The sequence below is a fragment of the Paramormyrops kingsleyae genome, chromosome 18, assembly GCF_048594095.1.
Source record: "Paramormyrops kingsleyae isolate MSU_618 chromosome 18, PKINGS_0.4, whole genome shotgun sequence".
NCBI lineage: Eukaryota > Metazoa > Chordata > Actinopteri > Osteoglossiformes > Mormyridae > Paramormyrops > Paramormyrops kingsleyae.
This window is the reverse complement of record NC_132814.1, coordinates 26,903,678-27,047,856: the sequence shown is the minus strand read 5'-3', so window position 1 is coordinate 27,047,856 and position 144,179 is coordinate 26,903,678. Positions and strand designations below refer to the sequence as shown.

General features: G+C 40.0%; 2 protein-coding genes and 3 long non-coding RNA genes across 6 annotated transcripts in view; 1 reads left to right on the top strand and 4 right to left on the bottom strand.

Annotated features, from left to right (window-relative positions):
* nalf2 (NALCN channel auxiliary factor 2) overlaps positions 1-21,686 on the bottom strand; it is a 28,701-nt gene extending 7,015 nt beyond the window's left edge. The window contains exons 1-2 of one of the 2 annotated variants that reach the window (XM_023795825.2): positions 21,477-21,680; positions 20,475-20,704 (exon numbers count right to left, since the gene is read on the bottom strand). In XM_023795825.2, coding sequence (XP_023651593.1) covers positions 20,475-20,690 — 216 coding nt within the window. In that variant the 5' untranslated portion in view covers positions 20,691-20,704; positions 21,477-21,680. Of the gene's footprint in view, positions 1-20,474 lie in introns of both variants that reach the window. The other variant, XM_023795824.1, reaches the window with a different exon arrangement.
* A 14,021-nt stretch (positions 21,687-35,707) lies between these two features.
* Positions 35,708-55,145, bottom strand: LOC140579619 (uncharacterized). Its single transcript, XR_011983558.1, has 3 exons — positions 55,061-55,145; positions 36,386-36,445; positions 35,708-35,784 (listed from the first exon to the last, which is right to left on the bottom strand). It is a non-coding gene; the product is annotated as an uncharacterized lncRNA (long non-coding RNA).
* Positions 55,146-76,176: 21,031 nt separating this feature from the next.
* LOC111835478 (uncharacterized) lies at positions 76,177-79,622 on the bottom strand. The gene is made up of 2 exons (XR_002836233.2): positions 79,519-79,622; positions 76,177-78,151 (listed from the first exon to the last, which is right to left on the bottom strand). It is a non-coding gene; the product is annotated as an uncharacterized lncRNA (long non-coding RNA).
* Positions 79,623-79,741: 119 nt separating this feature from the next.
* Positions 79,742-138,847, top strand: LOC111835533 (ephrin-B1-like). The gene is made up of 5 exons (XM_023795969.2): positions 79,742-80,850; positions 111,115-111,392; positions 132,882-132,974; positions 135,123-135,257; positions 137,692-138,847. Exons 1-5 carry the CDS (start codon positions 80,732-80,734, stop codon positions 138,072-138,074), a joined length of 1,008 nt encoding a protein of 335 aa, XP_023651737.1. The 5' UTR covers positions 79,742-80,731; the 3' UTR covers positions 138,075-138,847.
* On the bottom strand, positions 130,898-133,896 carry LOC111835534 (uncharacterized). The gene is made up of 4 exons (XR_002836248.2): positions 133,762-133,896; positions 133,328-133,455; positions 132,286-132,391; positions 130,898-131,925 (listed from the first exon to the last, which is right to left on the bottom strand). It is a non-coding gene; the product is annotated as an uncharacterized lncRNA (long non-coding RNA).
* Positions 138,848-144,179: the final 5,332 nt, after the last annotated feature.

The window sequence follows — 144,179 nt, the reverse complement described above, 5'->3', positions numbered from 1 at the left end:
AACATTTAAACGCATTGAGCTGGTCGTCTTATCCTGAGTGACATGTGTATTTGGATAAGAAAAAGCAGAAAAACACTAAAACTGATGCCACTTCACTGTTTTCAGTACCCATGGTCTCAGCAGTAAAACTCAGGAAGGAACCCACTGTGGAGAAGGAACCGACATATCTGATTACGTCCAATCTGTGCAAGCTTTGTGGTGTGACCTAAGGGTGACCTAACCTGTCCAACACGTCCTACACAAACACCAGATAAAAGTTAGCTGCTGTCAAACAATCCTTGCACTTCATACTCAGAGTCCACTTGGAAGTGAAGGAAGACAAAAAGTTACTAGAGTAGAGATAGTTTTTTTAAAGTTACTAGAGTAGAGATAGTTTTCATATTCCCCAGGGGGCAATATTAATAATAATATAATATAATATAATATAAAATAATATAATATAATATAATATAATATAATATAAACTCAGTTTTATCACATGAAGAAATGAAATCACATTTTTCCTTTCAAAACAATTGACAATATGTATATGTGCATATAAAGAGAATTGTACCTTATAGCTTATTCAGTAGTTTGAGTATCTCTATGGTATTATTCACAAAAGGTACAGTAGTTACAGCTATCAGAATAAAGGAAGGGAAGCAACAGAGTAATATAAAAGTATCTGCTCACCCTATTGTGCTTCAGACAACTGGTACCATGGCAACAGTATTCTCCTAATACCTTTCTTAGCTTAGCTGCACTTCATTGCAAAGGGTTCCTCTGCTCATCCAAACCGTGGTTGAATTTCTCCACTATGATGCAACTAAATACTTAGATAACCATTTCTCTTACTCCTGTGGCATTATCATTTTAATTAAGCTATTTGTGATTATATGTGATTTCTTTCTTCAATCGTATAGCAAAATTGGATCAAATGAACAAACCCTGATTCATTGCAAGTTTCCATATATTTTGCAAGCAATAAAAATGTGGATGTGGCCTTAATCTGCTCATTATGACCGTCCAACTTTGTGCTGTTCTTTCCACAGTCAGAACGCAGAAAGGTAACTGTACCTAAAGTGAATGTTCACCTGTTATGAAATTAAAATATCCTGTATACAACTATGAAAGGAGCTGTTCAACTCCACTTCTTTATACATTTTGAACATAACTGGCATCTGTCATGGTGGAATCAAATAATTGTACATTATTTTTCATTGATGGCTATACTCTAAAAAAAGACTGAATGAAGAGATTTTTCATAATAAAATGGCGAAATGAATGCACTTCATTAATAATTAAAAATCAAGGTGCAAAATAAGTCTTACTCATAGTTTTAAACATGTAATGTCTAACCTATTTTTTTTAGTTTTTCTTTTTCATTAATTTGATTTATTAGTGTAGTGTTGTGTTGTGTGGTGTAGTGTAGTGTTGTGTTGTGTGGTGTAGTGTAGTGTTGTGTTGTGTGGTGTAGTGTAGTGTAGTGTTGTGTGATGTAGTGTAGTGTAGTGTTGTGTAATGTAGTGTATTGTTGTGTAATGTAGTGGAGTGTTGTGTGGTGTAGTGTAGTGTTGTGTGATGTAGTGTAGTGTTGTGTTGTGTAGCACTCTAGGAGTGCAAAATAAATAGCTGACCCTGCGCTCTGACCCCAAGCCTCACTCTCATTGTATACACTGTGTTATTAGGCAAGTGTGTATTTGACTTGTATCTTCTCTTCTGACCAATATTTTAGTCCACATGAATCTCTAATTAAGAATGAACTGTTTACAACCAGAGCATGTGCCATTTTTGGTCTGAGTACTGTCTGGAGTAAAAAAGGAAAACACAGATACTTTTTTGTGCTGAATCATTAAGCAAATTATTATTAATATTAAAATAGGCCAAAAAAGGACCTTACAGAGAAAATAAGAAAAAAACAAAACTTTAAAGTGCTAGAGAGAGAGACGCAAAACAATCGAAATCTCCAGGCTTTTGAAACGTGATCACTGCAGTCAAGTGTTTTGTGATCAACAGCCAAGAAGAAGACACAAATTAACTGCCAAAAATCTGTGTCCAATTAAAGGGGAGACTTCCAGAAACTCTTCAGCATCAAATGGCACCATTGGCAAAGCTGCAATCTGAACGGAATCTCCGGTAGTACTAGGTGCAGTGTGCTGCTTGGCCAAAACATGACCTCAACTCAATAAGGCATGCAAGGTAAAATATTGAGAATGAGCGTGGACACGTCTCAATACTGATGTTACAAAGGTTTTGTGAACAGAGGAGATGACAGTGAATCTTCATGGAGCAGATGGATGGGCCAGTAGAAGGACACCATCTTCAAGCACCAACAAGGTGGTGCAGGAGAGATGATGTGGGCTACAATGTCAGACCTTTCTGACTTGCAGATGGTATAAACATTTGCCACAAGATCTACTGCCCATTTCTAGAAGATGCCTTCTTCAAACACTGACACATGAAGAAGTCAGTAGCTTTCTAAAAGTTGATATTCATGAAGAACAATGGCCCTTACAATGATTATATTTATGTGGGACAAATACTCTTACAATGATTATATTTATGTGGGACAAATACTCTTACAATGATTATATTTATGTGGGACAAATACTCTTACAATGATTATATTTATGTGGGACAGATACCCTTCCCATGCATCAAAGTGTCCCTGAGTGTCTAGAAAGGCACCTATAAATAAAACGAATTATTAAATTATTAAATTATTATTGTATTTTGTTTTCCCAACGTGCTATATACATGCATATGCTACAGTCCATGGATTAAAACATAATCAAAGTACTGGACCTCCTCTCAAACACTCCAGTGACGTTTGTTACGGCAGACAGAGCAATTTAAATGTTATGACAACCCATTTTTAGATTACTCATACAGAAGAAATAAGCAATCTAGTTCCCTTAAAGAAGCATTACAGCATTTTAGAAAGAGCAATAATCCAGGACAAGAAAGTGAACATTTTAAAAGGCATCAACCTATGCAGCTATTATCAGAGAACATTGAGTCTCAGGCTTTTCTGCACTGCTGTGTGTGGGGGTGTTTTGGAACTGCAGGGTGTTAAACCATTTTATGAACGGGGCCATCTTTCAATGAGCCAGCAAGTAAAAGAAGGAGACTCTACTTGGGCATCATTAGTCTTTATCGTACAGCAGTCATTTACCCAAATCACAATACAAACCTTCCTACTGAACTCAGTCATACAGGGAAATGTTTACCTGAAATATTGTGTCGTGAGAGGTGCAATTTCCTGATTATTTTTCCCCACACATTCCAGATGTTTTAGACCAGGGGTAGCCAATCTTATCCGCAAAGGGCCGGTGTGTATGCGGGTTTTCGCTGCAACTCCCTAATTAGATTACTAATCAGAGGACTGATTGGCTGAAGAGTCCTCACACCTGGGTTTGAACAGCTGACCTACAGGTTATCCCAAAAACCTGCATACACACCGGCCCTTTGCGGATAAGATTGGCCACCCCTGTTTTAGACCAACAAGTGTCCAAACTTTTATGATGGGTTGACTTTGCTTGCCAGATGTGTTGATGAACTATGCATAATATAAACCTTTAGTGCATTTTGCTATTACATTCCTCTGTGGTTTATCCCCCGGGGGCTTAACGATCAACAACAAACTTAAAGAACTAGCAGCTTCATTTATTATTTATAAAGGAGGCCTTTCGTCCTGGAACACTATGGTGAGAGCAGGTAAAATGCTGGCTGGGTAGGTAAGCCGTAAGGTTTCTCTGAGAAACAGCCAGAAAAAAAGCCTTTATCAAGGAATAGAAAGGGTCCATAGTGGACAACATTGCTTTTTACACAAAAATTCATATTTTGCCTTTGAGTCTACAATAATGCCGGAATCTGCATTATATGATTAATGTAATAAACCACATCAAAGGATACAGAAGGTCAGGCTAAGTGGAATCAGCCTGGGTTTACAGTGGTTTGTCCAGTTTCCACTCAAAACAGAAATATGTGTAAGCCTACATGTACTGAAAATAAATGAATGAATTTTATGTAATATTCAAAGCTACATTTCCAGAAGACTAAGGATTTCTACAACAGAAAAAGATCTATTGCACTTTTGAGGACTGTCAACAAAATATCCAAAATGGAAAGGAAACTAGTTTGTATTAAAGCAGCTGCCAAGCCACTAGGTAATAACAATTCCTTAATAAGAATTACAATAACATTAAAACATTAATAAATAAAAGGCATGTAATGTATAACAATTAATGCTGTCAGAGTATTTTGCCCAGAATTCCTATTACCTGTAACACAATGCATTGAAAATCACAAAATCGCTTAAAACTCACTTTGCTGCTTTGTTACCGACTGCTGTGAATGTATCAGTTCTGTGACAAAACTGGCTGCACAGTTCCACCTGAAAAAGCAGACGTCATTATTATTATTCATGCTTTCCCAGACAGGTATTCCAGTACTTGGTGATATGGCAACAAGGTGCAGATCTAAGGCAAGTACGTACATATCAGCAATGTAGGTCAATAAATCAGTAGATGGATAGTTCAGATGTTTCAGGCAATTGTAACTGTTTTCTCGTTTTTAGTTTTTACTTCTGGTTTTTGGAAGTGTTTATTTCAAATATACAGATAATTTCAGAGACTTTGCAGCCAGTAAGGTGATAACACAGTGCTAAGGATAGTAACTACATGATACAAATCAGTCTAGGAAAATGATCTTTTGATTATTATGCTTTACTGCAGTTAGTAAATCACCCTGGGGAACTTGAGACATAAAATATTCTAATAAAATTTTAAATCACCACCAAACATTAGGCTGACTTATTTTACCACTAATACATTCTTATACATTTATCACTACTACACTAATTAATCACTGATACATTCTAACACACTGCAGATACCTTGTAATTACACCTTGTTCAAAGATTAAGTCAGGATTTTCTACGGTGGACTTAATATTCCATTCAACCGTAAATATTCATGAATTTTAACATTCAAGAAACAAACATACAAGCAAAACACATAAATTTAATTCACTAGGCAACTGAATCACATGCATCCCAAGAGATATGAGTGTTTGCATGTACAGCTTAAATGATTTAATATCCTTTACCCAATTACGACCCGACATTAGGCTGATTTTTTCTGCTTACGAGTAACAAGTGCTGAGTGTGGCAGAAAATTCACTAGTTTCACCAAAACTTGTCTCATTTGTGGTTCTGCTACCAAGCAGGCAAACAAACAAACAGACAAACAAATAAATAAATAACAAATTGTGAGGGAGCATCAGTTAATGAGGCACATTACCTGCATTGTGAGTCACAATGCAGGTAATGTGCCTCATTCAGGACTCTCTGAGCAATGGCTCATTTGACACAAAGTCTAACCAGCAGTAGCCTACCCATGGATTCTCCAAAAATGACACAGTACCAAAGGAGTCCAGGCTTCGTTTGAGGTCACTGGATAGCATCCAAGTCTCATAACCATACAGCAAGAGCCACGTGATGCAGGTTGATTGGCTGCTGAGTTTAGTGTAAAAAGCGTAAGGACACATAAGACAGCAGAAGCCTTGAATCTAGGAGCGTCACAGTCTTGTCCGTCATGTCACGTCGTGTAATGCATATTCGTAGCAATTAGAAATTTATCTTTTGTTTTGTACAGTTTTAAGTTTATAGTAAAAAGTAAAGATACAAACATCATGAAAAAATCGGATTCAAGACCTTTTATATTTTTTGAGATGTGTCGAGTGTAAAAGAACTGCACTCACAACTATGGATTGGTAAAATATTTTGTGAAAAGATTTTGCTAGTAGGGCTGGCCACTATAAATGATATATCGACTTATTGTTATATAAAATTTAAATTACAAGGAAATGAGAAATTTTAATACACTGTCCATGAGGAACATTGCTTGATGGCACACGTCAACCTGTCACATCACAGAAATGAATACAGTTCTAAACAATCATACAGCAGTCTTTTAAAAATGGACAACGTATGCCCAACAAACACAGCAAATTTGATTCAGTTAGCAGAACTCGCTACATGTAGCCGTGTTGGCACTATCATGAAAAAGGTATGCACTCCTTCAGAGGAAGCTTCAAGCGTTGCTGAAGAAAGTGACAGTTCATCAGCCACAACCTCTTTTAAATTAGTAGATAAAACAAAGGCAAAATTATGTCGGTGGTGTTTTTGCAATTAAAAGTCCGATGCAACAGACTGGGGCTGTGCACTGTAAACTAGAGACCTGCGCGGGACGGATTTTTCAGTCCCGCTCCTGCCCGCTCCCGCAAGATTCTGTCCCGCTCCCGCAAAAAATATATATTTTCTCCCGCTCCTGCTCCCGCACGCAGTATTCAAGTTTTGTCCCGCTCCCGCCCGCAAAATCCCGCAGGTAAACATACAAGTAGTTTTATTTTTACCGCTTCTTCCCGCTACTCTGTTATTTGTTTCACTTGCTTCCCTTTTGAGTAGGCTACCTATTTTTATTTTTTCTGTTAAATGAAGCTTCCTTACAATCTCTTTCCCTAATGCTATGTCCCAAGAGAAGCTGGAGGCCATAACACAGAGTTCATTGTACACAAGCAGACAAACACCTAAATGATAAGCCACTAGTTTAATTGCACGACTAATGATTATTGTTCTCAATAACTTAAATGTATACTGTAGGCTTATGAAGCTGAATTTGCATGTAAATTTACATATTTAGCAGATGCTCTTGTCCAAAGCAACACACAAACAAGGCAAATAGCACTTTGCAAACTGTAGAGAGGAACATAACTGCTGGCATCGTTTGACAACGTCCCCAACAAAGTCTCTGTGTCTGCTCATACATATTGGGGTACCTTGAGAGTCAGGTTACTGTAGTGAAAAAAATACAATGTTCTCTAAAAGTATTTTGAAAGTATTGGTGATGCTTTCTAAGACTACCAGGGCAAATGGAACCTTAAAGTACAAAGTTATTTGGGTCTTTTTTTCAATAAATTCAGATACATTGTTACCAATAGTTAGAATAATAAAGTAATTAAAGGGTTATTCTAATTAAAATTAAATCAAGGATATAGAAACTAGTCAATGTAACAACATCTGAATGACAAGCTTTCAAAGTCAATATTTCTTTCTCAATTAAATGTGCTGTTTTTCAATTCCTAATGTGTACCCTTTAGGCCCGCTACAATAACGAATCACTAATTGTATTCAAATACAATAACTAAGCTCTTTTGTATGTCTAATTGCACAGCTAATTGCTTGATGTTCTAATAAGCACACAACACAAAAAAAACATGAAATCGCAATTAGGAATGACTGGGTATATAAATATTTGTTCCCCCCCGTTGTAACCTTAATGGTGCATTGGCTCTGGTTAAAGATAAAATGAACCAACAATAGTAAAAGCAAATACAAAACGTAAAATATCCCTAAAAACAAAGGCTGACACCCAAGACAATGCACCAAACTCCGCATCATTTGTGTCCGCCATGCGTAACTGTGATGCCGTCGCTCTCTCATTTATCTGCTCCGTCAACTATGCTTCCTGTCAGTTGTTCTGGTGAACCACTCACCACTAACCATGGTGCCTGGTAACTTAAATACCCCAAACAACACTTAGCTGTTTGTCAATGTGCCTGATCTTAAATAGTTCGGGGTTAGGCCAAATTACAATAGGTACAGCTGTGTGATCTACTCACCAGTCCTCTGGCTACAGTATGGTGTGTGGAGGAGTGAGAGAGGCTTGTGGGAGTTCGCAGTTGGAGTGAGAGCAATCTGGGTAAGGTGTAGTGTTACTTAATATTTGTTTTTTAATAAATTGTGTATGGCGTGGCTGTGACGAACAGCAGCCAAACAAATAGCAAATCTTCAGCCACTTACCTCTTCATTTTTATAACTAAAAGCTTTGAAATATAAATAAAAGGCTCAGTCATCGGGATCGATCCCCCCAATAACTAACAAATAACTAACAAAATGACTTACTTATTCACCATTGTTTTGGCACGGTGGTGTAGTTTCATATGCAAAAGTGAAGTTTAAAATTTTGTGAAGTTTAAGCTACAAACTTTCGGTGTCTCCCATGCTTATTTAGCATAAATGTCCCAGCTCCTGTTTTGCGTGGCCAGGAGCTACAAAGGTTCCAGGTCAAGACTGTCCAGGGATTTGTAAACCGGGACCAGGATCCGGAACTTCAATGTCAAAGCGCCAAGTATGAGAGATATTCACTAGTCACAAAATTTTCACAAAATCAACACAGATGATTTTATTCTTTTTACAGTATTTGGATCTTTCTTACCTTTTCAGCAAAAGTGAAGGAATAATAACCTTGAGTCTGAATGCAGAAAATAGAAGAATAGTCTAGACATCAAAGCTTTAGCCATATTTGTTACCACAGTAGTATCTTTCTCCTTTGACACAATCTTTAATAGAACATCAAAATAGCGGTCTGCCTGTCCTTCTCCTCATTGTATTTGTGAACATTTGGCAGCAATCAAACGCATGCTACAGTTTCCAAGGAAACCAACGGGAAGTGAAGCCCTTTAATTAGAAAAAGATGAGCTGCAAAACTGACATCTCAAAAGGTGGAATATAACTGGAATATAATTGTAAATTATCTTTTCCCATATGTATAAAAATGTAGGTTCTTCTGAAACATTTGTAAGTATTATAAATACAACTTTGGTAACACTTTACTTGGTGGGGCACAAATATTTAGTAGTAACTCAGTTACTACTGAAGTACAAATCATAAACAAATATAGTTTCTACTTGAGAAAAAGAAGCATCACAATTCATTAATGATGAACAAACATGAGATCAGTAATTCACTTATGCTATTCATGACTTGTTCCTTCAGTTGTTCTTCAGTAGATAAAGTCACAAATACAGTAACTGCTTCAGATAAAACATGCATCAAGATTCATTAATGGTGAATTAACATGAGATCAGTATGTAACAGTTTTTGGTTAATACATAAGTATTAGTATAATACTACATTTTTCTGTGCACCGTTCAGTAAAGTTTTACCACAGCTTTAAATATATTAGCAGAGTGGCTCTCTAAATCTCTGCTGTTGCAGATGACCCCTAAAGTAAAAGTGAATGGTGATAGCAGACAATAAAAAAATTTAAATTAGTGTAGAGGCACTTCTATTTCCCAAAAATCCCAGTTTGTATTTTACAATTGAGTGTAGATGGCTGGCTATTCCCTAGAAAGAGCGATGTTATATTCTCAGTTTATGATGAATATGTGCCTATTCATGTCACACCTACCCACATAAGTTGGGGACATGTTATGCATTTCCATGGACATAGTGGACTGCTCCTCACAAACACACACGCGTGTGAATCAGCGGCGTGCACAGACCAGGTGCTGGAACAGGAGGGCACGGCCGGCTGTATTTTCACGGCTGGCAGTGGACTGTTGATTGTTGGTGATCAAAAAAGGGCACGTGGGGAACACTTTCATTCATTTAGGTGATAGGGGCAGGTGCGTAGGTATAAAATATGTCGCTGGTATATATTATGGCAGTGCAGAGTGCTATGGCAGTGCAGAGTGCTATGGCAGTGCAGAGTGCTATGGCAGTGCAGAGTGTTATGGCAGTGCAGAGTGCTATGGCAGTGCAGAGTGTTATGGCAGTGCAGAGTGCTATGGCAGTGCAGAGTGCTATGGCAGTGCAGAGTGTTATGGCAGTGCAGAGTGCTATGGCAGTGCAGAGTGTTATGGCAGTGCAGAGTGCTATGGCAGTGCAGAGTGCTATGGCAGTGCAGAGTGTTAGGGCAGTGCACAGTGCTATGGCAGTGCAGAGTGTTATGGCAGTGCAGAGTGCTATGGCAGTGCAGAGTGCTATGGCAGTGCAAAGTGCTATGGCAGTGCACAGTGCTATGGCAGTGCAGAGTGCTATGGCAGTGCAGAGTGCTATGGCAGTGCACAGTGCTATGGCAGTGCACAGTGCTATGGCAGTGGGCCATCATGCCCTGTGCCTCATGTCCATGTGAAAATGCTCCCATTGTGAGCAAGACTGGCTGTGTGCTGGGAGGTGTGACAGCCTCAGTCTGTCACCAGATTAGTGTTAAAAACAGTGCAGTGTAACATCCATGGGGCTTTTAAAGACAATCAAATGAACATTATCTTCATTTCACGTTTTTTTCTATGAATTTCGCCACCTGCCACTCCTGCCTTCTTGCATTAAGTTAATTTCTTGAAATCACAGGTAAACCCTGTCTGCTTAGAACATAAGAACATAAGAAATTTACAAACGAGAGGAGGCCATTCGGCCCATCAAGCTCGTTTGGGGAGAACTTAGCTAATAGCTCAGAGTTGTTAAAATCTTATCTAGCTCTGATTTAAAGGAACCCATAGTTTTAGCTTCCACTACAATAGCAGGAAGACTATTCCATACTCTGACTACACGCTGTGTAAAGAAGTGCTTCCTCAAATTTGTTTTAAAATGTTCTCCCGCTAATTTCCACTTATGGCCACGAGTTCTAGTATTTAGACTAATATTGAAATAGTCATTTGGCTGAACGGCATCCAGACCCGTTAGAATCTTATAGACCTGAATCATATCCCCCCTTAGTCTCCTTTGCTCAAGGCTGAACAGATTCAGTTCCGCTAACCTCTCCTCGTAAGACATTCCTCTAAGACCAGGAATCATTCTCGTAGCTCTTCGTTGCACCTTTTCTAAGGCAGCAATGTCCTTCTTGAGGTATGGTGACCAAACCTGCACACAGTATTCTAGGTGGGGTCTTACCAAGGAATTATATAAGTGTAACATCACCTCCCTTGACTTAAACTCCACACATCTAGAGATATAACCCAACATTCTGTTCGCCTTTTTTATTGCTTCCCCACATTGGCGAGAGTGGGACATGGAAGCATCAACATACATACCGAGATCTTTCTCGTAATCAGCTACCTTTATTTCAGTGGAACCCATAAAATATCTGTACTGTATATTTCTGCTCCCTGCATGGATTACCTTACATTTATCTGTGTTAAATTTCATCTGCCAAGTATCAGCCCATTCGCTAATTAAATCCAGATCCCGTTGGAGCCTCTCTGCTGCTAGATTAGTATCTGCTACCCCGCCCACCTTAGTGTCGTCTGCAAATTTAACCAGTTTACTGTATGTATTCGTGTCAATATCATTAATGTAAATTAGGAACAATAGTGGTCCTAAAATTGAACCCTGCGGTACCCCACTATAAACGGAGGCCCACTGTGACATAGTGCCTCTAATAACTACTCGCTGCTTCCTATCAGTTAGCCAGTTTTTGATCCAAGCTGCCACAGTTCCTAAAATTCCTGTCACTTATAATAATAATAACGTCTAAGTACAGTACATCCTTGAGATTCCTCACATATCAAAAAACACGAATGTTGCTTCACTGCGATTGTTCAACCTAGAGTCAACTGCTAAGCCACGCCTATAAACCACTGAAGTTTATTTTATCGTCTTAAATATGAACGGCAGCAGGCAATCGTTTGCGCCAGCTGACACTGTTCTCTCAGTATCTAAAATCCTTTTAAAACTTCCTCAGTAATGCCAGGGTGTTAAACCAAACATTGCACCAAATGTTGCCTGTGTGTATTTCTGCTCGCACCACAGCACGGTACTCAAATATAATTACTCATTCTTACAATACTGCTTACATTCATACAATACTGTACTTGGGCATTCATTAGAAGCTCAGCCTTGGTGTATTTATGTCCAGGTGACAACGTGGCAACGCGTATAACCATTTGCTCTTTGCCTCACTTGTACGTCACTTTACATAAAAGTGTAATATGTAAATATAAATTTCATCCTTTGATTTTCCACACCTGTAATCCAGTGCATGGCACAAAGAAGGGGACACCCTAGTCAATCACAGGGAACACAGTCCTTATTGTCCTATGAATTGATGGCAGTATATGCTATATTGCGTAAGCATTCAACAGTCTACCAGGCATTAATCCTCCAGGAAAGACTTCATATGGCAAACAACAGCATGATAGACTATTAACAAGCTATAATTAGACATATCATGTCCTCTGTTTAATTTCCCTTGGATAAAATGTTACACAGTACATTTTGTTTTTCTTTTAATTAAAATGTCACTTTTTGATTAATGTAAAGTACCTAACCCCCCTCCCCCCAAAAAATTCTGGTATTTATTCTCTACTACTTTCAAGTTATTATACTGGAAAACTCTTATCACTCCATGCTGCAGTATGAGTCCATCTGGCTGCAGTGCTTACTAAATGAACTACAGTACTCTGTTTACCTTGTTCTTTTACAGAATCACTGAATACTCTGCCATAGCCTGCGGCACAGTCGGATACCCCCCCCCCCCATTCTGCCATGCTTCCTCCATCAGGTGACATGTTAATACTCGGATACAAGCACTCAGCAAGAGTAAGAGAACAGAATCCATAACTGTAATATTCATACTACATACATTAATCCCAGATTCATCCTGTGATTAGAAGTACATCTGTACTACAGCCCTGGATCCTCACATGAATGCAACTACATTACAAAACATATTTAACAGATGCTTTTGTCTAAAGTGACATATGAGCAAAGGCAAATAGCACATTACAAACATAAAACTGTCAAGGAGCCAGCCAGCCATAGGTGCTGCTAAGCTGAGGCTGCCGTGAGTGGCCAAGTACAAATGTAAACAGCAATTATAGACTCACAGAAGATTAATGTCTGCTTTTGGACGGCATTACTCAGTAATGACCCCTCGTCCACAAAGAGCTCTTCAGCAGGTAAGTACTGTTTAAAAGCTGATCTTCTGATCAGCTGTGATCCATCTCCGCTACAGAACAGTCTAAACCATTCCTTCCAGGCAATAAAAAACAATATGTTCTCTAACACAGAGTTTAAATTCTAACTGTTTGTTAAAAACCCAACTGTTGTGTCTCTTTAAAAATCACCCAAATACCCCACTTTGTCTTGGGAGACCCTAGCAGGGACAGCTGCCCCAGTAACATAGCTTGTAGGATCACACAGATCCCTCCACCCTGAAAAAGTGCCGATTCATCGAGGGGCACTTTGAAAATATAAATTACTGCATCAGCGTCTTGAATTCATATTTTGATTAAAAAACATATAATTTAAATTAAAAATAAAAAAGAATATTACCATACAAACATATAACACAATGTTTATGAAGTTTGCTGAGCAAAATATACTTTTAGTCAAAGCAACTTGTTAACTTCAGTTGTTAGGTATTAGAGATGTCTGGTAATCATAGTCGTTGCCGTTCTCTTGGATAATATTTTACACAGTACATATTGTTTTTTCTCCCATCTGATCCCATTTGATACTTGGGTTTTCTTCCCGTACTGTGTAATCCAAAGACTGAATAAAATGTCGCACAATTGGGACATCTTTGGAGCCTCCAGCCACTCAGCCATTGGTAACAGTAAGTAACCAGTAACCAGTCACATTCAGAAGCAAAGGTTAGTAACATATATACCTGCCACCAATGGCACTGATTCTAATATATCCAAAAGAAAAATCGGCTACATTATTCCTGTAGGATTTCCCTGAAACTGATGTGCTTAAAATTATTTAAGGGGTGAAGATGTTCTGTGAATGCTCTTAATGTAGTATGTTGTGTACTCTGCTAACTCAATCAACCATGCAATTTGTTGGGCATGAGTCATCCATTCTTAAAAGACACATATGATTGGTTGGAATTGCATTCATTTCTGGATGTTGTGTGCTATCAAGCATTGTTCCTTATCAACAGTTTAACAATGTTTCTCATTTTCTTATCGTTTAAAATTAATCGTCCGCTCCTCCCGTGTGCCACGCCCCCTCGTTAACCCCGTGTGGAATCCCCGTGTGATCAGCTGTTTCTGGTTGTTGTCATTAGCCCTCTGTATTTTGTCCGCGTTTCAGTTTGTTTCCCCAGTCCGGTCATTGTATTGTCCGTCTGTGTTTTGCCTGCCTTACCTGTAATTAAACCCCGTATTCCCCAATACTCTGACATCTGCGTCTTTGTCTCCGTTCCGTCCCACTCAGCACGACAATATTATTATAATTAAATGTATTAATGGTTTATTATTAATATTAAAATTATTAATAAGAAATATTTATTTTTAAATGTATTTTATTATATAATAATAATTACTGTTACTGTCTATCATTGTCTAAATGTATTTTTACTGTCTAAATATATGTATTCAGTTAGTGTAAACATGCACGAGGCTGAGACTGAAGCATTACCCTTTGTTTCCGGGACCATGCCTGACCCCTCACCACATAACTGTACACCTCTGTAGGTCATTCATGCAAACCCTAAGGGGACATGGCAAAATAAATTACGGTAATAAAGTATGGAAATGGCTTCTTTTTCTCAGAGTTTGTCAGTGATTTTTAAAAAGAAAAACTTTTTTGCCAGCTAATTACCAAAACTGGAACATGGTAAGAGCTACTGAAAATAAATCTGGTTGTCATAATTATTCAGGCTTGTCTTTAATACAGCAGAGTACTACAAATAACAAAATATTCTTAGCATTTCATTTAATTGAAATATTAGCATTTCAGGTGAATATATTTAAATGCATTTATTTTGATTGTACCTCTAACAACTCAGCTCTCAGGTACACAACAGCATACTAAAAATGACAGAAAACAATCCAAAGGCAGCAGCTGTGTATTCATACACAGAGGTATACAGAAGCCAATCTTAGCTTACCTCAAATTAAAATGGCTAAAATTACATCCGAACAGATATGAGCTTGGGATATGTGAATCCAATGTTTCAGATGCCAATGTTAAACTGAATTAATAAAACTGCCTTTGTTGTGGACTCTTTGTTGCAGTGTGTTTATTGCACGGACAGTGCTTTCCTGATAGTGCCGCTTTTGTCTGTAAATTGTGCATTTATTAAACAGATGTCTGGAAGAACATTCAGCACATTATGCAGTCGATAAGGCCTTTTTACCACAGCGTTAAGCAGACCATGTGCTTTCAACACAAAACCACAATCACTCATCAGTGATGACACAAAACCACCAACTCATAAATGACAAATACATACAGCACTGTGCAAAAGTCTCATCCAGTCAAAGTAAATAATGTTTGATCTTCGTGCTGGTGTAAAACGTATTTTATCTGTCATCTTCGTCATTTCAAAACCTGTCCTATGTCATAAACGGGTGAAATGAAGGACATGGGAGCAAGCATTCGTTTCCAAACAAAAAGTGGGTTTTATTAAACAGCTAGAAATAATCAAGATCGCAGGGGGAATGGAGGGAGGAAGGCACCAGGCAACAGAAGGCTACGACAGATCTGGGGAACACGGGCCTGAAACGCTAACGAGGGTGCAGACAAGAGGCAGTTGGGAGTGGTTCACACGAGGGCAGGAATGAGAGGTGAGACAAATGAGCACCAGGCGCGGCAGGTTAGAGCCACACGAGGGAGGAGGCAGGAGGAGCAGGCGGACATGGTGGATGAGGGAGGAGGCAGGAGGGGCAGGCGGACATGGTGGACGAGGGAGGAGGCAGGAGGGGCAGGCGGACATGGTGGGCGAGGGAGGAGGCAGGAGGGGCAGGCTGACATGGTGGGCGAGGGAGGAGGCAGGAGGAGCAGGCGGACATGGTGGACGAGGGAGGAGGCAGGAGGGGCAGGCGGACATGGTGGACGAGGGAGGAGGCAGGAGGGGCAGGCGGACATGGTGGGCGAGGGAGGAGGCAGGAGGAGCAGGCGGACATGGTGGACGAGGGAGGAGCAGGCGGACATGGTGGACGAGGGAGGAGGCAGGAGGGGCAGGCTGACATGGTGGGCGAGGGAGGAGGCAGGCGGACATGGTGGACGAGGGAGGAGGCAGGAGGAGCAGGCGGACATGGTGGACGAGGGAGGAGGCAGGAGGGGCAGGCGGACATGGTGGGCGAGGGAGGAGGCAGGAGGGGCAGGCGGACATGGTGGGCGAAGGAGGAGGCAGGAGGAGCAGGCGGACATGGTGGACGAGGGAGGAGGCAGGAGGAGCAGGCGGACATGGTGGACGAGGGAGGAGGCAGGAGGGGCAGGCGGACATGGTGGACGAGGGAGGAGGCAGGAGGGGCAGGCGGACATGGTGGGCGAGGGAGGAGGCAGGAGGGGCAGGCGGACATGGTGGACGAGGGAGGAGGCAGGAGGGGCAGGCGGACATGGTGGGCGAGGGAGGAGGCAGGAGGGGCAGGCGGACATGGTGGACGAGGGAGGAGGCAGGAGGGGCAGGCGGACATGGTGGGCGAGGGAGGAGGCAGGAGGAGCAGGCGGACATGGTGGGCAGGACGTGACATCTTAAAGTCAGCCCTAGCATACCATGCCTCACTAATTACTACGTACTCATTTTATTCACTAATTAAGCTAATTTATTAATTGAGCTAGTGATAAAATTTTAGGAACGCATGGAATGGCTGGGTTGCCCGTGAGGAAAGGTTTGGGAAGTGAAATGGACTTTTGCATAGTTCTGTACATTAGGTCTGTCACTATCGATTATATCAATAATCAAGTAATCTACCGATTAATCTGATAATTCATTGAGTAATCATTCATTTATAATATAATATAATATAATATAATATACCATACCATTCCGTGTGGAGTGTGCCTGTTCTCCACAGTGTCATTGTGGGATTTCCACCGGGCGCTCCGATTTCCCCCCACAGTCCAAAAACATGCTGAGGTTAACTGGAGTTTCATTACTGCCCATAGGTGTGCCTCTGTGAGTGAATGGTGTGTGAGTGTGTTCTGCAATGGGTTGGCACCCCATCCTGGGTTGTTCCCTGCCTTGCGCCTGGAGAGGTGGTTACAGGAAATGAATGGACGGATAATATAATATAATATAATATAATATAAACATTGCAATTGGCATAAGGCAGAAACCAGCCAGCTACTGCAAGGCACACATTCAGTCACGCATGTGGTCATATGCACTACATTTATGTAATTTAAGTTGCACATTTTTGGACAGTGGATCGAAACTGGAGGATCTGCTGAAAAGCCACGCACACACACACACACACACACACACACACACAGGCTGAAGATACAAACTGCACAGACACAAAGTGCCACCAAAAAGCCACACATACACACACACACACACACGCAAACACAGGCTGAACATACAAACTCCACACATGGACATTATGTCCCCATAAGGATAGGTAAACCCGCTCGCACACACAGGCTGAACATACAATCTCCACACATGGACATTATGTCCCCATAAGGATAGGTAAACCTGCTCGCACACACAGGCTGAACATACAAACTCCACACACACAAAGCGCCACCAAAAAGCCACACACACACACACACACAAGCACACACAGACTGAACATGCAAATTCCACACACACAAAGCGCTGTCTTTCATTTTTCTGAGTAATCAAGAAGGACAATTTTAATCAATGCTTTTAAATAGTTGAGTAATCGAGTTTAATCAAGTCATCGTGACAGCTCTACAGACAAATAGGACTGACCTATTTCATTCTCACTGAATGTGACAGCAGTATCGTCAAAACCATGTGACTCTGTCTAAACAGCTGGATGTGTTTGCATTACTATCTGTTGCAATTACATTCTGCATTTTCTCCTATGTGTATCTAAATGTCTACGCGTCCAGAGCCTATGGTTGCAAGGCAGGGAACAACCCAGGATGGGGCACCAACCCATTGCAGGACACACTCATACACAATTCACTCACAGAGGCACACCTACAGACAATCAAGTAAGTCCAATTAACCTCAGCATGTTTGGGGACTGTTGGGAAAACCTGGAGTACCCAGAGGAAACCCCATGACGATACGGTGAGGGGAAAACATGCAAACTCTGCAAACATGGAGCCATGGCAGAGACTTGGACCTTGGTCCCAGAGGTGTGAGGCAACAGTGTTAACCACTGGGGAGGGGGGGTAACTGAATGTGTTTTTGTGAATGCACATGCAATATAGCTGGTAGTTTAAATGTTTGTGTTATTATATTAAGCAGGACATGAAATACCACCATGCAAGACTGCCCATACTCTGGGAGAAAGGGGATCACTTTCAGGAACCACAACACTGGTGACGAAGTCAGCACCCCCTCACCCGTCAGCAAACTTCATCCTCCACACCCCCCTCACCCGTCAGCAAACTTCATCCTCCGCACCCCCCTCACCCGTCAGCAAACTTCATCCTCCACACCCCCCTCACCCGTCAGCAAACTTCATCCTCCGCACCCCCCTCACCCGTCAGCAAACTTCATCCTCCACACCCCCCTCACCCGTCGGCAAACTTCATCCTCCACACCCCCCTCACCCGTCAGCAAACTTCATCCTCCGCACCCCCCTCACCCGTCGGCAAACTTCATCCTCTGCACCCCATCACCCGTCAGCAAACTTCATCCTCTGCACCCCCTCACCCGTCAGCAAACTTCATCCTCAGCACCCCCCTCACCCGTCAGCAAACTTCATCCTCCACACCCCCCTCACCCGTCAGCAAACTTCATCCTCCGCACCCCCCTCACCCGTCAGCAAACTTCATCCTCCGCACCCCCCTCACCCGTCAGCAAACTTCATCCTCCGCACCCCCCTCACCCGTCGGCAAACTTCATCCTCTGCACCCCATCACCCGTCAGCAAACTTCATCCTCTGCACCCCCTCACCCGTCAGCAAACTTCATCCTCAGCACCCCCCTCACCCGTCAGCAAACTTCATCCTCCACACCCCCCTCACCCGTCAGCAAACTTCATCCTCCACACCCCCCTCACCCGTCGGCAAACTTCATCCTCCACACCCCCCTCACCCGTCAGCAAACTTCATCCTCCGCACCCCCCTCACCCGTCAGCAAACTTCATCCTCCGCACCCCCCTCACCCGTCGGCAAACTTCATCCTCCACACCCCCCTGACCCGTCGGCAAACTTCATCCTCCGCACCCCCTCACCCGTCGGCAAACTTCATCCTCAGCACCCCCTCACCCGTCGGCAAACTTCATCCTCCGCACCCCCCTCACCCGTCGGCAAACTTCATCCTCAGCACCCCCTCACCCGTCGGCAAACTTCATCCTCAGCACCCCTCAACCCCTTCTTTTACCGTCTGGGGTTGGGCTGGCACTGAATCTGTATCAGCGATATCAACCGCAATACTGGATCAGAAAAGAAATGAAAGGACATTTGTGGTACCATCCATAGTTTTAAATCTGGCTGGGTCATCCTACTTCACTTTCTCTTTGTGTGCTTAACATCCAGGGACTAGCTGAAGATAGGCACCTGGGATGCTTATTAAGGGCCAAGCAAGCCATATGATCTTTTACAAATTCTCCTTGACAAGAATGGATCAGTCCATAACTACAGAGAATCAATAATCAAAAATCTAAAGATTACCCATCAGGGTCATAGCTAGGGCCACTGGCCTGTGCTGTAATAAGCCTTTGCAGCAGCACATTTCTGATACTGAAGTAAACTTTTTTGTTTGGTTTAAGCGCATCCCAATCAACAAGATTTACAGTAATCCATAAGATTTACAGTAATCCATAAGATTTACAGTAATCCATAAGATTTAAAGCAACAAAGACAAAATACTGTCTCATGTGAAACAACACCTATGAAAACACATGCATTCATATATAGTAATAATAATAGATATTTTATTGATTGTGTTTACGTCTCCCTCAACATGCTCTTTGTAGAGCAAGCTGTCCACGAAGGGCAGCCACCTGTTGTGGTGCCCAGAGAGCTGGGGGTTAAGGGCCTTGCTGAAGGACCTGCAGATGTGCTGAGGCTGGGTTTGAACTGGGTTAGCCCACTGGGCCACATATATATATTACACACACACACACACACACACACACACACACACGCACATGTAGGGTAAACATATCCTTATGGGGACCGCTCATTAATTTCAATGGGAAAAATGCTAACGCTAACTATGACAACCTTAACCCCTACCCTGCCCTAACCATAACCATAAGTAACCTAACAAAATACAAGAGTTTTTGCATTTTTAGTTTTTTCATAGCAGTCACCGATTTTTATAAAATAGAGTTTTCCCTTATGGGGACTAGGAAACCGGTCCCCATAAGGGAAAAAAAAACGGATGTTTATCACATTATGGGGACATTATGTCCCCATAAGGATAGGTAAACCCGCTCGCGCACACACACACACACACACACACACATGTACACACACAGAATTAACCCCGAAACACAGATAAAGATGTAATCTTTTCTTAAAAATTTTCTTAAAATAATTGAGTGGGACCAGTTAAATATTTTGTTTCCACAGAAACATGGACAGTTAAAAATACTACCCAACAGGACGTTAATCCGACACCTGATATTTACTTTGTTTACACCTATATGCATACTGCTTAAATACAGTACTCACATAAATCACAACAACAGTAATAATGAGGGGAAAAGGCTGCTCGTTTAAATAATTACATTTTCTTTTGTGTCAATGCTTGAACACACTAAAGAAATTAGTGTTCTTCATTATAATAGCCCAGCAGATTCAGCGATAAGCAGCGTAATCCTTACCTTACAGTCCTCTGTACGTGATCTGACTGAATAATCCTCTGATAAATATTTGAGGAAGAGGAAATCAAACTCCTCATATTTTTCCTGAGCGTGTTGGTCCAGCCTCATGTATGCCTGGATGCAGCTGTTGCAGGAGCCTTCCTCATCCACACCTCCACTGACCAAATCCCAGATCAAGTTCTGAAGACTGCAATTCAAACCGTCTGGACTTGCCATCCCCACCAGCAGGTCTGAAATTGTATATGAACCACAAAAAGAAAGACTAAAATTCCTAAAATAAGTCAATAGTAACTGGGGTGACAATGACGATCTGTTGTGAGTTGTAAGTGATGATCCAGCGCCTCTTTTTTTCCAGTGCAGTGTGGTGCAGGATGACTCCAGATTTTGGTGGTTTCGCGCTTCAGTGCAATGTGGACTTGGAGCAGCGGATTTGGTCAAACTGCTTAGGGGCAAACCACAGTTTCCCTCATTCTGCACTGCATGGTCCCCATCAGTCGCGTTGTTCCAGTATTTGCGGCTGTTCTTATCCTTGGACCTAAGCTTAACTCCAGCACACAGCCATAGGTGATCGGAGAGAAGGACGGTAAAAACTAATAAGGATGCTAAAGACATTCGCCATTTCTGTGCCCTCTCGGAATCGGCGCACGGTTTGTCGTTTTGTTTGGGGGTACAACAGATTTTTAACACGGCATCATCTTCCCTTCGATACATCCAAGCACCCCTGATCATATTTCAGGGGTACACAAAGATGTTTTCCAGTTGTTTTTCCTCCTCTCCAATTTTTCATCCAAACAATGTCACCTACCTTATGTGCATCATTATGTTAAGTTACATTTTTTCTCTTTTGAATCGAGAAGTCAAACTTCAAGAAGAGCGTCTAATGATCAGCAAAAGATCCATCGCAATGGAAAGAACAACGTAATCGTACCTCTACACCCGTCATTTTAGCGAAATTCATACCTAGCAGCAGAATAGAAACGCATAACAAAATCGCGATTTTACCTAAATGCCGTCACGCCTGACTAACATTTTCCTCGTTTTTTCTTCCTTCTCTTGTGGGAAAAGCGGCATTTGCTTCTCGTTCAGTTTTCCCTTTACCCCATCCCCTCTCAGTCTGTCGCCATCTTCGACACCTTGAGTTTTTTTAATTGAGTGGGGTGGGGGCGCGTGCGCGCTCGCACCGTTACCCCCTGCTCGATGTCGCCTGTCACTTCCCCGTTTACAACCTCTTCATTCATTCCCCAACGTCCATTCGTTTTTTTTCTAGTCACACCTGTTAGAGGGAGGTTTAAAAATCACATTTAAAAAGTACATGGTTATCTTTTAGTTTGACAGTTATCATCGATATTGTTGGGGACTCGGGTGACACGGGCTGACAGGACGGGGCACACGTGGGTGAATCAAAGGAGGGAAAGAAAAGGAGACTGGGGCTGCATGGCTGACGGAGGGCTGAATGTTATTCCCGTGTCGCCTAAATACAGTGCCTTCTAGTTTAGCAAACGATTGGGAGCCGACAGCCCACCTTTTTCACTTCATAATTGTAATTTTCCTAAATATCGACCATGACCATGTTATTGTTTCAACGTCGAATGTATAGTTAAATGCGCTTATGGTCAGTGTTAAATTATCAGCGTTGAAATTGAATTGATTTTTTGGTCAGATTTTCAATATTTATTCAATGTTGATATAAAGTGAAACTTTAAAGATCAACGTTGTTTCAAAGTCTTTGTCTGATATAGAATCAATGTCATTTCAACATATGTGTGCTAGCCTATCTGGGGTAGCTAGAGGCTAAATAACTAAAAAAAAAAAAACGCGGACAGACAAAATACATTATAAAAGCGCCAAAACCACAGAAAGAAAACAATTTTGGATTAAAAAAAAAACATTTGACTTACAGCTATGTTTAGGTATATCTAATATATTATAAATTGTCAGGTGGGTTAAGTGAACAAAGGTATCAGGCATCACGGAAGCGGACAAAGACATGCAGACTTGCTTGCAGGTGTTATAACACGTTAATCTTTATTAGTACTTAAAAGGAGTACAACAGGGACCCAACGAACACCGAACCCAAACATGGATGGAAAACACTTAAGGTTGTCAGACGCCGAACTGCAACATGCAGACACGGCGGGAGATTCACACACGCTAAATACACGCGAGGATCGGACCGGGTACACACAAGACACGGACAAACACACGCGCGACAATAGGGAAACGCAACCATTGATATTAATATTAACAACAACACAACAAGGGCCATTTACAATTGCATGCTGGGACACGCGCCCCGCCAGTGCTACAATATATTCGGGTTTTAAAAGAAGTAAGGTCCACTGTGCAACTGAATGTCCTTTGCATTAGAACAGATTAGAGCACTGTACCTGAACTAAGTAGTGATTACTAAACAAATATTGGTCTTTGTGCTCAAGGGTTAGCAGCCTGTAAAACAGTAATGTAATGCATACCATCTTTCACTTCATTCATTATCAGTGACTGCTCCATAAACATAAGGAACAGGCTATCATTTGGGCCAGAATATTATTTTTGCTTCATCTGTGCTAAAGAGCTGATTAACCATCTGGTCACTGAGGACACCGTCTTTCTGCTTGTCATTTGCTTGGTTTCCTCATTGTGTTTCTGGTCGCTCTACTTAAACCCTATGTTAAGATTAGCCTGTACTCCTTCATGGCCACATCTCCCCAGACTCAATGCCTCCAGAGGAGCCCACATCTCCCCAGACTCAATGCCTCCAGAGGAGCCCACATCTCCCCAGACCCCATGTCTCCGGAGGAGCCCACATCTCCCCAGACTCAATGCCTCCAGAGGAGCCCGCGTCTCCCCAGACTCAATGCCTCCAGAGGAGCCCACATCTCCCCAGACCCCATGTCTCCGGAGGAGCCCACATCTCCCCAGACTCAATGCCTCCAGAGGAGCCCACATCTCCCCAGACCCCATGTCTCCGGAGGAGCCCACATCTCCCGAGGCTCAATGCCGCTAGAGGAGCCCGCGTCTGCCCAGACCCCGTGTTTCCGGAGGAGCCCACATCTCCCCAGACTCAATGCCTCCAGAGGAGCCTGCATCTCCCCAGACCCCGAGTCTCTGGAGGAGCCCACATCTTTAGAACCTGTTTCTCCTACAGCCTTGTCATTGCACGACTCCCCAGTTGACCCTTTGCTAGCCATGTCTCATACATTTTTAAATGCACGGCTGCTGAGGTAAAGATATGTAAATCATATATATTCAACCATTGTTTTACTAATTTAGGTTTATGTAGCTCCACCTCCTGGTATTCAGCAATATTATAGGTACAGCCCAATTAACTCTTCCGACAGTTGAAAGCAGACTTATATAACCTCTCTTATTTAGGCAGGTTCAACAGGACTGTAAAGTATAAGCGGACTACAATTGCTTTACATCAGTAATTTAATTATTGAGCACAGGTACTAGCCCACAACCTGAAGCATTGTCTAACTGATGTGTTAGGATGCTGTCACTGGAAGGTCATTGGGTCAACTCCCATGGTTGGCAGAGTGCTGTTACCATTGGGCTCCTGAGCAGGGCCCTGAACCATCAACTGCCCCGCAGATGGTCTGACCTAGATTTCTCTCAAAGATACACTTTGCTTTGGGTAAAAGCATCTGCTAAATCAAGATGAGATAAAAGGTAACTAATAGAATAGAAATACTGTTATGCAGTGTGACTCTTTATAGAAGCAGCAGAGCTTATTAACTGGTAGCGCCTTCTAGGTTAGTTTGAAGATTGTAGAAGGCATCCATTATAACACTAGCTCCCCCTGCAGGAACTGAGAAATAAACAAATAGCAGAAGGAATTATTAAGTAAGCATCATTATTGATATACTGAGGGAGAACATGCAAACTCCCCACTACAAGGGAAGAACATGCAAACTCCACACTACACGGAGAGAACATACAGACTCCCCACTGCATGGGGAGAACATGCAAACTCCACACTACACGGAGAGAACATACAGACTCTCTACTACATGGGGAGAACATGCAGACTCCCCACTGCATGGGGAGAACATGCAAACTCCACACTACACGGAGAGAACATACAGACTCCCCACTACATGGGGAGAACATGCAGACTCCCCACTACATGGGGAGAACATGCAAACTCCACACTACACGGAGAGAACATGCAGACTCCCCACTGCATGGGGAGAACATGCAAACTCCACACTACATGGGGAGAACATACAGACTGCCCACTACATGGGGAGAACATGCAGACTGCCCACTACATGGGGAGAACATACAGACTGCCCACTACAAGGGGAGAACATGCAGACTGCCCACTACATGGGGAGAACATACAGACTGCCCACTACAAGGGGAGAACATACAGACTCCCCACTACAAGGGGAGAACATACAGACTCCCCACTACATGGGGAGAACATACAGACTCCCCACTACACGGGGAGACCATGCAAACTCCACACAACAGAGGTGAACAGAGGCCTTGTCGTCCTGTCCATGGTGTACTCCGGCCTGTAACTTTTAAATGTTCTCTTATCATGCCCACTGAACATTCGTCAAATTTTGCATTATTGATACACAAACTGAATAATGGCTTGTGCTCTACTTCAGTGTAAAGGTCAGTGGCATCAAAAATATGTTCTTATACATTTATATGATACATACGTGACCTAAATTGCCCTCTTGTGTTTTTAACGCCCCATGTGCCATTCACCTGCGCTGCAGTACTTCAGATAGCACTCTTGCGAGAAACCCCAGCCTGTTTTTTTTACTTTCTTTTTTTAATCCTGGACATTAAATTGTTCTAATGACAAAATTCTTACCCAGGAAACATAAGACACGAGGCTGTTTACTTTATATTGAGCTAAAAAAATATCATGGGTAATGTTAACACATCCACCTTCATGAGCTACTTACCCAGTTAGGACTGTGGTGAACTAAGGCAGAAGTATTATACTCATAGGCTCAATAGATTCCAGTGCAGAACCCTCAGATATTAAGAGTGATTAAACATCAGTTTTTGGAAGTAATTGGAAGGAGGACAGGAAAGTCTTGCATAGACATATCTGATAGAAATCAAAACAACAGTCATTGAGTTGTGAGATGACAAGGCTACTCGCAGAAAAATGTCTTTTATTAGAAATGGCCACTAGATGGTGGTATGGGTAAGAGTTTTAGAAGGCATTTCAGAAAAAGCTGTGGATAATTTATTGGTTTAATGTGTATGAAATTCAAATCAATAAATAAAATAAATTGCCTGCATAATGTACTGAGGTAGTTACTGTGCAGTAATTTGTTATAAATAAGTTAATATGTATTCTCATCTATTTAATTATTCAGTATGACAGTTTTTCCCCAAGCATTCATTGCTTCTGAATTTCATATGTGGAACATACACTAAGGGAGCACTTTGCAAGAAACACTGTACTAATACTGGGTACGGCCTCCCTTTGCTCTCAAAACAGCCTCAGTTCCTCATGGCATGGATTTCACAAGATGTTGGAGACATTCTGGCCCATGCGGACATGACTGCATCACTCAATTTCTGCAGAATTTCACTGGGTATCTATGCTGTGCGCCAATTTTACCCAAAGATGTTGTACTGGATTCAGAACAGGTGACTTTGAAGGCCACTGAAGAACTGTGAACTCACTGTCACGCTGATGAAACCAGTTTGAGGTGACTTATGCTTTGTGACATGGTGCATTTTCATGCTGGAAGTAGGTACATTGTGGCCATGAAGGGATGCATATGGTCAGCCACAATACTCAAATAGGCTGTGACATTCAAGCAATGATCGATTGGTATTATTGGGCCCAAAGTGTGTCAGGAAGACATCCCCCACACCATCACACCACCGACACCAGCCTGAACTTTTGACATAAGGTAGGTTTGGTCCATGGTTTCATGCCAATGATGCCAAATTCTGACCATACCATTGGTGGTGCCTCAGCAGAAATCGAGATCCATCAGACCAGGTCATGTTTTTCTGTTCTCCAACTGTCTGGTGAGACTGTGCCCACTGCAGCTGCAGCTTTCTGCTTTTGGCTAATATGAGTGGAACCTGACATGGTCTTCTGCTGTTGAAGCCCATTTGCCTTAAGGTTCGACATGCTGTGCATTCTGAGATGTTTTCTGCTCACCATAGCTGTACAGAGCGGTTATCTGAGTTACCGTAGCCTGTGTGTCAGCTCAAACCAATCTGGCCATTCCCCTCAGACCTTTCTCATCGACAAGATGTCCACAGAACTGGATAGTTTTTTGCACCATTCTGTTGGCCATGAAAATCCCAGAAAAGTTACAGCAGTTACAGAAATAATCAAAACAGTGCGTCAAAAACTTTAGCGAAATTTCTTCTGATCATTGCTTTTCCATAAAACTGATTTTTTTTATCGCTAAAACTGTACAAGGGGCATGTACTGTATAATAACATAATATCCGGGAAAAATCTGTGTTGCATTTCAGGTGCGTTTCTTTCAGGTTATTTCGATGTCCACATAACAAGAGTGTCAGGACAATATGGAAAAGATATACAAGCAGTCCCTGGGTTAAGAACGTCCGACTTATGGATAAAAATTCTGGTTAAATACAATGGTTCGCAATAATGAATGCACGCCCTTTGTGACGCTCGTGAAAATATTGCACAGCTTCAGCAATTCGTGGGCTCCAGGTACAGTACAGCACCGTAAGTAGTTATTATTAGACTATTACTGTACTTACCGTACTGTAATTATTTTCATACACTGTATTATTATTTCTCTGAAATATATGTCAAAAGCATGAATTATTAATTCGAGTGCACAATTACTACGACATAATAATTTTCTCTACCATGACACCTAAGGGGCTCCGTACTAACTCGAGCGCACAAATTACTAACTCGAGAGCAAAAATTATTAATTGGAGAGCATGAATTACAAATTCAAACGCACGAATTACTAACTTGAAAGCACGAATTATTAATTGGAGAGCACGAATTACTAACTCAAACCATGAATTAGCCTACTAACTCGAGCGCATGTATTACTAACTGGAGAGCATGAATTACTAACTGGGGAGCACGAATTATTAATTGGAGAGCCTGCATTACTAACTCGAGAGCACGAATTATTAATTTTAGAGCATGAATTACTAACTCGAGAACAGGGATAATTCATGGGTGAGCACGAATTACTAACTCGAGCGCATGAGTTACTAACTTGAAAGCATGCATTACTATCTCGAGAGCACGAATTATTAATTGGAGAGCATGGATTACTAACTCGAGCGCATAAATTTACTAACTCGAAAGGTTACAGCACTGTGAGATTACAGTGCTACCCACTGAAAGCTATCCCTGAAAAAAATGTAGATGCAATTGTTTAATCTACCAGTACGGTTTTAAAGGTGGGGTTTATAGGGTTGCTATAGCATGGAAACATCAACACTTTCATGCCTCCCAGCAGCGCTTAGCAAGCACAGAAAACTTCATTACAAATTCAACACAAGTCAATGTGTCACTTCCCTGTGCTTTGATGTACAGGGTGGGGTTGCAGTAACACTAGAGTTTTGAGAGAGAAAAGTCTGGGAGACTAGAAGGATGGACTGTTGTTAATATCCCAGAGCATGATCACTGAAGGGAATCTATTGTTCACACGAACCTAGTGCCTGCGCAGTCATTAGGGAGGTCTCCTCCCAACAGCTTTGGCACTGAGGCTGAAAGACTGGGGTCAAGGGTCAGCCGTCACTGCGGGGCGTAATGCTAATCCCGCAGCTTCTGCTTCAACAGTAATGATTGTCTAAGCTGGTAGACAGCACCTCGAGAGTTCCCAGGACTTTGTCAGTGTTATGCGGAGATGCTGCCTGAGGGAGAGTGTCAAAGCAGGGTACACAAGCAGGAGGGAGCAGACATTTTCTGGACAGACATGATATGATCAGATTCATCCAGAATGGCAGGATCTGAAGTGATGATCTATAAGATACTGCTGCCAACTCAGCAGGCAGACTCTGCTCGCACGGAGCACGACAACGCAAAGCCACCCTCACTGCCCTCCTTTTTGCTGTATTAAGCATGAGGCCAAGACATGAATACATTTTTTTGCAAAGGGGTGCCCTGGAGGTACACTGGGTAAGTCAGTTGCCTGACAGCTCTGGGGTGGGGACTCCTGTTCTGTTGTGTGTGTGTGTGTGTGTGTGTGTGTGTGGGGGGGGTCTTCTGTACTTTGAATTCCTCTGTGATGACTTGGTGTCTCTGAACTGCATTTGATTGCCTTATTATTTCATCTGCAATGCGTTCTAAACTTTCAATCTATGCTACCTTTCTATTGGTTTGACATATTTGCTTCTTTACAGAATTGTTCTGAACAAACAGGGAAAAAGCCCAAGTAGGATATGAATCTGTTCTACACACAATATGGGCCATTCTCACAAACTCATTACCATAACATATCAATTTTATCTAATTTTTAAAATCAGTTTGATGACAGACATACATTATTCTATTATCCAAAATGTCAATTTTGCCTCTGCTGTAATTAATCAGCTGCAGAGTACAACAATTCGCAATACAAAACAATTGAAGAAATGAATGTACACCTTCTTATACTAATTGATTATAGATCACTTGCAATAAAGCTGAAAGACTTAAGAACATTTTATCTAGTTTTGTGTTATTTCATTTGAAAAAAACTGCAATGGCAGTGACTATTTGAGGAAAATATTTGACGGATCATTAAACCAGACGTATAAATGCCATTTTAATATATATAATAAGTTATGGTAATGTTCATAAAAATGACCAAATATAAGCGTAGCAGGGTACAGCCATGTCTTCATTTTCACAATAAAAGGGTTTCTGTGGATTTCTGTGATAATTGAGGCCGTAGCCCCCGTTTCTTGTTTGATTAATTAAATATCCTTCTTCCCCAGCCTTTTTCGGGTTAAGAAAGGTGGGTGTGACCAAGCTGATGTCAGGGGAAAATGCTTATACAGCGCGTACCTGTTTAAGTACTTTTTTGATTGTAGATACTTGATTGGAGAATAGACCCTATATAATACTGTACTAACTACATGTACTCTTGCGTCGAGTGTACTGAAAGTGTAAGCATAATACCCTTTTTAATAACATTTAATCAATTTATAAAGTCAGTTTGACCCTGACTGACAGAACATCTCCTGAAAAATGCTTATTGTTCTGTTATTTATATATAGGGCAGTGTGTGGCCAGCCTGTAGGCTGGGACTGTGTCTGTGATCAGAAGGTCGCCTGGTCAAATCCTCCGGTCTGCAGAGTCTGTGATCAGAAGGTCGCCTGGTCAAATCCTCCGGTCAGTAGAGTCATTTCACATCTGGGCACTTGAGCCAGGTCCTTGACCCCAATTGCTGCAGACTGGCTGGTCCTGCTTTTGCATTGGTACATAACTTTGAAGTAAGTAAATGTAATATATTCCCCTCAACATCTCCCAAGGGTGTGGCAGCAGGGGAAGGTAGCTACCTGACCCAATTCAGGGAAGTATCCAGAGTCATGCCTCTGATCTGTCTTTCCTCTGATGCTGGTCCTGGCCTCAGAGGGGCCCAGGGTCTGTTCCAGGAAGCAAAGGTCACAGGCTGGGGTACCCTAGGCAGGATGCTAGTCCATTCCAGGACGCAAAGACATGCTATGAGCAGTCCGAGATTGCGATTAGCCTAAATGCAGGCCTTTGGACGTGGGAGAAGGCAAGAGTTCCTAGAGGAAACCTGCCCATCAAACAGCCTGGAAACAGGATCACAGCCCAGCCCTGGAGGTCTGCTTCAATGGAAGGATATTCGAGTCACCGTGCCACCTTCCCAATAAAGCAGAAAAGCAATATTAAGTAAACACTTTCAAAAATCTTCAGAGGGCGTGAACTAGAACATATCACTTTCATAACCTCAAGCCCATTGTTTTACGTTTCTGCTTTTTTGACTTACAGTATTTCATCAATTGTACTGACTTTTACAAAGATAAAGAAGAATAGATGGAAATGTCTGTGCTTCACACTAGATATTCCTGGACATTTAATCTTTGTTCTATTCATTATCTTGGGAAACGCAGATACGTTTCACATAGATTTATTCTTGCATATATACTAATATGGATGACATTTATGTGAATTTCCCAAATAGCCCCCCATCTATCAGTTTATCCTTGTTAGGGTCACTGAGGGACACACACACCGTCATATGCTAGAGGTAACTTAAAAACACCAATTAACCAAACTCTGTGTAGGAGAGGAAACTGGAGAACTTGTGGGAAACTCGCATGACCCAAGAAAAACATACTCTAAGCTTGAAACTAAAACCTTAGTAAAGTAATTTTAAGTTACAAACAATTAAAGTATTCATATCATAAAGTGCATCTTTTAGTTGCTAGTATCAGTTTAACAGCAGAGTCTCCAATAAGATTCTTCTTAACTGAAAATATTCAAGAGATGTGTGGTTATGTGTGTGTGGATTAGATTTATATTACATTATTGGGTCCAAATGTCCCCCACAATGTAATAAAAACCTTTTATCGTTATGGGGACCAGTTTTCAGGTCCATACAAAGATCTGTGAATGCAATCAAAAAAGTAAAAATGCCAAAAGTCTCATGTTTTGTTTAGTTACTTATGGTTAAGGTTAGGGCTGGGTAGGGGTTAAGGTCATCATGCTGTGATTAGAATTTTCCTCATAGAAATGAATGGAGAGTCCCCACAAAGATATAATTACAAGCTGGTGTGTGTGTGTGTGTGTGTGTGAACAGGTTTACCTACCCTTATGGGGACATAATGTCCCCATAACGTGATAAATATCCGTTTTTTTTCCCCTTATGGGGACCGGTTTCCGGGTTCCCATAAGGGAAAACTCTATTTTATAAAAATCGGTGACTGCTATGAAAAAACTAAAAATGCAAAAACTCTTGTATTTTGTTAGGTTACTTATGGTTATGGTTAGGGTATGGTAGGGGTTAAGGTTGTCATAGTTAGCGTTAGCATTTTTCCCATTGAAATGAATGAGCGGTCCCCATAAGGATATGTTTACCCTACATGTGCGTGTGTGTGTGTGTGTGTGTTTTTCTGAGGGGGGCAGAGTAGTTAAAGTATATCGTACAAAATGAAACTGCTGAATGCAAAAGGATCGAAAACAGTTTTTCAAATATGCATTTATGAGTTAACAATTAATTTCATGAGCTGACAGTACATGCTATAAATCTCCTGGGCATTACATAATCTCAGCACAGGATTCGCTCTTCTTATGACCCTTCAGACCCCCAGCAATTGTTCAAATCACTTTTAAATTTGTTCTAATTTCAAAGACAACAATGCTTCAATGGATTTTGAATCTTAAATTGCACACATAGTGGCAATGCTTTTGTTCAGGTTGCATAATGCACATGCATATTCCTTCTGGACCCCAAGGCACTCCATGTTTTTGGGGAGCTGGGAGGGAGCAAAATATGAGCCATATTTTGTCACCCATGCCAACAGCCATTGTGCAGTCACGCCTGTTAGTCTTCGTTAATTAATAACAGCTTTCGTTAGACTCCTGTTGTCAGCTGATACTAAGCCGTTACCGTAAGAACAATGTAATAAAAATGGCATGCACTCTTCAGCGGACATAGACGCCACCCTGCTAGCCTAATTGTTTACCAGGTGTAGATCATCAAGCAAGGATGCAGAAAGGCAGCTCTTTGTAATTTTAGTTTCCTTAGTGTATTATTTATATTAATGCCTGGTACATTCATTAAGCGCGGTACATTCACCACGATAAAAAAGAACTTACAATAATATCTCACAAGTGTGAGAAGATGTAACACTGTCTTTAGAAAACGTTGACCTTTGCACCATTGTGTACATGAATGACCACATGTCCCCTGTTCTCATAGACAAACTTTCTGCAGCGCTCCTAAGCCTCCAGAATGCAGCAGATGCACGTCAGGCTTTGATTCATTCGCTCAGGTTTGGTAGCTATCAGTAGTATGTGTTCTGCTGTTTTTGTTTAACCTCAGTGTTACTCTCCCGCACATGTGAAGGCTGAGATCGATGTTTGTTAAGCACACAGACACATAAACACATTGTAATACAATCTGGCCTGGACTCTGGTTTTTATTCCATCCTCTTTCATTTAAGCCCGCAATGTGTGGTTCCAGGATAAGGGTGTTACAGGGTCAAGCTGTTCTTGATGAGTGATGCCTGTCAGATTAGCCGAGTTTGACTCTGATAAGAAGATTGACAGAGACACCGCTGGGCTCACACTCATCCCAGCATTAACACCTTAACCTGTGCACACAATGATAAACTTCAGTCAATGAATAACCTCCTACAGGCTATGGTCATTACTGTCTGTCACACTGAGGAGCAACAATAAAAATGGGAAAATCAGGCTATTATATCAGGACTGGCTCTGAAACGCTTTCTGCAAACCTGGATATACTCTTTTATATAATATTCAACTGAATTTCGTAAGTATATTGCATTTTAAGGGAATTATGAAAAACTGAGTTTTGCAGGATTTTGCCATTCAGACCACAGCCAGTTACACAAGGGTAATGAAATCCATTCATACAGCTGATAGGAAACATGAAGGGCATAGAAAAGTAAATATAAACATATAAACAATTAAATATTAAAGTATACATAAAAAATGCATCAGTGTGATGTCCAGGGGCACATTAATGCTGGACATGCCCAGCCTGTTAAAAAGGGGGCTTCGAAAAGCCGTCCCCACCACCGCTCTGCCCCCCCACCCCTGTGGCTGTCCGGCCGTAAGGGGGTCTCTGGCACCTGAAATAAGCCTGAAGCCGCTGCCCCTATTAATCTGCACAGGGATGATGCCCGTAACTTTAACAATGACAACAACATTAACACTACATAGGTGATACACTGCTTTTTCTGTAAGTTGTTTTGCCAGGGTGAATTGAGGGTGTCACATTTCTGCCACTCTAGCAAAGAACATTGCTATGAATAATAAGAGAGTAAGTTCATAAAATGTTTTATCAGTAGATGGCAGCAAACACTTGTTTCATTAAAGGGCTGATTCTCAAATGCACTCGTCAAAAAAGCGAATAGCTGCTCACACATCATATCACACATCTTCCCCATGAAGCGTGGGATTGTTACCATTTAGACAAGGGTCCTGGTCAGGTAGTTCCATTGGGGACCCTTCACTTAATATACGTAGCGTATATGTCAAGTGAATGTATGTGTATGAAAATACGGGACGACTTCATTCAAAACAGAGCCTTTCGTGATCCATCTGTAAACATGCAATCCATTCAAGGTCGGTCAGTTAAAGACAAGGGCGTCTCTGTCTGTCTCACTCTCGCAGGAGCACAAGTACAGTACTTGCACTGCAGCTTAGGATTGTAAGGATGCACTACTTCCTTTGCACATATTTTTTACTCGTTAGGCTTACTTTTTAATTGACCAGTTATTAAGCCTGATTGATTGGCCTTCTAGACGTTTTGACAAGGCAGATGTCACTTGAATTTAGCCATATAGTAATAATATATAGTATATTTGTATAAACTAATACATTTATATATACTATTGTATTATATAATTCTTAAATAATTATAGAAATTATTCACATCCATTTTGGATTGTAAGATTTTCTTCCAAATGTATATAAAATGCAAACATTTTAGTTTTGTTCTGCTTTCTGAACACTGCAATATTGCATTTGGCCATGTAGAGGTTTATGACTTAACAGAACCCTCCAGAACGCTTAGTGATGTGCAATTAAAGGCACTTTACTCAGTGCCAGAATGTGCTTAAGGGTCATTTATATGTGACACGGCCATATTTTGATGTTTCTCCGCCTAAAGTGCATAAATCACCTAAGTGTGCTTGAACTGATAGGAGAAAAACACGCACACACACAGATACGCACACACACACGCACACACCTGCTCTCTTTACATACGCACATATGAGAATTGACCCCAATGTGTACAGTGGCAATTTGTCCAATTTATTTCCTAATTTAATTCCAGGCATTGATGTTTTGCATGAACACCTGACTCAACATAATGAGGTACTAATTGGCAGATTAACTGAACCAAATCTCACCAAACACGGACAGATTTAGGAACCATGCAATTTTATTAGGACAAACTGTATGTCATAAAACATTCCTAATAATCCTTTTAAATGACTTTAATCAATAATCATTATGCTACAACCACTGACCATGCCAATGAGGAACACTTCTGAGGAAGGAGAATGAATGCTGCTGTCCTGCTTCTACTGGCTTCAGAGTTCCTGCACGGCAGTACACATGAAGCAGGAGACACTGGGAGCAGCCAAAAACCAGTCAAGCTGTGTGTGGATGTCATTTTTCAATGTCAGAGATGACCGGCATCTGATTCAATAGTCCCTCATGAATCAAAGGATAAACATCAAGTGACCTTCAAAAAGAATGGGAAGCTTTAAGTGGTGTGAAGAACAGGACTGAAGTCCCACAAAGCAGAGATGGTCCAGGCTGGAGTTCACAAAAGACCATCTTCTACGATGAGTCCAGTCTTCAGCTCTGCCTAACACCTGCCCATTTGATGGTTAGATCCCACTGTCAAAAACAGAACTGGGCTTATTGTACCAGATATTGTTGATTGTTAAGCCCTTCCTAAGTAAAAACATTCTTGTTGTATTATTTCATACTTGTCACACCCTGCATTCCTGCCCCCTCATTTTCTCCCTAATGTGGCTGTAATGAGTCAGACCTGTTGATCATTTGTCTTTCCTCTCGTTTCAGCCCTCGAATGGATCACTCCAGCTGCCCCTCATTTACTCTTTCATTAGTCCAGTTACTCCAGTATAAGAGTGCCTCCCCAGTCTGGTCATTGACGTCACTCCCGGCTGTGCCTTCGCCCAAAGTTTTCCCCAGTGTTGGTTTTGATCCCCCATGATCCTTTTGTATTCCTGCCCTGTTTTGTTGGTTTAATAAAGCCCCTTCAACTGCACTTACTTCTGTTCCTGCATCTCCCGTCCTAATAATGGCTATAAACTTTGCATTATTGAATGTATAGCAACATTGTATTTTTTGGAATTTTGAGCAGTTGTCATTTTCTGCAAATAAAGGACAATATTTTGGGGGGAATTTGGAATCAAATATCGTCAATAGTTTATAAAAGAATACCAAAACATATTATACAGACTGCGGGTTCCCTCCATAGTCCAAAAGCATGCTGCGGTTAATTGAAGTTACCAAACTGGCCGTAGATATGTGCAGTTGATGCGATTATGCCGTGCGAGTTGGTGCCCCTTCCTGGGTTGTTCCTTGCCTTGTATCCATAGGCTCCAGAATAGGCTCTGGACCCCCCGCAAGCCTGAACAGGACAAGTGGTTACAGAAAATGGATGGATGGATGTAGGGATGGATATATGGTTCAGATACATACCCATAAACTGGAAAACCAGTGACACTCAAAATTTGGATATAATCTCATTTTTTTCAGGGCTCCATATAACCAGCAGAGGCAATACACACTGATAGGGCGATCTCTAGAACAATGTTCAGTGCACAGATTTATACAGCCTAGATGGAATTCACTCATTTGATTCCAAAGCCAAATATGAAACTGCCACAGATGTTACCTGTACGGCAAAGAGGAAGAAAATGAAAATTGGCAGCCAAAGATTACTGCTGAGGATTCTTTCGAGAAACATTTTCTAATAGTATTAGATGCCCCTTGGCTTATTCCCTTTGAAGTTCTGAGCTGCACTTATAAACACAGAAGCTAACATCACCGCAATCTGAAAATGACCTATAGGGCAAGAAGGAGACAGACCTTGTCTGGCTTAATGTACTCCATATGCTTATGGCTATCAGATGTTTTGGTCCAGAACTGGCAGTTAATATGAAGCTTTATGGTAGATACATCTAGGAATGGTAGACAAACGGAAGGAATATATATAAAACAGTTCTTACCATTTATCTTCACATTGTGACTGACTCTTCTGCTATGAATGCTGGTGCCTCTTCATTCGTCTGCTTTTAAAAGGACGTCATGGAAACCATGAACAATTTGGTTAATATATATTTGAAAAAAAATCAACTGCTTGAAAATTCAGATTTTGTCACGTTTGTACCACAGACAGCAACAGATATAAGCACATTAACATGGCCTCCCTCCTGCCTCGCAGTGATTTTTATGCGGCAGAGATGACCAATGACTTTCCGTTTGATTCAGCTCCCAAGCTGCTTTTCATTATGAATCATTAGTGGAAGATGAATGGGGTTCATAATGTGTAAATGGATGTTCTTGTACCTGGGATATACTTTTACAGTAGATTTATGAGTTTTGATCATACCGTAATGTTTGTACAGGTGATGAATATTGTGAACCCTTATGAGTTATCGTTTTATTTGGGCTCATGGTTATCAGTGCAGTATTTTTCGTCAAAATAGGAGGGCTTGAAATAAGCGCTGAGCGTGGGGAGCTGTTGGGTTTTGGTGAGCTGTCAGCAACGGGACCACACTGCAGATGTGATGTGAGGGGGCAAATGGCCAAGGAGGCACCTGCACAGCTTTAGGGGCTGTCAGGGCCGACGAGGAGTCATCAGACTTTGTTTAGTTCTGAAAAACATGGCTGAGCGCCCCCCCCCCCCCCAGCCCAAGATGAGCAAACTTCCCAGCTGCTTACAGGCTGCATGCGTAGCTCATGTCTGCTGCTGATCTCTCTTTGCAGGCATTTTCTTTTTATTGGAAGTCATAGTTCTTGGAAGTTGCAATGCTAACCAAATTACTAATCATATATTTTACAATCTACAAAAAAACTGTGTTTTTTCTGTTAGCTGCCTCAGAAAATATATTTCGGTTCCTGGACAAAGCAATCAGCACAGTCAAAGACAGGGGGGGGCACGCAGCGCAAAGGACTAAGTGCTAATTATGACCCCGAGTCCCTAGCGAACTCGACTGTGAGACCACTGCGCCTTGGAGAGATGTAATAGAGCCCCTACATATCCAGGCTGAGTGGTTTTCACCTTAAGAGGAGTCATTTGTTAGTTTAATGAGAAAATCACCAGGAGTATCGGCTCTCTGGGAAAGGCAGCAAAAATTTCCACTTGATCTGCCTCTGATGATTGAATCATAACAAGAGCCTCACCCCCCCAAACTTAACACCTTATGTTATTTCAGATGTGGACTGAAAAAAACCCTTGAATTACGTGTATATTTACCCTCCTGCCCGGACATTCTGTCTATTGATATTAAAGATGGAGGAAATAAAAGGAGGACACAGTTTCTCAAAACACAACCTGTAATTCATGGCTTTTTTTTACGGCTCGTTTGTAAAATCCTGCTGGCCAGTTGGGTAACACTGTGAACGGATGACATATTGTGGAGCCCCTTAAAAGTCAATCAGGCAGTATTGGAATGGGGCTTAAATCTGGAATGTCGGCATCGCCAAGGCCAATAAACACAGATTGCCTTTCAGAATGTCCACCCTTGATTTGCTTTGATTAGCAAGGTAAAGCTAATAACTTTGTCTAGTATAAACAGACAGAAATTGAAGGAGATTTGGAAAAGGTCTGCCAGTGCTGTTGAATGTTCTGCTCTGCTTGAGCCCCTTTCTAAATCCCGGGGACATTTTCAGTGATAAAATGGCAGTCTCTTAAAAATCAGAAAAGGAAGAAGCAGAGCCCTAACAAACCATGCAACCAGAAGGATTTCATGGGAAAAGGTCCATTTGACTGAAGGGTTGTAATTCTTACCACAATCCTGTACAAATATCCTGTTGAAGTTTAGGGAAGAAACCTGCTGCAGTGGTAATTGTGACGGGTTAAAGGGCCATGATATGTAGAGATCATTATAACTAAGTCAACCACGGCTAAACACTTTGGTGCTCCACAGATGTTATGCCGGAAATATTGTTGATCCTCTTTAAGTCTCTCCCGTCCAGCTGTACATGGTGATGGTTCTCTGCTCTAAGAGTTCAGAATTACAGGAGAGTGCACTTGTTAGTGCACAGACAGGCACTGAGGTGCGAAAACAGCAAAACAGACAAAACAACTAAAATTGATTAAAAGTTACTCCCATGCTCCCATGGGAACATGCTCTTTATCACCTCAGAAATAGCCAGCACATGGAATGCTGCCAGGCCAGGAAACCAAATATTCTCCAAGAGACAACTAGAAAAGCACATGGCTCTGGTGCGATGTATCGAGTTGTAACCAAAACCTCTGTACACAGTATCTGATGTTGCAATTTTGTCCAAAAAAAGACAATAAACGTATAACAGGCAGACACAAATGGTTCTTTTGTTAATATAATACTAGCTATATATAATCTAAATATATGAAGGAATAAAAAGAATTCCTAAGGTATTGTGTAAATGTAACTCGAACACTTGTTTTGTTTAAGCAAATACGGCAAATATTTATACAAGAGTAATGTCCTGCAGATTCTTGAAAACACAGAAACAATCAAACGCTAATGGCTTTGGCTCTTTTTACCCAAAAAAAGGTGAACAGCTGAGCAGAATGTTTTCATACAAACAAATCTTACCCATGAACTCAAACAGCAAGAAATAATGTTGCTGTGATGCAGGAAATAGTACAAACAAAGAGCTAAATGACAAGCATGTCCTTCAGACCAATCTTTGATTTACAGAAGCATGTTTCTGTAAGAATTCACAATGTAAACCTTCCAATGATAATGCAGAATCTATTTCTATTGTGAACGCACAATGAATCCATTTGTATCTAGCAAGGAATTCATCCACAATATCAAAACTGAACTGAGTCTGCTCTATGGCTGATAATACAGAATATGAAATGTACATTCAACATGAATTTTGATACTGTACACTTCTTTTTTTCCAAGGATGATAAAATGATTCAATTGATATACCTTAACTTGTATAATTTTCTTTAGGACTATGGAAGACAAATAATACTAATAATATGTTCAGCAATTACATGCACGATCATTTATGATAAACACATAAATTATATTCTGGAGCAAAGCAATTTCTATGAACTGCTACCTATATTTAAACTTGACATCGTTGAAATTACTCAATCCCATGCTCACAAACAGTAGTATAGTTTGTGATGTTTTTTTTTAACATTTAGGGTTTCTGTAGATGTTTGTAAAAATTGTAGCATATTGTTTTATTTATTTAGATTAATTAATTAAAAATTAGTTAATACATTTTTCAGTAGATAGATAATGATTATGTAGATCGAAGAGACATAGTAACTTACCATTACTTATCTATCAGCTTTATGAATTAATGGAGTTATATATTTATAAGTATATTTTATGTTTTTACTACATTGTGTTCTGTGACCCTGACCAAGAAAAGTGTTTGGAAGATGGATGGATGTTTGGTGTTAATGAGGTATTTTATTTAATTGCATTTAAAAATGTTCCATTTCCCGTGAACACCAGGCACCATGGCAGCTCAACCTGCTTAATTAGCGTAGATTAAAAGCATCTGGTTTTCCAAGTCTTGTGTGTTTTCCTGTACTGAGGGTTTGCTTTTTGGTTGCCCTTATCCTGTATATGACATCTGTCTGTTCTTCTGGATAACTGGCTCATCATCTTTTTGATTTGGATTTCCTGATTCTTCCCGTGTTACTCTTGCTAACTCTGTGACCTTCTGTCTGTGTTTGTATGGCGGGTTTGCTGGGGAAGCAATAAAAAAGGCCAATAGGATGTTGGGTTACATCTCTAGGTGTGTGAAGTTTAAGTCAAGGGAGGTGATGCTACGATTTTACAATTCCTTAGTAAGACCCCACCTAGAATATTGTGTGCAGGTATACCATACCTTAACTGTGCACCATACCTTAAGAAGGACATTGCTGCCTTGGAAAATGTTCAACGTAGGGCTACAAGAATGATTCCTGGTCTTAGAGGAATGTCTTATGAGGAGAGGTTAGAGCAAAGGAGACTAAGGGGGGACATGATCCAGGTCTATAAGATTCTAACAGGTCTGGATGCTGTTCAGCCAAATGGCTACTTCAATATTAATTTAAATACTAGAACTCATGGTTTAAGTGGAAATTAGCAGGAGAATATCTCAAAACGTATTTGAGGAAGCACTTCTTCACACAGCGTGTAGTTAGAGTATGGAATAGTCTTCCTGCTAGTGTAGCACAAGCTAAAACCCTGGGTTCCTTTACATCAGAGCTAGATAAGATATTAACAACTCTGAGTTATTAGTTAAGTTCTCCCCAAACGAGCTTGATGGGCCGAATGGCCTCTCGTTTGTAAATATCTTATGTTCTTAATATTTAGATTTGGTTTTGTTAGTCTTCCAGCCCCCGCCCTACCACCTACTGCCATTTTTCAATCATGGATTTTGATTCAGAGAATAAAATTTAGCACCGTCAGGACAGAAAAGCGCCACTTCACATGCATCCTCTTGTCCTATCAAAAAATGTGCATTGAAAACTATAAAGGCATCTCCCAGAAGAAGAGAGTGATACTGCCTCAGGAAGCAGACTGACTCCCGTTCAAAGGCAGCTGGGCTTTTCAGACATATTCATACCCAAAGGAGTAAGTTAACCTTCTTCCTTCATGTTTACTTAAGTCGCTGCTGTGAACCACAGGAGAGACAAGACATATTTTGTGGTGATATGTCTTACAAGAGGGAAAGGAATGGGGAGAAAAGTGACGTGGACATGAAACGCTTTTGCCAGTGTTTGCATTAAAACCACAGCATGTGACACAGTGGAATCCATCAGTTGCTGTCCAAACTCATCATCATACATAATAATTAACAATGAATAATGTAAAGGGAAAGCAGAAGGATTTAAATCTGTCAGCATTCAAGCAATACGTTGTTATTTCTATAATTTGAAATACTATAAGGGAAAACACATGTACTCCAAAATGATTATTAAAAGCAGAGTTTTTTGCTTCTTAATTCAACCTCGATGATAAGTTTATAGTGACACAGCATTTCATGATTTCAAAAGTAAATATATTAAATCCTATTTTTAAATCCTGTTGTTATAACTGCTGCTATAATTCAACAAAGTGCCAGGTTGCTGACACTTAAGCTTGGCCTGGAAATGGAGAGAAGGCTAACGCACCGACCGAGCGCTCCCTGACGCACCGACCGAGCGCTCCCTTACGCATCAACCGAGCGCTCCCTTAGCACCGACAGAGAGCTCCCTCACGCACCGACCGAGCGCTCCCTCACGCACCGACCGAGCGCTCCCTCACGCACCGACCGAGCGCTCCCTGACGCCAGACGAAGCTAGCAGCTGACAGCTGGAGACCAGCCACGAGGGACGCCAGCCATATGTCCCACATCATGTTGGTCAGTTTGATTTTCAGTTCGTTTGTACCACCTACCCCTAATTCAGCACTGTGCTTCTAAAGAGTCTCCCAAAGCTGTGAGTAATGATTGTCATGCAGGCATTTCTGAAAAGTTTCATCTGAAAACAAACAGAAAGCTGGTGTACTCTATGTCTACCTAGAGTAAATAGACTTAGTTATGAGTTCAATATATTAATCTACTTATATCCTCTTGAGATCCAGCAGGTCCTTTGAAGAAGACATATTATTAATTATTATTATATTATTATATACATATTAATATTATTATTATTATATTATATAAGATTTTATGCAGTACTGTGCAAAAGTCTTAGGCAGCCAAAGAAAATTATGTTTAAATGATCTTTATATTGGTGCAGAACTATATGCTATTATGCCTGCCAAAGTGTGTTAGCTTAGCCATTCCAAAACCTCTTCTAAAATCACCCCATTATTTCCAGCAACCATGCAATACACCCATGTATTTTTTGACTCGACCACTATCACACCTCATATGGCTAATGGGAACAATGGGAGGAAAAAGGAGTACCCTCAGAAAACCCATGCAACACATGCAGATGTCACTCAACACAGGGAGAACGTGCAGACGCCATACATACACAGGGAGAACATGCAGATGTCACGGAACACAGGGAGAACGTGCAGACGCCATACATACACAGGGAGAACATGCAGACACCATACATACACAGGGAGAACGTGCAGACGCCATACATACACAGGGAGAACATGCAGATGTCACGGAACACAGGGAGAACGTGCAGACGCCATACATACACAGGGAGAACATGCAGATGTCACTCAACACAGGGAGAACCTGCAGACACCATACATACACAGGGAGAACATGCAGATGTCACTCAACACAGGGAGAACGTGCAGACGCCATACATACACAGGGAGAACATGCAGATGTCACGGAACACAGGGAGAACGTGCAGACGCCATACATACACAGGGAGAACATGCAGATGTCACGGAACACAGGGAGAACGTGCAGATGCCATACATACACAGGGAGAACATGCAGATGTCACGGAACACAGGGAGAACGTGCAGACGCCATACATACACAGGGAGAACATGCAGATGTCACGGAACACAGGGAGAACGTGCAGACGCCATACATACACAGGGAGAACATGCAGATGTCATTAAACACAGGGAGAACCTGCAGACGCCATACATACACAGGGAGAACATGCAGATGTCACTCAACACAAGGAGAACATGCAGACACCATACATACACAGGGAGAACCTGCAGACGCCATACATACACAGGGAGAACCTGCAGACGCCATACATACACAGGGAGAACCTGCAGACGCCATACATACACAGGGAGAACCTGCAGACGCCATACATACACAGGGAGAACCTGCAGATGGCACAGAGCAGAGGTGGCCTTCTGACTACAAACATGCTGCCACCACTGCACCACCCCCATACTGGAAATATATTTAGCTTCATTCCTGCAGTTTATTTTGCAGTGTAACCAAATCAAAGTTATGATACATATTGAGTGAGAAGCAGTTTCTTCTATCATAAACCACAGCACATGGATAGTATGAGAACTACACTCCTTATGCTTACTTACGGCAACATCAGCATTTTCAAAGGCTTTTAATTAAAACCCTTTCCCTCCCATGGGGGGTTTATGGGGGGGTGGTATGTCAGGTTCTTCCTCCTGACCTCCTGGCCTCCCAGTCAAGGCAGCCCCCCTAATATGAGCCCCCTGGTTGGGGCCCAGGGTTTCCCTTGGAAACACAGGAAATGAAAGCTGGAGTCAGTGGGACCCTTTGCCGTGAGCTGACATTCCTGAGACATGGAAAGGACACAGGCGGCTCTCTCAGGCGTGTCCTTCAGTGTCTGAACAGAGATGGCCTTTTATGCACAGTGAGACATCGAGACGACACAGGCGGCTCTCTCTCAGGCGTGTCCTTCAGTGTCTGAACAGAGATGGCCTTTTATGCACAGTGAGACATCGAGAGGACACAGGCGGCTCTCTCTCAGGCGTGTCCTTCAGTGTCTGAACAGAGATGGCCTTTTATGCACAGTGAGACATCGAGAGGACACAGGCGGCTCTCTCTCAGGCGTGTCCTTCAGTGTCTGAACAGAGCACTGAGCGGAGCGTGAGCGAGGAGCGGAGCGGGCGGAATTTGGTCAGAGCGCGGAGCGGTTTTTTAATTAAGGCTGAAGCGGTAGCTTTGTCTCGCTCCAATTTCGCTCCGATACCGCTCACACTACAATTCTGAGGCGTGCCCAAATCTACCCAGAATTCATCTGTACAATTATCAAGACTGTTACACAACTTGGCCGAGATGGAATTCGCAAAGTATTTCACAAAGGAAACTGATAAATCATACAAGTGTAAGTATTACACAGATTTTTCTTCACATTACGTAATTATTCAAATGATTAAATAACATTATTTCACCAACTTATTAACAACATGGAAATACTGAGTAACTAAAAGTCATTATAAAATCCAAGAGTGTCAATATATGAAAAATAAACATAATCTTACATACATTTTTGACACTCAGTTCTGAAAGCAGTACTCCTAAAAAAACAAGTCAGTTGTGGAAATATTTAGGAATTGCTTTCTTTCTAAATGAGTTGCTTAAATTATCCTCCTTTGGCAGTTTTCTTAAAGAGGTGATTTAATCAGTATTTTGGTCATTACATAATGTGCAGTCATCCTTGAATAAACCCTTCTTTTTACGGTTCCTTTTAACTGTCGCCCTATTTAAAAGGAAGAACAACTTCCTGCATTTTCAAAGTGACAGACTACTTGTTGGCATGATCATCATTATAAAAGTAAGTTGAACTAGGCTGAAGTGGTCAGTATACTGTATATAAGCTTAAATTCACACAATGAATATTTTAATCCACCCAATGAAATTAAATATAACTATCAAAATATCTAAGAACAGAACTGACTGCACTTAGGAGGAATGTTTTTCTTGAAATTGGTAACATTAAAGCTTCTTCTTTATTCCATTAATATAAATGTAAATTAACATTCAAACCACAAACATTTAAAAAAGTGCAAAATGTGATTGCAAATTGATATCTTGTAATATCATAAAGAACACAGAGAACTGATATTGTAAATAAAATATCGATGTATCATCGATTCTGCTGCCACATCTGATATGGAAAAAGTTAGTGTTAAGGGGATGGAGAAGGGGCAGAAGAGAAGACTTATATGGCATTTACTGAAACAAGCAGTTAGAATTTATGGATGAACAAGCTGTGTTTTTACTAAGGTGTAGTTTTCTTCAGGGGAATCGGGCAGTTAACCATGGGTCCCAGGTGACAGGGCAGAGGGCATAGGACCCAGCCAAAATCGCACATCCCCAATCGGGCAGTTAACCATGGGTCCCAGGTGACAGGGCAGAGGGCATAGGACCCAGCCAAAATCGCACATCCCCAATCGGGCAGGTAACCATGGGTCCCAGGTGACAGGGCAGAGGGCATAGGACCCAGCCAAAATCGCACATCCCCAATCGGGCAGTTAACCATGGGTCCCAGGTGACAGGGCAGAGGGCATAGGACCCAGCCAAAATCGCACATCCCCAATCGGGCAGGTAACCATGGGTCCCAGGTGACAGGGCAGAGGGCATAGGACCCAGCCAGAATTGCACATCCCCAATCGGGCAGTTAACCATGGGTCCCAGGTGACAGGGCAGAGGGCATAGGACCCAGCCAAAATTGCACATCCCCAATCGGCAATTAACCATGGGTACCAGGTAACAGGGCAGAGGGCATAGGACCCAGCCAGAATTGCACATCCCTAAACATGCACCAACAAGGTCTGGCATCCAGTAGGGTCAGGCAAAGCCTCGAACATATTGATGGGCCCCAGCACATACCTCACACACAGCGTTGTTGTGTGCACCAGTGTGGAATTGCCACCCGGATGGAAAGACTTTAATATGCCCCCCCCAACCAAAAGTGTAAATCTTCTCAAGGTTTCACATTCGTCCTTATTTATGATCTCACCACGACTTTGTTCTCATTTAAGTGGCTGTGACTTAATATAAAGCAGATATTTTTTTAAAAATCCTGATCTATGGTGCAGTGATAAGAGAAGATTTATGCTAAAGCACAGAGGAGTAATGGCCTGGCCTTTGATGGGATGCTGTCCGGTCCGGCTTCCGCAGAAAGGCTAGTTAACAAAAGAAAGGAGGTCTGGTCACCATCTAGCAGTCCGCAGTGACCTGGAAAATACTGATACTCATACACAATAGATGTACTCATTGACCATGATCAGGGAGTAAAATAACATTTATTTATAACTTTCAGCTTAGAAGAGATGATATATCCATTAGAAAAGAAAAGTAAACAGAGTAAAACAAGCTTGAAGCGGATGGTATGGCAAATAGTTTATTCAGTGAAGTGATGAAAATATGAATAATACCATTTGAAAGCTAGAGAGTATATATTCTCATATAATATATATGTCTTTATATACTCCCATTGAATAAATTGGATTACATGTAGCTGACATAGTAGCTGATAGCTCTGCGATAACGCGAGATCCTTTCCGGTTCCATATCAGCATGTACTCAGCTTCCTCCATTAGCTGATCGATTCTCGCTCTCACGTTCCACTGATATCTGTGCAAACCCAGGATGAACCTTTGCTTTATAGCCCCTGCTTCCTCAGATAGGCAGCACCCTGTATTAATCAGTCTTTCTTAGATATGAATCATGCTATATAATGCATATTATGTACATATATATTATGTAACAAAAAAAATATATGCATGTTAACCAGGTTGTTGTATGTTATCGTGAATGCCATGCTATGCTAAATTAACATCATTATTATTATTTATGAGTCACTCAGGAAGTGCTTCATCCAAACCAGTAGTAACGCTAATAAGTTTACCCATTAATCCAGTTGGTAAAGACACAGCTTGGTGCCCGACCCCTTATTCTTGCTTAAATCACCATTGCATATTACTGCCAAACATCACTGTCCATCCCTTATAGAACCTATTATTTATCCATCATAAAACTCGCCAATAAATAAAATGAAGCAAGCGTGTCACAGTACAGAGCTCCGCGTGGGCGTATTACTTTCACGTCATGAATATTTAAAAACACAGATGGAAGGGAAAGTTAAATGACTGAATTTCACACCTATGTTTCAAACTCAGAACGAGGGAATGGTAGAGTGAGAGAGAGCAGAAGCGTGTATTTGAACAACTGGCCATTTCTTGGCTTTCTTTCTTTTGCTTGATATTGTCCATTTCAATGTGGACATGAGAGAGTCGTCAACATTGCTTTGGAGGAACTTCACGTTTCCAGGTGCATTTCTGTGTGACAAATACTAAAGACAGTGATGACAACTTGACTTCACTAAGCTGGTGATTGACTTGACAATGACCCCTTTATTCTAATGCTGCCACAAAGAATAGCAGTTGAATATTTTGTGTGTTTTTAGCTACAATTTCAGCATTTCACTGACTTGATGTATAATCATCAAATAATCCAGACGTGGGGCACAAGATATTCATCTGGCGTTCCGTTCCCTCTTTGGGACTACATGTTCAAAAGGAGCTCAGTTGTGTATTAAACATTTATTCTTAAATAACCATGCAGAAAGGTCTTCAGTTTATGGATGTGCTCACTAAACTTTAAAAGTTAACTTTTTTTCAGTTTAAGCAGCAAAATGACTAACTCATCATTCATTATTATTAATGAATTTAAAAAAATTTAAATAAAAAAAAGATTGGTTGCTTACTAAAAAGTAGCATTTCAGAGTAATTCCACCATGAGACATATGTTAAGTTTTCTTGTATGTTCTGTTTCTGCTGATAACTCGTTAAGGTTTACAATCTTCTGCATACACCTTGTGATTTTTATGCGGCAGTGATACTGCTTAACTGAGAAACTATTCGTATAAGTGTTTATAGATCCTGTCCAAAAACCCAAATGCTGAAATTTTACTCAGATCTGTGGTCAGTTTTCAATGGTGGAAAATACAAAGCTGCATGATCCTATCCAAGAAAGTGACAGAACAATGGACAGACAGAAATTCAGTACAGCAGTAGTTATTTTAACGCTGTCAAATGCTGCAGGATAGCAGGCTTATTATTCTGGTATTAGTTTTGAAAATAATAAGTAGCCAGAAAATAGCTAGTATTCTTCATTTTTATTGAAGCAATTTTGATTAGACTTCATGGCATACTTTCCCTGTATTATGTATGCACATGTGATGTTCATAGAGATTAGCATCAGTGAGATAAGTAAAAATAGTCTTATATCACAGTTACATAGAGACAAATGGTTTTTCTGCCATATTCATTGTGACTTTAGGCCATTCAATTTCAATCATAAGCTGCTTTTCCTTTTTAGTGTGAGAAAGGGCATCATTCAGTACAAAGGATTATCAAAGAATAACAGAATCTTTGCTTTTAATATATGTATTATTTCTAGATACAAGAAGAGCATAAATTTAGCAGGATTGACTTCCTGGCAGCGGCGTTCGTGAACCACACCCCGCTTTTGTGGTGCTCATCCTGCTGATTCACATGCAGGAAAAGTGTGTAAGTCAGATAAGCAGCTGGTTAGCATCGTAGCACATCCTGTTTATGATAGAAATAGCATTGATCGCGCTTGCTATATCAAAAAAGAATACATACAGTTCTTTAAAATGTACTGACCAGATTACATGTGGGTAGCCTGTGTAAAATGGCATACCATAATGTCTGAAGCGAAGCATTCACCTAATTGGTAACTGACAATACACAAGAAATCAACTGCTCATGGCTCTCAATTCCTGCAGTTTAGCAGCACCAGAAATACTCAATCAAATACCTGTGCCCAAGGTTTGCCACTATATAATGAAACATAAAATGCATGTCAGCATTTTCTTAATACAGTAAGGACATAAAATGTAACTATTATATGTCATGTTTCTTGCGAAGGCCAGCTGTCACAAGCATTTCGGTCCCTGTATAACCAGAGCGAGACTTTTGTCTGCATTGCTAGCAGTAAGTCAGACTCATTCCCAGTCGGTGTTGGATTCTGCCAAGGCTGCCCTTTGTCACCAATTCAAAGCCATACAACAAAACAGGGAGCACCAGGACTCTAAAGACTTGGACCTTCGTCCTCTTGCAAAGACATCGGGAGCCACACATCCCTTTCCAGCGTCCTCATGACCCTCCCTGCTCTTCCAATCCGTCTACTGACTTCACAGGAAGAGTCACCAGACACATGAATGTCACTGCCAAGGTAAGTGAACCTGTCGATGCAGTTGACATTCTCTCCGCAGACAGATACACTGCTGATGGCTGCACTCCTCAAATCCGCCGGAGAGCCAGTGGGGTCAGGCATGTTGGGGATTGGATCTGGTGTGGTGCTGGGGTGTCACTCACTGCACAGCAGCACTCAGGACCTAACCTGAGGCGGGCCATCTGGGCAGGCGTGTGGAACATCTTGTCTCTCTCTGGTAACGACCAAAAGAATAAGACCATGAGTGGTGGAAATGAGCCTCTTTCACAGGGTGTCTGCGCTGTGCCCTCAGATTACAGTCTTAGCAAGGAATTTGGACATTCAGGAGGAGCTCAAAGTTGAGCCACTACTCCTCCGTATCGAAAGGAGAAAACTGAGGTGGTTCAGGCATCTGGCCGGGACTCCTCTCTGGGGAGGTGCCTTGGGCATTTGCAGTCGGGAGGAGACCATGAGGCAGACCCAGGACACACTGGAGAGATTATATCTTGGTATCCCCTGGACTAGCTGGCGGAGGTGGCTGGGGAGAGGGAGGTCTGGGCACCCGTGGTCAGACTGCTGCCCCTGCAACCCCACCCCGCATACAGTAAGTGGCAGAAGATGGATGGGTGGATGGAAAGATGGATCCATGCATGTATCTTGCAAACACTTATTTGAGAACCTGTCCTAGGCCAAATAGGGCATAAGGCAGGGGGACATATTGGAAAGGATGCCAGTCCTTCACAGGGCATAAGGCAGGGGGACATACTGGAAAGGATGCCAGTCCTTCACAGGGCATAAGGCAGAGGGACATACTGGAAAGGATGCCAGTCCTTCACAGGGCATAAGGCAGAGGGACATACTGGAAAGGATGCCAGTCCTTCACAGGGCATAAGGCAGAGGGACATACTGGAAAGGATGCCAGTCCTTCAAAGGGCATAAGGCAGGGGGACATACTGGAAAGGATGCCAGTCCTTCACAGGGCATAAGGCAGAGGGACATACTGGAAAGGATGTCAGTCCTTCAAAGGGCATAAGGCAGGGGGACATACTGGAAAGGATGCCAGTCCTTCACAGGGCATAAGGCAGAGGGACATACTGGAAAGGATGTCAGTCCTTCAAAGGGCATAAGGCAGGGGGACATACTGGAAAGGATGCCAGTCCTTCACAGGGCATAAGGCAGAGGGACATACTGGAAAGGATGCCAGTCCTTCACAGGGCATAAGGCAGGGGGACATACTGGAAAGGATGCCAGTCCTTCACAGGGCATAAGGCAGAGGGACATACTGGAAAGGATGCCAGTCCTTCAAAGGGCATAAGGCAGGGGGACATATTGGAAAGGATGCCAGTCCTTCACAGGGCATAAGGCAGGGGGACATACTGGAAAGGATGCCAGTCCTTCAAAGGGCATAAGGCAGGGGGACATACTGGAAAGGATGCCAGTCCTTCACAGGGCATAAGGCAGAGGGACATACTGGAAAGGATGCCAGTCCTTCACAGGGCATAAGGCAGGGGGACATACTGGAAAGGATGCCAGTCCTTCACAGGGCATAAGGCAGAGGGACATACTGGAAAGGATGCCAGTCCTTCAAAGGGCATAAGGCAGGGGGACATATTGGAAAGGATGCCAGTCCTTCACAGGGCATAAGGCAGGGGGACATACTGGAAAGGATGCCAGTCCTTCAAAGGGCATAAGGCAGGGGGACATACTGGAAAGGATGCCAGTCCTTCACAGGGCATAAGGCAGAGGGACATACTGGAAAGGATGCCAGTCCTTCACAGGGCATAAGGCAGGGGGACATACTGGAAAGGATGCCAGTCCTTCACAGGGCATAAGGCAGAGGGACATACTGGAAAGGATGCCAGTCCTTCAAAGGGCATAAGGCAGAGGGACATACTGGAAAGGATGCCAGTCCTTCACAGGGCATAAGGCAGGGGGACATACTGGAAAGGATGCCAGTCCTTCACAGGGCACACAATCATACACTATGGGGAAATTAGAGACATTGGTTTCCATAATATGCTACAGGGAAACATACAGGCTCCACACTGAGAGCAAAGGGATCTCCCAAGCCTGACCAATGGCAGTGGTTGTGCTACCTACCGACTGGGAAATGCCTCCTCATGGTTTTAATGTAATTACACAATGCTAAGAAGAAATATATATCAAAAAGCTTGCTGAGACTGGCACAGACACATGCTGAGATCCTGTGCTGATTAGCTAACTTAACTGTTTACCACAATTTTCAGTGAGTCTCTGGCTCAGTCTCTTGTCACCACATGCTTCGATCCATTGTGCCTGTTCCTAAGAGCAACATGCCATCTTGCCTGAATAATTACCGACCAGTGGCACTGACCTCACTAGTCATAAAAGTTTGTAAGAGGCTCATCAAGGACTCCATCTGCTCCTCTGCCCTCAGCAGGTCCATTGACAATGCTCTCTCAGATGTCCTACAAACCATTCTCATTCGACAGCGATAAGGAAAGCGATGTAAGATTGCTGTTTATTGATTATGGCTCAGCTTTCAACAGCATAGTCCCCCATAGACTAGCCTCCAAGCTCAGGGACCTGGGACTGACCATCCTTCTCTGGGATTGAGTTTTCTCAAAGGCAAGACCAAGGTGGTGCCATGTGAGGCAGCTGAGGAAATTCAACTCTCCCAAGCCTTCCTAAAAATGTATACTGATGCTAGACAAAGTATCTTGTCAGTGAACATCACCTTCTGCTTAAGGAAACCTCACCGTAGAGCACCATACATTTGACCTGTACAGTTCTATCTATCTATCTATCTATCTATCTATCTATCTATCTATCTATCTATCTATCTATCTATCTATCTATCTGTCTGTCTGTCTATCTATCTATCTATCTATCTATCTATCTATCTATCTGTCTATCTATCTATCTATCTATCTATCTATCTATCTATCTATCTATCTATCTATCTATCTCACCTGATGAAATCTGGCAAACATTTCTGCAGTCTGATGGCCACAACAAAGCAGCTGAAGAACACCTTGTATCCTCTGGCCAACAGACTCCTCAAACTGGACACATCCAATGACATTTTATAACTGACTGATAACTGTTTATGCCTCTTCAATACATCACATGTCAATTTTCCACATCACTGTTTACTTTTTCCATGGAAGTATAATGCCTTTTGCACATTGCCTATCATGCATACTGTTCTGCCATTTTCACGCCGTTATCTAAATAGTATTTGTATATATAGTCTTTTATACAAATAAAGCTCTACTTACTTAATTATCTCCTATTTAGCCTTCATTTTTAGCATACTACTCCCCTCCCCCTTTCAATTTAAGTAATTTAATTTAATTTTACCTTCATCTATCCTCCCGTTTTGCACAGTCTTAGGAGTGACCCAGATTTACATTTCACTGCAAGTTGTCATAGTATAGCTGTGCTAAATTAAACATTGTATGAAGACTGTTTCTTTCCATTTATACATTACAGGGGCTGTAAAAAGGCAAACATTTAACAAAATAGTGTTCTTGCTGATAAATTCTTTGTTTTTTGTCAGTCCAGTGTAGGTGTCCCAGGGGGACACTATTATGTAAACTCAGAATCAGGTAAATACAACAATGATCTCAGAGTCACACAAGACTGCAGTACAATTAATCCATTAACAACATTCCATGGGAAACACAGTTCATTCATAAGTTAGTCCCCACTTAGGCTGTCGTTATCAATAGACAAAATAATTAGAATGAGAAATGTATTAATAACTTATTGCTTGAATGCTATCTTGAAATCTTTTTGATGCTGTATTCACCAGCTCTTTCACAGTCATCTCACTACCAAAGGACAGGAATTGTTATAATTTTGGATTCTGTGAGTAAAAAAACTCTGGCATGACATTACATCGGTGATAGCATCACTGCATGTGGTGGAAGAGATTGAAAGATTTACTTCTGGGTGTGCTTCTTTGCAAGCCAGGTTCTGACTCAGAAAGCCAAGAGCTAAAGGAAGTGTATCCTTAGGTTAAAATAAATCCTACTGTATTCAAGCATCTTCCCCATGAGCCAAAGAACATTCTCCTCTATAATAACTTAATGTTTTCTACATTAAAGTAGATTAATTATATTTCATTTTAAGATCAAGAACTAGATTCTCTATTTACTTTTAGCAATGTCAAAAATTTTGCTAGTCATGCACCATAAATGAGTTTTTTTATTAATACAATAATATTGGGAAGACAGTCACTATTGCATTGAGCGACACTCATTTCCCTCTAAGTAAAACAGACTGATTTTCCCGAGTAAAAACAGCAAAAGCTTATAGTCCAAAGAGTAATCCAGTAGGAGATCTGCCCCCCCAAATTTCATTGCTGTGATGGATCTGTGCTAGACGTGTCTGTAGACAGAGAAGTAAATCTGTTTTTAGCCTGGCTGAGGACTTCAAACCTGTCAAGCCTGGAATAAAAACAGCCCTGACTTGCAGTCATGGGAACACTAGTTTACATAATACACCACTGCATTTGTGCCACTGCACACACAGCCCTTCCTGTCTTTCAGACACAATTCATTATTGAATAACAATCCAGCTGAATTCTAAATGAAACTTCAGATAATGTTTCAAATAAAATATTTAGCTTTTTTGCCAAAAGTCATGTATAGGGGGGCATTAATTAGCAACTCTGGTTTTCCATTGCAGAGTAATTGGTAAAACTGACAAAATACTATCATTTTGCAAAGGTTTAAACTTATCATTCACTGATTGCATTAAAAAATGTGCCATACAAGCAAAGCAAATAATTGCTTAGGGTTACAGAATTGCCTATGCACCATTTCAACATGGATAGCCATAACACTTTGAGATCAAACATGTTCAATTTCCTTTGAAGCCGAAGGATTTTTCTTCACTAAAAAGAAATAGTGTGAGTCCCATGAACGAATGAGTCCCATGTGCATGTTCATGAAAATGTTCATGAAAATGTATGGGAAATGTAATATTTCAGAATTAAATAATTTAATGCTTTCATAAAGTAATTGAGAATGATGTTGGAAAGAGAGGATAAGCAGTTAAACCACTTGCCAAGGAAAATAGGGTAAAGAAGACAGTCCTTAAATTTATTCTCCAGTTTTACATTGGAGCTGTAGGATCTGAAGTTCAATCATGTAATATTTAATGATCTTTAACATCCTGTACATGGTCTTGGGCATTTTAAAATTCACTAATTTAAATTTAATATCCTTTTTATCTAAACACATCTGAGGGAGGTAAGCATTTGCTGGAACATCACCACTGGCTCTTCCTACCCTTACAGTTGACAGTTTTGTGTGTCCATAAATATATATTTTTGGCCATCCCTCCTCAGCTGCAGTGCTCAGGCTAAGGATTAAGTCCCCACACAGTGTAATTAGCATGTTTGAGATCCTCTGCCAAACAAATTTCATTTCTGTTTAGTTAGTTCCTGTCTTGCTCAGCCCATTCATTAAAGGCATGCGTCCTGGAATACACTGGGCACTAGAAGCCCCAGTGTGTCGCCTTGCAGTGATGCCGGAATTCTCCAGGAGAGTCTTCACAGAAGACTGAATGTATACTGTGCAACTTGGCTGTAAACCAAGCCCACACAAACACCATTCTCTTTTAAAGGAGCTTTGACGGCCATTCAAAACCCTGCCCTCTTAAAAAAATACTTTCACATTATGTTGCAGGTAATAAATTGACTTTCTTTGCTACAATTGCAGTGACATTAAACCACTGGAAAATGCAAAGGAAAACTTGAAAAGGAGATCCATTGTGTGACTGATGCAACACAAAATACTGGCGAAACAAGAGAAAAGGCATAAAACAGTAGAGCATGTGTCATAAGTACATCCAGCCTGGACACGCTGCCCAGGTTACCAACCGAGACATAAAAGATGAAAGTTTTTTCCAGCTATGGAAGATTATTGCATTATTGTGGCAGGAGTCTTACAGGCTTTGACAGACAGTTTCTGTTTAAACGTTAAACGGTCAGTTAGATATCTACACGGGAGAGGGTGGAGGGCCAGGGACCCAACGAGCTAAAAAAGCACATCTTCTTTAACATTCTTGTCATGAAAGCAGAGGCTTACCTTAAGCCAGCTGTAACGGTGGCTGTTCTGTTCTGCTGATGGAAAGCATGTGTGCTGGGGGCAGTGACGGCCGTACGGCCGGTGCTCGGGTAGGGTTAAAGCTGCCTGTAGTCTTTTGGGAACGTCTTTGTAGAAGCCTGGGTCAGTGGGAGATGCACCATGATTTTTTTGTTGTCCTGTCACACACATGGTGACATATGGGCTGCCACCAGGTGGAACCAGACAGGAACTGTCATTAGCGCCTGGCCGACCGCAGGTGGTGCCCCTGCGAAGAGCCGCCAGTTGCTGGGAGACGCTGTTTCCTTCTCTCGACACGGCTAGCACCAGAGCTAACAGCTAACCGGAGTGGCTGGGCGCTGCTGTGTCGGTCCGAGCGACTGGAAGGAGCAGCTGGTAACTGAAATTCCTGGTTGAAAGGGCAAGAAATTAAGCAGGATTTTCCTGTTACACTCCAAATTACTGAATCGACACTGTCTATATTACAGAGCAAAATTCGTACCTTTAGTTTCTGCATTACTCTAAAGTGCTCTACAAATTTACTAGAGTAATTTAGCTTAAGAATTTCACCCAGGGGTACAGCAGTAGTGCCTTCCTAACACTCTTAAGATTACAGAGCCTCAAACCTAAACACAGCTCCCTTGCAGCCCTATACTGGATAACTAGGCACAGGTAAGGAATGCACAGAAAAGAAACATTCCCTGTAAAGAAATGCACTTAAACCAACGAAGTTTTCATCAAGTAAATGCTTTCATTGTCATTTTATTAACTTTTGTTTACATCTTTTTCACTAAATTTGATTATTAACCTTTTGGCTCTTTTGAGAAGTTAAAAAAATATAATACAGGAAATTTAAAATTATTCTTGGCAGCAACCCAACAAACACCCACCACAACCAGCACAAACCAGCACAACCAGCACTGGTCAAAGCAATTCATTTTATTTTTTTTTGTCCCATTTTTTCAAAGGCACATGCGCATATTCATTTCTTTCAAAGCCTTGCATGATTTATGCTTTTTGGTATGTAAATAGAACTATAATTATGATTATGATATTGGTTGCTTTGGTCAAATAAGCACCAAACCTACATGTGAAGTTTCAGGTCCATTTGGAGGGACTCTTGGGGGATAGAAAAGCAGAATTAAGCAGTCTGGGTGATGTGCAGAGACTAGCATCAAATGCGTATTCCTTATTAATCCTCTTTTTAAACCAGCAAATGGTTTGCATATGTTGTGCTAAGTGGTCCGTAAATCACTGTGGTGAAATTGGCTGTTTTGTAAGTAAGAGAATATGAGGAGATGCTTTATTGATCTGTGAATATTCAGCACGGTCAACCTGAGGATGAGTGCAGCGTGGATTCATTGATGAGTCATAAATGTTTAGCCATTTGTACATCCTAAACACTGTGGGGCAGCTTACTGTCAGTTAGCAAGGTTATTAATGTGCCTGTTGCTAAAAAGGCCTAGTACTTCGGAGGGGGGTGGGCGGTGGGGTGGGGGCAGGCCTGCAGGCATGATGTCTGAGGGTTTTCTCTGTGCTACGTCAGTCAAGGATCAGAGGATCCGAGGCCAAGCCGCAGCCAGAGGTGGTGACACTGACCTGGTGTCAGATAAGTCGGATCTTTGTTTTTCTTTCCTTTTTTCTTTCTTTGGGGATGGAATTAGCAGCACACAAAGATTTTTTGGCATGATAAAACTTCACCACCTAGAGCACATGAGTGTGGTAAGAACTACAAATTTTAAATGAGCTGAAATCCACCTTCATCCACCAGCACGTGTGCAATATGGTTTTGGGGAGATATGCACTATTGTTATATATGTTTGCTGTATGTGCAGTTCATACAAAAGCCATTATCCAACAACATTTATATTAACAGAATTAGTTTAGATTGGTATTTCACAGAAAATCTGCTGGAACTCACCATAAAAAGAGGATTAAAAACTGTTGATGTCTGTAGGCTCTGCAACACCCTTAATTCAGAAATATGGTGACTAAAAATGTTATACAAATATATTTCAAATGCTATAATTCAAATGCTAACTGAAGATGCATTCTGTGTATAATGCATAGAATGTAAAAAATTATTTTATAAATAATCTACCAGTATTAGAAATATTTAATAAATTAAGCTATTATATTTAAAAAAATCTGTTTATCTAATGATTTCCAAGTTTTTTTAAAGTAGTAGATGTTTCAGCAGAGCTTGTTCCAGGTCGGGTCGGGGAGCATGCGCTGATGCAGCGCGCTGCCGCACCCACCGCACGGCGAAACTCCTCGGGATCCCAGCCAGCGACCCCCCAGGCAGACACATGGTCCAGTCCCACCCTCCGGAAATGGCCGTCCATCTGCCACAGCCAGGTGTTACGTGGGCGTCCCCTCAGCCTGGTCCAGCCCCTCAGGTCCTCAGCAATGACGACCCAATGAGAGCTTGTACCTCTGGAAGTTCATTGAAACTATGTGTCCCTCAAGGGCATAGCAGCCTGAGTGGCAGGAATGAGGAATCTCTGGTCAACCACAGCTGACAGCCTCTGTTCACTAAAAGAAGCTGGCATTTATGAGCCCTCACTACGCCATAATGTGTGAGAGACATGCTTGACATGTAACAGCTTTTACAGAGAATGTGGAGGGGAAAAAGAAGCCTGAGTTTATTGTCCTGACAATAATTAATTAGAGAATGAATTAGGGTAGACACCATGAGATGATCATGCCAGTAGTGCAACTGAATGACCTATCTCTGTGTCATTTCTAATATAGCTACATAAACCAAAGAAATCAAAGATATAATAATTTTCTTGCTTTCCATTGATTGTATTCCCTCAGATGGAGAATATATAGACTGTCCCTGACTTACGACCTATGTGACTTATGATGACTTGCGCTTACGACTGCAGTTTTTGTAAGAAACGTGCTTGTAAAATTACATTTCTGGCAGCCACATACCCGACAGCACTATGCAACTTAGTGTGTGTGTGCACTGTATGATAGTTGCCACGGGAGTACTGTGAAGATCTGAAATAGTATCACTTACTAATAACAAAGGAAAGGGCACCCCCAGACACTTATCCATTAGCATGATAACTATTTTATGGGTCTTTTTCAAATTTAACAGGCATATTCCCTCGGTGAAGATCTGGAATTGGTCAAATTTTCAGACAGATTGCCCCAAAATTGAAGCAACACCACTTAGTGATATCAAAGATGACAACTTCAGACACTTGAGCTCATTAGTGTGATAACTGAAGAAGTATTTGGTGGATCTTATATAGGTGAAGAACTGGAACCAATTAAATTTTGAGAGAGATCACCCCAAAACTGAAGAAATGACTTTTAGTGATATCAATGGGAAGGGCAGCCTGAGGCATCATTTTAATGCAATAAGTCAAAGATTGTTTGATGGATCTTAATAATGCTTCACAAAAACAATACAGGAATGAAGCTCTGAACCAGATTTCATTGAGATAAATTGTTCCTGTCAAAAATGAAGATGAATTTTATACATTATATGTCCAAATGCAACACATAATTGAATAAATAAAAAATGAAGAGAAAGCACTGTCTGATGGCAGTGTTGCACTCTCAGAGATCCTACAAGCTAAAACCTAAGCAAATGTTATGACCGCAGTTCATAAAGTTACACAGGAACTACTGTGAGAACTTACTTTCTTGTCTGAAAATAATCCCAGTCACTCGGAACTGAAAGATAATTGTTTTCAACAATTTGGAGATTTTTTTTGCTGAAGCCTGATTAAGTAACCTTATATTGATCTAAAATCTTCATTTTTGTTTACGCAGTTTATTTTGAATGAATTATTATGCATCCATTACAGGGCTACAGCAAACATGGAGCCTATCTCAGCCAGCCAGCCATCTCATGGGACACGCATGGACACAGTTTCAAACAAAATTACACAAATTTGTTATTTTAAAAAACAGTTTCACCTTTAACAGCATGATTTATACAACAGGATAACCCAAAGTACTGGATAACCATGTACATCATGTGAACTGCAAACCACACACACAGACACACATACACACACACAGATTTATGTGGAAACGTTCTTTAATAATTTTAGGCTACAAAATTATAAGTTCTTTTGAAAATATATTAGAACCTATGGCCATGCATGTCACTATTTCCAGAGATATGCAAACAATGCAATAAAAAATAGCCCACACTAGCAGGCATTTAAAAAATCAATTATATCAGTCTGGATAATTGATGCACAGTTCACAGTATATTAAAACTCCAAAATCCATATCTCTCATAATTCCAGATCTTACATGACTAATAATTACACAATCACATGTTTCTAGTTTCCACGGAAACCCCATGGCCTTTTCATTTTGCCACGCAAGACTAATGTTTTGAGGCCAATCGGAGACAAAAGTTGTTACATTGCAGTGGTCATTGCAGTGACCCATCCCATGACAGCTGCTGGAAATGTGGACCACTTGTCTTGTGACAGACTTGAAACAAGGTGTTGGACAGGAAATTTTGGAGAGGGAATTTTCACAATGGAGACTGGGTTGAGAAAAACAGCTGCACTGGCAAAAGTTCAAATAAAGAATGACGTAGAAAATAATGAGTGGGTCGGAGCACTCGTAAATCTACGAATGAGATAACGAACTACTTTAGTTATGGAGGGTTTCTGGAAATGCGTGGTAGTTAACGATCGATCTTAAGTATGAGATAAACTACTTAGTGTTACGCATCTTTCTGGGAAGACACCCCAAAGCCGTCAGCCACAGGCAAATAAACAGGAACAAGCAGCAGGATGAGAGCTTGTCATTCACATAAAACAGCTGAAGACTGGGAAAGGAGATCCACTGGTTATTAGTCTTCAGCTGGTCTTTATCTGGGCAGCTACCAGTACCTGCAGGGAGCAATTACCCCACCCAGGGGCTCCAGAGCAGAAGCAGGGCGGTCAAGCAGAGAACAGAAAGAGCATCACATCACTCACACACCACACATCCAATCTCAACAAAGAAAATATGTCTGCAGATGTCACACTATTAAGCTGAAAGGTTTTTACCTACAGTTATTGTCTCCCCTTATGAAACTGATCATGACTGAAACCCCACAGTGACACGGGGAGAACATGCAAATGCCACACGTGGAGCTATGGCAGAGACTGAAACCCTGGTCTCAACGGTGTGAGGCAACAGTTCTAACCACTGCACTGCTGTGCCAAATACGATTAGGTAAAAGTTTTACATATTTAGGACTGTGGCTCTGCAGGTTATGACTCTGTACTCATGACCAAAAGAACATTAGTTCAAATCCTACAGCTGGCAGAGTTGTGGTATCACCACCAGATCTTTAAGCAAGGCCCTTAAGCACAGTCACTCTCGTGCAAGGCCGCCCAATCATGTTCCTGGAGACCTACCACACTGTAGAGCTTAGGTGCAGCCCTAATTTAACACACCTGATACAGATAATCAGGCCCTTCAGTAATATCTCAGTATTAGAGTCAGCTGTGTTGAAGTTAAGCTGCAGTAAGGGGGAAGCTGGATTCCCTCTTACTGACACAGAGAAAAAGCACCACACACCTGTGTTTTCACAAAATACAAGGCCTCCAAAACACAATGCTAGTAATGTGCTTCATTCCAGATGCCACACAACAAGAAAATAACCTATAGAATTACACACAAAGGCCTATTTCTATTTGTATTAAAACATTAATATATAGATATTATTTTTAAATTAAGTGATACCTAAAACATGTACAGAAGACTTTCCTATATGAAGTTAGATTACATATATTCAAATTTTTTTGTATACCCAACATTCCCTCTTCTAGAATTATCTATCTAGTTAGGATCACAATAAGCATACTTATCATGAGAGTACTCCCTGAATGGAACATGCAAGCACTACTTACGAAGTAACAATTATATAAAACTACATTCAAAATTTTTTTGAGAAACAACAGCTTAAATAAAAGCTAAAATATTTTCAGTGATATTTTTTCACTACTAATATAAACACAAAAAAGTAAAAATATTTCTTCATAAATAACATGTGTTTCAACTTGCCACTAGTATATCCAGTGGTTTTTAGAATTTGTTTTATTTTACTTTGTTTTACTCTAATGATAACTAAAATTCATATAACTTCATATATTTTGGTTTTGAATTGAAATTCTATCATTCAAACTAAGTAATCGGCATGTGCAAGGTTAAAGAGTAACGGTTATGTCAAGAACACAAAAGGTTTCTTTAATGGAATATACATTTAAAAAATGTAGCTTTGAATCACAGAAAAAAGTTGCGGGTCTCAGAAGGTTTGTCATTCACTTATCAACTTCTGAGAAAATAAACAAAAGGAGGAAAGGAATTAGGCACTGCAGACAGCAGACGTGATTACAAATGCAGACCATGCCAGGAAAAGCAGAGGTCTGGAAAAGCTATCTGGGCTGACACTTCAGCCCCACAACAGCACCCGAGCAGCACCTGCGTGACAACGGCGGGTGGGGGTGGAGTCCCTGCTGTGACTTGTTGGGGTCATTCTCTGCCTCTCTCCAACCCGCCCTGTGTATGTGAGCACTGAATATGTGAGGATATTTGGAATGGGGGAGGGGTCTATGAGGGGAGGGGCTTGGTGCTGGTGGTGGGGGCAGCTCTGTACTGGGGGCTGTGAGGGGTGGACACAGTGGTTTTTCAGCCCAATGCATGTGGAGTCTGCATGTTCTCCCCAGGATGTTGTGGGCTTTCCTCCAGGTTCTCTGGTTTCCCCCCCACAGTCTAAAAACATGATGGGTTTGCATCCTGGGTTATTCCCTGCCCTCTTATAGGTTGGTGCCCCATCCTGGGTTATTCCCTGCCCTCTTATTGGTTGGCGCCCCATCCTGGGTTATTCCCTGCCCTGTTATAGGTTGGTGCCCCATCCTGGTTATTCCCTGCCCTCTTATTGGTTGGCGCCCCATCCTGGGTTATTCCCTGCCCTCTTATTGGTTGGCGCCCCATCCTGGTTATTCCCTGCCCTCTTATTGGTTGGCGCCCCATCCTGGGTTATTCCCTGCCCTCTTATTGGTTGGCGCCCCATCCTGGGTTATTCCCTGCCTTGTGGCCGTTGCTCTTGGGATAGACTCCAGATGCACTACAACCCTGTATAGGACAAATGGGCACGGAAAATGGATGGATGATAATAATAAAAGAAGAAGAAGAATTATGTGGGCAGAACAGAGGTTAAAATCAGCATTTCCTATCACTCGTGATTTTCCTTAACAAAGAGAGAGAGAGAAAACATAAGTTCTGTAATTCACTTGCTGCGTGACACAAGAATAGAGATACATAGGAGCCACCTTTAACTGCACAAAATCACACTCTCTGAAGTCTCTTTTGAAGCCCCCATTCCTGCTTTCTTTTCGTCCTGCCATCTCCTGAAAGTGAAGATGCTCTATTCTTCCTGGAGGGCTGTCATTGTGCTCTGCTGGGACCTCGGCCCTGTCATTAAATGTTGATGCCATTAGCATTCACAGAGAGGGCTGCACGGTTGACAAAAAGGGCGACGCTTGTGTAGGTCCCATCAATCACACGTGAGACGAATCCAGTTTTAATTAAACTGGAGTAAGGCCCACGCTTTTGTTTGACTATAATCCCCTCATCTCAGGCAGTCTTTCGCTTGAACATGAGTGGAAGGGGCCTGTAGCCACACAATTGCTCAGTTTTTCCCCTGATGTGAGAGCAGTGTTTGACCAAATGTTTGACAGGCAAGTTGTGTGAGCCTGAAGAATGGACTCAGCTACCACAGGCTTGTAATTCTATTAAAATAGACAGAAATCTTCATGCGTAGCACCTGTCTGGCACACAGACACATTCAATCTGTCAAATGAATGGCGTATTGCATCCTTAATGTTGCATCTAATACAAGCCTAAATACATATCTATCTATCTATCTATCTATCTATCTATCTATCTATCTATCTATCTATCTATCTATCTATCTCATTTTAAATGAATCTGTACATATATTTTAATTCATTTGGCAGATGCTATTTTCCAAACTGACTTAATTATTAGATTAAGCAACAAACAGTTCAAATAAGTTCAATTCAATTCAATTCTAATTTATTTATATTGCACATTATCACAGCATAACATGGTCTCAAAGCGCATTACATCATTCCTGCCCAGTGCCCCCAGAGAGCAGCCCAGAGGCAACAGTGGTAAAGAAAAACTCCCTAGTAGGAAGAAACTTTGGGAGGAACCACGAGATCATAAAATACAAGTGCAAGCAACAATAATCAAAAAGTGCAGTATGTCTCTTCCACAACACTATTATCTAAAGATCATAATACAACATTACTCTTCTAAATTTCAGAAAAAAATACGAGACTGATATTCGGGTGATATTGTAAGGTCATAGAATATGACAGTATGGTAGTAGGATCCCCAAATGGGTTTGAATCCTATGGCTGAACTAATTCAGTGGTACACTAACAGATCACAATGAGCCAGTTTTGTTTTTGATTTTTCATATATCAAATAGCTATATATTCTAATGAGTTTGCAAAAACATGTGATTCTATGCAATTTTTTTTAACCTTTGCATTTTGAAGTAAAAAATGTAGACTGGGAGGGTTTTTACTTTTCATATCACAATGGAAGTTTTTCTAGTTAATATGTCTGAATTCTAAGATCATGTTGTGGGCTGGGTTACATTCTTTATCAATATTATTTTTGTAAGTTCAGGCTCGCAGGCCTTGAGTTTGACGTCTTAGATTATCTGGGATATTTTTTCAACAAATAAAAGAAGCTCACAAAAGCGTCACAATCTAGAAAACTCACCATCAAGTAAAACATTTACATGCAGGAATCCTCTTCAATAAGCACACAATATCAGCATATTATTGACTGATTGAATGAAATATAGAACATGACTCTCTTTAATCAAGTTTAACCTTCCCTAGAATATAAAGATTACCTTGTCAAAAGATTTAATTTATTTCCTTTTACCTTGGCATCGACAGGAGAAATAATTAAACAAAGTAATGAAATGCAGACTCAACATTTTTATGTGGTGACAGAAGTTAATGTTTTATTATCAGTAAGACTATAAATTATCTGCCTCCCTTTTCAATCCGCACACTAAACCCAGTCCTCTTGTCCTCCCCAAAATTCCTTTTTTAGTAGTTTGCTGATGCATTCCACTGTCAAAGACCAGAGCGACACATCATATGTTTATTATTAGTACATGAACAAAAATGTAGCTTAAATGCTTATCCAAATGACTGCTAAAAGTAATAATTCCATTTAGATGAGAGTTGTCACTGTATTAAATATCTTAATTTCTAATTTATACTTCAAAGAAGGTTTTTCATATATATATATATGGTATATATTCTGTTTGGACGCAAAAATTTTTTGCTTGGTATACAACCTTTGTTTTTAATACAACTCACATGCTAAAATATAGGTCAAAAAGAATCACGACACTGCACGCTACCCTTGTTTACCTCTCTCAAGACAAAACCACGACTGGCCACGAGCGTCAGTACGCCAGTTGCTACCAGTCATTTCCTATAGTGAAATTGTAAGTGTTAGATGTTGACAGTATTCTTTCAATTTAGCTCCTACTGAACCATGTATATTCTGATTTTTTTATCCAAGCCATTGCAGGTTTTTTTGATTTTGCCCATATTTAATTATCTCTAGCTTATTATTTTCCAGTTTTTCAAACAGTTTTTCCCAAATATCTTTCAAAAGGCAAAGTTCGACCATAAAGACTGCGATTTATTGACTATCTGCCTTACGGAACAACCTGTGAGTTCAGCAGTCCAGGCCAGGCCAATGCTGTAAGCGAGCGATTACAGGGAAGAAAAGCAGGTCTAAAAATCTATACTTTATCTTTTAGTAAAATGCTAGTAGTACTGTGATTCTAATGATGGATTTGACATTTGACAAAGAAAGACCCCCACACAGCCCAATATTTTTTTAACAGACATAATTTTTAATGGTGCAGTCCATTTTTCGCCTAAATTAAGCCACACTGTATCAGGGTAAAACTGGATAAATGATTTCATCGTCAAAGGGATTCACAGCCGTTAGGGTCTTAATTACATGCATTACAATTAATTTTCTGTTAATTAGCTAATTGGAGTTTAATGAATTATCCAGTTTTATTAAATTAAGTTATAATCTTAATGATGCGCAACTGAAAATATTCTGAAGAATGTATTGCTGAATATCTATCCAGGACAAACTGTTGTTTGGAATATATTATATAGGTATTTGATTTAATCATTTTTTACTCCAACATAAATAATAAACTTTGTAGCATATCTTATTATTTTAAAATATGCGACAGTACAGCATGTTTTCCTTTGTGGGGTTCTTTAGGTGATAAGCACGTTAGCAGGCCTACATAAGCTTCCTAGGACTGATTCTACTTCAACAGCTCAAACCATCCCATCCCCAGCAAACCTGAATCACCAGGCTTCAATCCCTGGGAAGTTAGACCTTTCATCAAAACACATCATCAAAGACATCTCTACTAAGTGGATGGGTGATCCAGCAAACTCAGGACCAGGATATTTGGATGCAAATGTCATATATTTGATAAACTAGCTAAAGACCTGGCTCCATCCATCCATCCATCCAACCAACTGCTTATCTGGTAAGAATTTTTGGGGTTAGGAAGGTGGATCATTTCTCAGGCAGCATAGGGAATGAGATAAGAAAATAAATGTTCCAGGAACACACCACAAGCAATTTCAGTGATGCCAAAACCAGATAAGTGCCTAAACATAGAAACTAGAGAAAATTCATAAAACATGGGAAGAATATACGGAGTCCACACATAGAGAGGTGATGCAAGAGAGCCGACTAAAGACACATACAAGAAAGTAAAATGCAATGTTCATTCACTTTATAATACTTACCATTTATTTTGAAGATGAAACTGAAAAACTTTGGCCACCAAATGAGAGGGAAGGACTGACTGGAGAAGAGTCTAATGCTGGGAAAGATTGAGGGCAAAAGAAGAAGGGGACGACAGAGAATGAGGTGGCTGGATGGAGTCACTGAAGCAGTCGGTGCTTCAATGGACTCCGGGGGATGGTGGAGGACAGGAAGGCCTGGAGGAACGATCTCCATGGGGTCGCGATGGCTCGGACACGACTTCGCAACTAACAACAACCATTAATTTTATATACATTAAGTGCATTTTTAATAAGCAGAACTACAAACAAAAACTAAACAGTTCATTTGAAATTAACTTATTGAGTAGGGAACTGCCGCAAAAATAACCTTTTTATGTAATAGTAGATTGTTGGGTATTACCACACATACTGTACCACAAGCTTGGACAACAGTGCCTCATGAAAAAGCATACAGTGATCCCCCATCTATCGCGGAAGTTACGTTCCAGACCCATCAGCGATATGTGAAAATCCGCGATATAGCGGGCGCGATAGCTGAACCGCGATATAGCGGGGGCGCGATAGCTGAACCGCGATATAGCGGGGGATCACTGTACTGCTTAGAGTGATTATTGTCCACTATGTGCACCCAGGGCTTCTCATAGCCAGGGAGAGAATGTTTGAATCACAAACTGGGGTCTAACTAGAAATTCTGGGTCCCCTAACAAAATGTGACTTTGGGCTCCCACTATATCATATATATTTATAATTTTACATATGCAATGGCCCCAGCAGGGGTAGCCAAAGTTTGTACTCAAGTACTTATAATAAACTAAATATAAAAGTAGGAGTAAAACTTGAGTAATAATAAAAAGGTGTCTAGAAAAAAGGCTACTTGAGTAGCAAGTTGCTTTACAAAATCTGAATTTGTTATTAACTAACTGCACAATCAACAGCACAGCCAATCAAAGAAGAGGTCAGGTCAGGTGGGTAGTATGCACTGGTACAGCGTGTTGCTGCACCCACCACATGACGAAACACCTTGGGATTCTGGTTGGTGACCCCCCCCAGGCTGACATGCAGCCCAGTCCCACCCTCCGGAAATGACCTCCTATCTGCCGCAGCCAGGTGTCACGTGGGCGTCCCCTTGGCCTGGTCCAGCCGCTTAGGTCCTCAGCAATGAGGATCCTGCGAGCCGGATCACCCTCAGGGAGTCGCGCCACATGGCCGTAGTGCCGCAACTGACGCTCCCTCACAATGCAGGCAATGTGCCTCATTCTGGACTCCTGAGCAACGGCTCGTTTGACACAAACCAGTGGCACCCAAGGACGCAGTACCGAAAGAGTCCCGTCTTCGTCTCAGCTCACTGGATAGCATCCATGTCTCGCAGCCATACAGCAAGACAGGAAGCACCAGGACTCTAAAGACTTGGACCTTTGTCCTCCGTCAAAGATATCAGGAGCGTCACACACCCCTTTCCAGCGACCTCATGACCACACAGGAGGAGTCACCAGAGACATGAATGTTGCCGCTGAGGTAAGTGAACCTCTCGACAAGGTCGACACTCTCTCCGGAGGACACACTGATGACGGCTGTGCCCAAGAGATTATTAATTCTGCTCCGACACACTTCCATACCCAGACACTCAGACTCCTCGCTCAGTCTCCCATGAAGATCACACCATCATTGGCAAAATCAAGATCGGTAAATCTTTCTTCAGCAACAGATGCCCCACACTCGCTGGGCACCACGACCCTGTCCATCACCCAGTCCCTGCAAGCATGAATATGCTTTCCCAATAAAACAATGAAACATAAAATGTGCAAATAACCTTATACCTTCTTTCGATAATCAAGATCAATGTGAGAAGGAAAGTGGCTTCAGACACGGGAAAACAGCAGCATGTACACAGCCAGGAAAAATCAATATACATTTTATTATAGAATATTCAGAAAATCATCTCACTCCCCACAGTTTCCGAATGTTCCTCAGAAGTTTGCAAAAAGATCGACGGAATAACTTTTGTTCACAAGATGGCAGCTGCGGGCTCTGTTTTCGGTGCAATTCCAATTTTCCAATTTTGAGGTGATTTTGGGTCTGGTCGAGTGTACATTTTCAGGTGTAGGTTTTCATTCATGTAATGTTTTTGTTAAGTGGAAATACAATTAATCAAATATCAAATAGGGTAATAGAGTAAATAATAACAAAGAGATTGATTCTGTTCACAAGGATAAGCCTCTAATCATCTCATCCTTCTCTTTGCTGTCACTAAGTTGCTTTAATTTTGGTGTGATTTGTCTCAAAATTTGAAAGGGTCCAGTTCTTCAACCCTGGAAATGTGCCTGCAAAGTTCAGATTGGACAAAAAATTTTGAGTTTTTGAACTAAATGGAATCAAATGTCTGAAAAGCACCTTGTTTTGCCATCACTATGTGGCACTGCTTCGGTTTTGGAGGGATCTGTTTCAAAATATAACCAGTTCTAACTTGTCACCCATACAATACCACTGCAACATTTGCAAAAGATCCAATAACCAGTTGTTGAGTTATCGTCTTAACAAGCAAATGTCTGCACTGGTGGACCTGTAATCCAGGGAATACAATGAATCTGCAATGAAAAATAACTCACTCTCAACTTGTATCTCTACCTACAATCTTGAAATAAAAAATGAGTACAGTGTTATAAAGTTATAAAAGATACATGGTCTCTTTGTATTTCATATAGGAAAACACTGCAAACACAAGCACTGCGGAAATTATAGAACAAAATCAATTAAGTTGATGTACAAAAAAACAGGTTTTTCGTTAGATCTCTTTTATTGGCCTCCAGTAAACAAAAATGCATTTGTATCAAAAAGTCAGGTTAAGGAAATATTTGAACAACAGGATAAATTTAAGTGTCAGTGTCAGATGACCTTTCAGAAGTTAATTTTCCATAATCGATACCAGTTTACATTATAATTCAGCATATTTTTTTCTTTCACTCCAGTGAAAATAAATCCTTTGACGATACAACTTAAGAGCTATTTATTCAAATATTTGCCATTTTACCCTATGGAGGAACTTATACATTCAGCTGTAGCACACAGTTAACACTCTCATAGCACTGACTCATGTACTGTATATACTGTACACAAAGCTGCTTCACAGGTAAACAAAATCACTGTTTAGAAAACTTACACCTGTTCTTATTCTACCACACATTTATGGACTAGGCAATGATAGTACAACTGTGGCTTTCCTTCAGTCAAATAACTTCATCCTTAGTATATTAAGTAGGTTACCCCATCTGAACTGACAAAATGGGGAATGAAATGGCCTCGAGTGATTTTGGAAGCAGCACAGAGGGTCGTGAATGACCCTGTTTACAAAGAACAAAAAAGAATCAAGTGAACCCAGTGCTGACCACAGCAGCAAGGGGCCAAATTAACAAGTTAATATTACCAGTTCTCTATTACCTTCCCCCACGGCTGTCTTTGTCATTCAGAATAACACAGATCTTCATTTGCATTCCTCCCTAATTAGCATACTTTCCCAGTAAAGAACACAAACAAACTAAGAAACATTCTGGGGTCGCCTCAGCCATCTGAAGATCAAAAATAAAGGGCTCTAAAGAAAGATTCATGTCCTCAGACTTCCTCGTTGATGTAGACCACTAGCCTCAGACTTCCTCGTTGATGTAGACCACTAGCAGTAACGACACTCCCTGTAAAACTTCATGCTCAAATTATTAATTATTTAAATTATACCTGAAATGTTGACATAAAAAACATGAGTTTTTATTTATCTGTGCTGTTCTTTTAGGCTAATGACCCCTTAAAATGTATGTTTCCATTTTTCACCTTTATTTAGAACATAAAGCAACAAATAGATAAGCTGGACATTCAGAGAGGCCATTCTGCAAAACACTGCTGTACTGAGCTGTTATTTTTGCACTTGTGGTCTTCCTGTTAGCTTTAGCTGAACAGTAGGTGACCCTCATGCCCTTGTCGCTGTTCTGTATGTGAACTGGCCCCTGTGTGTGTGGTTCTTAAATTTAAAAAAACAAAATCACCATTATTTGTAATTAGGCAAAAGAAATAGAAAAAAATAAATTAAGTTAAAAAGTACAATATAGAGCACACAGTCATTTCTCTCATTCATTAAAATAACAGGCTATGCTATCAGAGGCCAGGAGTTAGAGAATCCTAGGAGGTAAGCTTGGTGCCACTGGCAATAGTGAAAATGTAAGAAATATCATTGGATACTTTGTAATTTTTTATCTAATAAACAAGTACACTGGCATACATTGCATTATAAACGCTGTGTTTATACTGTTCTTTTTTCCACACTTCCCACAAGGAGTCAAGTACTGGAATGTTGACTTATATAATGCCACTGGAATAGTTTCTCTTGGTATCTGAAGTCTTGCTTGTCAGCCAAAATAATATTTAGACTTTGGCTTTTCATAAACAAATCCAATTCCTTACTCTGTAGGCTGATTATAATATGTGTCATCTATTTAGAACTAAGTATTTTATTGATGAGTAACAAGGCTCTCTGCTTTCCTACAATGGAAAGGTAGCCATTGTTGAAGTCAAGTATAAAGAATCTGGCAATAGAAATGATGTTCTGTTTGATAAACCATTTTTGTATGCCACATTTTCAGACTGTGTTACCAATCTGTTATAATTAGCACACTGCCTAGTCTGTATTTTCAAACATCTCTGTCAACATCTCACTAGAGTGCTGATCTGGTACAGTACACACAGACATTACAAATATGTCATTGCAAATGGCTTAGTCAAAGCAAAATTTTAAACACTAAGATAAATAGCAAATAATAGTTTATTATTTAGCATAACAAAACTGACATATTTCTGAATCAATATGGTGTTGAGTCTGAAAATAGACAATGGATTGTACAGAAAGTCAAGTCATTCCCCTTAATTTGCACACAATCACAAATACTTCATTCTTAACTAGCATCTGCTTGATTTCCTGTTTACAGCTGGTCAGATGTCCTTTCACTCTGATTTGATGTGGTTGTTCTTGCGCTGGATGTAATTAAAGCCAAGAAACTAATAGTTTGTATCCCATCAAGGCCAGAAGCCTCCTATATGCATTCCCTCTTGGATGACGGATGCTTCTGCAGAAAAAAATCACATTTTGGGAACCTGAGCATCCTTTTGTATGACAGAGATGAATCCGCCTACTAGGTAATGCAATCACATTTAACACTCTGGGATGTGAAGCTGTACCTTTTTCAGTCTTTAGAGCAAAACATATCTGCTAGGCACCTGCATGACACAGCAAATGACACCAAATAATGCAATGTTCTCCATGACATCTAGGGGAACAGCGGAGATTAAAGGTTCTAGGAAGGGGGCATTCCATGCTGTGGAAGAAGACTGACAGGGTTAGGGATTCATATTCATGCCCTTCCCTCCACACAAAGCCGTTCATAGTGAACCAGCCTTATCATTAACTGTAATGGGCTTTGAGGTGGAGGTGTAAAATCTGCCCATTATCATGGATGGTTTCCTCAGCGAGAGCCGGGGGTGGGCGGGGGTGGGGGGGGGGGGGGGGGGCGGGGGTTAGTTTTCAAAGAAAAACTACTTTATATTGTTTTCTTAACTCATTGTTTTCTTATAGTCAATTGACCTGTTCCGCTCATGAATAACCCCCCGCTGCAAAATGGAACAAACCACACTAAAGAATTTCTGAGGATTTTAAAATTATAATAGTTCCCAGGTAGTCTAAATATTGCAGTGTTTAATCTTATCGCTTCCTTATGGCAATCATGCCAGCAGAGAGCATTTCAAAACGGCCTTTTGCATTTCATCTACTTTTTTAAAGAAATAATTGGAAATTTCCAATCATTTTATGAACAACTGGGTTTGACAGCATAAATATCATTATACAAATAGGGAATATATCCCGTATAAACAGATAAATCAATGATCCATTCTTGTATATGAGTAGCAGGAAGAGCTCAGCTGAATAGCCTTACTGTCAGGAAATTAACCTCCACTAACCCAAAATATATTAACAAGTGATACCATGAACCACAGGGAAACTGAGGAAAAAATCACCAGATTATTATAAAAACTGAGAGTAAACACTGCAGACACATCAATTAAGTTCTTAGAAAGATGACAATTTTCTTCTTCAAAAAACCCTTTTGCTATTAAAATACCACAATAACATAAAATGTGGAAGAATAAACGAGAGAAAGAAGCATACAGCAGATTAAACGAGAAGAAGGGTGTGGAGCTGCATTCCGATTCTGTTTGGGGAAGATAAATTCAGAAGAGTTTCCTCTTATTTTTGTATTTAACTCGCCTGGAAACATGACCTCATGTTGACTCACATATTCAGCTATAAATCAGTACTATAAAAATTTCCATAAGTATCATATGACAATGTTATCTCAGACTAAACACACATACACACTACTGCTATAAAAAGACGTCATGGCCAGAGAGGACATCCTAATCTACCAAAAAAAAATCTACCTTTGTTTAACCCTAAAAGAACTTGGAGTAAATTAAGCACTAATAATGTAATCATACAGATAAAAAAAAATCTGGTTTCTTTATACATGTCACAGGTTGGCCGGCGTGGGTGAAGGGAAAGTGGGATGCAAGTGCAGAGGCCAAGGCCAAATTGTTTCTTGGGAGATGCATGGGATAGATGAGTACAAGTCAGGGAGCAGGGAAGACATGGACACTGCCACTGTAGACCATGGGGAACCACTGACACGACAATGCCTACAAAGACACCACAGCGCCTACAACGACACGACAGCGCCCCAACCGACACGACAATGTCTACACCGACACCACAGCGCCTCCACCAACACGACAATGTCTACACCGACAACCGTCCAACGACACGACAGCGCCTCAACCGACACGACAATGTCTACACCGACACCACAGCGCCTCCACCAACACGACAATGTCTATACCGACAACCGTCCAACGACACGACAGCGCCTCAACCGACACGACAATGTCTACACCGACACCACAGCGCCTCCACCAACACGACAATGTCTACACCGACAATCGTACACCGACACCACAGCGCCTCCACCAACACGACAATGTCTACACCGACAACCGTACAACGACACGACAGCGCCTCAACCGACACGACAATGTCTACACCGACACCACAGCGCCTCCACCAACACGACAATGTCTACACCGACAACCGTACACCGACACCACAGTGCCTACACCAACACGACAATGTCTACACCGACAACCGTACAACGACACGACAGCGCCTCAACCGACACGACAATGTCTACACCGACACCACAGCGCCTCTGCCAACACGACAATGTCTACACCGACAACCGTACACCGACACCACAGCGCCTCCACCAACACGACAATGTCTACCCCGACAACCGTACACCGACACCACAGTGCCTACACCGAGACGACAGTGCCCACACTGCGCTGAAAAGTTACAGTGAGTACTATCATTGCACTGAGAATATACAGTAAGTACTGTCTATCATTGCACTAAGAATATACAGTGAGTACTATCACCACACTGAGAATATACAGTGAGTACTGTTTGTTACCGCAAATGCTCTCATTTTAAGCAGCCCTTGCACAGACCTTGGTATTCTATAATTAAACTGGTCTTATTTACCGAGGAGCTAGACTAGGCACAAATTTATACTGAAACATAAGAATGCTTAATGTCATGAGATTTGTGAGCAGAGCAGATAGCTTTCTTAAATTTTAAATGTGTATCAGGCTATTGTTATTGAAGAAGGAAGCAGGAAGAAAGTTTGGACTGGATTATGCTCAGAGAACCAAAACAAAAATAGTGATTTCGGAAAAAATGTATTATTTAGATCTATTTTTGAATATAAAAAATAAAAGGGATAATAATTATATTAATATTTATTGAATCATTAAGAATTACAAAACCAATATATTTCACTATATACTGAACATACAAGGGAGGTGCAGTGATCAGCACTGTTGCCTCACGCTTCTGGGACCATGGCTCGCTGCGTGTGGAGTTTGCATGTTCTCCACATGTCATCGTGGGCTTTCCTCCAGTCACATGGATTGCAGTTGCCAAATTGTCCATAGCTGTGAGTACCCTGCAATGCGTTGCTGCCCTGCCCTAGTTAAATACATCATGCTGGAGAATAAAATGTGAAAACTGAAGAATTTCTTTGTACCCATATTTGTAGAAATGGCAAATAAATGTTCATCAGATTTATGAATCTAATCTTACTAGTCTGCAAATTAAAATAATGAATGTTATAAAAATACAGAAATCAGGTTAGTGGCACAAGGATATATAAAAATATATTTTCAGTCTTTATGCTTTAACATTACTTGCAGTGTCAGAGCGGCCCTCCAAATTAAAATTCAGGATTAGCACCTCTCAAGGGTGCCACAAAAGGGGGGGGGGGAGAGTTAGAATGATTCTAGGGAGCCCTACGAAATTTGGAAGATAATTGGACTGCCCTGGGTCGGGGGCCCAATATGATGTGCTTTCACTTGGCCCAAAATCTCTAGAGGAGCCCCTGGAGCCTCTTTGTTATAAATCAATGTTTGTTTGTTAGTTTGTTCGTATATTTTTAATCTTTCCCTTGAGGTAATGTCCTAAATCAATAAAATAAGTGCCATGGCAAGCGTTGTTCTATGTGTTATTGTATAACATTTTCACTGAAATATCAGGGAATTATTATTGAAATTCAAAACGGTGAAATCAAGACTACAAACACTCAGACACTGTTAAACAAAAAGTGAGAGAATAGTATCACGCAGCATGGACAGGACCAGAATCAGAATTCACTTTACTGGTCAGGTACATCTAAATGTACTAGGAATTTGTGTTGGCTCACAGACTCATAAAATGTAAATATTAACAACAATAACAATACAAATAATAATAAAGATTTCAAAATATGAATAATAATGCTTTGCTGCATACTTCTCTTGGGACGGTGTTCCACACAGCAGGATTTCTCAGTTAGCTGGTTTAAGGTAGAAGTTATTATACAATAGGAGTTTAGGTAAGGAGCATTCCTGTTAGACAATCATGACTGCTAGCTTAAGTTAACCAAGAGAACCAAGAACTCCTGCTGCCCGCCCCCCCCAACTGATACAGGACCTGGGCAGGTGGCAGACTGCACTGCCCTTTATCCTCAGCCTGACCAGAGGTTGCACCAAACCAGCCATTTCCAGATGCAGTCAGAATCGAATGAATGACAGGTGTGGACCAGTATTGCCTGTGGAACATTTCTTTAGCTGGTGCAGGACGACCTTCAATGCTGAGCTTTCTTTATGATGCATTTGATGTTCTCATCCCACTTAAGGTTCAATGTCTGCACAGTACCCAAGAACTTCAATGAATCAGCCATGTTGATGTGCGACTCATTCAGTTCAAGTGGTGGATGAGTTTTCTCAAGCGTTTCATCATGTCCTTTGCTTTCAGAATGTTCCAGGTACAAGTTACTATTTTATGTTGTTTGAACTTACTTCTGATGCACCAAAGTTTTTAATAATAGATTATTTGTGAAGTTGTGTCATTATTTTGACATTAGACATTCTATAATATATACAAAATATTAAAATCTCAGAAAAAAACTGGAAAAAAAGAAACATCCTTTAATATATGGCATATTCTTGAGAAAAAAACATGACACTTGGTTTAGTATGGGAAAGAACTGGAATGCTGAAAAGTTAGGGAACAACTACTGTAGAAGTTTCTAGTTGCATTATTCATTTATGCAATCAAATGTTTCAAAAGCTACATATGGGAATAATATTGGTTCTGTGGCCCAAAGCTGAGAAGATGAAAACAACTATACATTGCAAAAATACAATATGTTTGTTCATGTGACCATCAACTCTAATCGGTGTAATTAAATACATATAAAATATATTTAAAGGATTAATCCATCCATCCATTTTCTGCAACTGCTTGTCCTATTAATGGTCATGGAGGGTCTGAAAGGAATTAGAATTATTACATTTTATAACTCTCTCTTTTATAAGATCCACAGGTTAGTTGTATCATTGTATACACATTCAGTTCCATGAATATGTACATTAGTGTTGCATAAGGTAATGCACCACAATTACTGTTAATATGACAATAGCATTTTTCGCATGGGATTGTCATGTAAGGATCTGGTTTAATGATTCAGAACATTTTGACTGGTGGCCGTATGGATTTTCTGTCCTTCTAAGAGTAGCAAAGGTCACCACATCATCATAGAAAACAGATGGAGAGAAAGTAGCTACATTTAATGTAATCAAATCATTCTGCATTACAAGAATGGATCATGGTTACAGATGTCAAACGCACTCAGCTGCATTTTCTAAGACCAAGCACATTCCTCGCATCAGCCAAAAGAATCCAATTACACACTGACTCAGCAACTGAGCAACACTTACTGTACGTGCAACAGCTATAAGGAATGCAATGTAACCAATTATCTGTTGATATCTAATTATAATCCTGGGGTATGTTCTTCAAACTACCCACATACTTAAAGCTATGCACATGTGCTACATGTCAGATCACTGAACAGATCTATATAAGTATCGCCTAATGGAAGGGCGGAATTAGCTACTTCAGTGTCTCAATATTAAAAGGCACTATTTCTAAAAGCTAAGTCTTGTCCAGAGTGAGTGTGCAATGTCACGCAGGGGCACTGGAAATAGGGAGGACGTGCCCCCCAGCATCGGCAGACACCCCCTCGTCTCCCCAGCAAGAAAAATGAATAAGGACACATTCGTTATCGGTTATAATGAATCCACACATTACTGAAGCCAACTCGCTGAGGATGCAGCACACGAGGATGAAACATATACCTAACAAAGACTGTAGTCATGTACCAAGACAAACTCATATTATATGCAAGTTATTTTTTAGTTATGGTGTAGTTGTGAAACAGCCTTATTTTAAATGATGAAATCTTTATTATTTTTAAATGATTTTAAAATCTTTGTTACATTGCTTCCTTTCACTATGTGAGTATTGCATGTGCAATACTATGTGCAGTATTGCAATGTCAAGATATACATCACCCCCCCCTCCTTTTGACATCCTGTACAGCGCACAGTTTCAGTTCCCTGTGCTTCCTAATTTCCTAAACGACACGTCTAAATTGCCCATAGAGTGTGTGCATGCCACATGATGAACTGACATCCTGTAGGTGCACAGTTTCTCTTCCCTGTGCTTCTTGGGTTAGGATTTCTAAGATCCTGTGCAGGAAAAGCAGTTTCAAGGTTAATGACTGAAAAAAGGCATAAAGGAGACCTAACAGAAGATGAAAAGAGACAAATAGTTGACTGGCTTTCTTTCAGAGGGCTACAAAACTATTGAAACTGCAAAGGTGTTGAGTTGTGGTCACCGCAGTGTCAAAAGATTTCTGAGCATGAGACCAGAGAGATGCAAAAAGCGCGTTGAGAAGAAATTACTAGACTTGAGAAGAATCAAACAGGAAGTATGCAGGAACCCTTTTGCATGAAGTGTTACCATCTTTCAGAACTGCAAACTTCCAAAAGATTTCTGAGCATGAGACCAGAGAGATGCAAAAAGCGCTTCGAGAAGAAATTACTAGACTTGAGAAGAATCAAACAGGAAGTATACAGGAACCCTTTTGCATGAAGTGCTACCATCTTTCAGAACTGCAAACTTCCATTACTCTGCAGAAGCACAAGCTGCAAAGTGCTTTGCATGATTGGCAGGGTGAGAAATGCAGAAAAACAGCCTCCTTTAAATAAAAATCATAAGCGAAAGCATCAAGAATGGGCAAAGAAATATTTGAAGAGGGATTTTTCAAAGGCTTTGTGGACGGATGAGATGAGAGTGACCCTGATGGGAGGGGCCAAGGCTGGGTTACTGACCGCCATTGCACACCAAGGGGGGCGGGGGGATAATGACATGGGCTGGAATTATCAGCAGTGAATTGGTTGGACCATTTCGGGTGGAAGACGGCTTGAAAATGAACTCCAGAAACTACTGCAAGTTCCTGGAGGAGACCTTCCTCAAGCAGTGGTACCAGAAGAAGCCAGCATCATTCAAAAAGTCCATGATACTGATGCAAGACGATGCTTCATCTCATGCATGGAAGTGCACCAGAGATTGTCTGGTCAGCAAAGGGTTCAAAGACAGCAGAATGATGACTTGGCCCCCTTGCTCACCTGATTTGAACCCAACAGAAAACCTGTGGGCCTTCCTGAAGAGGGAGATCTAGAGAGAAGGAAAGCAGTGCACATCACTGAACAGCTTATCTTGCATAATAAATGTGCACACCTACAGTACTGTGCAAAAGTCTTAGGCAGGCAAAGAAAATGATGTTTAGATTATCCTCGTGTTGGTGTAAAACTATGATATTATGCCTGTCAAAGTGTGTCATCTTAGCCATTTCAGAACCTCTGCTAAAATCACCCCAGTATTTGCAGTGACCGTCCAGTGCAGCCATGTATTTTTTGACTTGGCCACTAGCACGCCTCATACAGCAAGTCAATCTGTCACTGACTTTTTAAACCAATTTATTTAATTATTTAACTGAGTTGTTGGTGAAATTTAACAAAATCATGGAACGGCTGAGGTGCCCCTGAGGAGAGGTTTGGGAACTGAAGCGGTGTTCATCTAGCCATCCACCTAGATATCAGTAACTTTTTAGAAAACAGAAGAAATTATTACTAGTTTTTATTGTGTTACTCTTAATTTGCACGTGTTCTAATGTTAAATTGTGTTTTTTTTTCTAAGCCAAAATACATTTGCTACCCAGATAAACAGCTTTAAACATTTCTTTGGACTGCCTAAGACTTTTGCACAGTACTGTATGTTTTTGAAAAATTACTATATTTTCCCCTTGTAACATATGAATCTAAGTCTTTCTGTATATAACATTTACTACTGTTGCAATGAATGGATTTGTATTACTTAAAATGTTGTGCTTCTTAAACAATTTTTTATCTGCAAAACACACATTTGCATAATAATTATGTACACAATATATGTTTGTTTACCTGCACTTTACATTGCTGTTATATGCACAAGAATTTCCCCCTGGGATCAATAAAACTTAAATAAATTCTACATATTTACTAAACTATATAAGTACATATCTCCCTGTGTTCTGACATTCATACATTTTTGGCTTCTAAAAGAAAGCGCTGCAACCCAAAAACTTGAGTAATAATAAAGCACGACTTATAAAATATTAACCAAATCTGATTTACACAATACTTCTAAAGCTTCCGATAGAGGGCGACATTGACTACTTAAAGAAACACAATTAGTACGATTAACACGGATTAGACGAAAATTAAGAAAAACACTAAATAAAACAACAAAAATAGACGAGGCCTATATACTTTACGATAACAAGCTTACCTACCCGGGTAAATTAAGTTTTAGGAGACACACTTACACGATATAACTCTTATAATAGTCGTACGGTGCGCAGTAAGCATTTAATTAATGCTCTAAAATCTCTTACTAATAATAACGCAGCGCCTATACTGTGTCTAGACTAAAATTATATATTAAACCACTATAAATAGATTGTTTGTGATTCGATTGTAACTGCAACGAGATATAAGACATACGTTTTAGGAAGTTATTTTTGTCTCTGGAGGAAATGTAAAAAAACAATTTTAAAAGTATCATTACTCGGTTACTAACGCTGGAAATACTACATCCGACTCGAAGAGCAACAAAGAAATGCAGTATGACGCGAGGACCCTGGAGGTGTGCTGTGATTGGTCGGCACGCTGGGGCTGCCCTTTGCTTGCCTGAGAGTCGGATCGCCCTAGCAGTTGCGCAAGTCTCCACTCAGTTTTACAGATTCTGCCACATGCTCTGCCGTGCAGCTTTAGTCGGGAAGTACGTGAGAGGATGAGAATGAGCTGCAGGAAAACTGGCATTTGATACAACATCCCCCCGTTTCTTCTTTTTACATTTTCAATATCAACTATGTGAAGCAGTCCTTCTTGTTCTCTTGAAGGGGAACAGAGCCAACATACTGTTGTGTTTTGGATTAAATCAGCATGGACTTAGCACATGACTGGAATGTTTAAGACACAAGGAAGAGGAAGATGTGTTAATGTTTAAGTAATTTCTGATTCCTGAATGAGAAACATTGTCTCTGGAGGGAGTTGATGGATTCGATAAATCATCGTGCGGAATACTGTGGAGAATTACCTTGATGGAGCATTTCATACGTGAAATAATTGACTGGAGTTTTTTTATATATATGTAACTTCGCCTCCTCTTTTGCAGAGCGATGGATGTGTGCTTAACAGTTTAAAATAAATATATACACGAGCAGTGCTGTAGAACAGGATCAGAAGCGCAAAGTGATCCATCCCAAAAGAAAGTACTATTTTTATACTCCAAACACCTCAAAACGGGCAACTGAGTGCGGCGTGCAACCTGTTTGAAAGTCATACACTCTCCTCTATTTTGTGTAGGCTCCTTAAAGAAGAGATGCGAAATTTAATTTCTTCATTTTAAGAAATGTATTGTTCTGCATGCTTGATACATGCCGCTGCAGTGCAAGAAACGTAAGGAAAGGTCGTTTTTACAATATTTCACCCTCCAGAAAGTAGGTTTCCACCAAGGACTGTAATACAAGGAAAGGAAGTTTGCAATAAAATAATCGGATTTTGCTTCTCTCTCTGGTAATTCCATGCCACCCACAACCTGGCACGCAGACAAAATATTAACGCGACTTTGTTGATTTGGATCGAAAACCTATTGGGAGTTACAATCATCATCACAGGATTTTCTCCGTCTTATCTGTTTACGACAAAAGTGGCGATGGCAGGAGTTGGGTGCTGTTGGAAGTATTACCTATGGGTTTTGACAGTAACTTGCAGATATGCCTTACCAGTTGCAAAATCCTTGGAATCGGTGTTATGGAGCTCGCAAAACCAGAAGTAAGTGTAGCCAGTGTTAAATCTCCGATGCATTCACCGGCAACTCGAAGTGGGACGGATGTACCCGCGGGTTTTGTGCTTATGTACTTATTCTGCTAAGCTTGCAAAATATTTTATGTTAATGGCTACGTCGGCAATTACCAGAACTGAAGCATTTCGCACCTTATGCTTAAATGTATATTTGGAGATTTTTTGTTTTGGTTCGTTTTCTTTTTTTGGGGGCGGGGGGTGATTTGCTTATTTCAGATCTCTGATTCTGCTCTATCTTCGTATCCACAAAGTAAACACGTTTTACATAGAACGAGGAATGGCATAATATTCGTTATTTCTGTTTTATATGCTACTTAAATAAACACATTTGCTTTAGATATTATTATTATTATTATTATTATTATTATTAATAATAATAATAATAATAGCAGTAGTAGTAGTGGTGGTGGTAGTAGTCGTATTTTTATTATATGGTAAATATATATATATATTATTTAAATATAAATATATATATATATATATATATATATATTATTAATCATTATAAGTTTATTTATAGTTTATTCATTGGCGAGACGAATTTCATTTTCTCATGTCATTCATTATTCCTGGAACGTAGATTTATTTTTAATCTTATCCCGGATTCCTACAGCAAACAGAAAAAAAATATTGTGTATATTTATTACTTGTAAAGCAAAGTTGAAATAGCTGAAAAATTGCCTTATAATATGCATTTAACGTACAGGGTTTAATCGAATTTGGAAGTTTTTTTAAATAATTTTTTATTGGCCTGTGATTTAACATCATAATGCATCCTCTTAAATCTTTCGAAATACACATTATACATTTTTTTCCACAAAATTTACTGGGAAATTGAATTACTGTAAAGTGATACTAAACCATCACGAAGCTTTCAGAAAGTATATCTACTTGATAAAGAGGCATGTATTGTGACTGCAGGTGAGCGTTAGATAGATACATTGTATCACATATACTTTCATAGCGATATTTACAATGAAAAGACAATATAACATATAACTTTCAACATAATTTCAAATTTTACTAAATGCATGCACAATACATGTGTAGTGAATAATGAATGCTGCTTAGATAGTTGTGGAGTGGCTATGATATTTGTAAATGCTAAAGGTATTCGGAATTCCACATGTGTTTTATACAAAGTAGCTGTTGCAAACAGATGTAAAAATAAGAGGTTAATGGTCGTTTTCTCAAGTAATATGATGTTTATTTGCACATCTCGATTGATCATTGTTGTTCCTCTTGCATATGCCTGGCGCCCAGAAGGACCTAGTAGTTTATTCAGATCAGCACTTGAAATTCTGATTGTGTTTCTTTGAAAGGAAATACCTAGCATGTGTTTTTAGCCTAAATTGTTTAAAAAAAAAACTAAAAAAAAACTAATTAATTTTGAGCAAAATGTTTAATATTTTGTTTTAATGCCAGTTTTTTTTTAATCTAAGTTCACACATCTAACTGTTCAGCTAACTATAGGTTCTTTTTACTAAATAGGTATATAAGTTAATGCTCACATACACCCATATTCTATGCGGGATTGTTCAGGATATGTATGTTGCTATTTTTCAGAACAGACACACCATTAGAAGATTAAGTCCTTTGTTGAGTGTCATTATCCTGTATTAGTATTAGAATCTCTTTCTTTACATGGACGCTAAACAAACATTGTTCCAGTTGCTGCCGGATGTGATGGTTTTATGGTGGGAGGTTGTGGTTATGGAGAAGTATCGCAAAGGCCACTAAGATGGCCATGTGGAATAACACTACTCTGTGCTTGCTTGGGCTGCTAAATCACGCTCAAGAGCCTTACGGGATTTTCACCATAATTCCACTAGGTCTTTGTTTTAAAAAATATATTTTTAGTTTTCCTTTTTATACTCATATTTCTCTACATGCTGCTTTTCTGGATGATCATGGAAGACCCTATTAGATACTTTGGAGCATTTGATAATCCAAAATGTGAGTTGCACATTGCCTTGAACTCCACTGTGATAACTTTCCGTAATCATTATTTATTTAGAGGTGTTTAACTTCTGAGATTATACTTTGCTGGTTTTTGTGTGCTGTTTTTAGAAGTTCCTGACCCAAACCATTTTTTTTTTGCAAATGATCTTGAGCAAGAGACCTTACAACAATTACATAAAATGCAATTTGGACAACCTGCATTGAAAATAAAAGGCTAACATTGGGTTCAAAAGGTATTAGCAGATTTACAACACAAAGTAGTACCAGCAACACCATCCCTGCCATTACCATTCTCATCTATCTCATGATTATATAGTTAAGATTAATTTTTGGCCCTAGTTAACTAAGGAGACTATAAATCTAAAAATGTTATATAGGTTATATGTGTAAAAAATGCTGTTTTGTCTTTCTGACAGTTATAAAGCCAGTTATAAAGGGAAAGTTCAGACTCATCTGTGCAATCTGATCAACGTTCCTGTGCTTAATGACAATCATAGGATTAACTTTGTCACAATTTAAATAGGTGACACAAAACTTTAAACTATTTTATAAACCCATGCAGCTCATTGGGGTTAAGTCACACACAAGAAAAGAAGTCTTAAGGAGGGCCTCCGATTCATTCTTTCCACTCCCCCGCTTCACACGAGTTCTGATCACATTTCACAGGAATTCCGATCTGATCACAATGTGCAGGGACTTGGATCCACCTTGGGATGGCTAAGCGCACAAAGAATGAAAGTGTAAAGGCAGCCATTGTGAGCGCAGGCATGCTGATGTTACACTTACAGAAAGCAACGGGTCTGTCACCGTGAAACGTTATGCTGGGGGCGTTTTTGAAGACAGCTGGGCTAATTTCAGTATAGTAAGCCTCAGGTTGACATGGATTGACACACAATTACAAATGGCATTTTTCGAAGAAAGATCTGCAATATACAGTGGCATCTGTCTCAACAGACAGTCTGACAGCTCAAAGTGGCTACATTTTTACAAGTTCTAATCAGATTTTTACAGATATTGCTTTTCTTCACATTGCAACTTTCTACAGGATAAGTGATTATGGAAGATGGATGATTCTCTTTTCTTTGTGTGAATATATGTTAATGTACATTTTTAAGATTTTTGAGGCAGTATGTTTAAAACCAGTGAATAGTCAGTAATGATTGTTTATGAAAAAAGTTTTAAAAATATGATGTCAATTTGTGGAGAGAAAATAAGAATGCAGAAATGTAATATTGCTTAATTTACAATAATGTAAAACCACTGGGGTCATTTATTTTTTTAAATTGGCTTGCTATTGACCGGTTACAGACTCTCCTGCATGATGTACTCGCTGTCAAGAAAGCAGGTGACTTGTCTCTCTTTTAACATCAAACAATTCACTTTCTGCTTTTATGGTTGGGTTTGCTTTCTGGGGACACATGCTGTTTAATTTTACAAAGCGGGGCCCAATTAGTTTCATCTATGAAGACTCAAATGATTGTAACATACCCTGCCCCGCTCTCAAGTTAAATCGCTACACACATAAAATACAACATAGCGTGGTGACCCACAGTGTTCCCCCAAACCCTGCCCTCTGCCGCTGGCACAACTTGAGCTTAAGTTTTGGTTTTGGGGTGGCTTTGATGGCCTTGGTATTATGAAGGGAGGAAGAGCTGATATTTGGCAGAGATACCAGAAGACAAGCAGCGAGGTGCAGGTCTGGAATGTGGCTGCTGCTCCACACAGTTCGGCCAAAATGTCACCCGTCTGCTTTTAAGTGGCAAGCGGCAGCACTCATGTGTGGCAGGCAGGACATGAGCGGGTCCACAACAGAGGCTTGATCTTCTTAAATGGGGCCCCTGCTTAACCATGCATTCAGACTAAGGGCTTGTGAAACGGATGGATCTGACATCCATTCCAAAACCCATTAGGATGAACATTACAGTGAAGGTTTATTTTAATGGACAACGCAGTCTCTCCTCAGCTTACAGCGCTTTAAGTGTCAGGTTGTACCAGATGGACTCTTGCTTGCACAATTTTCAATATGAAACATAACACTGTCCTGATCCTTTAGCCCAAGAGTATGTGAAACGGATCTGAGCAACTGAGAAATAGCAGTAGAAGCCCTGGGAATAAGAGATTCTTCCATTCATTTTTCTGAAAAATTTGCCTTCTTGGAAGTGGAAGCATCAGGTGGAGGTTGGGGTCTGACTTTAGGCAGGATCCTTTTCTGTCCTCATGCTGCCATGCCCATCAGGTGGGTGCCAGTGTGCAGCCCCAGTGCGCAGCCCCAGTGCTCAGCCCCAGTGCTCAGCTCCAGTGCGCAGCCCCAGTGTGCCGCCCCAGTGCGCAGCCCCAGTGCGCAGCCCTCGGGGCAGACATGGCTGCAGCTCCTGTGTGCCTGTCAGCCGCTGGCTTTCCCTGACGGCTCCAGCCAGCTGTAGCTGGGCTTGCCTAACCTTTGCCAATATGCTTGTTCCTGAAAAGGGTCTTCTGGACTATAGGGGGCAGTTTCTTTATGGGGGGTATACGGTGGAGGTGAGAAAATGGATTAGATGTGATACTAACGCCTCATCCAAGGCTCATCACGGCAGTTGCAAAGGCTGAGCACGGTGGATTCATGCTGTGCCACAGCAGCTAATCCACAGGTTTGTATTCTCACACCCCCAGTGCAGCTTCATAGACTCCCAGTCTCTCTCTCTGGCTAACACCCTGAATTTTCTGAATACCATTAGAGGGGGAAAAAAGTCTCACAACATGCTTAATAATTCAGTGAGGAATTTATTATTTTGTCTGGCCAAGTGACCTTTCATAAATGAAGTTTAAAAGAGGTATTGTATGATAATAATGTAAAATAAATGTAATGCGTATATGATATACCTCTGACGTTTGAGTATAGATGGTAATATAGTATCCTTTAATGAAAGTATTGATTGCTGCTTGATTTAATTTCATTGTTGTTCTTTTCTTTGACAGAACTGCTTCAGATAAAAAAGCACAGGTTTCAGCTGTGGAGACAAAAGCAATTAATTTAAAATTGATAAACTACTGGCTTAACGTTTAAAAGAAGGGAACCGGCATCACAGTGTGGCAAATCCGTATTGAGTTTCATTCCATGGTATCGTGTTCCTGGTGGAGAGAGAAGCTCCACAGACAGCAGTGGGCACAGCTAACCCAAAGGTTTAACGCAATAACATCAAACTGATAAACAACTAAAACATTTGGCAGAAGTTAATATAACAGCTAACTTTCAGTATATGAATTTATCTTTGGTTTAGTTTTTGAAATTCTGAAACATAAAAATTTATCTAGAGAGCTAAATTTTTAACCTGTTTTTACACTTAAGTCGCATCTGTTGCATCTGTCTAGAGTGGGTATGATTGGATTCTGTACAGTTTCCAAAATAAATCTGCGTTGAAATTTTTTTCAGTGATATTCCTTTTGCGATATATGAGTTTTTGTTGGAGAAGTTTGATCTTTTTAAATGGGCCCCCTGTTTAACCATGCATTCAGGCAGGGTTCAATTTTAGGACCACTATTGTTCCTAATTTACATTAATGATATTGACACCAATACATACAGTATACTGGTTACATTTGCAGACGACACCAAGGTGGGTAGTGTAGCAGATACTGATGTAGCAGCAGAAAGGCTACAACGGGATCTGGATTTAATTAGCGACTGGGCTGATACCTGGCAGATGAAATTTAACACAGATAAATGTAAGGTAATCCATGCAGGGAGCAAAAATATAAAGTACAGATATTTTATGGGTTCCACTTAGAGGGTGGCGATAAATCGATTTTAGCGATTAATTCGAATTTGCAGTTCAGGACGATGTGTTTTTATGAAAATCGATTTTATTAGTTATTTTACACGCGAGCGCCAAAAGCGGAACTAATGCGACGCACCGTTCTTCACGGGTACATTAGCGCGGCGCACCCAAACACTGTAACGGATTCACAAACAACATGGCAATATTTCGGTTTTGCGCCGTCGGATACAGACCAAACAAGTCCACCTTACAAAGTCTGTTTAAAAACTGTTGCAACCAAAGGAAGCAGCAGGACAAATTTATTACAGCACCTAAAGCAGAGGCACACAGCGAAGTGGGAGAAGTGCAGCTCCCAGCGAAATGAAAATACACACAGCACCAGCACAACATCCAAAGTTAAGCAAGCAACTGTCCCTGACACGTTTTCGAACTGTGTGCCATATGATAAGAATGTGGCACGGTGGAAGGCGATAACAAACGCTATCGCAATGTATATCAAAAGACATGGTGCCCATACATACTGTGGAAAAGCCGGGATTCATTAACATGCTAAAAGTTTTTACAAGTTTCTAAAAATGTTTACAATGGCGTGGTCTGCCATCTCACTTACAAGCATCTTTTTGGCTGGTCAGATTGCACTTTAAAGTAAAATAAATAAAGTTAATTTATTTGTCATCTGTAGTTTGATCTTGAGTAGGGGAGTGGAATATCGATTAAAATCGAAAATCGGATTTATTGTGAAAAAAATCGGAGATTTTATTTTTAGGCCATATCGCCCAGCTGTAGTTCCACTGAAATAAAGGTAGCTGAGAGAAAGATCTCCGTGTGTATGTTAATGCTTCCATGTCCCACTCTCGCCAGTGTGGGGAAGCAAGTAAAAAGGCCAGTAGGATGTTGGGTTACATCTCTAGGTGTGTAGAGTTTAAGTCAAGGGAGGTGATGCTACGATTATACAATTCCTTGGTAAGATCCTACGTAGAATATATCGTGTGCGGGTTTGGTTACCACCTTAAGAAGGACATTGTTGCCTTAGAAAAGGTGCAACGGAGGGCTACGAGAATGATTCCTGGTCTTAGAGGAATGTCTTATGAGGAGAGGTTAGCTGAGCTGAATCTATTTAGCCTTGAGCAAAGGAGACTAAGGGGGGATATGATTCAGGTCTATAAGATTCTAACTAGTCTGTATGCTGTTCAGCCAAATGGCCATTTCAGTATTAGTTTAAATACCGGAACTCGTGGCCATAAATGGAAATTAGTGGGAGAACATTTTAAAATGAATTTGAGGAATCATTTCTTTTACACAGCGTGTAGTTAGAGTATGGAATAGTCTTCCTGCTAGTGTAGTGGAAGCTAAAACCCTGGGTTCCTTTAAATCAGAGCTAGATAAGATTTTAACAACTCTGACCTATTAGTTAAGTTCTCCCCAAACGAGCTTGATGGGCCGAATGGCCTCCTGTCGTTTGTAAATTTCTTATGTTCTAAGCCCCATTTCACAGCTGGCTCATGCTGACATTTTGCCCTCAGTGAAGGTGCTTAGGGACTGCAAACATGGCGCCGTTTACCCGGAACTCAGATGGAGGGTCTCAGCTCTTTATTGGTATACAGCTCGATAGATTACTACTTTTGCGTCAATACGCATGACGTCTGCGTTTGTCTGAATGAGACACCTTTGTCTGCATTCACGTGACGTCTGCATCATAAAAGTGGAATGTTCAAAATTAGAAGTTTTGACCTACATCACTACCATATGTTTAATGATTAATTAATTCCTATTACTTCAGCTCAGCAAAGCAAAGACATTTTCCAAACATGCTTTGAAATTCAGGAGGTTCAACTGCGGTATGTCACGCGGGGCGACTTCTGCTTTGAATTACACGTGGTTTGTACAAGAAAAATGGAGTTAATGCTAAAATGATAAGTTTCAGCTTCACTTCTTTTTCTTTCCTTTTCAGATAGTTGTGACACAATTTGGAGGTATGTTTGGGCTCATTGTCCTGTTGCATAAAGAATGGCTGACCAATCATTCTGTTGACTGATGGAATGGCGTGTCGCTGCAGGATGCTATGGCAGCCTTTCTCATTCAAAATTCCAGTCACTCTATGCAGATTTCTATAAGTTCTTTTTGCAGAACTTCAGATCCAGCAAAGCACCACCACACCATAGCATTGCCTGGAAATCATACACGGGTAGCATCCTTTTACCCGGTGCAATGGTGCACATACTGTAACACCTCCTTGGGTGACCATAGAGTTCAGAGTTCGATTCACCAGTCTTCTACACACTAGTTCTGTGTTCTTTGGCCCATGCAAAGCTTTTGCTCTTGTTAGGAACCGTCAAAAGTGGCTTCCTGGCTAAACACAACCCTATAGTCCTGCTACCCTCAGCCTTCTGTGCAGAGTTGAAGATGACGCGTTTGTGCCGTGGCGTTCATTCAGCTGCACGGTGATTTCTGGTGCACTTAACCTTCTGTTACGTAAACTGGTGACTCTTATCCTCCTGAGACCCAAGGAAAACAGTGTCCTTCAATTTTAGGCTATTTGTCTTTGGAGGAAATAAAACATCTTACAATTTAGATTTTTTCAAATTTATTTTTATTTTTAATTTCACAGCATGTCCTCTTTAGTGCACAACAGGAATAAATACGTTTCCCAACATCAGTGAAAAGTGAAAAAATAAAATGTCCACAATGGACATAAATGAATGGGTGGGGTCTCAGGAGGTTATGACCTTGTCTTGTGCCTTAGAAGTGGGTTGAGGCCTAGCAGTCCTCTTCCTCTCCACATTAGATCCAGTTTGTTGGTGTCTCTTGATGCTATAACTTATAAGCAACTGTGCCGAAAAGAATATTCAGTTTCCTTGCAATTACTCTGTAACTATAGCCATCCCCTCTCAGAGTGGCAATTGATTGTCTTTTCTCTGTTGTTAGCAACCATCGCAAGCCCAAAAGCGCGGGAAAGAGCATGCAGAAAATTAAAGTATGAACTAGGGTTAAGTGTGTACTTGGTGGGACAAATGGGACGAAGCCAATGGCAGAATTCGCTTCAGGGTCCTTTAAATGCAACACGGCCGTATTGTGGAGTTTCTCTGCCGAAAGTGTGTAAATTGCCAAAGTGCCCTTAACTTTAGCCACAAGTCAAAAAGTACTTAGGTATTCTCTTTTTTGAGTTAAGTGCATGGGAGAATTGTGTCTTGTGCACATCTAAATGGTATATGTGAAAAAAAGTTAGAACAACATAACACAGACACTTCAGAATTACCGATATAATAAGCAAGTGGAGAAGAAGGAAAACTTTAAACAGGCTGAGTATTTTTTTCCTTTGATGACAGCAGGAACGTATTGCTCTCTGATAGGAGAGTTGCTAATAGATTTGCTTGAGGCCTGCTTAATTGTGCTGCACAGTAAAGAATCATCTTGTAATTCAGTGTATATTACTTTAACTGAACATATAATATCAATGCAAGAGGGAATCATTGACTCCAGGGTAGCAAATCCTGCTGGGACTAGTCTGGCTTGGGGTTCAGATTACTCCGCTCTTTTGAACTTGTGTGCTCACACGGTGCTTCTAGCAGTTTCTCCTTTGGAGCATGTCTTTAATAACCCATATAAAGCTCTGTATACTGTATAGTCACTATTGCCCATTAGGCTTCTTTGCACAATGACCGATGTTGGGGCATATTTTGTTTTTCTTTGTGTGTGTGTGTGTGTGTGTGTGTGTGTGTGTGTGTGTGTGTGTATATATATATATATATACAGTATATATACACACACACACACACACAAAAAAATAAAAGCCTTTTTCATTCATAGTAGAGACTAACCCCCTTTCTGAGTTTTTTGGCTTATTCTAATTCACATGGCATATATGTGCCATTAGATTAAATTTGAAATCTGATTCCTGTATGATGGTTCTGCTCCAGTCTGATTCCTGTATGATGGTTCTGCTCCAGTCTGATTGCTGCATAATTCCTTAACCCTGGGGCTCCGACTGAGATTTCACCCTCAGTAAATGTCACAGTAAATGCTCCCTCCTTGGACTAGCCAGGCAAGATAACTTTAAAGAATTTTCCTCCTTGAATCTTCATTACATAATTTTTTTAATTACAATGAAAGTCTTAAATGCTAGTCATAAATTTCAGCTTGCAAATCCAGTAAAGAGAAAAAAAAGGTTTTTAATGGCCATTTTAGAATTTAATCACCCCAAATTTCACCAGTATAATTTAATACAGTGTTTATGGAATCTTTTATTATACAGATAATATAATTTTATTATTATAGCATTATATAAACACTCTAAGTGTTAAAGAAACACATCAGGGTCAAGATGACAGTATTGGCTTTGTGTTCATACTCTATTTTCTACATTGTAGCCGACAGGCCATTACATGTGGGAAACAACAAGCCAAACCTGAACATCATAGACCCATGAAAAAGGACATGATTGTCTTTAAACCAGATGATCCAGGCTGTTTATAAACCAGCCTGACATGTTTGGTTTACTGAGTAATGTGTTAATTTTTAATTTAAATATTACAAAATTAGTTTAAGAGTATATATACTACACTGAATTCTTATAGGTAAGATTAATTATGATTTTATAACCTGTAAAAAATGTATTGGATATCTATTGTTCCAGATTCTTCAGATTTTGTTTTGTCATGAGTGTTCTACACCCAGGTTAATGCTGTAGGGCGTCATGAGGGTTCTATACCCAGGTTAATGCTGTAGGGTGTCATGAGTGTTCTACACCCAGGTTAATGCTGTAGGGTGTCATGAGGGTTCTATACCCAGGTTAATGCTGTAGGGTGTCATGAGGGTTCTATACCCAGGTTAATGCTGTAGGGTGTCATGAGGGTTCTACACCCAGGTTAATGCTGTAGGGTGTCATGAGGGTTCTATACCCAGGTTAATGCTGTAGGTTGTCATGAGGGTTCTACACCCAGGTTAATGCTGTATGGTGTCATGAGGGTTCTACACCCAGGTTAATGCTGTAGGGTGTCATGAGTGTTCTACACCCAGGTTAATGCTGTAGGGTGTCATGAGGGTTCTATACCCAGGTTAATGCTGTAGGGTGTCATGAGGGTTCTATACCCAGGTTAATGCTGTAGGGTGTCATGAGGGTTCTACACCCAGGTTAATGATGTAGGGCGTCATGAGGGTTCTATACCCAGGTTAATGCTGTAGGGCATAAAGCGGCTGTTCTCACAGGAAGGGCCTCCGATGGTGAGGGATGCCTAATATACAGCCTTTTGTTTGAATTGTTTGAATTATAGTTTTTGAATGAGGATCAGCTCAGCTAATAAAAAATTGGATTCTTAAATCCTGGTTTAATCCTGGTTTAATCCTGGTTTAATCCTGGTTCTGCTGCTTCCAAGCTCAAAGTCAAAGACAGCAGTACACATGAACAAGGTGAAGCAGGAGACACTGGCAATGACCAAAAACCAGCCAGCTAGAGTGCAGAAGCGACTTTCTAATGCCAGCGATGACTGCCGACTTACACAACAGTGCCTCATGAATCAGGGGATGACATCATGTGACCTTCAAAAAGAATGAGAAACATTAAGTGGTGTGAAGTGCACTGTTAGCACAGTTAGGACTGCTAGGGCTCCCAGAAGCCCTCAAACACCCATAAAGCCAGGAAGAAGCCCTTCATCAATGAGAAATAGGGAAGAGCCAGGCTGCAGTTTGCAAAAATGTGTATTTTACACAGATACATTCCCATAAGCTGAGAAATAAGTGAAACCAGAATGTTGCTGTGCTTTCTTAGTGTTCTCCAGAGCTGTATATACAGTATCTTTCCATGTAGCCTACCAAGCAAAATGCACACATTGGATCATCAGATAAATTATACATCTGCAAATGCATTAAATGCTCTTTAAGTAACAGTTGTTTCTGATAAATATTTATATGCAGACTATTTTTCAGAGGGGATCACAAATAGAAGTAAGTACATAACGAGGGTAAACAATATGTGTCATTTTATAATTTATTAAATGCAGATGCTTCAGCAATGTTTATTTTATTCAGTGTCTTATAAAATTCCAGGAAAATGCTGAACAATAAATATTTCCACGTTCATAAGGAATACGTCCAAGTTAAAAAAAAAAATCATAAAAAATGTATTCAATATTTTCCTGTAGAGTTTACTTGAAGTCTTGAGTTGTTACGGAATTCATTGTGGTCAGTATTCATACATTTCTTTTGACCCGATGATCTGTTCTTAATTTAAACAACTAGGTCAATAAGTATTACAATGAAAATTTTAATGGTCAGATTTTATATAAAAAATGTTTAACAATGTATGCAGCCATCATGTATATGTACAGTATGTTTTCTCTTAATTCTCACCCCCTTTTTAATAGCTTTAAAAAAATGAGGGTTTCACAATAAGTCCCGTCACCCCCCAGATATGGGCCCGAGAGCAAGTGCAGACATAGCTTGGCTTGTGCTTTTGTTAAGCTAACAGGTACAAATTATTATGCAAGAATCCTTTATTACTTTCAAAGCCATGTTGTTTCCAATGAAACATGCTTTGATTAGCTTTACAATGAAGATACTAGGAGAGTTATTATAAATATATACTATAATAATCATACTGTGGAAGTAAAGTATTTTCTTACAGCGCTGCCCTTTGTATGTGGAGTTTCCCCCCAAACATTATTCAGATTTCTTACAAAGGCTTGAAGACGTGTCATTTAGTTGAATTGTATATGTGTGCGTCTGGAGTGGAATCAGTATCGCTTGTATTCTCTGCCTGCCGACTTCCAGCTGCGGTGCTGAATGTTATTGCAGGCTGTGGAGTCCATGCATGTCCCTTATATAGCAGACAAAACATGCTTCTCAACCTATATGTATAACTGATACGCATGTTTTTCATCTAAGAATTGGATCATTAGCCCTAAAGATGTTCAGGCTTGTTGGTGACACTGACAATGAGAAAGATGTAAATGTAGCAGACATTGGATCGTGTTTTGAGCTGCTTAGACTTGTTAAGAATCACACATTTGACCTCTGGAAAAAAATATTGGAAAAATAATCTAGGCCTAAATTTCTGTCAGAGAGCCTGATGAAGCTGAAGGACACATCAGGCTCATATCAGCTCACGTCTCTGAACTCATTAATTTTCTCTTCTGTGCCCATTCATTAATATCATTTTGATTCATTCCTTCTGGGATTTTAAAGTTTCCAACACAATTATGGGCCATTACTGCTTCATCAGTTAGTTGCCATCTCCATGGACAATGTTTACGTGACATTTAACTTTCCAAAATTGCATAAAAAATGTCCTCTTGGTCAGAGTTTGGGTTGTTAGTAATACTGGCAATGCATGCATATCCAAAACTTGTATTGGGTCATACACAATTTGAAAATAGGGGAAATAAATCAGCCTAACATGAATTGGTTTTGGCTGGTTTGCGTTTTCTCCCTTAATGTTTACATTCTGTGTAACGGGGTAGCCCTCCTGAACATGGTGGTCTGTGAAGGAATACACTTGCTTTGTTTTGGAAGACCTCCTTCTTAGGGGTGTAATGAAAAGCTGATCTGAATCCGAAATGCGGCCCAACTGCCTGTCATACAGCTGCATGAATCCAAAACACCCAGTCCGGCTCAAATTTGGAAAGAATGTAGAAGGAAAAACGGAATGCTGTCAGAAATGGAATCATGTGTTATGTCACTATTTCTGGCTCTCACTGTGATTTTATTCTCTTCATTTACCACACATGTATTACGAGACATATTCATGAGGAAAGCTGGAGGTTAGGGAGCAGAGTCCACTAGCATCCAGCATCCGTCAAGCAGTCCGGGTTAAGGCCTTTATTTAGGCCTTTTACTTCAAATGCAGGGCATTTCACAATCTGTTAAATCAATCTAAATTGTATTCAGTCAGTGCAAAATTAAATTGCATCAATTCCCAACCACTCATCCTGCACAGGGTCACTGGTAACATCTCCCTGAATTTTCATGAAGTTTTCTCTAGTGCCAAAAATATGAGTGAGCAAGGTTGACAAGAAAATGAAATGGTATATTGTGAAATCAAAGGCTTTGAATATAAAAGGAGGCCTTTAATACTCAAAGAAAAGCTTGATCTTTTGAATGTAATTGTTAAGGTTTCGAGTGGCCTGTCCCTAACCCTGTATTTCTCCATCAACACTTATTTCTGTTATTTCGAATAAAACAAGGCTTGATGAGAAATGGGAACTTACCTGCCACACCGTAGATGAAATTCCTGCAAGGAAAATGGTACATAAACTTCATACAATTAGATATCCATGACAGCATTAGACTGCCTAATGTGATCCTCATCTAATAAATACTTCTTTCACACAGCTGTATAACAGTGTAAATAGCTCCCAGTATAACCATTACATGTTTTTTCTCACGAGACAAGGACAATCTGGAACCTCTCACTACTTTGAAAAACTGTACAAGCATTGTAATAAAAAAAAAAAAAGTCTGAAGGGCTGGAGCACGGCCGAGTCTGGTAACAAATGTAGCGCTCTTTATCTTGGGGAAGAACTTAATGTAACACAAGCTGTGTGTACACAGTCAATCGTAATTAAGCAGTCTTGAAAATCAAAGATAGCAATGATATATTCTTCCATATAATAATATATACTATATGATAAAAGTTGTAAAATATAATGTATCATTAGGAATGTTGAAAAATACAATCAAAAATACATCTGATCAGATTTTATATGGTGGTTTTACTTCAGTATTAGTAATAGGCTACACTTCAGTGTTTAGTTTCTAATGGCATAGAGTGGCTGTTTGCCATTTGCTGTACCGATTGCTGTTTAGTGTTGGAACCCAGATATATAGTTTTTTGTGCTAATTTTTAGCTTGTTTGGGCTCAGGATATTTGGTATTTTAATTCATCAGCAGGCCAGAAGTTGTGTTGTGAGGAGAAGTTAATAAAGGGTTTTTATAGAATGTTTGTGTGTGTGTGTGTGTACATATATATATATATATATATATATATATATATATATATATTCTTTTTGTCAGGGTCAAAATATGTAGACAAAAGCGTTCTTCCTCAAGCCTTGAAATCTAGTTTGGCCTTTCCTTTATCTGCCAGTGCTTACGGGAAAAAGAAAAGCATCTTGTCTTTATTGACTTCTGGCCCTTTTTCCTCCAGTCTGGTCTGGAGAGCAAATGGTAGGTATCTGGTCGACGTATCTGGGGAACATGAACTAGGAATGTGTCTTTTGTCCAAGGGTGGAAAGGAGACAATGATTTGTAACTGTTCAAATGAAGACAAAGACAGATAAATATTTGACACTGTCAGTGTAAAGAAGAAAACTATAACTATTGGCCATCCGCTTGCCTATCCCTACAGTTAGTTTGTTCTGTCTTGTCTTCAGCAAGTAGAACTTTGATTTTGCTGTGGGAAATCGAGGGTCATATGAGTCGTGGAGCTTTTCCGTTCTGCATATGGCTAATATGTGATAATGCAACGGCAAAACTATTTGTTTTTAATCGGAACAGGGCTGTCATCTACACGATGTAAAAATGTTATAAGAGGGCTCTGTAAATTGGTCCAGATCAAACCAATAGAGTGGAAATGACTGTTTTCCCCTGATATGGCTTCAGACATGCAAGGCAAATTAAGTCCTGTTTCATTTGGGTGTTCCCTCATAGTAAGAGGCACTGAAAATCCACTAAAAGAGTTTTAGTAAAGGGCATGTAGCCTCCTCACCTTCGTTACCCTCCGGGGGGCTGGGGAGGCAGTGGCAAACTCAATCTCGCCTCATGCTGACTCGAGCGACACATGCACCTCACCGACTTTGTGCCCTGTGATGTTTTTTTCTGGAGGTGGGGGTATTCTGGGTAAAAAAAGGCCAACACTTGTAGAAGACTAGCAGTACTTGGGGGGGGGGGGGGGGCTCGGACCATCAGTCGTGCTTATTAGCTTCTGACAATGGGAATGATCATTGTAACCTGTAACCTGGAAACGAGGCGGCCGCTGGCAGAAATGGCACAAGGCAAATATCGGGGGTCTGCTTTCTTCTGGCTTTGAGGCGAGAGCATAACGAAGTGTTCAGAGCCAGCACCTAGAACCCTGTGCTGTTCCCGCTTTCTTAAGCACAGAAATATGCTTTCATATATTTATATATACTGGGTTATGTTGCTAGTCATGGTGAGTTTAGATTGTGACTGACCTATTTAATTTACCTGTTTGATCCATCCTTGCAAAATTTATACACCCACAGAGGCGTCCAAATTGAAATGGCAGTTTTTTAAATGAAATCAATGCAGAGAGCAAAAAAAATGATGGTAAAAAAACAATAATTTGCATAAAGGTGCAAGTTTTCAGTAGTTGTAGTGATACACGTATGTAACATGCTCATAATATGGCAGTAAGTGACACAGTGTCTTTGGAGTAAATGGTGAAGTACTAAGCCACTGTGTTGTAGGCTATGCTTGGTAAGAGTATAGTAGCAAAGTCTATTTGTGCCCAGTAAGTAGGATAGCACTGTTATAGTGTTAGAGAAAATCTAACTGTTCACGATTTGCTTGGCAAAAGTATTTGATCCGGGTTTCAGCACTGTTTATACAAGGGTTATCATATCAAGATTTGCAGGTTCAATTTACTGGCGATTTCAAGAATATGCGTGCAGGGGAGACAGGAATATTGTTAGTCTCACACTTTACTATGGGAAGGATTTTTGAGGTGCTATGTCCCTGCTTCAGTCCCTGCTTGGGTCCCTGCTTCAGTCCCTGCTTGGGTCCCTGCTTCGGTCCCTGCTTGGGTCCCTGCTTGGGTCCTTGCTTCAGTCCCTGCTTGGGTCCTTGCTTCAGTCCCTGCTTCGGTCCCTGCTTCGGTCCCTGCTTGGGTCCCTGCTTCGGTCCCTGCTTCGGTCCCTGCTTGGGTCCTTGCTTCAGTCCCTGCTTGGGTCCCTGCTTCGGTCCTTGCTTCAGTCCCTGCTTGGGTCCCTGCTTGGGTCCATGCTTCAGTCCCTGCTTGGGTCCTTGCTTCAGTCCCTGCTTGGGTCCCTGCTTCAGTCCCTGCTTCAGACCTTGCTTCAGTCCCTGCTTCAGTCCCTGCTTGGGTCCCTGCTTGGGTCCTTGCTTCAGTCCCTGCTTGGGTCCCTGCTTCAGTCCCTGCTTGGGTCCTTGCTTCAGTCCCTAATTCAGTCCCTGCTTCAGACCTTGCTTCAGTCCCTGCTTCGGTCCCTGCTTGAGTCCCTAATTCAGTCCCTGCTTCAGACCTTGCATGAGTCCCTGCTTCGGTCCCTGCTTGGGTCCTTGCTTCAGTCCCTAATTCAGTCCCTGCTTCAGACCTTGCTTGAGTCCCTGCTTCAGTATTTTTTATCGTTCTCTCTGGTGGCACGGCCTGAGATGTCCTCAGTAGGATCCTGTAAGGCATTATAGTCATGGTCCGTCTTCTGAGGAAACCCAGCGGAGAACCGTCCGCCTTTCATTGCTGGGAGCTCCTTGGCCAGCGAGCCGCCCGTCCTGGCTGCCGTCAGTACACAGGCCTGGAGCCGTCGTCTCCAGTGGAGCACGGCAAGTCCATCTGGGATCGCCTTTCCCTCCCGTCTGCGCCACACGAGCCTGTCCATGGACAGAAGCTGGGGAAAAAGAGCCCCCTTCTGTCTCACGGCTTGACAAAGCAGACTGGGTCGATGTCTAAATCCCTCCTGAAACAGGCCCAGACTCTGCCTACGCCAAAAGCAAAATTGCCCCGTAAAATAAATGACTTCTAAAATGATCAGTGGTCAGTATCACACAGTCTTCATTTCTTTCGTCCTCCCATCTTTCCTTGTTAATCTGGCCATCTTGCACTTCATGGTAGAGTATGGAATTCATTTAAACTGCATAATTATTTGGGCAGCTACAGATACACATGAAAGGGAAGTTCCTACAAGGCTGTCGGTTATGGAATATCCATAAGGCTGGAAATTTTATGTTTATTTTTTTCGTCTTTGTGATTATCTGTGTGATGTTTCATGTTTTTACTTTTGCAAAGATGCATGTTTAGAAAGTTTGCAATAATACCAGGTTTTTCATTCAGATGTTACATCTTTTAAATCTTATTTACTGCTTTATTTAATTGGTGCGTTTTCCTCTTCCTCCTTATAATTGCAGTTACAGATGCTTCTGTAATTTTAAAATACAGAAAAAATACATGAAATGGTTAATTGTAAAGCATATGTCCTTCTTTTTTCTTACATTTAAACTAATTGAGGTACTTGAGTAATCTAAGATGTCCAAATTTAGATCAGTTTTTGATTTCTACTTTGGTAGATCATATTACATATTAAAAGTGCAACTATTTGTTGATTTTATCATTAGGTTTAAGTAGAACCTCTGCAGCATTTTCTCTATGGCTGCTATGTGAGGTTGCTGCACTGCTAACCCTTCCTGAGAATGTTCAGACCATGTGGAGGTAATTGGGATCATTAGATAATTCACACAGCAAGTCCTTGGCTTCATTCTCAGACCCATTAGGGTCGCTACTTAAAACTAGGTCCTTGATCGTGAAGAGCTGGAGCCATGTTTCAATTATTGTGTCCCTCGTAGCCTCCATGTTTGCCGTAGTGACGAGAATAGAAGTCAAAGCAGGGCAGATGTAATGTGTTTAAGCCACTGAGGTTGGCCCTTATTCTGTCGGACAATGTCCAATAACGATCGCAAGCCACCTAGTTTTCATCTGGATGGCAGCACTTGAAAATTGTTTGCACCACACAGATCTCATTCTTAGGAACACCAAGCTTCCTAAAAACCAAAGGCAGTTTAACATAAACACAAAAGCCATTATTCCATGCAGTACAGGCACAACAATGTATACTTGTCTGTCCTTGAATACTAGAATGCAAAGGAGTGAATGGAAATCACATAGTAAGGGACTCATTTCATTTATTTTTGTCCATTTATCTTTTGTTATTTTAACTCATGAATCAGGAAATTAATGGATTTGAAGACTTTTTCCTTTATTAGTTCAATAGGTACAATAGGTCTTTGATTACAAAAAGGGGCATACATTGCAAAATTACTGAATAGCAAACATACACTCAGCAAAGACAAGCACTCATTGGGTAGCACTAGCCACAGAAAACCACTGTATTTGCGTCTGCAAATACAATAGCTTGCATTTACAATGGAGTCTTATATTTTAGTTATAAAAAGTTATTTTTTCATAATTTTCATTTTATTTAAAACAATGTGACTATATTTTATAGCACAAAAATTCTACAAAGATAATTTGCTCGTTGGTAGTGTAGAAATTTATTGTGGGTGCATTAAGTTTTTACTTTTTATGTAGTAAATTTCCCCACAACCCTGACCAGGATATGTGGTCAGAAGCTGGATGGAAGATTTGATGTAATATTATTTCTTTGAATACAGATTTCTAAAGCATTTTACAAGCTCTTTCGGCAAGCAGACATTTTTTATGACCTGAAAATTAATCCATAACTAAAGGAAAACAGACCGTACTTATACTCGCTACTTTGCCAGTTAACTTAATCCATAACTAAAAGAAAACAGAGGGTACCAATACTCACTATTTTGCCAGTTAAATTTATCTATAACTAAAGGAAAAGAGAGCATGCCTATACTCACTATTTTGCCAGTTAAATTAATCCATAACTAAAGGAAAACAGAGCGTACCTATACTCACTATTTTGCCAGTGGGTTTTTTTTTTGGGAGGGGATAGATTAGCTTGTCTCTTGGAAGAACTTTATTAACACCAGTGGAAATGTAATCTTTTCATGCTGCTTTTTGGCTACAGAAATAAATGTATTACTGTTTACCACATATGGGCTTTTTATTCAGTGGCAGTCGTGCACTTGTCAGTGAGATGTCCTCTGTTCACAGAATAGGCTTTCAGTTCCCCTTACCTCATAGCTAGCGTGAGGCCCATTGAGGGAGATATGAATGCTGGCAGTTGATAGGGCCAGGCTATCCGAAGCTGCCCCAAAAGCCTGCCAGAGCGCCCTCTCCCTCTGTTCTATCTCCCATCCAATTCTGGGTATTTTGGGCTTATGGGAAATGCCAAGTCATGTGCCTACAGTATATACTTTCCTGGAATGGGGTCGGCAGGGCAGAATAGAGTGAGTGCAGGGTGCCCCTCATGGGAACCGTATTCAGGGGGACTTGAGAGCAATGTCACGTCTTGAAAACGTGAATGAACTTCATTTGCATCGCCGAAAGCACGAACAAAACACTAAGTTTAATTGGTCACATTCATGCTAGATTCTGTGTTTAGTGGAAAAAAATCAAACAAAACAGGAAAGGGGAAGTGCAGCCATAACCCTTGTCCCTTTTCTACTTTTTTTAGCCGTTATGTTGGTAAATACATAATGCTGCTGTCATGATTTACTGTGAACAGCTTGTTCAGAATGGGAGCAACGGCATTAAGCAAATAAGGGCTTTTTTTGGCCCCACTTTTTCAACAAGTATGTTTGGAACACAGATTCCAATCTTTCTATATATATAAAAAACAATTATTTGACAATAACATATAAGAAATTAACCCTTTCATTGCTAAGCAACCACAGACAATTACATTACAATAAGTGTATTAAACAGCAAACATTCCAATAAACAAATGTAGGCCTATTATTTAGGAGGGAAAGGATAGATAGGCAATATTACAAACTTCACAAACCAAGAGAGCCGAATGTTTCTGGTGCAGCAGGGCCACATAAAGAGTGCAAAAAAACGTATTGTGGCGAATGCTTGAGGCATTTTAATAAAGGAGATGACATCTTTTTCAGCCAGAAATACTCTCTTTAACAGCCTCTATCAGTTTAATACTAGTGGTGGCACAGAAAGGGAAGCCAACAATTTACCTGACACTCACGGTTACATGCTAACATAACACACACATTCCACAACAAACATTACACAGTTACAACATTTACCATTAACATAAATACAACAATGATCATATTAATTTATACCATTTAAAGAACGTGCAGTGTGGTGTAAAGCATGCTGGTAACTGCATAACTAGTCCTGCTGACCAACCCAAAGTTATCACAGTTATGTAAGCCAATCATGGACAGCGGGTGGGATCAGAATAAATGATTAATTTGCCTTGGGGCATCAAATAATGCCCATTCCTCAAATATACAGTAGGATGACCCCAGTTCTTTAGACTTATTTAGGGCCAATATGGTTTTTAAGTTTAATTAATGTCTTACAAAACTGCATGTTTATTTAGATAAAACACATTTAAGTTAGATTAGTTAAATTAGGTTGTCCACAGTATTCCAATTCATTTTAATAAGTAATGTTTTTGTGGACAAGACAGGAACATATTACACATTTTTTTGTTGCGTAAATATTAGTCTCCAGTTCACTAACTCATACTAAACTGTTTTAAGGAATTGTCTTTTGTTTATGTTATCTTAACAACGAAGACCTTCGTTACTATTTTGCAGTGTTTGCAATTTGTGTTTTTACACTGCCTGTGTAATACACTTCGCCTTAGAGCTGCTTCGTGTTTTGACTAGTTTGTGCTGTAGTTGCTGCCAGAACCGTAAGCAGTGAGAACAGCCCAGCCAGAATGGTGTGGTTCCATTAGAGCATTTCTTCTTTATTATTCTTTGTTAGTAAAACAAACTGTGTTATATGAGCGAATGTGTAAACTTTACAGCATATGGCTGTCAATGGTGGGATGATGTTCTACTGCCACATATTTATCCAGTTAATTGATGGACAAAAATGTCTAATACCTACTTTTTACATGGCCTTTGTTTGACAGTTAAATGTTTAAAATAGTGTTTTTTAAATTCAAATGAAGTTTATCATAAGCTTATTTTCAGTATTGTTGAATATCTTATTCCAACCTTTGAACCACATTTGGTAGTCTTACTTCTGAACCAAAACAGATCCTTTCTTTGTTTCATGAGTAATATGTTTCGTTAACTGTTTACACTGTTCTGTTCTAAAACAAAAACAATAATTTATTTCTTGTATGACAGAACATATCCCTTGACCTAGCCAATCATTTATTTCGATTATAATAATTTGTCATGCACATACAGTATGTAAACAGGCGTTTCATAAAGACCACATATAAGTAGATAAAGATGGTATCTTTTTGTTATTAATATAAATTGTAACAGGTGTGGCGACAGTAAAAGCAGCTTCATTCATCTCTGATCTACATGCTACAACTAAATTTAGAGAAATTATATCATTTTAAATATTCTTTTAGCTGACAAAACAACATGTGAACCGTATTGTTACCACATAGAATGCACAGCCTGCAGAAGTACAAGACCTGAGTTTGGAGAATAGACTCCCTCTGGACTTCATGAATGGTAACATGTGTGAGAAGATGAGTGTTTGCCATGACTTATACTCCTACTGTAATGTTATTGGTAAGAAACAAAACGATACATTTAGTTTAAGATTTAAAGTAGAGGTATATATATGAATGGTGGATCGCATCTGTGGTCAGCTGGAAATACAAACGTATCAGAATCAAAGCTTTTGGGGCGAAAGGGATGGTAACAAAACCCAGTGTTACCATGGCAATTTGTTTATGCTCCACTGGTGAATCTTGTAAATCCAATTGGAGGGAGAATGAGGGCATGGCTTCCCTGGGACATGAATTGGTCTGCAAAAGAAATAACAGCATTAAAGTGGGGAGGCCTTAATGAGGGAGGAGGTGGGAAGAAAGGCCTGAAGTTATTCTTGTTCCTAAATTTATTAATGAGGCCGTTGTCAGTCATTTGAAATGGACTGAGCACCCAGATTGTATTGGTTTTTCCCAGCACCAGATTGTTTGAAAGAAAATCATACCTTTTACTAATGAGGAGAACACATGAATATTTTCACTTAACAGATCTGCAACTGTTTTTCATTAGCAGGGTTTTTAAATATTAACATCTTTGACAATAAGAAAAAGACAGCCTGCATTTCAACGTTGTCATGACACTATTAAGATTATTAAAAGAAAAGGTAGTTTATTAAATTTGCACAGTCAAGTAAAACATTCACAAACATCAGCTCAGCTCTCACACAAATTAGAATAAAGATGGTGCTGAGGAATATCTGTGTTCATGCAGAAATGTGTGTGTAAGAGAGAGTAAAAAGAAATATGTAGAATGGTCATTGTCACAATCCGAATATTACATCATTATGCTTATTTTTCCAGGGTCTAAATGAAATTACTGAAATAAGTTTAAGGTTTCATAAGTATTAATAAGTCTTTGTGTAAGTATGCAGGCCTACATAATTATACTGTCACATGAATGAGAAGATTAAGTATATACTGTAGGCAGGCCAGGATAAGAACGCCTGACTTATGGACAACTTGTACTTACAAAGACTGCCATAAAACCTGTTATGTTAACAACTTGAGTCAAATTCAATGCTGCATAATAACAAAGTCGCAGAAAACAATATTTTGTGATGCTCCTGAAAACATTGCAGTGGTTTGTCGGCTCGAGCCACAGTTCAGTACCTAATTTAGTTACTTTTATTAATAATGATTATTATACACTGTATTGTTATTTTTCTGGCTTACCTACAAAACAGAGACAGACTTAGGGAACAGATCTCATTCGTTATATGAGGACTGCTGGTAGGTTATTAACATCATGGTATGCAACCTGGGAAATTACAGAAGATTTTTCCTTAATTAAAATCATTGTTTTTTTTTTTTTTTGTCAGAGATAAAATATTTTCCCCGCCACAGAAGGTAAAATAGAGTTTATCAATTATTATTATTATTATTATTAATCACAAATAATAGTAACAGTAATATTATTATTATTATTATTATTAATAATGATAAATAACTAGCTGTGCAACAGGAAAATACTTTAGTTTGCAATTGTTTGTGCCAAATATGCCTTATTCAGAGTTTATAACAGTGCACACAAAAAATTTAAGCCCCAGTTTCATGTGCAAACATAACTTTTGTCAATGGAAAAAAGACTTGGACTTTTAGCAAGTCACTGTACATATGAGGCACTATGGGGATCTAGTTCCATTTTTCTTAACAATTTAAATGAATTTTTTCGATTTTGATGTCTGGATTTGTGTGTACATTTATATAATCGGTCTTTGCAATATGCGAACTGAAGGAAATGTGTGTCTAATGTCTTCATCAATCAGTGCACAGTCATTTGTAGTTTATGCGAGGTTCTTAGACAATAGACTATTTCAAGATCGGCAGTTGGATTTTACCCAGCAATTTGCTTTCAGTAATACATTGTTATTCAACCATAGCTCCTCTTATGTTGCCATGATTTTTTTCCCTCAAATGGGACAGCTTTTTGTACCTTCTACAAATCCCTCTCTCATTTTCTCTTCCTCCCTTTCTTTCGCCTGTTGACTTGAACCATGCAAAATTTTGCAGTTTAAATGTGAGGCAGCTTGCTTGTTATCTGAAAAAAAAACTGGACTTGCCCTTAGCCATATAATAATCTGTAACTAATATGAGATTTAACATTACACATGCAGCCATATTAGCATGGTGTGCGGCCCGTTGCAAAACTGAGGGGAAATTTCAAGTACAGCACGAAAACAAACAAAAAAAATCTATTAAACATTTTTATTCTCAAAGAGAACGCTTTAGATTTAACAATTTCAGCATTTTCTGATACGTTATAAACCTGCAAAATTTTGAACATTTATTCTGGAAAAACATGATGTACTATCAGAAAAAAACTGTCAACTCTTATAAACAAGTTGAGTCAAAATATATAGTTAACTAATATAATACAATTCAAAACCTTGTCTTCTATAAGAGAACTTTTGTCTTACATCCATTACAGTTGTCTGGCATCTTTGCAGCTTTTTCATGTAGGATAGCGGTACAGAGGTTACAGACCTTTCTACTGTGGACAGCTCCTTCTACCTGTAGTAGTGTAACACAGATGTACCCTTTACATTATCCCACAACCCATAATAAATATAAAACAATGCAGAATATTTCAAATGGGAACATCTGACTGTGTTACTCATCATGAACTCTGTAATTGTTAATCTGTTTAAGCCATTAAGAGAGTTGATGATAAAAAAAAACATTTTCCACCATTTTGTGCTTTAACTCCGTGTGACTACCTCAGACCGCATACCATGTGGCACGTCTAAAAAAGTTCAAGTTGATCATAAGAATCAGCAGGCGAAGACAGTCAATATAGTAGTGTTGTCCCCCCCCGGTATCTAGTTTCCATTATCTGTGGTGTACCGTAGTCTGAAAAAAATGTGAAATATGTAACAATATTTTTTTTCATTGTTCCTTGCTCTGATTTGAATTTGCCTAATTATCTTAATCATTCATAATCACTATTTCAATATCAGTGGTGTAAAGTAACGAATTACAAATCATTATTAGCGTCGTTATGGCCATCACTGCTCCCAACTCTCGGCAATCGACAAGTTAGGGAGTTTGAAATGTTTGGCTGAAGCGGTTACAGTACTAGGAAATTCTCCTACTACCCATAAGACCCACAGGAGATGTTTATGATATAATTTATTAATGTATTACTATTATTTCTTATTTAAAATGCATTTATTTACATTTTTGGTCACTGGCATCACTGTTTTATTATTTAATTCATTACTTGGTGTAAGTTACTATTTTGGAGTCGGATTCCCCTAACCCTATTTTTCCAATTGGATACGTGTATTTTAGTCTGTGATTTTAGCAAACACAGGGTTTTTCAGGAACATATTAATTCCGCTGTAGCAGAACTGACTGTATGGTACTTTTTACTTAAGTAAATTTAAAACCTGGCATTTTTTTTACTTGAGAAGTATTTTACTGGATGACTCTTACTTGACTTTCTGTTCTTTTACTTAAGTATGAACATTGAGTACTTTTTCCAGCACTGTTCAGTATAGGACAGTATAGGACAGAGTCCCAGGATGCCCAGAGCACAAGGCGACATCCTAGGGCTCATGCTAGTTTGTTACGCAAACTTTGTCATAATAAATGTCATTTAGAGACACGGGGGCCGCAGCACTACCAAGCTAGCATGCTGCTCATGTTTTTTCACATTAGCTAACAAATCGGGACAAAAATGTCTCCTTTTGAGAGACGTTCAGTTTTAACATACTATGGAACATGTATATATTTATATTGATTATGAGCAAAGAATCCATTAAGAAAAGTATTTTGCACAGTAAATAAATGCACTGACGAATCAGCATGCTCCTGAAGTTTCATACCCAGGTGTCATGATAAGTACTCAGACAATAACATCGATTTAAAATTAGTATGGCAGTAAATCTGTAACAACCATTTTCCATAGAAAACAAATGCCACTGAAAAAGAGTGTTAAACCCACAAAGCCGTACGTGAGCCCCTGACGGGCACAACCATAAAACCAAAAGCTAAGTTTTACTTGGATTTATTTATTTATTTTGTAAATAAATCAAAAGAAAAGTACATGTTTTCTTTTTAGGGTTATGCTTTGGGTATCTTCAGGTGGGTGTCCTCAGGTAACCTTTGCAGTGCTGAAGCTCTGTCTGTTAGCTGCTCTTACGGTTATGACTATAGTTGCAGATAATTACTTGCCTGAGCACCATCTCGTCTTGCATGTCTCTTTTGCAACCTAGACTAATGGTTGCAATAACTGATCTGTGCCGTTTGTGTCATTCTGGAGGTAGGATATTTACAAGGTTTTCTCTCCATTGTAGCTAATTGAATAATGACATATAATGACAACAGACTATGTTTGAGCAAACCCCTAGTAATAAGTGGTAGACCAGTATAATCACCATGGGTATATATAGATTTGCGGCTGGGGTGTCCCAATGCAGGGTGAAGGGTGAATCACAAAGACTGCGTTCTGTTCTTCTCTTGGGCCATATGCCCAGAGCAGGATAGACAAGTCTGCACCCTGATACCCTTTTTGCCATCTTTGCAATTTTAAAGAATCATCTGGACTCCTATACCTAAAGTCTGTAGTCCTTCCCTATACCTAAAGTCTGTAGTCCTTCCCTATACCTAAAGTCTGTAGTCATTCCCTATACCTAAAGTCTGTAGTCCTTCCCTATACCTAAAGTCTGTAGTCCTTCCCTATACCTAAAGTCTGTAGTCCTTCCTACTGTGCCTGTTTCCTTACAGCAGGTTTTACAGTCTAATTCTCCCTAGGGCACAGAGTGATGATGAGTAGTAACACTCCACCTGTAATTATAGTGTCACCCCTCCCCCCCCCTACTGCAATGATGCCTGTATTCACAGTATCTGCACCCTTGATAATCATATGCTATGATTTCCATGTGTGACTTTCATAGTAGTGAATATATTTGCATGTTTATTTATTTATTTTAATGGCACACAGAAGATACATACAGAAGTGTATATATTAAAGAGATTTATATAGTCCAGAGTCCAGACATAATTTTCACCAGGGGGGGCTAAAGAGCAAAATCAAAATGATTCAATGGTTTAGCAGTCAGCAATGGCATGTTGTTCCTTAAATTAATAATGTCAGTATTTGTTTAAACTGGCAATACATTTCGCGTAAAATATGCTTTTTAGAGTTTGGCTGTTTCACTTCAGATTTTTATTTTTTTAATGCAAATCCCTATTTTAAATTTCAGCTTTGCGCAAACAGTTGCTTTCAGGTTCATTTCAGTTGAACTATACGTACTTCACGCATAAATATACAAGTTGTCTGCCAGCTTAGATTAGTTGACTTTCTTGGCCTGCTTATATTTTACATTAAAGACACATTAAAAAGGAACAAAAACCAAATCTGTTGTCACAGGTTTTCAAGATGCCTGGGGATATGAGCTTAGCAAAGCAAACGGTCCCGGAAAGGTAACCGGGGGGGGGGGGGGGGGGGTGCTACAGGCGTCTTACTACTCATCACTGAAAGGGACTCTCATTGTGCGACCCTGTAGCATGTGGAGGATCTGCTGAGTCATAAAATGAAAGACTGATTAATGGCCATTTAATGATTAATGTCATAGCAGTGATCACCTGCGAATGAATAAAGCATCTGTGTCCTGGAAGAAAATTCATGACAAGAACAAAGTAAACAGATGGGAGACCTTTTACATGGCAATGAAACTTGCAAAAGAAAAGCTGATCTTAGGATATTGGTAAAAATACTGCAGCCCAGTAAAAGACTTTCTTGCATGGATCTTGTCTCAAGCATAAGTACTGAGAGTTAAAGTCAACTGGGTCTGATTGGGGGGAAGGGGAGCAAACACTGAGAAATATAGTAGATTTCAGTGCTATAGAGCTACTGAATATGTCTCTGAGCACTTGAACCCACTTATACTGTATATGGGAGTGCAATTCAAATATTTTGCAGGTAAATTTATATGTTGGATATGTTGATGAACAGAACAGAATGAACAGAATATATACACATTTGTACGAATTCCTCTTTTAATCATTTCAGGTAATTTCAAATAATTATTTCACATTTATGCCCTGTGATGGGCTGGACCCCCATCCTGGGTTGTTCCCCGCCTCGTGCCCATAGCTTGCGGGATGGGCTCCGGACCCCCCACAACCCAGAAGGATAAGCGGTTTAGAAAATGGATGGATGGATGGATTTCACATTTATTTATGAATATTCCATACTATTTACACCTTTTTTTAATTTTATTTATTTTAAAAACATTGCTAGCTAGGAACTAGCAATGCAGATAAATGGCCTCTAAACACCCATAATTGAAAATTGAGATTTTTTTTCTAAAAGTGTAGTTTGGAACATATTAAATCTCATGTTGATTAAGCAGTTTTCGGCTGGATTGCAACATTGATCATGTTTATTGACTTGATCTACAGCAGATATCCTTTCTGCTTTTCCCTGGAAAAATCAAAACCTTTTTCAGACAAAGATTTGCAGTAACATGCATTGTGAAATAAGAGTTTCCTTCTGTGGTTCACTACTGGTAAAAGTGGGTGGTAAATGATATTTGACAGCTTAACATGTTAGCCCAATTATAGCAGTTATTAAATTATTCCACAATTTTGCACAAGAGGGGAAACCAAAGGCATATTTTGGATTACTGATTCATGTGTTACTGATAGTGGTTGAAATGAGGCATGCTCTAGACCAGGGGTGGCCAGTCTTTTCCAGAAAGGGCTGTTGTGTATGTGGGTTTTTGCTGCAACTCCCTAATTAGATTAGTAATTAAAGGACTGATTGGCTGAAAAGTCCTCACACCTGGGTTTGAACAGCTGATCTAAAGGTTACCCCAAAAACCTGCACACACACTGGCCCTTTGTGGATAAGATTGGCCACCCCTGCTCTACACATTGAAGGAAAGAGAAAAACAACAATATTGTTTTTATGAAATCTTCTGGAAACTCGTGACTGCAGTCGTGCAGAATGTACTGCCCCCTGTGACTCTTGTGTATTACCTCTCCTGAGGTCTTGATCACACCCTAATGCAAATCTTTTTATTATTCAATGGATGTAGAAGTTCCGCTCATTTTTAAACAGAGGTGCAGCAACAAATCATTCAAATGTCACTGTAGAACTACAAACAGTTTGACAGTCATGAAGCTTATTTGTCGCCCCAATGTACATGTGTATATTAAACTGTTAGATTTAATTAGGATTATAGTGGCAATCTTGCTGCTAGGAAAAACAGCAGTTATATTAATTCATCGTGAGATCACTTGTAACTCACTCTATGCTAGATTTTGGTATTGTGCAAAATTTTGAGCCACACAAGCTTTCAAGTTTTTGTACGAAGGACTTTTAAGATTAGAAAGCCTTGATCACTGTATCAACCACAGAACATAAGAATGTATTAAGTAAATCATTGGCATAAATCGGTTGTTGAACCATCATGGTATCTTAACTATGTTGTACTATCCCAATACCAGTTTTTCACTATTAGATCAAGTAACAATAAGTTTATCAAATGCAGTTACAAGAGGGAAACAATATTACTACAGTATAAAGCAGAAAGATAAACAACATCCTTAACCGAAAATCTCTAATAAAGACATCAAACAAATAGTGAAAATGAAGTGTAGGATTTCCATATGACAATTGTATGTTGAGTATTTTATCTGTCAATTAAGCAGAAATTCAGTTAAATCAGGAAAATGAAACAGGTTTATTTTTACACTGTTTGTATTTTGTCCAAAAAGTCTGCCTGGGTAGTGCTTGATTTATTGGTCATACAGTAGTTATGTTTTTAATTTTTATTATGCTGTTCATTGCAGTGAACTCAAATGCTGGAGGATTGTGTTCTCTCATAAGAGAATACAGTGCAAAACCCAAATGAACAAGAGGCAAACAATTTCTATTCAGATTTCACAATTTTTTTTTTTTTACTGAAATGGTTACTGAAATTATCTGGTGCATTTTTATTTTTTTTTTGGAGGAGGGGGCAATTTTTGCACACTCGATACATTATGGAAAGGGGAAATCAAAATAATTCCTAGCTGGCTTAGAAGACTCACTCAAGAGTATCTGCATAGGATGAGCCAGCCTACTGTACTCATAAACACTGATTACACAAAACATAAAAACTGAAACATTGTAAAGATTATTCTCTTTAAAAATCCAAAAGTCTTGTCTGCAGGTTCTTTACAGTACATTTTTCTGGTGTGTTGCAGGTTTCAGCCTGGGGAGGGTTTAGTCATCTACCCCGAGATAGGAGACAAACTGGACATTATCTGCCCCAAAGCAGAAAGCGGACAGCCGTATGAATACTACAAGCTGTACTTGGTGAAAAAGGATCAGGCACACACTTGCAGCACCATCATGGACCCCAATGTGCTGGTCAACTGTAACAAACCGGAAAAGGACATCAAGTTCACCATAAAATTTCAGGAATTCAGCCCTAATTACATGGGCCTGGAATTTAAAAGGAACATCAACTACTACATAACGTGTAAGTTGTTTTCTATGTTTCTATGAATTGCTGAATGGGAAATGTGTATTACTATTACATCAGAAGCATTCTTGGGAGGAGCCGTGCATAGGTTCACCCATAAATGTGAACTCTTCAGAGATTAAGCAATTACAAATAGGGGTTAATAAAACAGTATTTCATTTGCTCTGCGTTGGGATTAATGGTCTCCCCCACAAGCATAAACATGATTTTGGTCTAATGTTAAATCTGTCAATTTAAAATCTATTTATCTCAATATGCAGATATGCCATGTGCATTTACATAGACACCAGTCATGAGCAGGAAATTGCAAAAAGTATTACAACCTCACCAGCAAAAATTTACAATATGAGCATTTCTAGTGAGTTCAGGCTGAGCTTGGCCTTAGGGTTTAAACATAGAAATACAACATCACCTGACAGTGCATGGCCACCTCTCTCAGCCTTTAGTTGTAGCTGATGACATCATCACCCCTCCCCTCCCTCATTTGCACTGTTAGGCTGGATCTGTTAGCCTTTGCCAACATGTCCGGTGTGCGTTTCGTCATGGAGATTCAGCACACCCGGGGAGAATAATCAGATTGCAACTGTCTTTCTATATTGAGATTTAAAGGAATATTTTCAAACAAAGCAGTGCGAACTGAACAGGTCTGGAAAAAAGATCTGTAGTAAATATGCTGAGTGGCCACATTATTAAGTATCCCTGATGCAAGCAACTTGCTTCTCCAAAGAGTGAATCGTGTTGCTGCGACTGAATATATACAGCATGCAGACAGGGTCATGAGGTTTAGTTACTGAGTAGCTAAGCATGAGAATGGCTAAGACATGTGATCTAAATGCTTTTAAACATGGTATAATTGTTGGTGCCAGACATGATTTCAGCATCTCAGAAACGACTGGCTCCTCTTCATTGAATTTTTATGTTCCACAGGGTCTAGAGCAGGGGTCACCAAATTTTTTTGAAACTGAGAGCTACTTCATGGGTACTGAGCCAAACGAAGGGCTACCAGTTTGAAACGCCCTAAACTTGATGTATAATAAACATGTTTTAAATGCTTTTTTTTAAAAAATATTGTCATTTTCAAATCTACAGTATATAAATGCAAGTGATTAAAGAAGAATAGCAACAGGATAAAATAAAATTTTAGACGCTGCTCACTGGTGAGTCGTACTATTTTTAGAACAGGTCCGCGGGCGACTCATGTGGTCCTTGGGGGCATCCTGGTGCCCGCGGGCACCATGTTGGTGACCCCTGGTCTAGAGATTACAGAGAATGCTGTGATAACCAAACACAAATAGGCAGTCAGTAGGGTTAGGGTTCTGCTTGAGAGAGGTCAGAGGAGAATGGGCTGAGCTATTAAAGTTAACAGGAAGACCGGATGTACAGAAAGGGCAGCTCACAGTGATGTGGTCTGAAGGGCGGCTCACGGTGATGTGGTCTGAAGGGTGGCTCACGGTGATGTGGTCTGAAGGGCGGCTCACGGTGATGTGGTCTGAAGGGCGGCTCACGGTGATGTGGTCTGAAGGGCGGCTCACGGTGATGTGGTCTGAAGGGCGGCTCACGGTGATGTGGTCTAAAGGGCGGCTCACAGTGATGTGGTCTGAAGGGCGGCTCACGGTGATGTGGTCTGAAGGACGGCTCACTGTGATGTGGTCTAAAGGGCGGCTCACGGTGATGTGGTCTGAAGGGCGGCTTCTCTCAATGCGCAGCTTGGAGACAAAAGGGGGCCCTACCTGATACTACACAGGGGTGCCTAATAAAGTGCCTATTGAGTGTAGTGTGTGCCGTCTTTTATTACACGAAGGGGACCTATTCATCTTTTTTCTTACTTTTTCATGAGCACTACTTCTGTGATGCCTTAGCTTGTGTGGATGATGCACTTTAGATGCAAATGACTGTACTGATTCAGGTATTTTGAAAATCAAAGCAGGGTTATTCAGAATATTACCCCTGTCGTGCGTACTGCTCCATCAGCCTTAAACACTGAAAGCACTTTGATACCTACACTCGATGCAGATACTAACACAGAGAAATGGAATGAAACAACTTTTCTTAATTTGTTGCATTAAAGTGTACATATTGTATTGAGTGCTCTTTTGAAATAACGGCTAGTATTCTGCATTCCCCTGTGAACTGGCAACAGTTCAAATGTATAAAGTCTTGTTTAATTGTTAGTCTTATTTATAAAGAGATGAATTTATCTCCATTAATCATAAATACGAATGAAGGTAAGGCAGCATTACCTAGGTAGCTCACTTTGAGATTATACAACAGTCTTCTTCGCTTGTGGTGGCATTGACAATGTGAGAGATCAAGCTCCTCTACACAAGGAGAAAGGCGATTACTAACATAGACCTCTACCTGTGCTGTCTGTTGGGGGTTCCTAAAGCAGGTTCCCCTAGCTGTGCCCGTGTAGCCAGGAAGCATCCACTCTAAATTGCTGGGTGGCCACCAGTTTGTGGGATAATGCTGCAGTATAATGAAGTCTGGTTACTCTGACTAAAGAGGGAGACATATTGAAGCAATTATACTCTCCAGTGCATCCAGGTTCCCAGCCTTCTGTGGTGTGTTCTCAGTCCTGTCCACTTCTGCTTTAGCTAACTAGAAAAAAACAAAATTTTGTTTTTATTGTCATTTGTTATTTTTGTCTTCAGTTTAAAAAGCGTAATGGTCTCACTGAAGACGCGCCCGGAATGGCCGGCTGTAGATCGGTTTCCTGTAGGTCCACTTGGGACAAGCATGATGAGTAGTGACAGCTGCCACTCTGAAGGCAAACCCCTGACCATATTCATGTCATTGCTCTGGGAAGGGAGCCCATTTGCACTGAGGCCCAAAACATGGGCAGGAGGGAGTCAGCCAGTATGTCAGAGGACAGGAGTGAGGGATGCGATTGAAAGGCTGAGGTTAAAGCCTCTCCAGGAATCAAGGGCCAGCTGATTTTAATCAAAATGAGCAGGGAAGTCAATGCTGTTATAATGACACTTATGTCTGGGTGTTTATGTGACTACCAGACAAGTTTGGTTGTGTTTTTTGATGTATTAAATTAAGAAATGAGTTGAAGTATTGTGACAGTAATAGTTCTGTGAAACATTTTTCTATCTTTGAAATCAAAGAAAACGTGTTCAGCTTTTTCATCTGTGTACTCTTTCAGAAATGTAGGCTGTTTGTTAATAAGTCCACCAGTGGCCGAATAATTTTCCGGACAAAACAGCGGCTTTTACCATTTAGGAAAGATCAAATTATTTATTTATTTATTTAATTTCTGGGAAAACCAGAAATATAGCATGTTATTTTTTTATTAATAATAATAATTATTGCGCCCCGTAATTCCTCAGGCTACTATTAACTGCTTGTCCTTCTTTACTTACAACATTTTTTTAAAGTAAATATCACAAGCTCAGTAGCTTGTATTTCTCTCCTGTACCTCACTGTCCGGTTGAATCACTACGGACTGGAACAGGAGTGCCTGCTATTCAGGATGAAGCGCTGGCTCAGCGGGGAGGGGGGGGGGGGTCATGCAGGATGGCCAGAGTCTCCAAACAATGAGTGGGCCAGATGCTGGTGGACCTTGGTAATGCCCAGCACTGCTCCGGCCTTCTGCTGGCTCTCTGGCTGTCGCCGCTCTGCCAAAAGGCATTGGGGAGCAGCTTTAATCCCTGGCCAAGCTACAGTGTCACAGTCCAGAGTCATTTTCATTTTGATTTCTTTGGGAGGCACAAACTGGGGGCATTCTGTAGAGGCGTTATACGGTTCAGATGGTCAAAAAATATTATTCCTGAAGGCTGAATTTGCAGTATTTTTAGAGGTGTTTGGTTCTTTAAGTAAGATTTAACACACATTTTAGTCTTCCATTTTATTAACTAAAAATTAAACTAATTAAGTGAATGCTATGATACTATTTAAGAAAAAATTATTTTTTATGGAAGTAAATGTGGCTTGTATTCTTTAGGTTACTGCCCTTGGAGACTGTTTGTATCATAAAAGTAACACTTTATTTGAATCTGTCATTTATAATGCACTGTAGATACATTCATAATGCATTATAATGGTTGGTATAAGAATTACGGATACTTTTTATTGCATAATGGAGGTTTGTATGCTGCATTATAGATGAGAGCTTAATAAAGCATTCATAATGCATAAACCTGGCTACTGTATAATGTGTTGTGAATGTGTTTATAGATTCTTATAAACATGGCAATCAAAGGCAGCATTACTATCATACTAATCTATAAAAGCCATAAAGCCTTCTTATATTCACTCAGAGTACTTAGCTCAAGCATTATCTGCTAAATGTTACGTCTTTTAATTGTGTGCCATTTTTCAATTAAAATCATTCATCGTTAACATTACCATCATGTGATGCTGCAATTATACCCTCAAAGTCAATTTTCTATTTTTTTCTAAGACTCAGAATGGTACAGAGAAAATGTGCTGTGGAATAACACGAAATCTCTCACACATCACATAGAACCAGGTTTATCCAAGCTGCAGGGATGGAGTCCTTGATTAGTTCACAACAGAGAGATGTGAAAATAAATACCAGCATAGCGTAGTGCAGTGATTTCTCTCATATGTTAACACTGTTTTTGTGTGTCAGTAATGTTTAATTATTTTGTGCTGACAGAATTTTACTAAATAAGGTTTTTAACACATTTTGGTTAAAAAGATGTTTTTGTTTAAATAATGTGTCACAATAATGAGTAATAATAATCAATGATGATTTTTTTGTTTCCCATCAGATAAGCAATTCTTTATGATGATTTGAACATACAGAAAATGAAATTTCTTACATACTACATAGATTTATTTCTCATGTTTTTAAAGGTCATTGCAGGTACTTAATTAATTTTACAGAATAGATTCTTGATCCTTGCCTCACCCCAAGGTGCCGGTTTGCTGTTCTAAGAATTAACTCGGACCCAATGATTCACAATGTGTGCGGAAGTTGAATAGCAGGTCACATTAGAACAGCCATCTGATTCTAATCTGGAGGACATAACCTTGGCTTTGAAGCGCTGCCGTATGAGCCGCGACGTTTGGACCAGACCTTCGCCAAAATTGTTTATACACCACTGATGAGAAATGAAAATTGCACGGTTCATTTTTCATTGGTGGCCGCTGGATTGGAGAGTTAGGGGCAGACTGGGGCTTCTTTCAGTGCTATACAGCCCTTCTCGTGAGGGGCAGAAAAGAAAATAATCAGTGAAGTAGTTTGTTGGGATTTCTGGAGACGGTTTCAGCAAGTCACGGCATGTGCTGCATTGCTATGAGATACTCAGATAGTTTCCTGAGTAAACAGAATATGTATAAAAAAAGTAAATGGAGCTGTGTGACTTGATGGATTCAACGGTGGCTCTTTTGACTGATACAGTATATAGGTTATAAAATGAATAAAAAATATAAATTCAAAATACGTTACTCTGTGTGCTCTACAAGCATTTGCACACACGTGTGTGTGTACAGTATGTGTGTGCATACATATATGCACACACACACACACACACACACACACACAATATATAACCTTGTGGAGATGATATGGGATTGGAATCATGCCTTGCATATGGATTGTCTATATGCTCTCCTGATGGGTTTCCTCTGGGTACAAAGACATGCATGTATCCATGTGTACATGCGTGTGCCCTGTGATGGACTGGCATCCCATCCAGGGTGTCCCTCAGCCCCGTGCCCTGTGATGGACTGGCATCCCATCCAGGGTGTCCCTCAGCCCCGTGCCCTGTGATGGACTGGCATCCCATCCAGGGTGTCCCTCAGCCCCGTGTCCTGTGATGGACTGGCATCCCATCCAGGGTGTCCCGCAGCCTCGTGCCCTGTGATGGACTGGCATCCCATCCAGGGTGTCCCTCAGCCTCGTGCCCTGTGATGGACTGGCATCCCATCCAGGGTGTCCCTCAGCCTCGTGCCCTGTGATGGACTGGCATCCCATCCAGAGTGTCCCTCAGCCCTGTGCCCTGTGATGGACTGGCATCCCATCCAGGGTGTCCCTGCCCTGTGCCCTGTGATGGACTGGCATCCCATCCAGAGTGTCCCGCAGCCCCATGCCATGTGATGGACTGGCATCCCATCCAGGGTGTCCCTCAGCCCCGTGCCCTGTGATGGACTGGCATCCCATCCAGGGTGTCCCTCAGCCCCGTGTCCTGTGATGGACTGGCATCCCATCCAGGGTGTCCCGCAGCCCCATGCCATGTGATGGACTAGCATCCCATCCAGAGTGTCCCTCAGCCCCGTGCCCTGTGATGGACTGGCATCCCATCCAGGGTGTCCCGCAGCCCCATGCCATGTGATGGACTGGCATCCCATCCAGAGTGTCCCTCAGCCCCGTGCCCTGTGATGGACTGGCATCCCATCCAGGGTGTCCCTCAGCCCCGTGCCCTGTGATGGACTGGCATCCCATCCAGAGTGTCCCGCAGCCCCATGCCATGTGATGGACTGGCATCCCATCCAGGGTGTCCCTCAGCCCCGTGCCCTGTGATGGACTGGCATCCCATCCAGAGTGTCCCGCAGCCCCATGCCATGTGATGGACTGGCATCCCATCCAGGGTGTCCCGCAGCCCCGTGCCCTGTGATGGACTGGCATCCCATCCAGGGTGTCCCGCAGCCCCGTGCCCTGTGATGGACTGGCATCCCATCCAGAGTGTCCCTCAGCCCCGTGCCCTGTGATGGACTGGCATCCCATCCAGAGTGTCCCTCAGCCCCGTGCCCTGTGATGGACTGGCATCCCATCCAGGGTGTCCCTGTCCTGTGCCCTGTGATTGACTGGCATCCCATCCAGGCCTTGTGCTCTCGAATGGACAGGCTGACATTCAGATCAGTACATTCTTATTAGATTGCTCATCTGTCTCTTTTATTTTGCTCTTTGTCTTCATTTAAGTGATGTCCACAGTTGAGGATTATCAGATTAAATTGATTACTCTGCTGCAGTAGCCTTGGTTGTCTGTAAGTTTAGCTAAAAACAAAAGTCTAAATTGATGGCTAAAGTCTCCATGGAGAGCATATTACCTGAAATTAACAGAGTCTGAGTAATACCAAGAATTTTCTTGACAGGATGGTCCTCTGCACTCAGTATCAGGTCACAGATATGTATAACTTCAGCAGGGATGCATAGGCAGTAATGCAGTCTGTCCACTGTAATCTCCTCATATTGCATCAAGGGCCTACATGGAAAATTGCATGTATTCAGAATCAAGGAGTTTCAGTTCCCAAGATACATTCCTGCATGATTTATGTTATTTCTTTTAGCCACAGAAATAAGGAAAGAGCACATTGAAATTCAGCTAATGTTTTGTAAGACAAACCTTACTGAGAAGTTACATAGGGGAAAAAATGCTATTTTGTGGAAGCTTCTGCTAAATACCTACGTACTGACTTTATTACGATACTTTTAAATATACAAAAAGATAATAAAACATTACTTACTAGTATTTTGTATTGGACAAAGATTCAGATATTGCAAATGTTTAGCTTCTTATTGGATATTGCTTATGGGTTTTTCAGTGTGTTCATTAAAAACTTCAGTTAAGATTTTTTAATCAGTTGCTGTGCATTGGAATTTAAATTATTCTGGTTTCTATTTCTGAAAGTTCCCTTTCATAATTCACTTTGTGCTGTAACAGTGTATCTATTTGTTGCGTACAATTCAGTTACAATATTTTCGGTTTGGAACGCATTATGAAACAAATGAATACATGTCTTGACACAGGGTGGAACCTAAATTTACAAGTAGAACTTCAACATGGAAAATATTATGCTAATTGTGGCTGGGAGTTGGTTATGGCCACAGTAACTGCTGGTTACAGTCAGACATACTGACAAAGCAAGAGCACTAAGACCCTCCCAAATCCCTAAAATCTGTAGTCTGCAAAGGTATAGATTTTTCTGTTTAGGGAGGTGGAGATAAGGGGCTGATTTGGTACCTACCAATATTGTGGGAGTACCGTGTGTATAGGGGGGTGGGGGTTTGGGGCTGATTTGGTCCCTACCAATATTGTGGGAATACTGTGTGTAGGGGGGCAGGCAGGGTGATTTGGCCCTTACCTATATTAAACCTATACCCTTGGTCTAACTAGTCTATGAATATTTTCTTTTTCCAAAATGCTGCACGACATCAAACCGGCTTAAACATTTACCCAGATACCAGCTTTTTGGTACTATACGGACATTTACTTATTCCTGCAATTTAATGAACAGATTAGCAGTATACCTAAAATATTCACGAGAGGCATATTGACATGTATATATAAATACAGTATGCCACATACTACTCTTAAACCCAAAGACTAACAAGCACTGAACAACAGGGTGGTCAGACGCTGGACAGTAAGGCACACACACGGTGGGCAATTTATACAATTTCTAAAGACACAGGAGGATCAGATGGGGCTCACGCAAGACACAGGCAAGGGCACACATGACAACTGAGAACATAACAAGTATTAACAACGCCACAAACAAGGGGCTATTTACATTTTCCCAGCATGCTCCGGCGCTACACTGCCCCCCTCTAAGGTCCACTGTCCCACCACAACCTGTCCTCTGCCAGCTGAAACAGCAGCAGGGAATGTTGCCCAAATAAACAGTGCACCAGCAGTGGTCATTATTGTATAATGAAAATAAATGATTCCCAACAATGAAATTATGCAGTTTAATAATAACTATAACCATCATAATCACAAAAAAACAATAAGATAGGAAGTTGTGTTTTAGTACGACTTTTTAGTTGCTAAGGTATGACCCGATGCTTGAATAATGCAACGAGTATCATTAATCGTAAGTCTAGGTTAGTCTTGAAGCAACCCAGTGAAAAACACCATGGTTTGCTAGTTGTTACGCACAGTGTTCGAGCGCCGAAGGTGAAACGGCTGGCTGACTCGGAATGCGGAAGAGAGTGTGCATGTAGCGGATGGAAGATTTCAGTTATTTTGTGTGTTATTGTAAATGAAAGAGACCATGTTCCACGGTTTGCTTGTTGGTAAAAAAAAAACCCTTTTCTTGTTTGATGAATTCTTGCACAGGGGCGCCTTCAAGTGCAGAGGGTGTGGCCACGCCTTCTTCTAGGGTTAAGTGCAGAGGGTGTGACCACGCCTTCTTTTCGGGTTAAGTGCGGAGGATGTGGCCACGCCTTCTCGGGTTAAGTGCGGAGGGTGTGGCCACGCCTTCTCGGGTTAAGTGCGGAGGGTGTGGCCACGCTAATGAGGAGCGAAAACACTTCAATTAGAAGTGCGTAACTTTTTAAGCGCTTTTTTGACTTAAATGTTTTAAGTGAAAATCGATCCTTCAATGACTCAAGACAACTCATTTTATAATGTATTTTGATGTTTCCCTGATGAAAAAAAAATATACGAATGGGAATCTAATTGAAAACAAAAGTGAAATTCTGTTTCCCTACCACACAGGAATACATTATTGCAGACTGGGTGGATGTGTTAGCAGAATGAATTTACATGCAATTTCCTTTTAATATTTTATGCATGTGCTCATGTCTTTAATTAAATTGCCCACTGGATTATACTCCTTGTAAGCATTGAAAAATGTACAGATATGATTCATAATTATATATATAATCATAATTCATCCAAATTTTTTCAAAGCTATTTGTCCAGCTGATTTGAAGCTATATAGAAATTTTTAATTTTGTGTAAAAGAAAGAAAGAAAATTCTTAATCAAATGTGTTTTTGATAGCAGAGTATAATAACATGTCATGATAACATGAGAACAATAATGAGTATTCATTAGTAATCCTATTCATATGCTATATCTATAATTATATTCTATGGCTGTTTTGTGGAAGCCCTACAGTAGCAACTACTAAATTACTTCATTTTAAGGATTGTTTTTTAAATGACCAGTAGTTTAGCTTAATTGATTTGCCTAGTAAGCTTGCTGACAAGGTAGATGGAGTATACTTTGATTTTGGACAATTCTATGCTTCCAACTTTGTGGGAAAAATTTGGGGAAGATCCTATTCTGTTCCAACATGACCAAGTGCACAAAGAAAAGTCCATAAAGACATGTTTGGGTGAGTTTGGTGTGGAAAAACTTGACTGGCCCACACAGAGCGCTGACCTCAACCCCAAACACCTTTGGGATGAATTAGAATGGAGATTGTGAGCCAGACCTTCAGGTCCAACATCAGTGCCTGACCTTACAAATGTTCTTCTGGATGAATGGGCAAAACTTCCCACAGAGGTGAGGTAAGGAGCATGCACTGATTACAGTGCGTTGCTACATCCAGCACACGACAAACCACCCCAGGGATGAGATCCTGAGTGCAGCCGTGTGGCAGGTGATACCTCAGCACCACACTAGTCCGAATGGACCAGCAGGCTTTTTCCAGGGGGCTGGAGTGCCGATCCTGCTACCATCCAACAGACACCCTCCAAAATGCTGTGGAAAGCCTTCCCAAAAGCGTGGCAGCTGTTATAGCTGCAAGGGGGGGGGGGCAACTTCATAATGATTCCTATGGATTTAGAAAGGGATGTCATGTTGGTGCAATGGGCAGGTGTCCCAATACTTCTGTCCATATAGTGTATAACTTTCTGAGACCCAAGGAAAAAAGTGTCCTTCAGTTTTAGGTTAATTGTGATTTTCTATGTCTTTGGAGGAAATAAGACATCTTTTTTCTAATTTATTTAAATTTTTAATTTCACAGCATGTCCTCTTTAGTGTACAACCGCAATAAATATGTTTCCTTACATCAGTGAAAAGATGCAAAAACAAAATGTCCACTAAAATGGACATAAATGAATGGGTGGGGTCTCAGGAGGGTAAGTATGTTATACAGCTGCAAACTCCTGTTGTGCTCTACATGTGCAATACAAACACACCAACAAAAGTCAGAACATCTACATGTGCAATACAAAGACACCAACAAAAGTCAGAACATCTACATGTGCAATACAAACACACCAACAAAAGTCAGAACATCTACATGTGCAATACAAACACACCAACAAAAGTCAGAACATCTACATGTGCAATACAAACACACCAAGAAAAGTCAGAACATCTACATGTGCAATACAAACACACCAAGAAAAGTCAGAACATCTACATGTGCAATACAAACACACCAAGAAAAGTCAGAACATCTACATGTGCAATACAAACACACCAAGAAAAGTCAGAACATCTACATGTGCAATACAAACACACCAACAAAAGTCAGAACATCTACATGTGCAATACAAACACACCAAGAAAAGCCAGAACATCTCTGTAGTGGGACAGCGCACTTGTAAATTCCCTGTAGTTTTCTTTGTTTCATCTTATTTGTTGAGTCTTCACTCACTTGTTGTGTATCCTATATGCCAGCTCCTGTTAGGCTGGGAATTAAATTGCATCAATCAGCTTTTTCAAGATCGTATCGCTGTTAGGTTAACTAGAGACACGCCCCCTTCATCAATCAAACTTATCAGTCCTCACTGAAGTTGCCACTTTCAATCTGAATATAATAAGGGAGGCCAGCACCCATCTACCACAGATCATGGCGAACATGTATGTATGACAGATGCAAACTCTAATCCTCATTTTTCCCAAAAGATTTCATTGTACAATTGCATTGACATTTTCCTTTTGTATAATAAAAAAAAAACACTGAACAAAAAGTTAACATTCTTATTTTCAATACAGTATATTCTAGGAATTAGCTACGATCATCAAGAAATTATTTCCAAATCAAAGTCCTTTTAACTTTTGGGTCTTATATGTAGACTTGATCAATTCCTTGTCCAGAAACCAACAAGGAATACTGGCAAACGAGTGAGTTTATCTTGCCTTACGGCTGAACAGTTGTCATTCTGAAGTCAATAATCTTCGAGAACACGCAAGACCATGCATAATTGGAAAGACTAGGTTTGGCGCTGCTTCACTAGGTGGGTTTAAAAAACATGTCACATTCCATAACGAACCAATCAGCTACTAAATTGAAGGTGATAAGAAATACGTTGAAATCCATTAGCTTTGGACGGAAAATGTTTTCCTTCACTGAAATTCCTTTCAATCTACGGGTGGTGCTGTTTTGCACAATACGTTTTAGACATTCTTTGAACAGCTATACTTTTTTTATAGAAATGGTCATGCAATCATACATTGGCATTAAAATGATATTTTATGTGATATGAATATTACGTTTTTCTTTTCATCTTCTTATTATTAATATTAATATTACATAGTACAGAGTAGGACATACATGGAGTAGAACTGTGACCCCAGCAAGCTTCTGGCCTGGATTCCTGCTCATTACATGGAGTTTGCACAGTCTCCCATGTTTCACATTGTTTCTTCTCAGGTACTTGGCCATTGTACTTTTCCTCAGTCTAAAAATATGTGTTTAGGTGAGATGACGCCTGTGAGCTGGCCGTGGTGTGTGACTGTGCGTACTGGGCTGCCATCCCAGCCCAGTCACCCCCTGCCTCACGCCCTGGTTCCTGGGAATGGCTGTGTGCTTACCAAGATCCTGGATGAGCACTTACAGAAAATGCAAGGGTTATTATCCAAATCGATGTTTAGTTTCCTGGCTTGCAAGAACCTGGTAGTAGTAGGTAACATAAAATCACTATTTCAAACAACAGTAAGTGACTTTTAATAGCACCTCGGATCCAAAGGAAACCTGGACTTAGTGAGATGCTTAGGAGCGGGTTGGCCATTCTGTTTGAATATAAATATTATGATTACAGAACTGTTGTTTTTTTCAGTGTTGATGACATTGATTTATAGGGCATTCAGCAATACAGTCTGTTTGTGTGTATGCTGTCCCATCAGCCTAGAGGAATCTGATTTAATTCCACTATATTATACTTTATTGTATACGGATGGTATAAGGACACTTCATACATATCATATACCTTCACTAAACATTATATTTTTCTGGATACTTAGAAGATTGTTTGGTTATAAACCAAATGAATTTAATTTTTGGAATTCCTCTCTAAGATTCTACTTTGTCAATTTAAAAAATCACTTGTGAATCAGTCATAAGTAACACATTGGGGTATAGAAGGAGATTGGTACTGGAAAGATGTGATTTGTCTGAGGATATTAATGGGGCCTTTTATTAAATGACTTCCCTGCCGGGCAGAAGCCTTTGCGTGACACATTTCTGTGCTCGTCATCAAAGGCTATTTAGGTCCAATTGAAATATCAGATTGCAAATTCTCAGAATAGATCACAGATGTTTTCAGAAGCAAGACAGTGGTATATTGTTGTCTGGCTGTATTGCTACAAGCATTTGCACACGTGTGTGTCGTGCGTGTGTTTGAATACATATGTGTCTTTAATTGTTTGTTTTTCTGCCGTAGCTGATAATAAACCAGGCAAACAAAGCAACAGCATAATCAGAGACATTGTGGAACACTTTCAGGAATTTTAGGTTTTCTGGAATATCAATTAGCCACAATTTACCTAGTATAAGGAGTACACTTCACAGTAAATAGTTTCCAGCTGTGCTTATTTTAATAGTCTCAATAACAGCAAAATTGTTGGTAACAATTTACTTAAGGGGGCACTCGAGGCTCAGTTACTTCTCAATCATAAAGAAATATGGTAACTGCATGAAATATGTGAACTGTGAACCATGAATGAATATGGGATCAGTCCATAGCTAACACATTTCTGGGTAAATAACACATTAAGTAAGGGCGTACTACTACATTATTCGTGCCCCCTCAAGTAAAGTGTTACTAAATTGCTTTTTTTCCTTCCTGTATTTTAAATGTGTTGTTCTGCTATTTTAAGGGAACATTTATTAAAAGTTTTCATTCTACTGTTAATTTTGTTCAGTCAGAAATTGCTTTAGTATTTGTTTTGTGGGGATTGGACTTAACAGCACATTGTAAAGCTGGTTAAAAAGGATAAAGCAGCTCAGACTGGGAGATCAGCTTCAAGGTGAGAACAAAAGTGAAGCTACTGGTGAAATGTAGTAATGGGTGACTTGTGGGAGATAGATAGAGTGAGTGAGTGAGCGAGCGAGTGAGCAAGTATGTATGTATGTATGTATGTACATACATGTATGTAGGGCACGGCTACCCCTTGAAATAAGACCTTTACAGGTAATCTCTTTCTCAGCATAATTATGTATTTTGTACAGGTGTCCACATATGCTAATTGTTGGTTAAAAGCTTAATACATTTACATCAATTTAACAATTCACTCTACATGTATTTATTATATAGTTTAGTAATTAATAATATTAGTAAACTATATAATCTCCAAATATTTAGAGCAATATTTTAAATTGAGAAAAATTGATATGTGAATTTACAATGAGTTAGTCTGAATTTGCTAATTTAGTATACTTATAACATTAGAAAGATACTTAAAAGTGAACTGTGATCCACAATTGTAATGAATTGTAATTTATCACAGAATACTGTTTTTTAATTGATTCACAGCCCTACTAAAAATATATACCAGTTTGTTTCCTGTATGTATTTGTATTTCTACAACCCAGATTGAATTAGTTACATAGTTCTAGTTCACTTTAGTTAACTGCAGTAAGCATACAGACCCAAAGACATTTCCCATACTTGTTGAAAGCCACCCTGCATGGTACAGCTGTATTCAGTGCAATAACAATTAATTACAGTATGTGCTTTAACTATACAATGCATTTCCTTCGGTATTCTTGCATATTTTCTGCAAAGTTTGCTTGCTTGTAGAAGAATAAAATCTCTCAGCCTCTAGAAAGGTCTCAGAAGAGGATTACAGAAAAAGTGCAGTGCCTTTTGTGTCATTCTCCTTGACAGCTGCTTTTGTTCCAGTTAAGAGTGCTAGAGAGTTGGCCAAAGTCAATGTTCAGGGCTCCTCAATCTCCCACTTTGTTTCCAGAAAATCCACTATAGAGGTTGAAAATGAATTCAGTCCAAGGTATTTATCTCTCAGGACTCATGCTTGTGCATCATTTTTAAATGTCAATTACAGGACACGGCCTTTTGTATGTAACTAGGGCTACACTCAGACTGGAATTCAATGGATGTTTTTAAAACTTCAGAATGACAAAAATGAAATGTTGAGGTCAATTAATGTTTTTCCCCCATAAAATACTTAGTCCTGCTGTGTAGCATCCCTGAGCTTTTTTACCTGCCCAAGACAATGGAACACACTCACCAGCAAAAGCTGTTCAAGACTTATTAATGTCACCAATATGATTTTGGGATTTGGGAGGGGGTACTGTAGAGTAGCCAGATGAAACCCAATGAAGCATAGATACAGAATTCTAGCCCGCACTTGCACTCAAATCCAGTTCTGCAGTTGACAAATCTTATGCTGGGCAAAGCTTTTGGGTTTACTGAATATGAATAAATATGGCAGTTTGAAAGATGCTTGTTTCATAACCTAAAACTCTATTGCTGAAGCAATTGTTGACCCTTCTACTACACCATGACAACATCACTGAACTGAGGGTTATAAAGTTACAGGTTGATTTTTAAACAGTAATATTATAGCAAGTCAACATCTTCTGTTTTAGGAACCAGGCTTTTTAAACAGGGTTTCTGTTCCACCTCTCTTGGAATGATGCATATTGCTAAGGTGTCTGATTTACTCACTTAGACATATAAAAGCTGCTTCCCCAGACCCGTGTACTGTCTGATGTGAGAGAAAATGGCCAAATTGGGCCTGGATGCTGCCCCCCACTGATTCATGGCTCCCAGCTCCCATGGTGCAGCTGGACCTCAGGATTTAAAGGTCACCCTTAATTTTGTCGGGAAAGTTGAAGTCCTTTCTAATCTCGTGGCAGCTATGAAATCTTGTTCCAAACTTTTGGCTCAGTTTACCAGCACACTGGATAAGTGTATCTGATCTGATGAAGTTTGAAGTTACCCTTGGAGCGTTGGGACCCCACCACAGTTTCTGCAAAATTTTTTAAACAATAGCAGACCTTCTCTTGGGTTGATTTTTTTATTTTTCTGCCATTTTGATTGGTTTATTCATCCTGATTAATAACAACAAAAACAAACAGGAATCTCAAAACATAAATTTTTTAATTATTAAGCAGGTAGAACAAACCAGTGAAAATTGTCAAAACGTCTGCTACAGACAGCTGAATCATCACTTTAATAATCGAGTTGTCGTAATGCATCTTTCCAAGCAGCTCTAGTTTTGCACGAATGGTGAATGGTGGGATTTAAACTGCAGGTTTTTCACTCAGAGCTAATATACAGTATGAAAGAATGCCATGAATCTGACGCTGAAATAAGACTTTTCTTCCATGAAGAAGTTCAATTTAGATTCTTATGATCTGTCCTGAGTAGTTTACAGCATGCAACCAATGATATGCGGTTGTTGCACAAGTGATAAAATTAAGATGAAGCAAATAAAAGTTTGAAATCTCGAAGGTAAGCCTAGTGTCACGAACACCGACCGGGGAAGCATGAGCAGGGAGACGGAAGATCGGGGAATGCGGGATTTATTAGAATGGTAGTGAAAAGGAACAGGCAACAAACGCAGAGCAACAATGCATTGACCGGACTGGGGAAACACACTTTAACGAAGACTTATATACACAGGACTAATTAACAACAAAGAGAAACAGCTGGTAAACACGGGGAATCCACACGAGGTTAATGAGGGGGTGTGGCACACGGAAGGAGCGGACGATTGGGGCAGGACACCTAGTTCCTTTGTAAACCTTGTGCTCGCTCTGTGACATGACAAGCAGGGACAGACTTTGGTTTTTCAGTGCCTGGGTGTGAAGACTAAAGGGCTGTGTTAATGACTCATTCATTTCTAGCATTCCTCACGTCACCACAAGAAAATTCCGCCACCACCTCCGGCCCTCTCCCATCCTACTAGGATGACTTTCACAGGTGTTTGCATCCCCTTTTGCTTGCAGATTCCCCTGCTTTGCAGAACCATGATTGCTGTTCAAGCTTGCTCAGTCCTATGCTGCCTTTGCCTGTCAATGCAGGTAGAAAGTACCATAAACCAGTAAAATTCAGAATTTATAAAACCCATAATTGAAAACCTAGTTTGTTCTGATGCACATGTAATGACAGCTTTAAACCACAGTCCTCAATTAATTTCATTCTATTTTTCCTACAGTTTTAACCAATGAGGATCAACTGACCATTCATTTTCATGCAGCAGTAAAATATTTGCAGGTACTCATTGAAGGACCAATCAGTAGGCAGCCTGAATTACTATTTAACAACTTAAGCAATACACAAAAAATGTATTTTATTGACATCCTTGCCTGGAATAATATCTTAGTGTAAACTAAATGTAAATTTAATGTCCAAGACCTATCTTCCTAATAACCTACCTACCCCTTTCAGTCTTTTTTCCATAGGCAAGATTTAGCATGTTTTAAACTAATATTGTGGGGAAACAAAAGTTAGATTATGAATGAACATGTTTTACTTAAATTAATTCTCACAGTTATGCTTGCAGTGCACTTATTCATGGGTAATTAATTACATGCATATATTAGCTGCTTTGTGTTCCAGTATAAGTATTGCGAATGGACACAGACTTAATTTGTCTTTTTCTTATCGGGTTAATTAGCAGCATCACCCTCAAATTCATCTTATGTTGGAAAAAGGTTAAACATTGTAGCGCTCAGCAGACCCAAGCATCTCATCTGCAGGAAGATGTGGCTGCTTCCTTCTAACGGTGATGATCCTTTATTGATAGTCCTTACAATGGCCAAACACCACCATGGTTTACCAGCATCGTTCAGTATGCCACACTGCCCAATGGACACCCCCCAGTGTTATATATTCATATAAAAATATTCTGAGGTGACGTGCTGGTCATAACAACATGTTTGGAGTCTTACTTTTGTTTTGGGAGTAATATTCAACTAAGTATATATTTCTTGTGTTAGTCAAGAAATGGATTACTGCACTCAAAGGAAGATCCTAACAGGTCTGGATGCTGTTCAGCGAAATGGTCATTTCAATATTAGTTTAACAACTCTGCGCTATTAGTTAAGTTCTCCCCAAACGAGCTTAATGGGCCGAATGTAAATTTCTTATGTTCTTATGCTTTTTGTCTTTCCACTTCTTTTTGTGAAACTTTGCTGATGATCTTCTAAAAACTGCACTGTGTATATGTATATATATATATGTACACACACACACACACACACAATATATATATATAGACAGAGAGAGAGAGAGAGCTTTCCTGGGACGTTTCATATCTCATGGCAGGTTCAAAGCTGTCTTTCACACAGTATGAATTGACCTCCTAAGCTCAGCAAGCTATGATGTATAGTCACTGGGCATTATCGCATTAAAACATTTGTATGGCTTGCTGAAATTAGTGCTCAGTTCGGGATGATTCAACTGAAATATATTCCCTTCTTGAATATGCCTAATGCGTTTTTTTGTTTTGTTTTCATTTTACTCTGGTCCAACTCGTACAATGTAACATAGCTGTGATGCAGTGGGGTCATCTTGAGCCATCCTGCTGCTTAGTACTACCACAACCCCCTGGTTTTCTGCATGACAATTTGGATGGAATCTGGCATCTCTCCCAGAATCGTGCATCTTAATAGTGGTGACATCATTCAGGCTGCTGATCCGCTTCTGCTCAACACCCGGCTGTCTGCAAATAGACCGTTAAACAAGCATTTGGGAAACTAAAGCATGATTTGTTCTCTTGTTAATTGGTGTTAGCTATTGATTGTTCTTCTTTACATTTCTTGTGCGCTCAGATCTAATACGAACTGGGAGCCATGCGCTCCTCATTCTCTACCTCCCCATTGAACGGTGGTGGAATGGGAGAGATCGCACACAGAGAAAGGAGCCGCATTTCACCAGGGGAACAATAGGAAGCTCCAGAGATTTTTGTCCAGGAACCCGATTATTTCAGAATGCCAAAATCCTATCCTGCCTTTAATGTCCATCAAACAACCAATTGTTATGTTGCCACTTTTAATTTTTCCTAACATTACTATGCAGTTGGTAAGAAAGAAAACTCAACCGAGATAAATGCCTTTTAGCATCATCAATATGAAATGACATAATGGACACAGGGTGCTAAGCAACATATATTCTGTATTTATTTTTCTTGATTGGGCTACTTTTAGTCATTTTAGCTAACAGTTTTATCCGCATATTGAATCAGTGATTATTTTTGAGTGCTAGCCCATTATGAGCAATAGGGCCCCTGGGCACCGTTTTTTGTGCATTTATCTGAGAAGATTTTAAAGATTTCATTTGCTATTGGTGTATCATTGCTAAAATGTACATAGCGGAGGTGATGATGTCTTTGTAATACGCTTAAACGTCTTTGTGCTGCTTTCTGATGTGATATTCACACCTGTATATGGAGTTTGTGTCTAGCTGTCTTTTAAAAATATAATGAAAATGGCTACTTAGATAAGTCAGGCAGTACAGCTGTCCATTCAGTCCAGCCGCAAGAGGTGGAGCTTGGTTTGCAGTGATTTTTTTGGTGTCCTCGTGTTATTAGTGTAAGCAGGGAATACAGATTTGATTTAGCCATCAAACCATTATCAAAACAAGAAAAATCATACAAATATTACTCAATTTGTCAGTTTATGCTGTACTGACATCTCATGTTCATGGTTTTTTATCAAAAAACATAATCATAAATAAAGTAATTTATCGTGCCTGGATCGAAAAGTATTCCTCATATTTCTCATGCCTTTAATTGATCTTCTGTAATCTCTCAATCCGTCTAGGTGCAAGAACTGTGAAGCAAACTGTGATCTACTCTGTCACCTTCTGTGAGGGAACACAGGGAAAAAGTATCTGGTCTTCAAAGGCCTTTTCTATACGCCTTACGGCGCATTTGTAGAAACCTCAGAGTGTGGAATGCTGGTAGTCGGGTAGAATGAAAAAACACAAGGAGAAAGGAGGTTAACGAGCCTGCGACTCCGTATGTCATGGAGGTAGCACTTATCTAGTGGGATACAGCTTCCCTGAAGGAGACCTGCTCTCTTTGTTGCCGGCCCTAGTGCCACTGCTGCACAGAGACGGCTTTGAGTCTTATGGAGTAGGATCTTATTAGTTGAACATTTTTTAAGGACTCATTTACACTGGCTAATGAGGGTGGAGTCTGGGCGATTTAATAAGGCAGTCATTCGTCAAAAGGTGGGAGTGGGTACAAGGCTGTTAAGATGGAGGACTTTGGGAGGAGCACAAATAACCATGGAGTCGTGACAGGGACCGTAGAGGAGAACAGGCAGTGGATTTCTCATGAGCAGAAACGCCCCTCTGTTTCACAGTCTGAAGACATCATTATGATGACTTAATGCCTGTGTTGTTTTCTTTCAAATTGGATAAGAGATGCTTGTTTTTGGTTGTCCTTTTTCAACATGCAAAACTAACAGTGCTAAAACCGAACCCCCCCCCTCCCCACCATGAGCTTCTCAGTGGTGTTTGATTTTAGGAAAACTGTTGCTCTAAGATCAGGTTTTTAGCCTACTGTGCCACTCTGTCACTAATTACAGGGCTTGCAAAAAAGAAGGTTAAGCCCACGGCATTTTCTGCTTGCTGTAATTGCTGCTGGCAAACCTCGCCTGGTCAATTGCTTGGTACATTCCTGTAGGGAGGAGTAAGATCAAGGAAAGGAGCTTTAGGCAGGGATAATGTGATGTGAAAATGTGCCACACAAAATAAAATTGACTGATTAAAATTGAAAAGAAATAAGGAGCAGAGAGAAAACAAAAATGACAGATTCTACATACTGAATTACAATTCCGTGAAACTTAAACAACTCCTTCTTAAAAATCCACATTTTCAAAATTTCCTTGAAAGCTGCTGCATGACTGTGGTGCAGTTTCAATCACAAAACTGTTAGTGGCAACTGAACTCTTCAACCCACTTTCAACCCCATTTTGCTGTCATATGAATATATTAGGGGGGGTTATTGGTTCTGAAACCAATCCCCCCCAGTGCCAACCTGCTGCTGCAGGTGCAGCCTGTTGATCCCTCGATGGATGAATACCCCCAGTGCTGTATATTCTGAGGTGACGTGCCGCTCATAACAGTGAGTCTCAGCTCTCCAGCTGCAGGAGGAAGAATTTTTCATCTTGCAATTAACACTATAAAACATGTAAACCATGAAAATATGCTATTTAAAGGCAAGCTGTACATTTTGTAAATATTACACAGTACATCTTTTATAGTCTTCCAACTCCATGTGTCACATGACTTTTTGTACACTGGTTATTGGGTGATCATGCCTGTGCTAAAAGCTAGGCTAGTTCATTAGCCCAAGATGAATAATATCCCTGAGACTGCAGCCCCGCAGTCACATTCATGTCAGCGGTGTGGGAACATTTTGGTTATCCAGTAGGGTGTAACACCTTCCGAGACCACTGACTGCCAATGTTTTTCGGAAATGTTGTTCTGTTGATTTCTATCAATCTATGTATATATATCCTGTGTGTTTATTTGGGGGTCATGACTGCCATACAGTAAGTGCCAGACTAGTTTGTCTATGGTTCTGATTATTTTTTGAGTATCAACTAACAGGACGTTTATCATTCATTGCAGCTACATCGAACGGGACCTTGGAAGGGCTAGAGAACAGGGAAGGCGGAGTGTGCAGCAGTCACTCCATGAAGATCATCATGAAAGTTGGCCAGGGTGAGTTACTTCTCCTACAGTATTTGAAATCAGTGAAATATGAGTGACTACGGCTGTGGGTAGCTGTATTTAACCATGAATTTATTACTGTTATCTGTAAATCCTTGCAGGATAACTAAAGTCATATTGTATTATCATTTATTTAATCCTTAACGCATGCAGTAATTAGATTCCCAAATAGGAGAATTGTATGAGCAAAGATTTTTAAGAGGTATTTCGCTCTCTCCCTGAATGACTTGATGTCTAAATTTAAAAGTTCATGAAGCTGATGAGGGAAGGAACAAGTGACTGAGCGAGAAAAGTAGCACATTCAAAAAGCGTATTGGGACACACTTGCATCCTCAGTGACTTACCATGCGTCGCCTCTTTTTATGATGTCATCACTTAAGAGGAACCTTTTATGCAACGTCAAGTGTGGGTGTCACCAGAGGAGACTTTCTCTTCCGCAAAGGGTACTCCCTACTAGACTTCCACACACCCCCTGCAAAAGGGTGATTTCACCAAAAATTGGCCCTAGACAACTCACTCCTTTACATACATATATAGTAATATACAATATAACATACAAACAATATATATTATATATTGTTTTTAGTTTGGAAACTGGAGTCATCTAGTAATTTTACAGCAAGGAATCTAGAAGATCAGTTCAGATGTTGGAACAGCAAATTCATATCCATTTATTTTCAGATTTGGAAAACTTCCCTTTGTTAACAAACACAGCTACATTTTATATTCCTAAATAGCCTAACAAATCCAAATGTATTAGTGAATCTTTCTTGTTGACCTTCTAAATATGCCAGGAGGCTGTGATGTTATGTTATGTCATGTTGTTTCAGTCTCAGTGAGTTTTTCTGTCCTTTAACCACCTCAATCACTGTCCCCCAAAGACTAAGCAAGGCAAACTGCTGTGGTAAGAAATCACTGTCAGTTGAAGCCTAGCTACTGTTGTGAATTCATTTTTAAATCACATTTAATTGTAAACAAATAAATATGTCAATACTAACAGAAAACTTGTTATTGGAGCAGAATTTTTTTATCAAAGGGAATGGAGCCTCCATTTAAAACATCACATTAAAAAATACTTTAACATATATTACCTGCAACAGTGTTTATATCCTTTGTCTCATCACAAGTCAGATAATCTGCATTGTGAAATTGCAATCCATGCCATCCAGGGTAATCTGTTTTCATTGTAATCTGGCTTCTGATTTACATACTTTTGGCTTCACTTGTATTGATGAATCACATGGTTATTTTGGCTATGTAGAAAGATATGGTAATATTTAGTGTTATATTTTATGCTAAATGAACATATAAAAATACAAACAATTATAAATAAATTAAACTATGGAGAATGTCAATATTTTGTAGTATGTTGATGTGCTCATTCAAGAGCATAGTGGCAAGGTTATTGGTTGATCTATGAATTTAGAAGTACTATGAGTTATAAACCTGCCCGTCTCCTCCCTGTCATGGTCCTAACAAGCTACGCCTATCCCTCTCGTTCGTAACCCTCATGTGGAAATCACTCCCAGCTGCCTCTCGTTAGTTCTCTGATTAGTCCCATAATACGTGCCTCCCAGTCCTGTGTTCCCCAGTCCGGTCACTGACTCTCTTGTTGCCCGTGCCCTTCCTTGTTCCACTCCTCCCATTTTGTGATCCCCGCAATCCCATTTATTTCCAGCCTCTGTTCTTTTGAGTTCAGTAACCCCCCTTTTGTTTTGCTACAACCCCTGCCCTCGAGTCCTTCGTCCTTCAAGTCATGACACTATGGAAGCTGAAAAGGATTTTTCAAGAGGAGTGGGTCAAATTTATTATTCATCCCCATTATCCTTTTAATTCATGGGTCTGAATACAGGTTGAAATAAATTACATTTAAATGCATTATTTTAGGTTTATTTATTTAGCTATTTTAGGTTTTATGGTTATGATATTTGTGTGTTGATATATTTGCTTATGATAACACTCTTATAATACTTAATATTTCAAGCTCTTTATTGCAAATAGCATTTGCAATTGCATCAAAAAGCACTGCACTTGATTTATAAATCCACATTAATGGTATATACTGCACTTTAAGTTTAACTATGTCCATACATAAAGCAAAAAGCATGCATTGATTGCAATAATGTTTTATTGTTGCAGACCCCAACACAGTACTCCCAGACCCAGTGAACACTGAAAGGCCGAGGAAAGATTACGAAAGCAAAGCAAAGGACTCCACCAACAGCCCAGCCAAGAAGAGACAGAAGGATATATCAGTAGACCAGGGCAGTAAAGGTGAGAACGTCATTTTTTTGAAAGATGGCCCACTTTCCAAGGGATACGTCTGGAAGCACTTACAATGTATAGCTCTGATTAAAACTGAATATCCAGCTTTTTTTGAGACATCATTATTGTAACAGAGGAGAGGATATAATGTAGATGTGGTTATACAGACACGCAAATATATTAGTTACATGAGCTACATTTCTCGGCTGAGGGAGTAAAAGCCAGGATATGCTTAAGAATTCCTAAGTAAAAAGGCTCTCATCTGAACCGTTCGCTCCATCCACCTCGTTACACTGTAGCTGTCATTTTTCTATGACCTTGTGCATTTTGTTTTTTGGACCCATCACTCACATCAGTGTCAGCATTCTTTGGTTTTATAATTATGACCATGAAGCCCATAATGAGTCCTTTTTATTTGATGTGTGAACTTCACATAATTTACTGGTCACAAGAATGTCTGCTGCTGCAGTTTTTGTAATTAGTTTGACTGATAATCTATATTGACATGCTACTCGAGTCTGGTGAAGAAAAAATTAAAATTCATAGCTGTGGTGCTAAGATGGGGTTATGGATAACATTATCCGGCACCATTAGAGTCATTCAGGAAAATAAGGTATTCCTGGCATTTGCATTCTGGGCATTTTCATTTCTGTGTATGCTCTCCAAGGTTAAATTACTAAGCGAGAACTTTTTTTGTCAGACTAAGAAGAAAAATGTTGAAGTTGATGAAGGTTTTTAAAAAATCATTCTTCCTCAATCTCTGGGAAATCTGGGGGACAAATGAAAATCAGATGTGTAAAATATTCCCTCTTTCCTCCTTTGGGCTTTTGCCAAGATTCTCTGAGTGTGGTTCACTTTTGAATCAAAGGTTTCTACAGCCATTTTTATTGATGTTCCGCATGTTTTGAACTGTCCTATGTGTCCAGTTACTCTTAGGAAAGTGAAATGTTGCTGCAACAAGCAGTAAGGTAGAACTTGCCTAAGTTCCTTCATACCCCTGGGTGGAGTGGAATGTAATAAAAGAGTACAGTTCATCATGCCTGTCTGCACGGTCCTGGTATTGAAAAGCAGCCGAATGCATGCAAAGTCTCTTTAACCAGTTAAACCGCCAAAAATGTGCATACAAAATTGTTAATTGTTAAAAGAAAGAAAAAAACAGGATATTCCTACAGTTTTTGTGGTGACGTGTGGAGTGAGCAACATGCTAGAGACTTTTGTCAGTCTGCTTTTCATATGCAACAAAATAAGGCTGGAAACTCAGCCGTGATCAAAACAAAATGTATATACATAAAAGGCATTAATCGTTATATAGTTCTGGCCTCTCAGTACATTTATGGAGTAAGTTTCTGTGACAAATAGCTGAAATAGATTACACCCCTTTTACAATGACCCACAGGATTAGGGTCAGGAGAGATAATGAATGTCTCAATTTTATCTTTATTGTTTCAAGTAAATTAAATATAAGGGACATAGTGCTATTTAAAATAGAAATATCAGTTAACAATAATTGAAATTTTTTACTGAAATTATGCATATAATCAATTGCATTGGGAAGAAGAGGCTGTTTACATGAATAATCTAATTACAAGGTATCCTGCAGTGAAGATAAAGCCTCAACTAAGATCTGTCTTTTAGATCAAGCTGAGTTTCTGTGAGAATTTCAAAGGTAATTTCCCTTGGGAACGTAATTGCATCCATTTTAACATCTCATCTGTGTTATATATATTTTTTTCTAGCAGAAACAGATAAACAAAAAAAAATAGAAATATCAAGACATTTGCTTTAATATCAGATGCAAAAATAACCACTTGACAGCTGCCAAAGACTAAAGCATGCTAATAAAGTATTAAAGAATATAATGTAGCATGTCATGATCACAACCTCCAGCTCATGAACCTGCAGGTGATCTAACTTTCTATCAAGCTCAAATGAGAAAAACATACAGGTGTGGCTGATGATGGATGGATGGATTTATTTATTGATTGATTAATTAAAACATACTACTGAATTCAATCCATGATTTAATTGCTTTGTGGATGAAATTACAATGCAAATCTGCATGACTCTGGCCATGATAGATGGTTAGAAGATTGATGGATGAATTTTAACACACATCCTTGTCATTTAAGAGAGTTTAACCTTCATTGTGATAATAAATTGTTCTGTACTGTATTTAATCTTTGTTAATATACAAATATAATCTTAGAATCGCCTAGTGACAGATAATATACTTGTGATCTGCATACAGAAATGAGTTTGAATAAGGAAAGATCTTGAAGGAAATCAATTTAATGAATGCCTTCTTTTGTACTATTTTCAACTATTTGTAGTTTTATTTGCTAGTTGGTGTTATTTTGTTTTCCATTTTTCCAAAATAAATCATGATTATATGGCTCATATCTCAACAAAAGTAACTCTTTCATTCTTTCTTTTCTTCAAACAGATACTACCGACCAGGATAAGAAGTCCAAGACTGCAGAGAGCATCTTTGGTTCCAAGCCTGCACTGTTTGCTGCCATTGGGGCAGGCTGTGTGATTTTCCTCCTATTCATCATCATCCTGATCATTCTGGTCATCAAGATCAGGAAGCGTGCAAGAAAGCACACTCAGCAACGCACAGCGGCCTTGTCTCTCAGCTCGCTTGCTAGTCCCAAGTGCTCAGGGAATGCTGGCTCAGAGCCGAGTGATATTATCATCCCGTTACGGACTACAGAACACAACTACTGCCCCCATTATGAGAAGCTGAGCGGTGACTATGGCCATCCAGTCTACATTGTCCAAGAGATGCCCCCACAGAGCCCAGCGAACATCTACTATAAAGTCTGAAGTTTTTAGCAATGGTCCATATTCTTTCAAGGAACTTTCTACCTATAACCTCTGTAAAGTGATGGACGTTTCTGACAGCGAGAAGAGACAGCTAAAAATCTTGATATGACAGATATAGTAAAGACACTTTCACATTATTCTGGAAGTCAGAGAAAGGTTGTTTGACCCTCCACATCCTTTTCTTGTCTGGTTTCTTGCTGCATTATATCTGCAGATGGAACACCAGGATGGTCCAGCTTTTGAAACTACGTAGCCTTCTTTGTTGCCCATGTGGAGACTAGATATGTGAACAGGGTATTTAAAAAGACAAAGCCCTGCAATAAATGAGCTGTATGTAATGGAATTCATAGCTCAAGTGCAGCTTTCACAGGTCGCTCAGGGAGCTGGGCGCAGTGCGATGACAAACACCATTTCTTTCACACTACAATATTTACCTTTGTTATACTGTATGTCAATTCATTGTCCTTCATCACAATAGCGTTTTTAAAAATGACTTTGTTTTTTTCCATGTTTCCTCCGCACTGCTTTTTTCCCCCCCTCAAAACATCTTATTAACAATTACTGAGATTTCCTTTGTGTACCAAATGCACATCTAACAATCCGTACAGTGCAGACAAATGTATCATCAGTACATGCTGCCTGCTGCTAGAGAAGAAGACGTTTGTGTCTGTATATTTCCCAACAGGCATGTAACTCAGGAAGCACTTACTAGGTGTGTCATGTGATCACCTCTTCCTGAAAATTAATTAATAAAATGTAATTTGTTCACACTAGGTTCTTGGGTGCAATTAATTTGAATAGCAATTACAAAACATTTCACAGCTGAACACCCAAATGCCAAAACCATTAATGTCCTTAATTTTTTGTTTCTTATGTTAAAATGTTACTCATGAGAAAGATTCTTTCATTCAAGATTGAGAAACATTCATTCATTCATGTTTCATTCATTCTTTCATTGACTATAGCAGGGGTCTCCAACTCCGATCCTGGAGAGCTACTATCCAGTAGGTTTTCTGTCCCACTTGGCTTGTCCCACCTGGTGTGGCTCATCTGAAGCCGGGTATGCTCTCCAGGACTGGAGTTGGAGACCCCTGGACTATAGGCTTTCCAAGTTGTGTCTGACATGAAACAGCACTCAACTAGAGTATTTGCACTACTTTAATGGGATATTTTTTTTATACTTTTAGAATTAAGAACCATCATTTGTTCACATACATGATATAGACTGTGTTTCAAAGGGCACATATTCAGTCGATAAGAGTTATTTTTCAAGTTCAAAGTTTGATTCACTGGAAACTGAGGGGTGTAGATGGTTGTTGACCATGTTGGCCTTAGCTGGCCAGATTCAGCCTGGGACAGCAGGCTCCTGTCGGACAGAATTGGCACGCTTTAATATGTACGCAGCTGCAAGGAGGACACAGGAAATGCAAAACATGTGTTCAGTGCCTCTCAGTGAAGAAAGAGAGTGATAAAGAAGAAATGAAATGAAAATAGTTTTCTGGCTCAATTCCAGTTCAAAGCCTTTTCAGCTTCTTGGGTAATTCCTAACTTTTCAGTGTCCAGGATTCATTTGGCAGGAAGGTTATTTCCTCAGTGTGAACATATAATATATACAGTGAATCCACCCACAAAAATGCAGTTATCAGCCAATTCTCTCTTGTAACCTGTTTCAGCCAATTTAAGAGGGAATTGGAATTAAGTACCACAATTAAAAAAATTTAGAGCAATATTATAAATAGGATTTTAAAGTAAGCTTAAAATAAACTTTAAAGCATATATAAACATCTAGGTCTTTTTAATTGCATCTGCTTACAAGTGTGTTGTAATTGTGTGTAGAGACAGCATTGTTTATAGAATTTATAAACCACATCTTAGTTCTATCATAGAAAGCATTGCTCTAATGATCGTTTTTTTGTTAACACCTGTTCTGTTTTAGTTCATCATTAACAAGACCATCTGGTTGCTTCAAGAAAAATGACCCTTATTTTCTTTGTCATAGTTCACTGAGCAGTCTCAGAAATTGTCCTTAAATTCAAGCATTTCTTTTATCTTTCCTGTGACAAGGTTAAGATTTTAGTTTGTTCTTCTGATTTCAAAGTGAGTAGATCAATGGCATATGAACTGCTTTGGGTTCCCACCCTGGGTACAATGTGAAATGGAGACTTTTCTAACTCAAGATGAAAATAAATCAATCATCATAATCATTATTATTATTTATTATTATTATTATTAACCACATGAACAACAGCAATAATAATAATAATAATAAAGGATCTGGAAGTAGATTCAAACTTGATAAGCTGTTGGACTTTAAATGCATATTAGGTTACAGTAGAGTGGAATGCTATACTTAAAAATACTGCATTTCATTCTCATCAGTGCAAGATTTATTGGGTTAAAATCTGCTGGTACACATATGGAAGGTGAAGCTATGTTTCCTAAACGCTTACATAACCTATATAAACTTAAGTATTTCATTAATGTGCCAGCTCGTGCAGAAGTTCGACTTGTTTAAATACATCAGGAATCTATTTTAATATGTGTTGTATTACCAGAATTTAAACTATTTTCACGTTCACATTTTTTCTAATGTATTACATGTAATGTGAAAGTGGAAAAAGGTTTGTAATACATTTATCATGTAAATCTTCATTTCATAATTTCAAAATTCCTTGATTTTAACAGAATATTAAACATTCATCATGAAATATAAAATACAGAGCAAAACAATTCATACAATTGTACAGCTTATTGAAAATGTGCGAATAACATTTTCATTAAAAAAAATTAAATTATTTGAAATTTTGGTAACACTTAAAGCAACCTTCATAATGCATTCTAGATACCTTCATAATGCATTATAATGCATTCATAAAATATCATAATGGTCAGTATAAGTCATTATAATGTATTACGAAGGTATTTATAGTGCATTATAGATGAGAGCTTCACAGAGCATTCATAATGTATAATAAACATGGTTATAACATGTTATGTCTTTTTATAAATAGTTATAGCTATGTCAATGTAATACCATATGAATGTATTATAATGCATTATGAAGGTATCTAATGCATTATACGATTGCTTTAAGTGTTACTGAAATTTTCATTCAAAATATTTGTGATTTAGTTTTTGCTTTTTATTTTTTCATGTATGTTTCTTGAGTGAAAAGCCTGCATTGTAAAATAATTTACAATCTGGCTTAATACATTCAAATAATGTAAATATGTGGAAAAAACTGAAATAAAATGACATTTATTAGAGCCCCATTTATGAAAGTTATCTAATTAGGTTTTTTAATGATGAATTTTGTAAATAACTGTCTTTTATAAAAGACGTTTTGTATAAACTTTTGAATTATTTTCTTGAAAACATTTTTGTTAATAAAAGAAAAGATTTCTTAGAACGGGTGTACAAGTGCCATGCCAGTTATTGCCATACTTAGAGAATTTGCACTACCTAGGAGTGATTTTTCACTTCTGTTCTAAATGACACGAGTTGTTTTGTCTGGGCCCAACCTCCATACTTCTCTATACAGTATAAGCGATTAAACTTTTTTTATCACATTGTAATGATGGACAGGTTTAGTGAACAACCAGTGGGAATTATCCCGATCCTTACAGTAGTAACCTAATCAGTACTGCTTCGGATCTCACCAATGAGTTATATTCAGCATTTGTGTTACATACTATCCTTAGCTTGAATGTTGTATCATACCATAGAAGACAGACATCATCGCCTGCCATTGTAACACAGTGCAGCCTGAAGACTTGTAGCTTTACTTTTGTCACTATGTTCTGATATTAAGTGAACTGGTTCCTTCAACATCAAAAGCTACAAGAAAGTGCCAACATGTCACCACAGCCTTTACACTGATGCTGCTTGTTGGGCTGCCAGAGTGAAGCATTGCCACATACACATTTACAGTTTTTAAACTGGTTGCCCACTTTTCTTGGACTAAGTAAACCTTTGTATGTTATCCAAACTCTGTTCAAGGTAAAGGAACATTATTATGTTTAATGGATTTTTATGAAAGCCCAGTAAATTTGTGTTCCTTTGTACCTGCTCCATAAATAGCTGTGCCTATATTTTGTTTTTCATGTCACATTCTACCCAACTTAACTTAATACCAATTGTAATGGAAAATTATTCCATGATCTAGCTTCAAAATCTGATATTGCATATTGATAAATAAATTTTTCGTATGGATTTTTTTTGTGTTCAAAAGTTTTGGGGACTACTTTTCAGTGTCAGCAGAAGGAGAATCATGCAATCAAAATGGGGCTTCAGTCACAGAATGGTCTACAACAAGGTATCAAGTTGGGTATCAAGCTGGGCATCATTGTGTGTTTCTTGGAGCAATAAAAACATAACTGAATCTATACAGTGGATTCAGTAAGTATTCAGACCCTTTTACTGTTTTGCACACTTTTTGTTGTGCATTTAATTTTGACTGAACAGAATTACAAATTTTACCTAAAAATATACATATAATGATGAAGGGAAAACATGTTTTTAGAGATTTTTGCAAATTAATTATATATTAGTAACCTATATAATCTTATTTAGAAAAGTGTTCAGACCTTTTGCCATGGTATTTCGAACTGTGGTTAGGTACATCCTGTTTGCTTTAATTCCCTTTGAGATGTCCTGAACATGAATGGAGTCCACCTATTGCAAACTGAATTGACTGGAAATACTTTGAAAAGGCACACATTGGGTATATAAGGGCCCATAATTTACACTGTATTGTCTGGAGGAAAACAAAACCATGATTTCCAAGGAACTCTCTTTAGATCTATGCGATGAAATTGTGGCACGGCGCAGATCAGGTCAAGGATAATTTCTAAGGCTTTGAGTTTTTCCAGAACCATGGTGGCCTCGATATCTTTGAAAGCTTGGCAGAACCCTGACCATAACCCTAACCCTAACCCTAACCCTGACCCTAACCCTTACCATAGCTGGCTGTCCAGCTGAATTGGGCATCCGGGTAAGGAAGGCCTTAGTCAAGGAGACGAGAAACAACAGTCACTCTAAATGTTAACTACTCTGTGGACTGTTTTTTTTTCTTCTTTTTTCGGTTTTTCCACTTTCTGTTGTTCCTTGTCTTCCTTTTTCCCAGATGTTCTTGCCTGTAATTCCACTGATGTGTTTGTGCTGTTGTAAAACTTCAATAAAAAGACACTGACGAAAAAAAGAGCTCCAACCATCCTGTGCAGAGGAGAGAACCTGCTGGAAACACAACCATCTTAGGAGCTCCCTGCATCAGACCGTCACAGCAGAGTGACAGGATGGGAACCTCTGTTGAACAAAAGGCAGATGGCAGCCGGCTTGGAGTTTGCTAAACAGCACTTAAAGGACTGACATCATGATGAAGAGGATTCTCTGGTCTGATGAGACAGAAATTGAATTGCTTAGACAGAACAGCAAGTACTATGTCTGGTGAACACCAGGCACTGCAGATCACCTGGCTAATAGTGTCCCTACAGTGAAACATGGTGGTGACAGCTTCGTGCTATGGGGGGGCTGGTCAGTCACAGAGAGAGGAGACTGGTCAGAATTGAAGGAAGGATAAATGCAGCCAAATACAGGAACGTGCATGAAGAAAAGCTCCAGAGTACAACTCAGACTGGGGAGACTATGGCCCACAGCATACAGCCAAAACAAGAGACAAGTCTCTGAATGTGCTTAAGTGGCCCAGCCAAAGCACAGACTTAAACTCCTTCAAGCATCTGTGGAGACACCTGAAGACGGCAGTTCACAGATGACCATGATCCAGTCTGATGGAGATGAAAAGAACCTGCCATGAAGAATGGGATTAACTGTTCAAATGTAGGTGTGCAAAACTTAGACAGATGTATCTTAGAAGACTTGAAGGTGCAGTTGCGGCCAATGGAGCTTCTACTGAATGAACGGTCTGAATACTTTTATAAAGAAGATATTTCAGTCTCTAAAAACATGTTTTCACTTTGTCATTATGCGTGAGTAAGTGTAGATCTATGGGAAAAAATTGCAATTCTACCAAAATGAAATCCACAGCACAATAAAATATGGAAGAAGTAAAGGGGAAAGAACAAAAACCACACAAATACAAGGGCAATA

Excerpts from the sequence above, each read along its gene's own strand:
- LOC111835533 (XM_023795969.2), top strand. The coding sequence starts at position 80,732 with ATGGCAGGAGTTGGGTGCTGTTGGAAGTATTACCTATGGGTTTTGACA. Across the intron at positions 80,851-111,114 it reads TGGAGCTCGCAAAACCAGAA|GTTTCAGCCTGGGGAGGGTT; the intron begins GTAAGTGTAGCC and ends GGTGTGTTGCAG. Across the intron at positions 132,975-135,122 it reads CATCATGAAAGTTGGCCAGG|ACCCCAACACAGTACTCCCA; the intron begins GTGAGTTACTTC and ends TTATTGTTGCAG.